General features: G+C 42.1%; 1 protein-coding gene, 2 long non-coding RNA genes and 1 pseudogene across 3 annotated transcripts; 1 reads left to right on the forward strand and 3 right to left on the reverse strand.

The window, feature by feature from the left end:
* Positions 1–7,406: 7,406 nt before the first annotated feature.
* On the reverse strand, positions 7,407–9,863 carry LOC118500378. The gene is made up of 2 exons (XR_004902945.1): positions 8,704–9,863; positions 7,407–8,375 (listed from the first exon to the last, which is right to left on the reverse strand). It is a non-coding gene; the product is annotated as an uncharacterized LOC118500378 (long non-coding RNA).
* On the forward strand, positions 8,282–85,299 carry SCAF8 (SR-related CTD associated factor 8). Its single transcript, XM_028508641.2, is given in 24 exon segments — positions 8,282–8,362; positions 8,708–8,791; positions 14,438–14,452; positions 14,454–14,501; positions 41,243–41,326; positions 45,632–45,675; positions 51,614–51,740; positions 51,742–51,786; positions 54,173–54,326; positions 55,179–55,305; positions 58,183–58,363; positions 59,427–59,506; positions 61,222–61,339; positions 63,371–63,502; positions 63,780–63,892; positions 65,524–65,717; positions 69,230–69,330; positions 72,511–72,624; positions 73,574–73,730; positions 75,557–75,690; positions 77,275–77,419; positions 79,205–79,273; positions 82,002–82,217; positions 83,179–85,299. Coding segments are annotated over 24 exon segments (4,014 nt in total). The 3' UTR covers positions 84,630–85,299.
* On the reverse strand, positions 28,686–30,428 carry LOC114494086 (annotated as a pseudogene).
* Positions 51,796–69,672, reverse strand: LOC118500380. The gene is made up of 3 exons (XR_004902947.1): positions 69,662–69,672; positions 61,946–61,950; positions 51,796–52,043 (listed from the first exon to the last, which is right to left on the reverse strand). It is a non-coding gene; the product is annotated as an uncharacterized LOC118500380 (long non-coding RNA).
* Positions 85,300–144,179: the final 58,880 nt, after the last annotated feature.

Below are 144,179 nucleotides of genomic sequence, written 5' to 3' on the forward strand. Positions count from 1 at the left end.
AGTCTGTTGGTTAAATCTTCAGATGAGGTATAGAAAAGTAACGGAGTGGGTAGAGTCAGGATCAAAGGAGGTACTAGGTTAGAATGATGGGCTTAATCTAAGAGAATGTAGACAGTGTAGTGCTTGATCCAAGAAACCAGCCAGGAGTACAGCTTATGAGCAGCCAGTGTGATGTGATACAGGAGCTCAAAATAGCAAATGGAATTTTAAGTTATCCGGATAGAAGTACACTAGAGGCCTCCATAGGTCTGGCCCTCTCTGGGCTGGGCAGGTCTTATCTGTAGTGTAGCGTTCAGTGGGAGAGCCAACACTTCGGAAGGAAATTACACTCTGGCACAGATCTGAAGACCTGTGAGATGATTCTATGACGAACAATTAGGAGTGGGGAACAGTGTAGTTGTTCATGTCAAACAGAAAACGTGACAGCTTTTAAAATGGGTTTTTTTTTTTTTTTTTTTTTTTTTTTTTTGCCTTGCTGGTGTAGCTCAGTGGAATGAGTGCCAGCCTGCAAACCAAAAGGTTGTTGGTTCAGTTCCCAGTCAGGGCACATGCCCGGGTTGTGGGCCAGGTCCCCAGTAGGCGGTGTGTGAGACACAGCCACACATTGATGTTTCTCTCCCTCTCTCCTACCCTTCCCCTCTCTCTATAAAAAAAACAAACTAAAAATAAATAAAACTTAAAAATGTTTTTTTGAAAGTGTCCTGTGGAGGCGGAGTCAGTTGCCCAGCATGGCTTGGGGCAGGGGCCCAGGACAAGTGGGTGAGAGAGAAAGTTACCACTTTCTTCTCTTAGATGAAGCCCCTGGTTCCAATCTACTACTTTAAAAAAAAAAATCCTGATTCTGTCTAGTCTATTAGTTTTCTATGTTTACCTCATCTGAAGATTTAATCAGCACATTCCTGATGCCATGATATCACTAGCTATTTTTAAAAATGCCTGATTATAGCCCTGGCTGGCGTAGCTCAGTGGATTGAGCGCGGGCTGTGAACCAAAGCATCGCAGGTTCGATTCCCAGTCAGCGTACATGCCTGGGTTGCAGGCCATGACCCCCAGCAACCGCACATTGATGTTCCTCTCTCTCTCTCTCTCTTTCTCCCTCCCTTCCCTCTCTAAAAATAAATAAATAAAATATTTTTTAAAAAGACTCTTAAAAAAAAAAAGCCTGATCACTAAGAGCCTGCTCTTCAGCTTTGAAGCCCTTTCCTCAGCGGACACCAAAGACACTCTCGGTCTTGTCTGGCTACTTCACAGAAGCAGAAACTTCGTCTGGCCACTTGTTCACAGTCCACACAGGACCAAGCATGGATGTACGCTTACCTTCTCTTCAGCGCTGAGCCTGTATAAACTGTGAGTGAGGAGGAAGGAAATGTCAGCTCAGTGCTTTGGGAAGCTGGAAATGAAAAAATACCAACTTAGCTATTTCTGAACAGTTGCTCATCAGTGCTCGACAAATCACGGCCTTGTTTTCCGCACAACCAGAACATGTCCTGCTCCCTTATGACAGATATTTATATCTGTTATACAGCTATATAACTGTGCATTTCATACACAGCTATATGATGGCATACTTCATATTCTAAATTATCTTCTGCCTTACAACTCAATTATTCATTACTTTTTTTGATAGAACTTGGTTTGTTTCTACTAGTATAAATAATGCATCAGTGAACAAATTTAAAGATAATACTTCGAGGTAAAGATTATATGCCATCTTCCCCAAATGCAGGTGTACAGATAATATCATACAGACATGCACACATTAGAATACACAGGTATCAACATAAGAATGAGTCTTATAAACATTATATTAATGAAAAATGGAGAAATATATTACCTCACTTATATGACATTCAAAATATTGCAAAACCAAAAATAAATTGTATGCGCATACATATGTATTATAAATACACAGGGAAAAAGCAAGGGCATGATAAATACTCGTTTATGGCGGCTACTTGGTGGGCATAGGGGAGATGCTTAGGATGCAGAGCAACAGGAATTGGGATGAGTCTGCACAGAGCAGGTCAACGGCAGGCCTTTTAGGAAGACCTCCAAGTTTAGACCTTGGCTGGTGTCTGGGAGCTCGGATATGATCTTGGAAGAGCTCCCACCACTGCCTGATTAGAGTGGCCCATCATGCCTAAAATGTTTGCACAAACATTGCGGTTTGTGCCAAACACCTGCTGTCCTTCCGGAAGTCTTGACTTTTCATGCGCGCCTGGCAGAGGGAGCCTGCATGTCCCGCCCCAATAAAACCCCTGGGCGCCGCGTCTCCGGTGAGCTTCCCAGATAGGCAACATTTCATTCGTGCTGTCACAACTCATTGCTGGAAATGTTAAACTCATCTGGGGTGACCCCTGAGGGACAGGGCTCCTGGGAGCTGGCACCTGGTCTCCTTGTGTCTTTTCCCTCCGCTGATTGTGCCTTGTGTCGTTTCACGGAGATAAATCATACTGCAAATATGACTGCTTTCTGAGTCTGTGAATCCTCCCAGCTCACATTGAACCTGGAATTGTCCTCATGAATCCCTCTCAGAGAAGGCTACACATGTATTTGATTTTAATTTTTGTATCATTCTTACATTATAAATATTGTATACATTTATCAGTTAATCAAGAGGAAAACAAACGGATGAACGGCTACAAATTATCCATATAAAACTGAGATGCAATTGTGTAGAAAGCATTCCCGCAAAACGAAATAGCAAGGCAATGTCTAGAATCAAACCACAGAATATTGCATTTAAGGAACTCAAATTATGGGGGGGGGTGGTGGTCAGAGGAAACGGTGAAACTGAAGAAGCAATCAGAAGTGGCTGTGGCCGTGACCTTCATGAGATGGTGTTCTCCATTACTCCCAACCCCATCCTCTCTCCATGTAAGCTCCTCCTCCTGCTTTCTACCTATGGTGTGCTGCAAGGGTTAGCCACGCCCTCCCCATTGAACTCCCCTTTTTTCTACTGCCATTATTGAAAAGACAGTGAATTACCTTGGCACTGTCGTTGAAAATGAATAAACAATGCATGTGTGGGAATATCTATATCTATCTTCCTGGGCTTTCTAGTCTTTTCTATCGACGTTTTATTTATACCCCAATACCACATTGTCCTGCAGCTCCAGCTTTACGATGATATTTTAGATGAGGTGGTTTATAAGTCCTTCCAACTTCGTTCAAAGTTGTTGTAGGTATTTGAAATCCTTTTCATCTTCATACAAAATCTGGAATCAGCCTGTTGTTTTCTACGGGGAAAGAAACACTGCTTACCAAAAAAAAATTTCATTGAAACTTTCAGTCACTTTGACAATTGACTTTTTAACAATAATGTCTTCACTCCACCAGTATGGTTATCACTCTTGTTTGAGTTGTGATTCAATACAAAGAATACCATGTAATCTCCCTAATAAATGGAATAAAGACAAACAAACAAAGAACAAGTTCATAGATACAGAGAACAGGTTGCTGGTTGCCAGGAATGAGGCTTGGGGGTTGGGAGAAATGGGTGAAGGGGGTCAAAGGGTCAAAAGAAAAAAAAAAAAACAAATAAAACAGGGCTGTTTGAACCCAGAAAAAAATTAACCATTAATATAGGCAACAGTGTTACAAATAGTAAGCACAAGCACACAAGGAGTAATTCATGTTTGTATCCACTTGGTTCATTACTTTGGGTTCTGGCAAAGGTTGTTTACCTACTTTGACACTCATTTTCATCTTCTTACAAAGGGATGATAATAAGCGCTTAATTTTGTTAGTTGTTTGCTGGATACTAGAAACATTTTTTGAAACATGTGTAACGGGTAACAGAAATCAGCACCATACTTACATTGTTACATTTCTTTAGTGTTCTTTCTTTTTTTATTTTATTTTTTGGTGAAAGACTATTTAATTCTTGAAGAATCTGAAAAGAGACCAAACACGGTGAAGACAAAGGATCGTGGGGATTTGGATTTAGAGGGGAAAAAATCAATATGGGGCTGGAGGGTGTAGAGAATGCTAGACTGCGGATGCTCTGTGGAGGAGGGCCTGCTCTCCCTGGAGGGGCAGCTGAGACCCCGATGGATGGGGAGTGCGCAGGATCTGTGCCCACCTTCTCTCCCCCTCCCAGTGGCAGGTTTCTCCTGAGGGGTCGCTGCTACCTCTCATTTGCTCCCTTCCCTTTGGCCTAAGTTGAGTTTTCTAAATCGAATCAATCTAGCTCAATCCCCACATGCCAGATTTTGAAGGAAAAAAAAAAGTGCTCTTTGTATCTCAATATTTTTTTTTCATGGTTGGTCCCCTAGGACCAAATAAATACCTCCCAGTTCCATTTTTATGTGGTTTGGGTCAACCAACCCAACAAGTACTTATGTTCCAACCACTTAGTATCAGTTTGAAAAGAGAACACGTAGCAACACGAAGGAAACCTTCCTTTTCATTCTCAGATGGCGTATTACTTAACCATGGGGCACTGAGCAGCTTCTCCATTCTAGAAATCAGATTGGCCACGTCCGCCCGTATTTCCCGTTCCACAGGGATTTTTTCACACAGGCACTTCCTTTTCATCCCAGCGACAACTCTGCAGACCCAGCTCGACTGACACAGGCGTGACTGGGTCGGAAGGAATGCGGTGCGACCTAAGGCAGAAGCTGCGAATTCCCCGCGGGCCTTCCTGCGCGCCCTGGGGCGGTGATGTGTTTCCCAGGCTGGCTCCGGTGTCCGTCCTGCGACGGCCCTCTGAGCCCGCCGCTGGGCTCCCGGGCGCCTCGGTGCACAGTGTAGGGACCACGGCCGTGACCCCTTGTTCTCTAACTCATTTCATACTTCTCCTCTCTCCACTCTAAGCCTTTTGAATGAAGTTGTTCGTAAATCACTTCTCAGCCCACTGCACTCTAAATTTTGCCTGTCACTACACTGAAGCTGTTCTCACCAAAGCCACCAATGGATCCTATTGACTAGATCTCATGGAAACACCTAGACTTCTAACTACCCAATTTTAGGGCAACCGTTAGTACTTTTGATCACCATCTCTTTAATATGCTTTCCAGGCCAAACCTTCACTCCTAGCCTTTCTTTCATTTGGGTTGCTACTTTGCCTTTTAAAAACACTATTGTCATGTCTTATTCACCGTTTCCCTCCTTTTTAATTAAATTTATTGGGGTTACACTGGTTAAAAAATTATGCAGGTCTCAGGTATACGATTTTACACACATCCTCTGCACACTGTACTGTGTGCTCAGCACCCCAAGTCAAGAAGTCAAGTCTCCTTCCATCACCATTTATCCCCCCTTTACCCTCCTCCACTTCCTCCCACCTGCCCCCTCCTCCTGGTCATCACCTTTGCTTGTCCAATGGTCAAAATACAAAGGTAAGAAGGCATGAAAAGCTGGGCATTTTGTATGAGCCCAAGGAACATCCTAGAAAACCACTGAAACATTGAATCTCCTCTTCCTGTAAAGACACCAGTCACGTCGGGTTAGATTCCATCCTAATGAGTTCATTTTTAACTGACTGTCCCTTTCAAGGCTTTATCTCCAAGTGAGAACCTTGCATTCCTGACTTTGGGTTATAGGAGAAAAACCTGTATTGTAAGAGTGAATTCTTTCATGCTTACACTAGCTCGAATGGGTTATGCTGGAAACAGGAATCTTAACTGATATATACATGCATATACTAGAGTATTGGCACTGCTACATTGTGGAGGTGTGAAGTTGTGCATAAACTATTTGGTCTTTGCTCTGGGCCTCCTGGCTTTCTTTAGCCTCCTCTCACTTTCTCTACTTTTCATCTTGTTTCACTTCCTTGTTACCTTAAGAGTGCGTAGGCTGTCCTCTTTTTTCTTTTTCCCTTTCCCCGGTCAATGTATGCCCTTTGCTATCTTTCTGGGTGTGGAAGCTTTACTAAACCAAGTCACATAACCTGTTAATGCCTGATTTTATTTTTTAGCTTGAATTGCATTTGAATTTCCCAGGCTTAAGTAATTCAGTCAACCTTCATTAATGACTGACTGACTGAATAAACCACCCCTCATCTGCCTAAGCAGTGGATGTTGAGAATCTGGCATGAGCAGAACTGAGGGGGTGACTTGTGTAAGCCTTAGCATGCTCCTTTGAGCAGACTGACCTCTTGCAGGAGGGCAAAAGGATGAGGAGTCAGCTAATGAAAATAACCAAGCGATAGCGCCCCACTGGAGGAAGAGGCACATGCAAACATCCTCCTAGGTTGGAAAACAAGTTGTCAAGGAACCTAGGAGGTCATGTGGCCAGAATGAGCAAGGGGGAAGACAGTGTGAGGTGAGGTGGCCAGGCTCTGTATGGTAAGAGGTTATGATCGTATCTGAAATACTTTGGGGAACTTTTGAAGGGATGCAAGTGAGGGATTAAGTCAGTAACCTGTTCTGATTTCTGTCTAAAAACAAAGCCAACCCCCCCAAATTCCTCTGGCTACAGTCTGAAGAATGAACTACAGCCACAAGCCACTTACTGATGGAATCGGTTCTGAGAAGGGTGTTAGGTTCTTTTGTTGGTGTGGGAATGTCGTAGAGGGCACTTACACTAACCTAGATGGTTTAGCCCCCTACCCACCTGGGCTTTGTGGTGTAGCCTGTTGCTCCTAGGCTGCAACCTGTAGATCATATGACTATAAAACAACACGAGACTAAGTCAAGCACAAGAGAAATGATTCATTGAAGACATGCAGTGAACATATGTATGAGGCTGCTGCTGGCAGGACACAGCATACTGTTTTACAAGTAGAAAGAATACACTCTAAAATGATAAAAAGTACAGTAAATAGAAGCCAGTAACATAGTCATTTATTATTATGTACTATACATAATTGTACGTGCTATAGTTTCATATGACTGGCAGGGTGGTAGGTTTTTTTACACCAACATCAGCACAGTAACACACGAGTAATTCAGTTGCACTACAGGGTTAGGTCCAGCTGTGATGTCACTAGGCGATAGGAATTTTTCAGTCTTATGGGACTACTCTTACATGCGGTCCTTCATTAACCAAACCGTCATCACGTGAGCTACTGTAATTCCTGGCAAGAGATCATCATGGCTTGGCCTATGAGGATTGGGGGCAAATAGCGATGGAGAACTTTGGGACAACTTTGAGATTTGAAGGTAGAATTATTAAGTCTTTACTAATGAAGTTATTCTTTTACCTTGTCAGTTGCCAGTCCCATCTTCAAGATGTCAATAAGGTGACTCAAAGACCTTAAAGAGTGAAGGCCTTCGTTTCTGAGTTTCATAGGGCTGTGGGATTCAGCTCTTAGTACCTTGATTCTAACAACCCTCCACGGAAACATTCTCCTCTCATTTCCCTCTTTCCTTTGAGTGAATTAAGGAGAAAGGACTGCTGAAAACCACGCTCAGCAAGAGGACGGCAGTGTTTGCGGTTCAATGATACACCTCAACTGTTAATTCTAAATAAAAGTTCACTTTTATTTTGGTACTGGTGATTTTACATTGCACAAAGTGAGAGAGGAGGCATTTTTGCTAGCAGCATCTCCCGTTTCCTCTAGGAATACTGTATTCACTCTTACTTCAAACAACCTCGGGCAAAATTCCTTTAGAATAACTCATTTCCCACAAAAATGGGTTCCCTTTCACCTAACCAAAACTTGTGCATCTGAGGCTCCGCTTTCTGGCGCCCAGACAAATGCACCCATTGTCTGTGCCACCCCAGTCCCCGGGATTTTACGAGCGTGCATTTCCTGCACCGCGCTGCTCGCGGGCTGCGAGCGAGCTTCCCCGTCCCTCTGCCCCCGCCCGGCTCCGAAGCTTTTGTTTCTAACGTTTCCTCCCCACGCTTTCAAAATGCTTGGGCACATCATCAGCAAATAAATGAATGACTAGGAAGTTTTCTTTCGTCTGCTAACCTCTAAGCCACTGTCCGGTCAAGTTCTCAATAGTAACTAAACCCGGCCACTCCGCGAAAGGGTAAATCCACATGGCAACAAAAAACGTGGACAATGTTATTTCCTAAACTTGAGTTTTTGTAGGGGCGTTTGATTTTTATTTCGAGCAACGCTTTACACAGTCCTCCACGGGTCGGCGGAGGAGCTCCACGGTGTTATTGCGATCGCCCCCCGCGTGGGCCGGGCGCGGGAAAGGGGCCGGGAGCGGGCAGTCCCGGGGCCGGAGGAGCCGGGCCTCCGGGCGACGACGCTCTGGCCCGCACTCCTCTATGGTTTCCGAGCGGCCGCCCGGGCCTCGCGGTCCAGCCGCCAGGGGGCGCGCTGGCCGGCGCCGCGGATCTCGGAGCTACGCGGCCGGACTCGGTTCCGCCATATTGGATGCCGCAGCTGCTGCTGCCAGCGCTTCCTCCTCCGTCTTCGCCTGGCGCCGCGGGTTCCTGCCGCCCGAGCGGCGGGGAGGTGAAACAGGAGCCTATCGGAGGCAGAGATCGAAGGGGGTGGAGAGTACAGGGGACGGGGCTCTAGCGTGGAAGACTGAGACGGAGCGGGGCCGAGGAGATAAGGCGCCGCGGCCCAGCCCCTCCCCCGCCGCCGCCGCCGACCCGCCCAGGCAGCGCCTGTGTTCCCCAGCCCGGCGCTCCGCCCGCCCCAGCGGCCATGCCCGCGCCTCGCTGCCCCTGAGGGAGCCCTTCCCCGCCAGCGCTTGCCCTTCCACGCCCGGCCCGGGGTCGCCGCGGCCCGCTCTCCCGCCGGCGCCCCTTCTCGCAGCTGAGCTGCCGCCTGCGCCTCGCTCTCCCCACCCAGTGCAGTGGCCGCCGCCTCTTCCGCCGCCGGGCTCGGGGCCTCCGCACCGACAACATGGAGGCTGTGAAAATCTTCAACAGCGAGGTTGGTATCGCAGCCGAACCTCCCCTTTTGCCCACTTTCCCGCACCAGACCGGACCCAGGCTCGCAGGAGGAGGGTGGGCACAGGCCTGCGGGGCTTTTCAGAATAGGGCGAGTGGCGGCCTAGCCGTGTCCCCGGTGGGGGGAGGGGTGTCTCTTTGCCCCGGCGCCCCTCCCCCGAATCCGGGGGGGAGGGCGGTCCCAGGGCGGAGGGAGGTTCCGGTGTCTCCTGCGCCCGACTGAGTGGCTGCGGGGGTTAGAGGGAAAGCCCCATTGGGCCCCTCCCCCTGAGGCCCCTGGCGGGTCTCTGGGGGTCCGTTCCTCCGAGGCCTGGCCCACCCACCTCTTCCCTGGGCCTGTGGGGTTTGAACTGCACGCTGGATGGACATTCACTGCCCAGCCCTCCCCGCGGTCTTGAATGAGTCAGGCGCCGATGGCGGATGGTGCAGAAAGCACGGAAAGGGTGCTGATCTCGGGTCACAGTGCACCTAGTGTGCGTAATCGAGACACTGGTGGCTAGGTAACCTGCCAACTAGGGACTTAGGCTAAGAGGGTGGTTGGTCGGGAAGCGAGGTAATTCGGTGACTTTTTATTCTTAGCCGACCCCCCTTCCCTACCCCCCTCACCCCCCATCATCACGACCAAAAGACAGACGGGAGGAAGAGGTCTGTGCTTAGAGAGAGGGAGGATGCTGGGGAAGGATTTCCCAAGGGCTCATTCACGTGTCAGATCTAACACCACATTTCTAACCGCAGGTGTCTAATTTTCACCGTTTAATTGAATTTACTAGTTGGAAGGGAGCTAGGCTTTGATAAAGTATATTTAAAAAACGTTAAAACTCCGACTTAAGACTTTAATGCAAACGTTAAATAAACACGAGTACATGCTTACACAACCAGAATTATCCTTTACCTGTATGCCTCAGAAAAAAATTTAATGTCATGTTAACTAAATTCACACAAATTCTATGAACTTTCCATGTGAAGGTGCTAATAACCCTGTTCTTTGGTATGATTAACAAAATCTTACTCAACCTCTTAAAGTACCAGGCATGTCTTGATAATTTCAAGAGGACAATACCTTTAAAAGTCGCTTTACAGTTTTGTTTCTTTCCTTTCATATTCATCCCCCCCTCCCCCTCCCAAGAAGTGGCATTTGGGAAGCAAATTGGCCAGGAGGCTAAAAGTTAGATAACGTTCCTGTGACTTGGACTCTAGGTTAGAGCAGTGACACAGTTGTGTGAAAACAAGCATTTTTTGTACTTTTTTTTTTAAAAAAAGTCACTCCTTTATAAATAATTAGCAGTAGACTTGAGAATCTTTTCCATTTTATTTATAAATTGATAGCTGATAATTTGGGGCAAATTATAAAATCTGGTACTACCCCCACAATATAGTGCTTAAAATGTGGAGTAGAAAGTGTTTAATGACACCGCGTCCTAATTTGTTGTTAATAATTGTTTCACACCTGTGCAGGACCGCCCCCCCCCCCCCCACGCATGTAGCCTTTTCATTTGCTACATAGAGTGCTGCAGCATGAATAGTGTTTATGTTTTTCATTATAAAAAGTCCTTGCTCTTCTACAGTTATTTGATTACCCCACCCCACCACTTTTTGATGGGGTCTCTCATGTTTGTTTAAAAGGTTCTTAATATGTATTCTCTAGGAGGTGTTAAATAGGATCCCTTATGGGGTAGATAAAAACAAGCATACTGGTTGGTCACAGGAGAGCACAGTGGGCAGACATGTTAGTTGGTTTTTCATTTTAGTATTGACATTAAGTATCAGAGGCCTAACATTGACATGGCATTTAACCTCTTGTTTAATCTTTACCGGAACAAGTAGCAGTATTCCCGTTTTCATGTGGGTAGCATTCACCTCTCTCCCCTTGTTTCAAATACCTTAAAACATTGTTTTAACTCCCTTGTTACTTAATATGCTCAAATTTCACCGTGTTTGAAAGTAGGGTTAGCTAGCCAGCAGGTTGAGAAAAGGAAATACATTTGAAGATTATAAGAATATGCTTAGTTTTTTTGTTTAAACACAAAATACATAATCTTGTTAGTTTTTTTTATGATTTTGAATATAGTTTCTGTGAATGTCTTATAATGCTTGCTGATGTGAAAATTTTGTTGCAAGTAAACATATACTGGGAAATAGTTTAGTAATAAGTATTTTCTATTCAACTTTGTAGTAAAATGCAAAAACAAAAAAGAAGTCTGAGTTACAGGATTAGGAGGAAAAGATATTTTAGGTTTACTTATAATGAATTTGGTTTTGAAAAGCATTTATCCTTGGGCTGAGTCCTTTGGCACTTTTCTCTGCTACATTTAAACATTTTAGAAGCATTGAATTACGAAGAAATCCATTTGTTGTCCAGTCCCAGAGGGTCTCACACGCAAGGCAACTGATCTGTGCTTCTCTGCCTCTCGTCTCTCTAAAAAGCATCAATGAGCATGCCATTAAGTGAGGATAAAAAAAAAAAAGCTTAAAAAAGAAATGCTGTTTGCTTTATAAGCAACCAAAATTTAGTCCTAGGCATAATGATTAAGGTTTGTCAGTGAGGTATTTTGATACTTAAAATATGTAAAATATGAAATGCTTTGCTTTGATGGCTTGCTAATTCTCAGGTGTCTGAAGACTGCCCAGTTGGCTTGAAAACAAGATCATGCCAGAAGTTTTAGTTAAGAATGCAGGTGTTTAGTCTGCACACAACAGATGAGTTCTGGAAGCCTGTGACCTTATGCAGGACGTGTTTGAAGCATGATTACCCTGACCCCTTCCCCGTAATTTCTCAAAGGGGTTCTGTGGCCTCCCCAGCTATGTCTTCAAAATCACTGTCAGAAAATCCTTCGTGTGGTAAATTCCTCTGAATTATCATGAGTTAAATGAGATTGAGGCTCAGGAATTGATATTTAGGTGCCCACTGTGCCAGTTGTGTGGGAAAACCTTCATTTCCACTTAAGTGTCATTGTGATGAAAGAATTAACCCCACCACCACTGTGTTGGTTCTGAAATGAAAGAGAGTCTGTGTTCAGTTGGGAATGGAAGAATTCCTAAGGGTCAGCTGGGGAATTGTTACCATTAGGAGACACTGTTGTGGCTGCTCTGAGATGGTGGCCTTTCCTTCTTAGGGTGTGGAGTTCTCGCTGCAGTGAAAAGGGTCTCGGTGGTCTGCTTACATCTGTGGACTAGTCTCAAGCCGCAGTTGATGGCTGGATTGCAGCAATTTTATGAGCTGCACAGTTGTGCTATGTCCGGAAGGATGCTGGGGTAGTTGGTTATGGTAGAATTTTTGAAAAAAAGGGAAGAGAGAATAGCAATGCGTGACCCTTTCTTTAGAAAATTATAACTTAATTGGAGGGGGTACTTTCATAACATAGGAACTCCTAATATATTGAAAATTGTAGAATCTGCTGTGCATTGGTTATGCTTAGATAAGGCGAATGTGGTGGTGGGTTTTCCTTATGTATTGGATAGTATTAGTATTTAAAGACTTCACAGAACAGCCCCAATACCATTGTCACACTTCAGAAACTTAGTAACTCTTTAACGTAATCAAGTACCAGTCAGTGGCCATGTTTTTTTGAGGTTTTTTGTCTAGCTGGTTGCACTGCCATGGTCAACCCTACCCCCTGTGTGCCGTCCCCGGCCCAGTTCTCTTGCTGCTCTGAACAGGCTGCGTGGGAAGGGACCAGATGTGTATGTGTGAGATGTGTCAGGACAATCAGTGTGGTTTAATTTTTGGGTTTACCTTGGTTCATCAATTCTAAGAGGGGAAGGTTCTAGTACCTTTTATGATTTTTAGGGTACCTGAGTTGTTAGCGTTTTTGTCCTCAGGGTCATTCGGTTAGTCAGATAACTGAACTCTTGAAACGAGTCCGGGATGTGGACTTGCCAGAATCATAACACAGTTAGTTCTCTACCTTGTCTTGCGCACCGGGGTGAAATCCCATCTTCGCTCTACTCCATTCCCGATTTTGTATCAAGAATGTTCATGTGCTTAACTATAGTACTTTGTATATATTCTTTCCACCAATATCTAGTAGTAGACATGGGCTGGTAGAAAAACAGTGGGAAGGAAATAAAAACGTGAAAAAAAATTTAATTTGTGCATTTTCCCTTTGCTTGTGGTACAGGAAAGGAAATTTATGTGAAGCAGCTATTAAACATTGCATTTCCTTTCATTTTCATCTACCAGGGAATCTTTCTCCTCTTTCTTTCCTGTTTTAACTTTCCAATGGGAAATTTTGGTTGATTATCCAATCAGGCCACCTTTTCTGTTTCCACCTTGTGAAAATTCCTTGAGGATGTAACATACTAAGTGTTACAGAGGAAGGAAGCCCTCACCAACCCCTCCCTGCCCCAGTGGTCTAGATCAGGGTTTCTCTACCTCAGCGCTGTTGGTCATTTGGACTGGATAATTATTTGCTGCAAGGAAATTGTTAGGTCGTTAATCAGCAACCCTGGCTTCTGCGCACTGTTGTGACAACCAGAGACGTCTCAAGACATTACCAAATGTCACTTGGAGGGCAAAACTGACCTTGGTTGAGGATCACTGATTTAGGTCTCTTGTCAAACCATCTCAAAGCATTTTGTTCTTTCCCTTCTACTGATTAGTACTACAATTTTAAGTAATTACTATTTGCTTTTCGCACCAGACCGTAAGTTCCGTGACAGTGACCATGTATTGTCATTGCTTTGTATCTTCAGTACATAGCACAGTGTCCTATTGCATAGTGTGCACTAAACACAGATTTCTTGTCTGAAGGGGTAGGTGACATACGAGGTAGTTGAGTGCCCCCGACCAGTGTAGGTAACACTTCTGAACATTCGGTTTTCTCCTCTTAAATAAATGACTGATTTGAGATTATATTTAGATTTCCTGTTGGAAGATGCTTAGACCAAATAGAGAATTAATTTTTGAAGGACTTACTGTGTATAAGCACTATTTTGAAGGTCACTTTATGACACTGGAGGAGTATAGGATGTTGGATGGGAAATTTTAAATCAGCTCTGGTGTGTTTATAATTTCACTTCTTACTAGGGAGACTACTCCATTGAAGGTTCCAGTTAGATTAAAGCCATTCTAAGTTTTATGTTGTAATGACGCTTTTCATTTATTGTTTTTCAGTTTAAAACAACATATAGTAAAAGTTGTGTGTTTTTAAACCAATATTAAAAAAATTTAGATGGATAGTTTTGAGAGTATATGATTTGAGAGTGTTATAGTCTTGATCATTCAAGATGAAATATAAAAATCTTTTGACATGATTGAAATTTATGTGATACATATATAGCTTAACCGTTTCTAGGCACGTATTGAGTTTGTTACAGTAATTATGATTGAAATTTAGGGGACATCCATATTGCCCGGTATCTGAATTAGTCATATTTTATGATCACTTGTTCTTATTTTAGAAGTACAGTTGCTTTGAATTAGTGACTGTATTACTACTTGTACATAGAATTTCAGATATCTCTTTCTAGGGCCAATTTTGCTGGTGTTGGACAGCTTCTAACTCACCATGGTATGAGAGAATGTAGTCAACCTTGACCTTGAACACTGGCTGAGCTCCTAAGCTCTTTAAGTGAGCTCATTTATTCTGGTTTTGTTTTCTCAACATCTTTCTCTACTCCTCTCTCTCAGGATTGTGCCTCTACTTCCTGCTTGTACAGACTGCTTTTCCAGCAGCATGGACACAAGAAGCATAGTAAGATGATTATAATCCGCGTAAGGCAGGCCTTTTGGAAAATAATTAGGTTTAAACTGGTGCTAAAATGATGTCTTGATTATATGGGCCCTATTTGGGACTCAGAAGAAATAGAATATATTAGTAATCTCAAAGAGAACATGCAGAGAATAAGATGAATTTCTTCACCAAAAAATAGGTTTAGAGAAAAAAGTTATTTGCTTTAATAGTGAGCACAAGTCATATATACTCTGGTTGCATTTATTTGCATTCTTCTCCACATAATTTCATTGTATATTTTGTAAAAGAAATATAATACTACTTATTTAATATGAGTAAATTGCAAACTCCTTAATTTGATGGTTGGAAGTAAAATACATCTTATATTTTGAGGAAGTTTTTCAAACTATAAGATGACAAATCATTGACAGATATGCTGTAGGAATGGAGAAACAAAAATGACAAATTTTTATTTTTTTAATTATAGAAGAGCAGATTTTGGTGGAGGTACTATTATAAGAAATAAATGCTGATGAGATGTGTTTCTGTAGCCTGTGATTTCTTACCTGATTTAATGCTATCTCAAGTTTGATTGTAAACATGATACATTTGCTCTTTGTGATTTCGATTTTATGCATTTGTCTTTCTAATTCTGCTTTACAAGAGTTTCTGATAACACTGTATTTTACACTCAGGGAAGGGTATGTGGATGTGTTACGGTATCTATTACTATAGGTTAAGAAATATGTTATGAACTTGGACATTATTTAGTCAGAATGGGGAACATAGGTTGTTAGTTCCTGTTTTTTAAAGGCAGTATGGCTATTGAGTTAATGTATGCCAGATTTGCTTTTTAAATAATTCTGCAACTTAATGTACTTTATGTAGGCTGAGTTGAAAGACCTGGGATTTCATTCTTTCATTCATTTGTTCATTCATTTAATCAGTACTTAGTGAATGCTAACCAAGTACCAGGCATTCTTCTATCTGCTGGGGTAGTGATCAACAAGACAAATGAAAAGCACTCCCTCTTGGAGCTCACGTTCTTGTAGTCCTTGGTGTGCAGAACCAGTGACTCGGGTTGATTCTTTGCTGGAGATCACTTTGCCTGCCACGCTTCTGTCCAGGCTCACGTCTGCCTGGTCTGTTCTCAGCATTTTGCCTTACGGAGTCCGCATTGCTCGTCTGCTGTTCAAAATAAAGACTGCGCGACAGATGTGTTTAAATAGCACTGTGTTCAGCAGTGGTCTAACGTGTATTAAAATGCATTTGGTATTTTGGAATCATAACTTAAAAATACAGCTATTACTGAGGGTGTTTCGTCAATGAGATACTAGTCTTCGCATGCAAATGATTAAAAATACTTTTCTTAAGTGGTGACCAAACCTTTATGAACTTAGAAGGATAAATTAATATTTTTTATTTTTAAAACAAACTTTTCCTTGATTTAAGTGTACACGAGACAATTTGGTCTCTCTCTTTCACATTTTCTGAATTTGATTTGATTCCTCGGGGCTCATTTGAATAGCTTGTAAGTGAAGGATGGAACTGTTTGGATCATGTATTTTACTGTGTAGAACATGGGAAATGATATAAAGATCTTGTTGTGCTGGGTCACAGTTTCTCAAAGTTTGACCTGCGCAGTACACCTGAAACTGATACAGTATTGTTTGTCAGTTATATCTTGACTTTTTAAAATATGCTGACCAAGTCCTAGTAAATGGCTTTCTTTAATTTAGTTTTTTGATACTATAAAGTATTTTTTGGCAGAAATAAATATAGTTATTTGAATTTACTGAAATATTTGACATATGGCTAAAAAGAATGTTGGAAAAGTTAAAATTTTTACAAACCTAAACATCTCATATAGCAAATGTCTAGTTTCTGTAACAGCCATTTGCTATGCAAAAAAAACTCAGGCACTTTTAAAAAATTTTGGTATTAAAAAAAACTCTGTATTTTTGAAGTACTTTTTCTTTCTCAAACGTTGTTAAAAGTGAGCCACTGTAGCCCTGGCCAGTGTGGCTCAGCTGGTTGGAGTGTTGTCCCATATACCAAAAGGTTGGGGGTTCAACTCCTAGTCAGGGCACATGCCTAGGTTTTGGGTTTGATCCTCAGTTGGGGCGTGTATGAGAGGCAACCCGTCCGTGTTTCTTTCTCTCCTACCTCCCCCTCTAAGGTCAATAGACGTATTTTAAATTTTTTAAGAAAGTTAGCCACTGTAACATAGAGCTTTATAATCTGTGCCTCTTTCCCCCAACCATCGTCATATTTTACTGGCTCTTTAGGATAACCTTGTGAGAAGAGTAGGCTAGGTGTGATCCCCTTTTCACAGGTGAGGAAACTGAAGCCCATCCTTGCAGTTTTACTCAGGAGATGGAGCTCTGTGTGTGGGAGCTCAGACTGGAAGGACCTGGGACTCAAACCCTGGTTGGGATGTTTTTCTTACCCTTCCTTTTAAAGGAGAACCATCCCTCGATTCCCCACAGTTCCCTTTTACTAGCGTAATGTCCAAATACAGGTTAACTTTATTTTTTCCACTTTTTAAATTTTATTTTACAACTTCAGATTTACAGAAAAATTGAAAGAATGATAAAGAATTTTTGTGTGCACTTCATCCTGATTCCTTTACCTAATTATAACCAAGTTTTCTTTCTTATTCTTTCTCTGTATATACACATGAACTCATGCAAACTTTTTTTTTTGAACATTTTAAGAGTAAGTTGCAATTCTTAATACCATTCACTTCTAAATAACTATTTTCTTAAGAGAAGGACATTCTCTTATATAACCATAATACAATTATCAAAATCAGGAAATTAACACTGATACATTACCATGGTTGCAGGCCTTATTCAGATTTCACTGATTGTACCAGTAATGTCCTTAACAGAAAGTAAATCCTACACTACACCTTGTGCTCACTTGTCTTGTGTCTTTAGTGTCCTTTAGTCTGCAGCAGTTGGTTATTACTGTGTCTTTGTGTATTATGACCTTTGAATATATTTGATGACAATGGGCCAGTTATTTTTAGGATTCTCTCAATATGGATTTGCCTGCTGTTGTTTCATGATCAGGTTTAGGTTGTGCGTTTTTGGCAGGAGTACTCCAGAAGTGATTGCGTTCTCTGGAAGCACATGATGTCCATTTATTCATTAATGGGGTTGTTAACTTTTTTCCTGCAAGGTTTGTCCGTTGCAAAGTTAGGTTTCCCCCTGGTAACAAGTATCTTAGGGGGAGATATTTTGGAACTATGCAGATGCCTTGTTACTCATCAAACTTGCATCCATTCATAGTTTTTGCCTGAATCAGTTGATTTTTCATTGTTTATGTATCAGTGTTAGTTGGCGTTAACTTTTTTCTTCCCATTTATGTATGTACACATTTTAATTAGTATGAACGTAATGGATTTTTTTTTATCCATTGGGGTTTTGATGCTTACATTGTCTCTCGGTTTTGACCAGTCCAAGCTCATTCAAGCTGGCTCCTGTGCTTTTTTTTTTTAATTTTTAATTTTTTTTTCACATATGCTCATCATTTTTTGAGTACCCCATTTCTTGTATGATAAGACATTCCCACTCCATTCCTGGAATCAGCCATTTCTCCAAGGAGCCCTTATAGTTTCTTTTTCTAGTAGCTATCTATGAACAGATTGAGCTGGAAATTATATATGTAGGTGAACATGCATATATGTATATATACAGATTTTCATGGTTTTTAAAAAAATCTATTTACCTAAAAAGCCATTGAGTTCATCCTGATATTGTCAATTCCATTCTAACACCGAAGGGGTCATTCCGGGCTTTCCGCTTTCCTAATCTGTAATTTCTTCCTCTGAGAAAACTGGTTTCTGTTATTCACAATATATTTACTTACTTTGATAAACCCTAAGGTACCCGAGAGTAGTTTCAGAGTTGCTAAACCTTATGGCTGTGAAAACAAACCTTTAACTGGAATTTAATATTTGTTTATTGTTCATGTTTTATTTAGACTTAAGGTATATAGTGAAAATACTGTATTCAAACATTGCTTGATTAGTTTCTTTTTGTAAGTGTAGTTCTATTCATTTAAAATATAATTAAGTTCATTTTTTTCTGTCTGTATTCCATTTTTTTCCTTTTCTTCCATTTTTGTTATTTTTTTTTTAGTATGCAAAATAGTTTTCAAATCAAATAAGAAGCCAAAAATTCAGAGGTTTAGTTCTAGAGGTCTTAGATTTGTTTCATTTATAGGGGTCAGTAGACTTTTTCTGTAGAGGACCAGATAGTAAATATTTTAGGTTTTGTGGGCCACTTACGGTATTTTTTTTACATGTTCTTGTCTTTCACAAAACCATTTTGGCTTGGGGGCCTACAAGAACAGGGCACAGGCCATACTTTGCTGGCCCCTGCTGCAGCCTTTAAAACCTAGAACTTGATTTATAGCAAGCATGCTGTTTATAAATCAGAATAAAATTGAGCTGGAAGGTATGTTCCTTATAGGCCTTATTAGGCTTATTTCAACATTATAAACAAATAATACAGCTTAAAAGACCAATAGTGAAAATATTAAACAAATATCTTGAGCACGTAACCACCATGTGCAGACACTATTCTAGACTCTAGAAATTTAATAGTGTACAAAACAGATTTAAAAAGCATGCAAAAAAAAATCTGGTGGCATTTACATTCAGTTTTTGTGGGTGTGTACTGCAAAGGAATGTTTTGTGTGTTTTTTTTTTTGTTCATTTAGTGATATTTTATCTACTAAAAGTGTTTTCATGTTAATTGCATAGTGAGCATTCTTTCTTAAAAACTTGAGGAAAATACAGCAAAGGGAGAAAATTCACTTATTGCTTCCCATTTCCTTTTTTGTGTAGTGATTTTTATTTGAAAATGATCCACCGTCATGAAGCTTTCAGCGTGCAGCTACACTAACTCACTAAAAAGGAAGACAATTAAGTAAAACCTCATTAATGGGGACAGAGAACCCAGACTTAATTTCATGATAAGTACATGTGTATTATAGGATTTTTAAAAAGTATTCAAGTATGTAACAGTAATTCAGCTAATCTTGCCTTAAGTCTTTAATGAATAAAGGAGAATGAGAAGGATTTTCAATACTGTCCATAGTTGAGGACCACTGTGAAAGTAGTTGCTTATGTAGTTTCTTGAAATAGGGAGAAAGAAAATCTGATAATGTTAATATTTATCTAATAAAAGCAAAAAAAAACTATGTGTAGGTTATCTATTTTGTCTAAATATCAACACTGCTGAAAAAAATAAAACGAGTTTTACCATGTTACATGTTTGCTGCTGAAATGACTTTGAGTAGTTTTTAAGTGTTTAATAAATGAGTGCCTTTTCATTTTTTTTGTTAAGCTTTATTGAGATGTGAATAATTTCTTTTGTAAGGGTTATTAACATCTTTGGCCTTTTTTTCTTTTTTTAATACTAAGAAAAGTGATTTTCAGTGCAATAGCAACTGGTGACTGGAAAGAATGCTAGAAAGTATTTGCTGGTGGTTTGAGTTTTATTATTTATGCATTTTTGCCGCCCATCTAGCATTGTGTTCTGCACAGTGGTTGCCAGCATTAATTAGATGCTGCCTCCTTTTTCTGGGACAGCTCGTATTCTCACAGGGTGGGGAATGGCAGTGGGTTTCCACGGAGTTAGAGGAAGGTAGTGTGACGAGTATTATGACACAAGGAATGGTGATACTGCAGTTGTGTACTGTGTGTACACTCTTCTGTGTATATTGTGATGTGCTCAGCATGCGGGAGGAGACATTGTGTGAGGCAAAGAATAAAGATCATTTTCTAGGGAGTGTCAGCTTTGGGTAGGGTACAGGACTGGGAGGAGTGACGGAGAATTAGCCAAGGGTTTTCTGGTGGAGGGCCTTCGTGTACTATGCCCAAGACCTCATTTTTAATCAAAAGGGAGTGGAGACTGAATGGTTTTACATAAAAGCACAAGTTTTAAATTTGTGTTTAAGAAAGGTGATTAGTGTCTTTGTAGTAGCAGGGCAGGGCCATGGAGGGATGGGGTTGTGGGGAGAAGGAAGATATAATTAGTAGAGAAGAGATGAGGGGCTCCATGAGAGTAATAATGGGGAGAAGAAGACGGGATGAATGCAGGAGAAATTTAATAATAATAGAGAGGTGGGTATGAGGAAGAAGAAGGTGTGCCGGGGCTTTGGCTAAGTAACCAGGTAGATAAAATGGTATGGCACCAGTCACTGAGATGGGCAAGCCAGGAGGAGCAAAACGTCTTTGAGGAGAAAGAGGGTTGGGTTGGGTGGGGCATAATTTTTCCCACATGGAATAAAAGATCTTAAGCATGGAAGAAGGGTTGAAATCACCCATGTCTCATTCATCCAGAGACACTTACTGTAGCTTTGTACTTGACTGTTTGGCATCTGTGGGACGTTAAGGTGGAGATACCCAGCTGGATATGTAGGTCAGGCTAGAGATGAAGGTTTAGAAGAGGGTACAGTCATCTGTGGAGGTGATAACAGAGAAAGAATGAAAGAAAGCTTAGAGCAAAATCTTATGGATTATTAAATGTTCTTCAGTTGCTTTTTTTTTCTTCCCAGAATCCTTTGGCTCCTTTTTCCTATCATTGTATTTGTGTATACAAGGACATTCAAAAAGCAACTCTATGAAATATACTTAACTTTAAATTCTGCTTATACAACCAGATGTTCTTGTGTGCAAATTAAAATTTCAGTAGTAAATTGAATGATCTATATTTATTTTCTATTTTTAACTTATTTTTATTGTTGACACTATTACCGATGCCCCCATTTTCTCCCCCTTAAAAATTTTTTTTTGATGTGTGTGTGTGAGAGACAGACAGACATTGATTTGTTGTTCCACTCACTTGGGCATTTGTTGGTTGATTCTTATATGTGCCCCGACTGGGGATTGGACCCGCAACCATGGCACATTGGGATGAAGCTTAAACCAAATGAATTCCCCAGCCAGGACTGAATTTTGTTTAATGAGATTTTAATAGGATTTCTTAACATTAAGCCTACTTATATCATTAACATTTTGTTAGCTCCTCATAGTAATGCTTTACCTTAAATCTCTCTATAGCAACCACTTTGTGAACATGGAATTGTGAATTTAAAGGGTATATCATTAGAAATAGAACCCATATTTATTTGAGAAATTTCAGCTAATGTGGTTTATGGGGACTTGTTACATAGAGGATTTATAAATGAATTATTTTTCCTCTTTTCATTTGGCCTTTTGACAGTTACTGGTATTTCTGAAAATAAGAGGAGGTAAATTTTACACGTTTCATTTTGATGTTTGTAAAAGACATAGGTAAGAACTGAAATTAAATAAAGATTAGTTTGGACCCCAAGGAAAATTTAAACAGAAGAGTTATTTTTATATATGTGTATGTGTGTTTACATGTATGTGTTTTGTTTTCTTATGGAGAATTATTTCAGTTCCTTTTGGTTTCAGAACAGGATAGCTAAAGACCCTTACAGTTGCATTAGGCGTAATAACTATAGGCGTATTTTGAGTTTGTGGTTCCATAGTTGGGTTCCTTGTTTACTTCCATGCTTATACTTGCTTTCCAGAAATTACAAATTTTAAATCTGAAAAAAGCTGTGTGGATAGTATATCTTTTAACAGACTCATTTTATGGATGAAGAATCAAGTTTCTGATAAAACTTGTTCAGAATCACAGTTTATCAGAGGCATATGCTCAGCGGCCAAATTAGAAGAAAAATCTGCTCTCTGTGTCTCAGTTCTTGTTTTCATTTTTTCCATAAGGAATTTTTGAATGAGATTTTGGTAGTGTTTATGTGTGTTGGAGGTGGAGGGGGAGTGGGAATTGGTGATTGTTAGTAGACTATAATCATCTCATGCTAACGCTGAGCCAGAGTAAGGAACAGACTACTGTACTGCCACTCCTGTTCACCAAATAGATCGCCCTGGGACAACACGCATTCTTTGGCAGGGAGTACTGTACAGACACATTCACTTAGTCAGCAGTTTTCTAACGACTCAGTAAAACAACCTTTGAGCGCAAAGCTCGTGCGTCTTGATCTTTTTTGTAGGAGTGCAGTCACTCCATATGCTTGTATCCCTAGCATGTTTTTAATACTCACATTGCTATGTGGTGGCTACTTTGTAACTACATCCTTTAGATTTTCGTAGATTACTATTAGAATGCTCCTGGTACGGGTATGTTAAAGCATGATAGGGCAACAAAAGTATTGTGGCTGCCGTCAAAGTAAGATGTTACAGGTTATAGTTGGCAAGAAAGAAGATAGTTGTTTCACCATTTAAAAAATGGGATTAGACAGGATAAGCTCTAGGATGTCTTAAATGTTAACACTAATAATGAACAAGTTTTCCAAGTTTTAGTTTACTCATTTTTTTAAAAGAACATCTGTTTCATCTGTTTTTGTTTGTTTGTTTAAAATATTTTATTTTTAGAGAGGGGGAGGGAGAAAGAGGGAGAAAGATATTAATGTGTGGTTGCCTATTGCCCATCTCCTACTGGGGACCTGGCCTGCAACCAGGCATGTGCCCTGACTGGGAATGGAACCAATGGCCCTTTGGTTCACAGGCCATCACTCAATCCACTGAGCCGCACTAACCAGGGCTAATTTACTCATTTTGAAGTTAGGGATAATGATGCCTGCCTTGACTACCTTTCAGAATTGATGTATTTAAAATAGTGGCTGGTTTTAAAATAATAAAAAAAATTCGTTTGAATACATAAAATTATAAAATAACTTCATAAAGTATTTGGAAAGCTAAAGGATACGAGTTCTAATATCCTTAGCTTTCTAAAATGTTTTTTTTTTCTAAAATAGTTTCCTTAGAGATAACTGAAGAATATGAAGGATAGAAAGTTTAAAAAAGGCCACAACTGGGAACTTTTAGTGTCATTGTGAAAATCTGTCTCCCTGTAAAGTATCTCCACATTATAACATACTTTATTACTGGATAAAAGTTACGGAGATTATGAGAAAATACTAGGTTATGTTCAGCATATTTTCCAAGTTGGAGAATTTTTTGAGCAACAGAAAGTAACAGAATACAGACCATGATGTGTTTTGGACGAATGATATTACTGGTTGACATTTATAAGAATTTCATTGTTTTACTAAAGTCAGTAAGACTTTTAAGAAAATCAATTTTAAACAGTTATGAAGAGGATAATTTTGCTTCAGAATGTGGATCTTCAAGTATCTAGTTCATGTGTATACATACATCTACACACATATATACACACACACACACACATATATATATATATATTACGCATGTGTAGAAATGCTTGAAGGCAGCCTGCCAGCCTTTTTAACAGCGGTTATTTCTTAAGAGAGCAATAGGTGAATAGGGTGCAGTGAATGGGAGCTTTTAATATTTAGAATTTTTCACACTCAGCATTTTATTACCATATTACTTTTGTAATATTTCCCCCAAACCTAAAATACTATGTGTCTTATCTTTTGGGAGAAGGATGGAGTTGGCCTATTTTAGTATTTTGACTGAATTGTTTAGAGAAAGTGAGTTTATTAAGGGTTGGAAAACTCTGAAACCTGGTTGAGAATTGCTTAAAATTCGTATTTAAATGGAGTTTGTTTAGCTGTTACTTGATTAGTAGACATACTAAGCTTCATAATCTGGTGTCTTCTGCTTACCGTTCTCTTGGCTATTAATTTGGTTGGCGCCGTTAAATGGTGTGTCTCCAGTTCTCTGCGGTCTTACTCCGTGACTCCACTGTGTGTGCATGTTCGGTTGGTGGCTAGCGGGTGGACCTTTTTGCCTTGTTTTTGGAAAATGTGTGTCTTGGTAGCCAGAAGAACCGGGTTTGAGACATGGCTTTGTAACTCATTACAGTTTGAATTTAGTTAAGTCAGCTAAGCTTACACATCTACAAAGTCAGAATAATAAACATTAGTCTTACTGGGCCATTCTGAAGGTAAAAATGGCATAGCATTTGTGACAGTACTGAATAATTGACACTGCTGTAGAGCTGTATAATAATATTTGTTACTCCTTGATTATGCTACTGTGTCTCTCTTTGTAGTCTTCGTGTCTTATTTCTGAAATAGTTTTACCCTAACCCCTAGTAAGCTCTTGTTCTACTTTCTCTCTGGTGTTTGGTTTTCCTTATAGTGGAACCTCGCTTCTTGAACTTAATTCATTCCAAAAAACTTTGAGAAGCATTTTGAGAACCAAATCTCCTTTGTCTCCTGAGAGCCACATGACTTGATCCATATAGGCATCAGCGTGAAAGGGCCGTTAGGAGAGAATTGAGACCTGAAGTTTTGTTAGACAACCGAGACATTTTCTTCTCTGAACAACTTGGTTGAGACCTGAATTGTTTGAGACCCGAGGTTTGACTGTTTCATTCTGTTTCTTCAACTGTCGTCTCTTCAGGAATGACTTGTATTTTCGTTTTTCTCTTCTGGGATTCAGTCTCCTATCTTCTAGGTATTTTGTGTGTATGTGCTCATGAAATAGTATTCTAATCACCTCAAATCTCAACTTGTCTTTTTCCACAAATGTCTTACTTTTACACTTTCTTTATTGTCAGCAGTAAAATCGTGTACTCAAACAGTCACACTTAAAACTTGTAATTTTCCTGGGTATCTCTCTTTTGTTTATGTATTTTCAGTCACGAAATCCAATGAATTATTTTAAAAAATGTTTTGTATTTTTTCTTTTTTATTCTCAATATTAAAATAATAAAAATAAATATTAGTGCTTTAGCCTATGTCCTCATCACTTCCCCCTTGGTTTAAATATGCTTATCCTATACATTGCACATTTACAACACTGTGAAACACAAAGGTTAACTATGCAAAGCTGTGCCCTGTATGTTCCCATCTGTGTGTCTTGTTTTGGGTGCTCCGATTCTTGAGGGGAAAAGCTCAGCATTCCACTGAGATTGTAGTGCTCTCTCCCATTGGGAAATGTCACTTCTCCAATCCTTTCTGAAAATGACTGTTTGTGAAGAGAGATTTACTGATGAGCGTGTTACAAATGTAAGTGGTGTGAAGGCAGAATCACAGCTGTGACAGGAATGCTGTCTTTTTCCAGCCAGTCCATTTTACTTCCGTTTTCTTTATTAAACCATTCTTTGTTTCCAAAGATGCACATTTTATTGTATTTGTCTGAATAGCTTCTGCAGAAGCATTTTTTATTTTGGCACTAAATTATGGCATGTGTTCGCTCTGGCCGGGTGGTTCAGTTGGTTGGAGCGTTATTCCATCCACCAAAAGGATACAGGTTTGATTCCTAGTCAGGACAGGTGCCTAGGTTGTGGGTTTGATCCCCTGTCGGGCACCTGCAGGGAGACAATTGATCAATGTTTTTCTCTCACATTGCTGTTTCTCTCTCACTCCCTCTCTCCCTCTGCCTCTCTCCCTCTCTCCCTCTCTCCCTCTCCCACTCTCCCCTCTCCCCTCTCTCCCTTCCTCCCTTCTCTCCCTTCCTCCCCCTCTCCCCTTACTCGCGCTCTAAAATCAGTGAAAATGTATCCTCGGGTGAGGATTAAAAAAAATTACGATGTGTTCTCGTTTTCATGAGGCCAAGCCTTAAGACCCTCATGGATCACCCGTGTTTAAGTGCCGCTTTAGTATGTTGTTCCTCTGTTAAATGCCACATGGGAACATGAGGGGAGGAAACTGAGATGCTGATCCACTAACAGTTAGGTAAATTGTCCTCCCAAACACCAGCTTCTTAATATACACACTTGTTTTTGCATTTAATTCTTACATATATAGTATAAAGTTGTAATTATTTCATATGTTTTGTATTTGTCATGTAACATATTAGACATTTTCTTATTTGTACCTTAGTAATATGTGTATCAGGATAACTGTCTCTTAGTATACCTTAAAAAAATCTCTCTTCCTGAACTTTTAAAAAAAAGTCATATAATATGTGAAAATAATCATGATTATGAGCACTTGTTTAAAATATTTGAAGTCACTAGAAAACATTTTATACTTGTGTTTAGCAACATGCTACATTTTTCTTCCAGATACTGTAATGTTTTTCAGTGTTGAAAATTTTTTTCAGCGCTAAAATTTTCATTATTTTGGTCATTTCTCTTTTTCTGCTGAAAACTTCTTTGCATTTAAGGCATTTTCTCCTTTATGAGGATGATTATAACTATAAAGTCTTTATTTGATAATTCCAACATCAACATTGTCTTGGGGTTGGCATTTGTTATCTTTTCCCTTTAACAGTGTGGACAGATTTTCCTGGAGGGGTGGGGGAGGGAGGGAGAAACAGAGAAAGAAAGAGAGAGGGAGGGGAGATCAAGAAAATTTGGTTTGTCTGCTGGACATTTGTAGTATTGTAGGACTTTCCTAAATCCTCTGAAGAACGTTTGGTTTAGCAGGCGATCAGCTTGGTAAGCAGGGTCCGGATGCAAGTTCTGCCCTGCCTTTTTGTGGTGGTTCTGGTGTCACTTCAGTTTTCAAAGCATTCATTTTGGTATTTAGGTGTGTGCCCGGCCCATGTGCCACTCCAGGGTTGGTTTCTAGGCATTGGGTTTACACGGGTTTCAGTTCTCAGAGCCTTCGCTCAGCTTCTTGGGGCCTGTTTCATGAAGGCATCATTCCAGGAGTGATCCCAGCACTTCAGTTAGTTCGCACATGGAACGGAGGGGCCTTCTCCAGCTCTCTCTGGGTTTCCCCACGCTACGTCCAGATCCCAGGGCCTCCCTTTTTTTTTTTTTTTTCTTCTTTTTCTTTTTTCTCTGGTCAGAAAGTCTCACAGGTTTAGCCTTCAGAGTGAAGTGGCAAGAGAGAAGAGAGAAAAAAATGCAGACTGCTTATCATATATTTTTGGATAATTAGGGCCCCTTTTCCTGGTTCCTCTTTCTGGAGGTGGTTCTTCTCTTGGGGTTTTAGGTGCTGTGTGTCCACAGTGGCTGCCCTCCAAGGCTCAGAAGAGCTGGGAAGAGAGGGAGAGGAGAGGAGAGGAGAGTCCCCTCCCCCACAGCATGAAGGAGCCCTTTTGGCTAGACAAAAGGGGGTTTCCTCAAGTGGTTTTGCTTCTTGTATTGGCCAAGTGTTCCATTCTGCCAGCTCTGGGATCAAAGCCCAGAGATAGTAGAGGAACACAAAACACTATGAAATTTACCTCAACACCCAAACACAGTACCGCCCCCCCCATCACTGGTCTTTATTCAAGTTTGACTCTAGTTTCCAGTTGGCTTGCTGTTTCACTTTTCAGTCCTCAGGTAGTTGCTTTTTGTAGTTGGGCGGTTGAGTTGTAATCAGTGAAAGGGAGTCTGTTGCTGGCGGAGTCCATGTTGGCTCACTGTAACTCCTGTGTACTTTTCTTTAAAGAGTATTTCTTAGCCCCCTTTACTCCAAGGATTTGGAAAAGATGTAAATTTGTGCATTGAATTAGAAGACCATGCAAATAAGTTTGTATGGCTTAAACTTACGTTTTTAAAATTTTGGGGTGTGGGGGAGAGTTGATTACAATTTTTCTTTGTTATTAATACAATTTTAAACTATAACTTAGATTCTTGAATAATTTCCTTTTTACAGTATTAAAAAGTGTAATATTAACCTTAGATACCCGCCATGCTTGAGAAATAGGATATTCTGCTTAATAATAGAAAATGTTAGTTGTTTATGTGCAAAAAACTGCATATAACCCCCAGGAAAGGGTAAATGGTTATAAAGCAGCTGAATATTTATATTTGTCATAATCTTGTTAGTACTTAACATACATCAAATTCTGGCATTATTTCTTTTTTTTCTTTCTCTCTTGAACTAGAGAATTTCTTTTTCTTTCCTCAAAACTTGTTATACAGGTTTGATCTTACTAGACAGATGTTTGCTTACTTCAGATTTATAATTTTAAGAAAACAGACATCATTTCCCCATATATCCTTGTGCTTTTAAAGGGGATTCTGGATTAGAGATTCTGAAGATGTACAGTTTTGTGTACTCTTTACCAAATAACATTGTTTATTACTTTCATTGTGTACTTAACTACATGCTCTGCAAACTATTGGTTTATTACAATGTCATCTGTCTCCAGGAGCGCACCCCATCTGTTCCGTAACGACGGAGACCTATTTGAAATGAGCGATGAATTGTTAGATTATAGAAAATTTTCACTTTCTGTTGTTTGTGCTGTATTGTATTTCCCAATTTTTCTGTACTAAAATGTTTTTGTAACTAGGAAAAAACTGTATACTCCCCACCCCCCCAAAAAAGACCGTTATTTCTGTGTTCACTCACTGGTTTTCTTTTAGGCATTATAACATTTCAGATTTTGTGTCCTTTGTGTTTGCCATTACGTATGGCAAGTTGTTCCCCCCCCAAAAATGCATTTGAAACTTTGTTCCGTTTAGTTGGTATAGATGGGGGACTGTGCCTTTGTTAAAAGCCTGATGTGATGTAAGGGGTCCTTGCTGTAGCATATCCTTTCGGCCATTGCTCTTTAAAAAGTTGTGATGGCTCAAGAATATTGCTACTTCAGTAGAAATTAACCCATCTTTGTATCTTTAGAGTTTTATTTCAAACATTCTTTACAATTTAATTTAAAAATCTCAGGGAAAAAGCCACTATTACTGTTTCAGAGCAGCAGTCCCTAACGTTTTTGGTACCAGGGACTGATTTTGTGGAAGACAGTTTGTCCACGGACTGGGGGTGGAGGATGGTTTTGGGGTGATTCAGGCACATTACATTTATTGTGCACTTTGTTTCTATTATTACTGTGTTGTGATGTATAATGAAATAATCATACAACTCACCATAATGCAGAACAGTGGGGGCCCCGAGCTCGTCTCCCTTCAATGAGGCGGTCCCCTCTGGAGGCGGTGGGAGACACGACACCCGAGGGTGCCACTTGCGCCAGCCCTGCTCTGTGATCTTGTTCAGGCTGGAAATGGGGGCAGGCTTCTCAGTGCTTTTGTGGCAGTCTTGGGGTATTGTGCCTTGACTGACTTATTTATTTACTTATTTTTGCCTGCAACAACCTTTTATTTTAGTTTTTTCCTTTAAGGCTACTGAAAATCTGCATGTAGCCAAGGCAGTTAATTCTCATAATAAAAGTATCCCCGCCCACATAGCCAAGGTCTCCATCAGAGTCCACAGTAAGCATGTGGTGGGGCACATTCTACTCCACAGGTGCATTTTCTTGTGAGCCTGTGGGGTTATGATGAATTCTTCCAGAAAATATTAGCTTCTCGCAGACGGCCTCCTTGACCGGTAAATTCCGTAGAACATGCGTTAAATGAGCAGCTTTGCTCTAATATCTAGGTCTTGTCGGCCTCATGGTAAAGTCTTGTGTCATTCATTCTGATGAGCACTCCACCAATTCTCATCCCCCCCCCCCAAAAAAAAAGAAAAACCGCAAGAACAGGAAAAAGCTGTAAGTCATTACTCTAATTTTCACACTTAGATTTGAAACTCCAAGATCATGAAGTTCATCCTCAAATAGGAGAACTTCAAAGAACTTAATCTGTGCTTTGTAGTAGATACAACCTTTAACTTGATCTGTGTGTAGATCTGTGTGTTGTAGATACAACCTTTAACTTGAGTGTCCCTCCAAGTAACATTCCCTTATAACCTGTTGTATAGATCCAGTCATACGGGTTTATAACCTCCTTGGAGTGTTCCTGCTTTCCTGCTTTCACTCTTCCGCACAGGCTGCTTTGAGCATTCCTTGGTAGTTGTTTACGTGTCTTAAAGCATCTGTAGCACAGGACGCGATCCGATCCCAAAGCCAGAACAGTGCTAGATTCTTAAAACTGTGTTCCCTGACATCATTTCGGGGAGGGATGATGGCCTATGCAGTTTATCAGCTAGCTTCTCCCTGTCCACCTTGGCAGCCGTCAGCTTCCAGGGCCTGGAGGAGAAGTCCTGGTGACTGCTCTGAAGTTGTGGGTCATCATGGCTGAGGCAGGGCCCACACGGGCCACACGGGACAGGATGGGATGGAGCAGCAGTGGATACCGGTTACCCTGCTCCTGCAGCCCAGCCTTGACCTAACCCGCTCACCTCCTGCTGTGTGGCCCTGTCCCAACAGCCCAAGGACCACTGTAGATGAATGGCCTGGGGTTTAGGGGCCCCTTTTTAGAATGTGCTTTTCTTAACGTTGAGTCTGATACAGTTAATTCTGATGTTATTTTCTGGTTACATTTATGTAAAGGGCATCTGATTTTGTGTGTTACTTTGTTACATGCTTAGATTGTCCTAATATTTTATATTGTAATCTCATACCAAAAATAACGTGGAAGTTGGTGTGATGTGGGAAAGGATAATTTGTATATAATGGAGTGAAAAACTTTGGGTATAGAGAATAGTAACTAGTTTTTGGTTGAAGTACAACGTGTAATAAGGTGTGTTGGTTCTCAGGTACTAAAGTTGGTGAATAATATGTATTTTTAAAAAAAGAAAGTTGGCTAACATTAATAACATAATTTTCAGGTGCACAACATTATAACTCGACATTGCATACTCTGCTGTGTGCTTACCATCTATTACCCTCTGTTTGACCCTCTTTACTCATCCCCCACCTCTTCGTCTCTGGTGACCACCACTCTCTTGTCTATCTGAGTTTTGGTTTGTTCGTTTGCTTGTAATTTTTTGTTTGATATTCCACATAAGAGTGAAATCATGCAGTTTTTGTCCTTTTCCATCTGACTTATTTCAGTTAGAGTAATACTCTCAAGATTCATCTGTTACTGCAGATGGCAACATTTGATCTTCTTTAGGGCCCAAGGAGTATTCCGCTGTATAGATACGTACCGTCCAGTCATCTGTTGAAGGACGTGTAGGTGGTTGCCATGTCTTGGCTGTTGTAACTAATGTAATGAACATGTGCTGCGTGTATCTTTATGAATAAGTGTTTTTTATATTTTTTAGGTGCATATGCTTTTTAAAATTTCTTTATCTGTGAACAAGTCTTATTCCTATATGCAAAATTCTGAATTTCTAGTTCTTTTTAACTTATTTATGAAAAAACAGAGAAATGTTTTTTTAATATATTTTATTGATTATGCTATTACAGTTGTCTCATTTCCCCCCTTCACTCCCTTCCTCCTTGCACACACCCTCCCACCCACATTCCCTCCTTTAGTTCATGTCCATGTGTCATATGTTCTTTAGCTTCTACATTTCCCATACTATTCTTGCCCTCCCCCTGTCTGTTTTCTCCTTACCATCTATGCTACTTATTCCCTGTACCTTTTCCCCCCTCTCTCCTCCTCCCGCTCCCTTGTTGCTATCCCTCCATGTGATCTCCATTTCTGTGGTTCTGTTCCTGTTCTAGTTGTTTGCTTAGTTTGCTTTTGTTTTAGGTGTGGTTTTTAATAACTGTGAGTTTGTTGTCTTTTTACTGTTCATATTTTTTATTTTCTTTTTCTTAGATAAGTCCCTTTAACATTTCATACAATAAGGGCTTGGTGATGATTAACTCCTTTAACTTGACCTTATCTGAGAAGCACTTTATCTGCCCTTCCATTCTAAATGAATGCTTTGCTGGATAGAGCAATCTGGGATGTAGGTTCTTGCCTTCCATGAGTTGGAATACTTCTTTCCAGTCCCTTCTTGCCTGCAAAGTCTCTTTTGAGAAATCAGCTGACAGTCTGATGGGAACTCCTTTGTAGGTGACTGTCCCCTTATCTCTTGCTAGTTCTAGGATTCTCATCTTCATTTTAATATTGGGTAATGTAATTATGATGTGCCTTGGTGTGTTCCTCCTTGGGTCCAACTTCTTTGGGACTCTCTGAGTTTCCTGGACTTCCTGGAAGTCTCTTTCCTTTGCCAGATTGAGGAAGTTCTCCTTTATTATTTGTTCAAATAAGTTTTCCACTTGTTGCTCTTCCGCTTCTCCTTCTGGTACCCTTATAATTCGGATGTTGGAACACTTCAGGATGTCCTGGAGGTTCCTAAGCCTCTCCTTATTTTTTTTTGAATTCTTGTTTCTCCATTCTTTTCTGATTGTATGTCTTTTTCTTCCTTCTGGTCCACTCCATTGATTTGAGACCCAGTTTTCTTTCCATCACTATTGGTTCCCTGTGCATTTTTCTTCATTTCACTTAGGGTAGCCTTCATTTTTTTCATCTAATTTGCGACCAAAATCAACCAATTCTATGAGCATCCTGATTACCAATGCTTTGAACTGTGTGTCAGATAGGTTGGCTATCTCTTGGTCGCTTAAAAGTATTGGCTCTGAAGCCTTGATTTGCTCTTTCATTTGAGCCTTGGGGGGGGGGGCGAAGGGGGTCAGGTTGCACCTGTTACGTATGAGGGGCAGAGCCTTAGGCGTTCTCCAGGGCAAGGCAGCCAGTTGCTGGGTTGTGATGCTGTATGTGGGGGCAGGATCCGAGAGGAAACAATGGTGCTTGCTCCGCTCTCTCTCCGATTTCAGTCTCCTCTGCCACTTCCCACAGGCAAATTGGGCCCGTCTAGTGCTGGTTCCCGGGTGGGTGGGTTTGTGTACGTCCTGGGACGCTGTGGGTCTCTCCAGTGAACTCTCCTGTGAGGCTGGGAGTCTCTCCCGGCACCTCAACCCCCACAGGTGTTTTCAATCGGTGCCTTTAGGCTTTATTTCCCCGGCTCTGGCCCTGGGTTGAGCCGTCTCTCTTGTTGCCTGTTTTCACCTGGTTTATCTGCGCTCGAGTGTGTGACTGCGGACAGCCAGCTGCTGCGCGCCTCACTGGGCTGCTCGTTGCCTCCCCCGCCCGTGCCCGGGGTCTGCGCCCCGGGTCTGCCAGCCGCCGCTCTTTCCTGCGTGACCCCTCTCTTCTCCGCCGGCCGGATGAGTGGTTGTCGGCACTTCCGTACAGTTCGACTTTCTGTCTGTTCTCGTGGGTTTTTGTTTCTAAATACTTGTTGTCCTTAGTTTTGGTTGTGCGAGGAGGCACAGTGTGTCCGCCTACACCTCCATTTTGGCCTCACGTCGAGAAATGTTTTATTTTAAAATTTAATTTCTACTTTGAATTACAAAAATAGTTTTCACAGAAGTACTTACGAAAGTTATGAAATCTATATAGTCAGCCCTGGCCGGGTGGCTCAGTTGTTTGGAGTATCTTCCCGCACACCGAAAGGTTGCGGGGTTGGCCCCTAGTCAGGGCACACACCTAGGTCGTGGGTGTAATACCCGGTCAGGCTGTGTGTGGGAGGCATCCTCTCACCCTGATGTTCCTCTCTGTCTCTCTCCCCCTTCCTTTCTCTGTCTAAAATCAATAAACATGTCCCTGGGTGAAGATTAAAATGATAAAGATAATAATAAAAATCTATATAGTCAGGTTAGAAAGTGAAAAATCAGTCGCAGTTTTGTTCTGTTTTATTAGTTTTCTGTTGCCGTGTAATACATTCCCACAAACTTAGCTTGTGGCTTAAAACGCCATATATTTATTTCACCATTTCCATGGGCCAGGATACAGGCACTGGTTAGCTGAGTCCTCTGCTGATGGTCTCACCAGGCAGCAGAGTGCACCCCAGCAGTGCTCCCATTTGAGACATGGGCTTCTCTCCCAAGCTCACTTAGGGTGTTCACTGAATACGGTTCTGGGCTGCTGCAGGACTGAGGTCTTTGTTCGGTTTGCTGGCTGTGGCTAGATGTTGCTCCCAGGTCCTAACAGCCACCCTCAGGTCATCGTAGCCATGTGGCTCTTCCCAAATGTGTCCTCATGTGGCAGTGAGAGACAATTTTCTGGTGTCTCTTCTTATATGGACACTAATCCTATGGGTTCAAGTCTCCCCAACTCTTTTTTTTTTAAATTAATTACTTTTTAAAAAATTTATTTTCTTTATTTTTTAGAGGAGGGGGGGAGAGAGAGAGAGAGAGAGAGAGAGATATCAATGTGCGGTTGCTGGGGGTCATGGCCTGCAACCCAGGCATGTACCCTGACTGGGAATCGAACCTGTGACACTTTGGTTTGCAGCCTGTGCTCAATCCACTGAGCTATGCCAGCCAGGGCTTCCCCAGCTCTTATGACCTCATTGAACCTTAATACCTCCAGAAAGGCCCTATTTCCAAATAGTCACATTAGGCTTTGGGACTTCTAACATACATTTTGTGGGGAGAGATGTAGAGTAGAGGGCCATTGTTGGCAGCTGGAGTTAGAACAAGATTGTATTAAAATATAATTATGCTTTTTAAAAGATTTTATTTATTTTAGAGAGATGGGGAAGGGAGGGAGAAAGAGAGGGAGTGAAACATCAATGTGTGGTTGCCTCTAGCACACCCCATACTGGGGATATGGCCTGCAACCCAGGCATGTGCCCTGACCGGGAATCAAACTGGTGATGCTTTGGTTCAGAGGGCTGTGCTCAATCCACTGAGCTACACCAGGCAGGGCAAAATATAATTATGCTTTTAAAGGTAACAAACACATATAATATGTGTGTACATTTTTTTAAGTACAAAAGATACTTTATTGGGCCCTGACTGGTATGGCTGACTTGGTTGGGCATCATCCTGCAAAGGGAAACATTGCCAGTTTGATTCCTGGGCAGGCCTCAGAGTCAATCAGTGTTTCTCTCTCACATTGATGTTTCCCTCTTTCTTTCTCCCTCCTTCCCCCTCTCTCTTAAAAAAATGATTTTTATTGGAGGCTCACTCTTCTCATGGTAAAGAGAACAGTGTTTTAGTTCTTCTGATGATTACCTTCATATTATAGTATTAAGCAGGATTTTTACACCAGTTTCTTCAATGGTCCATTTTAACATTATTGACTTTTTTGCAGTAACAGGCAAAGCATTAACTCACTCTTGTTGGTCATGTCCTCTGTAATACCTTGATTCGAGTGGTGGCCATCTGGAATTCTGCAGGACCAATTCTTTTTCTCTTCGGTTATATCTTCTTTTGTGTGTTAGGTGGCTTAAGTATTCTTTTTTGTTTCATCAGTCACCCATCTTTACTACATTTCTTTTTTTTTCTGGAAATTTGTGACATTTTGTGTGCTGATTCTACTTTACTCCCCATTCTGCTTTTCATTGTGAGTTGTTATACCTTTTAAAATTTTTATTTATTGTGCTCCCAACAGGAAGAAGAAAAAGATAGATGTCTGTAGTTAGCATGCTATCCTGAATGGATAGAGTCAAGATTGTATTGGTTCTAGGAAGTTTTGTGATTTCTGATTTTCTGACTTCTTTGGAGATTTGAGGGATCCTAACTAGTACTCTCAGGATGCTAAAGGACCATTGTTGGAAAAATGGATTGGGTTGATCACTACTTCAGTTATGTTAGGTTCAACTTGAAAATAGTTCCATTGGTCATAGAACCAGCAACTTTGAAGGCATAAGACTAGTGTGTAAAGGAGAAGATTTCACCCACATTTAATGGTTCTTTGGGGTATGTCAGATAATAAGTTCTTTGTTGGGCTCTTCTAAGGCGATAATAGTATTTATGTAATAGTGCTCAAATGGGGAAAGGCACTGACTTTTTGTAACTGAAGAGTTCACTTGAAGTAACAGTCAGTGGAACACATTTTGTTAAGTTTGGGGTAGTGGCCTCACTCAGTGCCTAGATGAGGGAAGTCCTGAGCGTGCTTTCCAGCAGTAATGAGCCTGCAGCGTCCATCTCCCCCAGGTAGTGCTCATTTGTTGCCCAATTCGGTGCTTGGCCTGCTTTTGTAAACACGTTTTCATGGAACACTCCCTGTCCATTTATATGCAGCTTGTCCATGGCTGCTTTCTTGCTATGGGGGTGGAGATAAGCAGTGTACTAGAGATCACATGGCCTCTGAAGCCTAAAATATTTTCTGTGATGACCCTTGCCTGGTCAGTGATTAACAGACTTACAAATCTTTATTAGAAATGAAAGTTTTGTTTTTGTTGTTGTTGGAGTAGCTGCCAGCATCTAGTATCTCAGTTTTAGGTAAAGGATTCCTGAAATCGTGATTTGATTTGAAGAAGTTGTTTTCAGATCTAATAATATACATTGGATATCGTGCTTACAAATGATATTATAGAAATTTAAAATGTCACTAGTTCAAAGAGCACTTTTCAGTGTATCTTTGGGAAATTGAAACATAAAGAATGTATTAATTAGGCTGAAAATCCAAGCTGTTGATTACTATTTTTCCTTTAAATTGGTAAGTCTTGAGTAGCCAGAGGAATGGACAGGTCAAGACTGGGACTTCATTTTGATCACTGGGGTCAGATGTATGTGTTTTTATAAGTAAAGATTTGTTCACATGGTATGAGGGGGGAAATCTTGGGTTTAGAAAGTAGAGTGTAGACATAGCAGGCACCAGAAGCCCTAGTGAAATTAAAATAGTCTTAATTAAGGGAATAATTTGATGGAAAAAAACTAGCAGGATCAGCAGCCACTTTAGACTCTGGAAAACATGGTAACAGGGATTCCGAGTCCGAGACATACTGGTAGATGGAGGGACTACAGTGTATGTGTGGGAAAACGAGTATGCAGAAAGCCCAGGCCTTGAGAGCGAGGTGTGGAGATGAGGGTCATCAGGGAGAGGAAAAGGAAGGTGCCCAAGTCAACTGTTCCTCTTCTCCAGCATTTTCCACTGTGAAACCATGGTGTGTTTTCTGTCCAGACCGAATTTTGAGAATACAGAGAGAATCACATTCCCAGTTTCGGGTGGCAGATTGATACATTTGATTAGTATGAAGATGGAATGAAGCTTGGTACTTCCTAATGGCAATGTTATTGCAGTGTTAATAAGTTATTAGCTGGATAATAATGGTTTATTATTGAACACTGGCTATCAAACATTCTGTCACGATCTGATTAAACATAATAAGGTCATGTGTCTTTACATTGCATCATGTACAGAGGTTTTCAGAAGCTTTGAATGGGCTAGAAGCATATATCCTCACTATAGTCTTTTTCTAAAATACTGAATGTTATAGTGACATTCATAAAAATTCTCAACAAATAGCCTTTGATGGCGGTCCTAGACGATTTGAGTTTGGAGCTGAGGGTTGAGCAACGGTGGAACATACAGAACACTTAAACTTGGCTGTGGAACTAGCATAGAGGGAGAACTGGATGATGACACGCTCTCTCTGATGTCACGTGCTGGACTCATACTGGTTCATTAAATATGTAAATTTATCCTCCACCTACTTCAGAAAGAGCTTGGGGGCATCTTAGTAAGGTGAGTCACAGCTGAACATAGGTTTTATTTTTGCATACAGCACAGCTAGTTAACTGTTAGGGAAGTACATGTTAGTAGAGACCTGAGGTATACATTTGGGCTAGTAGACATCAGCAAGGTCCCGAGAAGTCAGTGCCCTGGAAGGGGAACACGTTACATCATTATTTTTCAATAAAAAATAGACACGTGGGAATTAGCTTGGTCATTCTTGTGTTTCTGAATTTAAGGAAAATATATTTTGTGAATTATTAGATAAGGGACTTTTTTGGGTAGAGATAATTATGTAACAGGTTGGTAAAAGATAATTTTTTTAAATCAATCTTTATAAGTTAAGAACTTAATATTAAATTTTAGTTCAGGCATTTGGCAAGGAATTAGATCATCTATGCCTGTATCCTGATGATCAAATTTAATAAAGACATGATACTTCAGAGGATCTAGAGAAACTGTGGAAACATATGTATGAAGTGATGCTGTGAAAAGTGCTAAATCATTCAGTATTTCTCTGAGTAGGACCTTAAGTTTCTACCATAGATGCATTTTTGAAAGGGGTTCTCAGATGAGAGCTGACCTTTCAGGCTGTTGAAAATGTTTGACAAGTCTAAATTATATTTTCCCTACCTCATTACCCCCACAGCCTTCCGTTTTCCCATTCTCCCCCGACTGCCCCCCACCCTGCCCTGCTCCCCCCACCAAAAAACGGAAAGCAAGCAAAGGTTTGGTCTTCTAGTGTATGGACTAATGCTTGACTGACACTTCAGGGCTTACTACAGAAAAATGAAAAGTCATGTATTGTCAACCATAGGGAGAACTTGATACATCTTCCTTGCCCTAGTAATATAAGTTTCTATAGAGAGGACCTTCGGGTAGCTGTGTGAAGACATATTTGATCGATCCTTTAATATCATTCATTCAAATGGAGAATACCCACCGAAGAGAAGGATTTTAACAATGGCTGACAGTGCTGAGCTACTTTAGTGTGTTCTAAAAAAGGTTTATATGTAATGTTTCTGTGAGATCAGTATTATTTTTATTTTGTAGATAAGAATACTAAGCTTCAGGGCTTCAGCAGCTTGTAATAAGGTGACTTAATTGGAATTCAAATCCAGGTCCTACTGTGTAAAACTTGCACAATGCTGCGTCTTGTGTGCATTTGTTCTATTTTAATTTATTCTTAATAAATATCTATTCTCTGCACAGAGGATAAAGTTTGGAGCAAAGGAAACAACCTAAACAGAGGCAAGGTTTTTTTTTTTTTTTTTTAGAACTGTTTCTCTAGTACAAAGGTGGCAAACACAAGGCCCGAGGGCCGAATCCGGCCCTCCACCTTGTTTTATCCAGCCCAGCACCTTGTTTCTACCCAGCGGCCGTGCCAAGCTCTAGCTTAACGGTTAAGGAGTGGTTACATTTCTACAGTCCTAACATTACATTCGGCCCTTTGAAGACGACTGTAAGGCTGATGTGCCCCCAGTGAACATGAGTTTGACACCCTGCTCTAGTAGAAGAGGGCAGGAGTGGGTCTCCAGTGGGCGGCAGCCTGAGACTAAGAAATTCTTTGCTTTATTTTTGCACCTGGTGAGTAGACTGGCATAAGAGTAGGAAGTGAGGCTATAGGTATACTAAAATTCCCTGTGAGTTTGACAGAGGTAGCTTCTTAAAGGATCGGATGAGATTCTAACCCTGGTTGGGCATTATTATCAACAGGTGGACACTTTATGGACACTTAAAGGGAAGGATGTTTGTATGCTGTACCAGGCTTGATTTCAACTTGGATAACTCTTGGTGTAGAGTTAACCTCTTATTAACTTGAACTGCATTAAGGAACTTACATCCTTTGTCTTTTATTAATACTCAGTCATTAAATCATCACATAAGTAAATTACTGCAGTGAATGCTTTCAAGGTGAGTAACAGTTGAATGAAAGCATGACCAGGAGGTTTTGATTTGGTTGGAGAGGCTAGGGAAGGCTTTCCTCACTAGGGGGTGCTTTAACTGAGAGGGAGGAGTGTGCTTTAGCTAGTGAGGCGGTCCTGGTGGGTGGTAGTCCAAATAGAGAACAAACCCTTTTTAAAGGTTTCGTGTTAGGGAACTGGTAAAGCTCCAAGTGCCTGGAGCAGAGGGCTGGGGAGGGATTCGAGGGGTTAGATGAAACTGGAGAGGCAGGCAGGAGTTAGGTCAGGCAGGGCCTTGTATATGCAGATGTGTATGCTTCTTCAAAGAATGGGAAGTCATTGACCTTTTTAAGGGGTACAGAGAGTGGGTGGTGTTAACCACTTAATCAGATTAGTTTCTGTAAAGATAGACATGCCACATCCATTTAGGTGTTCTCTGTATGAGAGATGAAGGTAATTTGGACTGTGGTTGTGATCATGGTTGGAGGAGGAGAGGAGACAAATATGAAGAAAACTGGGTAAAAATTAATAGAATTCAGTGAAGGATAGGTTATAAGAGGTGCTGGAAGGTTATATAGAAAACTTCCAGATATCTAGTTGATTAACCAACAAATTTGGTTTACCATTGCTCTTATTGTCTGTACAAGTTGTTTTTGCAGTGTCGTAATGGCCAAAGTTTAGCTTCCCAACTTGTACATAGTATCTTACAGTATTATTTCAAATTTGAGCATTACTCAATACAATGCAAATTTTAAGCAGTATTCATTTAAGCTTAGTTAATTCTGTTTCCTAATTCCCCACCTTGTCTTTGTTTCCTCTGTAAGCAGTATTATCCTTTGCTCATATGAGAAGTTTCAGAACAAAAAATTTTTTGGTGGGGAGATTATTGTTCAATATTATCCCTTGATTTTTAAATAGTTTTTTTTGAGATGTAATTCACATACCATATAATTAACCAATTTATATAATTCAGTGGTTCTTAGTACAGTTGTACAACCATCACCACATTCAGTTTTAGAATATTTTTTGTTACCCTCAAAAAGAAATGCGGTACTTATTAGTACTCCTTATTTCTCCCCACCCACCATTCTCCCCCTCAACTGTCAACAGTCATCAATTGATTTGTTTTTTTTCTAGACATTTCACATAAGTGTAACCCTGTAACATTTTTTTAATATGGCTTTTTCCTTAAAACTGAGCATAGTATTTTTAAGGTTCCTCTATTTTGTAGCATGTATTGCTACATTTCTTTTTCATGACGAATGTTTCATTGAATGTTGATAACACTTATTGTTTATTCAATTTTGATCAGTCAATGGACATTTGGGTGGTTTTCACTTTTTAAATGAGTTTTCAATAAATAATGTTTCAATAATCATTTGTGTACATGTTTTTATGTGAACATGTATTTACAACTCCCTTGAGTATTACATATCTCATAGTAGAATTGCTGGGCCATGTTATATATTACTGTTTTATTTCTTAAGTAACTGCCAAGGTGTTTTCCAATGCTGCTGTACCATTTTACATTCTCACTAGCAATGTATAAGGGTTCTACTTTCTCCACATTCTTACTAACACTATTTTTTGACTATAAGCAAGTGTGACTGATACAATGTAGTTCTGACTTGCATTTCCCTGATGGCTAATCATGTTGAACTTGACTTTTAAAAGAAAGGCAGCACTTTGATTTCATTGAGAGTATAAAACTAGAAATGTTTGGTAATTTCATGTAATTGCTTTGAGGCAATTAGCATTGCTGAATTTAAAATTTGGGTTTTTTTCCCCCCATTAGTTATATTCCCTGAATGACTACAAACCACCGATTTCTAAAGCAAAAATGACTCAAATTACTAAGGCAGCCATCAAAGCTATTAAGGTGAGTAATAAATTTTATTCTTGTTTTTAAAAAAATAAACTATTCTAATATTTTGTAGTTGGGGTAATTTTTACAGATGGTATGTGTTCTTCCTCTTTACAGAGTTAATACGTGTTCATGGGGGAAAACACAAAAATAAAAACATGTTACTACGAGCTCTCCTACCTAAAGATAAACACTTAACATTTGATAAACATTCTTCCATAAACTTTGAAGCAATCATTTTCCCATACTTTTCTCAGGCAGGTAAGATTTTAGATAAAGCCACATTTTGGAGAATGTGTTTATTAACACTGCTATTTGGCACACTGACTTTACAGAATCTTGAAATCTTGAATTTAGTAAAATTTCTCTGTTAGTAAAAGTTTTCTAAATAAAAGCTTTTAATGAGTTTTTTCTTATTGGTTATGTTGTAGATTTTAAAATGGGCCGTTATGGAAAACAGTTGAGCCTCGTGTACCCAGGACATTTGAACTGTGGTGAGAGGCTGCAGACGTTGAGCCGTTGCTCTGCCGCGGTGGTCTCGGATGCTCGCTGATTCAGGGGTACTAGTGAAAACCTCAGGAGAAGGCCGGACACCCTTTAGAGAAGGATACAGATGCACAGAATTTCTTGGCTTTAAGGACCTTTTATGCTTAGCCATAGACATCTCTCCAAGGGGGTCCTGTCCCCAAAACTAAGACTCCCTGGGCTGTTAAAATTAAGAACCAGTGCTTCTTTTTAATTATGCAGGTGTTAACCTATGGATGTTTGGTGATGTTCTCTTACTCTGAATAAGGACATCAGCTGGAACCTGAAGCACCTGTTATTTTCATACATTGTTTCTGAATAAACAGCAGTGTCTATTAAATTTAACAAGTTCCTATTTGTTGAGAATTTCCACTAGAGAATATTTATATAATTAGATGATTTTGCAGTGTTCTAGTGGTTAAATCTTAAGTTTTCAGACTAAGATCTGTAGTCATTATCTTAAAGCACCGTAGTTAATATTCTTGTATTTATATGCAGAAAATTGAAGAAGAGACAAGGACAGTCACCAGTGAACACATTTAAGCCAGAGAATTCTTCCAAGTGATTTTTCAGAGCCTGTAATGGGCTTAGTAGAGAGTGTTTAGTCTCGTTACTGGTGGTGTTCCGCACTGTGGTCCGATTCTTAGGATCCTGGTCCCGAGAGTGTATAGACCTACATGTTAGTAATTTTCTTCTGTGAACATTAGTAATTGGTGGATTTTACATAATTTCTGTTGAACAGAATATTTTTAAATTAGAAAGCTCTGTAAAGCATAGGTATTAACATTATTTCCATTTTTTATTATTGGAAGGTCTAAGAGAAATTAAGTAATTTGCAATAGTTGCAATAATACAGTAAAGTTTCTCTCATTCAAGAGTCTAAATACTCTGATACACTGTATTTTGTTTTATTGTTAACTGTTTAAAATTTTTAAATTTTGAAAAAAATTCAGATTTGTAAAATATTTCTACATGTACTTTTTTTTCACTGAATCATTTGAGTTTCATGTTTAATTTGTAATCATAGTTTAAATACTTAGATTTGAATTTCCTAAGAACAAAGACATTTTGTAACTAACCTTAACACAGTAATCCCATGCAAGAAATTTCACTTTGATGTACTTTTATCTAATGTGCAGTCCACACTTACATTGACCAGTTGTCTCAGTATTGACTTTAATAGCTATCCCCTGCCCCCCTGCTTTTTCAGGATTCAGGCAAGATCACATATCACGTTACTTGTCCTGCCACCCACCCTTTCTGTTTTGTTTTTCTTGTTGATATTTTTGAAGAGTTCAGACTGCTTTTGCAGTACTGTATTATTTTATTTTAAGCACTTTATTTGTTTGATTTTTTATTTCATTCTTACTCGAAGACATGTTTATTGATTTTAGAGAGAGGGGAAGGAAAGGAAAGAGAGGGAGAGAAATATCGATGTGAGAAAGAAACATTGACTAGTTCCCTCTCTTACATGTCCCGGCCAGGCACCCGATCTGTCGGCCTAGGCATGCGCCCTGATCAGGAACCAAACCCTCGACCGTTCGGTTTATGGGATGATAGTGCTCCAACCAGCTGAGCTGCACTGGCCAGCACTTCAGCACTGCTATAAGAAGGGACACTCCCAAAGCCCTGGAATTCATTTTAAAAATTTGTGTGTGTCTTCTTAACATGTTTAAACTTCAGTCACCTTCAGAGTACTTTCCATTTGATGCAACGTACCTATAAGGACATTATTTCCACTGCTCGAACCAGTTTTTGAACTCCTTGATTTTGATGCCTTTTAGTGCTTCTGCCGTTTTTTTGTTTCACCTCTTCCACACCTGCAAATTGTTTCCCTTGGAGGACTTTTTTCATCCGGGAAAACAAAACAGTTGCTTGGGCAAGATTGGGTGAATAGGGAGGGTGGGGCATGGGGTCATGCTGGTTTTGGGCAAGCTGCTAAATATTAGCATGGTGTGGGCAGGTGTGCTTATAAATCTCCCATCATGAAATGGACAAATGTGTTGACTCTTTGAAAAACTTTGCTGAGGCTGAACACAGCCTCTCACAACGACGACAGCTGGTAGGTACACTGATACAGATGGGCTCCTTGAACACTCACCTAGCAGGGGAAGCCTGAACTACAAGGGGCCTGCCCTCCAGAAGACATTTCTAGTGTTTTTGGTTCCCCCTTGTGTTATTTTAAAACTGCACTTAGTACATATATAAATTGAGGTTTGAACTACTTTTAAATCATACTTAAATTTAAGGTTGTGTTTTATGTTGAGGTAAGGTGTAATCAGTGTTCAGAGGATTATTTTCATGGGTGCTTGTTAACATGGGACACTCAACAAAACCTCATGGATATTGTGGAAGAAAGACTGTGTGAATTAATATCTTTGAATTATAGTTTAGTAAGTAGTCTTACTCTGAATTACATACAGTACATAAAGTCACTAGACTCAAGAAGCACTCACTGCTAAGAAAGAAGTTTTCCAGAAGAATTATTACTTAATAAGTATCACTTGGTGAGTAATTATTTAATATTATGTATATTGATTTAAAATTTTAAGTGCCTATAAGGGCCTAATAACTTTTAAGTAGTTGTTCTGGTTTTTCACTTAACTTAAACTGCTACATAAACTATTCTAGTAAGGAAATTTTAGATCTTGATTTGTTGAGTATGAATAATACTCCTGTACTTTGGAGTTTTATAAATATTGAATTTTATGATGCGGTTTTACTTGAATGTTCTTGTCTCTTCAGCCTAAGGGCATATCCCTTAAAAGCATAATTAGTGACACTGTCAAAGCATATTTCTATCTTTAAATAGAAATAGTCAGTTATACAATTGCCATTGAGGTATTAATTTACTAAGCAGAAATTCTAGATACTTTTTGTTTAATCTATAATTTCCATTATTTCCACTTTCAGGTTTATTCATTGTGTTGGTTATAAAACTTAAATCTAAGCTTGCTCATAGTTGATAGTAACCCATTACTAAATTTCAGTCTCTGTGCTCACTTCACGTCTGTTGATTCATTTTGTCTGATCCATTAGAACCTTACACATCTGTGGATCTAATTACATATACTTGTAGTTCCATTTTCTAGGAGAAGCAGAGGAGATAATGCAGTTGAAAACAACTCCCTTACTTACATTGTGTTTTAAAAGATTTTGTTTATTTATTTTTAGAGAGAGGAAGGGAGGGAGAAAGAGAGGTTAAAGAAACTCACTTTGTGGTTGCCTCTCCCAGGCCCCCACTGGGAACCTGGCCCTCAACCCAGGCATGTGCCCTGATTGGGAATTGAACCAGCAACCCTTTGGTTTGCAGCCCATGCTCAATCCTCTGAGCTATACCAGCCAGGCCCCTTGCTTACATTATTCCATTTGTTAACAGTATTTGATTTTTTCTAGTACTGCCCTAATTTAACTGAAAAATGATGTATAGGAAATCTTTCCTTCACAAAAAATAATACGTATCTGCCAGTGTGCTTACATCACGATACTTTTTGCTGTCATCGGCAACTGTTTGTGAAAATGTGCTTTCATAAAGGCTGTGACAGTTCTTGTGTATCTTGGTTAATGCGGATACTTTGGGTATCCGACAACGTACCTACAATACGTCAGGAATCCCTCTATGCATTAGGTATCATAGCTAGTTGTGAAGGTGAGTGACATGATCGTTGTTTCAGAATTCATGATTAATATTCATTATTTTATAGATCATTGAAACTATATTAATTCCTTTGTTTAGCAGGAAAATCCTAATCTAAGGCAAAACAGATTTTAACTCCATGCTTTATTTTTCTTTAGTTCTATAAACATGTGGTACAGAGTGTTGAGAAATTCATTCAGAAGTGAGTGTACAGTTTTCCATATATATGCTAAATATAATTATAGATTAATGCCTTGTGCTGTTTTTTAAATTGAATACCAAGTTGACATTGTTTGATGGACTGTTCAAAAATGATTTTCCAGTTAAGAATAAGTGAAAGGTGCTTTTTGGATAAGTCTAAGAACAGTAGTTTTCAGGCAGATGTTTTTGTTATTCGCATTGCCATCGCGATCATCTGTTCCTTGAAACAATTGCCATCAGTATGACTATTTTTGTTTTTTTTTTGTTTCAATCTTAGCTGAAGATATGTTAGAGAGAAGAGAGAGAGAGACAGAGACCTTTGTGAAAGAGAAACATTGATCGTGTCTTCTGTACACACTGCTGGGATTGAACCACAGCCTTTGGTGTATGGGACAATGCTCCAACCATCTGAGCCACCTGGCCAGGGCAATATGACTGGGGTTTTAATGAAATTTTAAATTCATTCCTTTTTATAGCCTTTAAAGAAATTTTCATTTGTAATTTCAAGCTGAAATGCCTAGAGAGCAACCCTCTGTGTAGATTAGGTGGGGATAAATTACTGCCTACCAGTCACTTCGCCTCTGCTGGTTGCATTTGTCTCATCCATTAGGACATTATTAGACATCATCCAACGTGTTACGATCTAGACCAGAAGCCCCATTTCCAGGTCAGTGGAGGGAGATAAAGTTGAGAGCTGTATCTTGTGCACATTTAGGTGACAGACTGTACTTCTTTGCCTTCTTTGTAGGTCAGTGTACTGTTGGCATCACAGTTTGGGGCAGGAGTTACCTAAGTCCCTTAACACTTACAGAAGGACTACAATAGGAAATCTGTACTGTCTTGAATTTAGACTTTCTGCTCTTCCCATGTTCACGTGCCTAGTTCGAAGCAGAGCCAGTTTGAGCATCAGAGGCATATGGGCGTTAAGGTGCAGCAGGGTTGGCGTGTCCTTCTTGAGTGCACGTAGCCTGGGGAAGGGTGCATGGGTCAGAGCGAGAGTCCTGCCACTAGACGGCTAGGCAACCTAGAGCGCGAGTGGAGTTAGCCTTCGTGTGGGTTGGTGTTTGCTTGACAGGTTTTTCCAATACTTAAAATATTTTGTAATGAAATATATTTTGAGATGAACAACTAGTGAATTAAGCTCTAAAAATTCACTAGTGTTAAAATAAGTATGCTGTGGTGTTAGGTAAGCCAAAGTATAAAATAAAAATGTTGGTGGTTGGAAACTGTCATCATTCTGAAGCCTTTAAAAGTCTTTTGAAAGGTTTGAATGTCTAGAGCGGTGCTGCTTAAACATTTCTGTGCAGAGGAATTACGTAGGGATTTCACTAAAATGCGGGTTCGGATTACGAATGTGGGCAGGGGCTAAGATTGCATTTTGGACTGTTCCAAGACAGTACCTTTGCTGTCAGTTCTGAAACCCCAGCTTGAGTAGTAAGGGCTTAAAGGATAAATATGAATTTATGGATTAATGTGTTTTGACTGATTTGATTTGGGTTAAGGGCACTTCTAATTAGGTATTTCAGAATCTTAGGAGACCTTGGGTGAGCACAATTATTTTATTGTGAAATAATTATAGAGCCAGTCTGAAGGAGCAAGTCAATATCTGGAAAAAAAATTTTTTTTGAAGTAAAGAAAAGGGGTGGAATTTAATCTTCATTTATAGGACACTGCAACATATGAACTTCCACAGAGAACTAAGAAACCTATTGAGAGGAGCTTTGTATTGTATAATTTGGAACTGTTCAAGTAAAATTTGTTGGAAAGGGCTAAAATAACAAACTGTATCCACATTTAAAAAGAGTTTTAGAGAAATGGTAAGACAAAACTACTACCAAACATAATACACAGCAAAACAAAACTTTACGCTCAAGCTACACAATGTAAAAAACGCCCTCGGAGGGCCACCTGAACTTGTAATATGCAACTTCGAGCGGGTAGTTTCTGGAACAACATTTGATCTTCTCCCTCTAGCAGGGGTGTCCCAACCTTTTGGCATCTCTGGGTCACACTGGAAGAAGAGTTGTCTTGGGCACACATTAAAAACTAAACACTAACAAAATCTGATGAGCAAAAAAAAAAAAAAAAAAAGGTTTTAAGTAATTTACCATTTTGTGTTGGGCTGTCTGTCAGTACTCATATTCATAGCCATCCTGGGTTGCATGTGGCCCGTGGACCACGGGTTGGACTCCTGCAAGAAAGGCTTCTCAATCGAATATATTTATTATGTAATGAGGCTTTACACTCATTTTCATGGTTTCTACTCGTTTGTAGAGCTTTAATTTTGTCCACACTGCCACATTCTTTATCATGCTAGGCTTCGCAGTTTCATCTAGTTTGCCAGCAGCCTGAAAGGCATTACTGGAAATGGCATCCAGAAAAATTTCGGCATCCTGTGCAGTTACGGGGTTCAGCCTCAGCAGCAGTCCCGCTGTGCGCAGCGAGCAAGGTGTGAGGTCTGTTCAGCTGTTCGCTGCCTGTTGGAGATGGTTAGGCCCCGAACAGCTTCTTTCTGTCTTAGGAGTCTGTCCTTTTCTGTCTTAGGCCTTTTCTGGCCTTCTCTCAGGGCAGCTTCTCTCTGCCCTGGAGAGAAGGCCACAGAGGAGTGGACGTTCCCTAGTCATTGTTGGGCGCGGGATTTAGATGCTTTGTCTCCCCTCCATCCCTATCCCCCCATTTAAATCAGTGATTCAACAGTGAGTTACTGTAACGGTAAATTAGGTTGTAAATGTATATTTTTAGATTAAACTTTGTATTTTGAGATAATTGTAGATTCACATGTAATTTAATCAATAGTAGGTATAGTACAGAGTCTTAGTTAAAGGTACTTTAAAAATATATTTCCTAATATTACCTGTACTCAGGGAGTTAAAATTGGAACCAGCATCAAAACTTTTTTATCAAGATTTTTTTAGAGTCTTAAGGATGCATCAAATAGAATTTCTGGTGTCAAAGGGCAACAAAGCGGGTAGTGATTACCAAAACTAAAAAATATTAGGTTGCTTTGATTCCTACTGTTACTTTTTTTTTCCCCCCACAAATTCAGTGTATCACGTGTACTTCAGCTTCAGGTATTTTACCAAGCTGTGTACTAAAAACTTGGAACTGTACAGCTTTGATTCAGCAGAACCTATTTTTTTATTTTGGCTTGTCATCTCCGTTCCCCCGTGGCTGTGCAGCACCGAACACTGTCACCTCCTGTCTCTCCCTCACTGGTGCGACCCAGGTTCTGTGGGGGCGGGGGGCGGGGGAGTTAGCGATCCCCCAGTGTCCTCTCCAGCTCAGGTGTTGTGCAAACAGAATTGCTCCTGTGGGATTTCTGAGGTTCCACACTTTTTGGAAAACTTGAATTGTCTGTGTCTTGAAAAGGACACAGAAGTAGTTGTGCTCAATAGAAAATCCACTTGCTCTTTTCACTTATTTTGTAGTTTTAAGCTACCCAGTTTGATCCTGTTTTCTTAAGAAGTACTGTGTAGATTGGGTCAAAGTTCGCACTGAAGATCAATCATCTTGTAGGCTCAATTAAGAGTCTTAGATATGTTTAGTTCTTGTTGAACCTGCCTTCCCAATCAGTGCACCTTTTATTCACGTGCTAATTGCGTTCCTGAGGCTTTACAGTGCCGTGCTGAAAGCACTGCCGGGAGGGACATGCTTACTTGACTGCCAGCCGTCCCTGGCCAGAGCGGGCAAACTTCGGTTTGTCGCTGTTGAGCATAATCTGAGTTGGGTTTTTTATAGAGCCTGTGCCTCTGGGCTGTGAGCTTCACACGTGCTTCTCAGTTTTTCAGAATCCCTCTTCAGTGCAACAGGGTGGCTGGAATGGCTGCAGTCGCACATTTCCTGTCCCCTCACTCTCCCGCCCAGGTCACTTAGGCTGGGGTTGAACCGCAGCCCGTGAGGCTCTGGCCAGATAGTTTGTGCAGAGAGCAGACCTCGTGAAGAACAGAGTGCTGCTGCTGGCTCTCCCAGAACGACTCCCCTTCAGGAAGCACGAGAAGGTTTTCTCCAGCTTGTACTGCGAGAACTCGGGAGGGAGCAGGTGTGAGCCCCACGATGACTGCCTCTCTTCTCACTCGCTGCTGTCAGCCGTCCAGTGCTTTGCAGCCACAGCCGCGTGCTCCTGTTTTTGCTGTTCTAGCTTTGTTTTCTGTAACACAGACTTTCAGTAGCTGAAATGGGCAGTAACAGAGTCACTGTAGAAAGTTTAAGTATATATTTCAAAGTATGCAGTCCAACTCATCTAGAGGATCTTTTGTCAGAAAACTGACTTGTGATGGTATTCAGATAACTTGGATAATGTCAGAATGAAAGTCACACAAATATGTTTAAAAGTGAATTCTCTCAATTTGTTATTGCTTTCTTCCTTCCAAAAGGGTTATTTCTTTGTAACCTGAGAAATTGGAAATTATTACTATGTAGTTTGAAGGTTGTGTAGCTCAAAATTTAATATGACTTAGCTTTTAAAAAAATTCTAGGAGTAAAAAATACCTGATGACATTGGAAAGTCTTAAGAATTCTTGTGTTTTTCAGTAGTGCTAGAATTGAAGAGGAAATTGAAAAAACATTTTAGGATTTTCTTTACTGAGATGTATTTTTTTGCCCTACTAGGTAGATATTTCTTTGAATATATATTGGTAGTGAAGGGAAATGGTATGCTAGTGAAGGGAAAATAACCTTGGCCAGATACATGAACTGAAGGACAAATATGCTAGATTTAAGGGGAAATTGGGGGGCAAACTATTTCAGACTTTGAAAAGCGATACATTTCAACAGAGCAGTTATTTCCAAACCTTTATGTAGGTAAAACCTGAAATTTTAATATCCAAACACACAGCCAGACTCTTGCAATAGATACTTGTGAGTTGGTGCTAAAGGTCTCTTCCTTTTCTTGCTTTAATAAAGAACTTGAGAAGGTTCTTAAAAAGGATTTGAAGGAACAGATGAAATATCCTTTTTTTTTTTCAGATTGAAATCACTTATCAGTTAAATATGCCATTAGAAATGCGTGTTTATGTGTAGGGGATGGAATGAACATCCTTTTCTTATTGGTATTTGAGTTTCCAAGAAGAGTTTTTAAGAGCACAATTTTGATTTGGTACCATAGGTAATTTCTGGGAAATTACAGTACTTGGGTTGAAATCCCAATTAGGCCCAAGAGTTGAACCTTCTCTTTGCAGCCATAATTCTATTTTAATCAACAGTATGTTTGGGAAGCAGGTTTCATTATGCTTCTTGACATGAAGACAAACTAAAAGCAGTGAACATGTTATTAGTAAAAGGTATCTTTATTGTGCTTACCTAACTAGATAAGCTAGGAAAGCTTCTGGCAAGAAAGGAGGAGACTTTTTTGTTTAGTTTGGGTTGTGGATAAGAAGGTGAGAAACATTTATGATTGGAGTACTAAAACAATGTTTTTGTGGAAGTGTCTTAACAGGTGTGGTATTTGAAAAGTATGGAAACTTTGGGATCAGCGTATTTATACTGTTATAATTTGCATTTGGTTATTTGTTCTCCGTTAGTACAGAAACCCTTCTGTTTCAGGTTCAAATAACCTCTAAAGCCCTCTTGGCTTCTTTTCTCGCGCTCTTTCCTGGATTGCTGCTTCGTCCCTAGTGGTTTTGCAGACTCTTTCCTGCAGAATTTTCATCCCAGTTCCCCATTTATTCCTTTTGTTTATTGTTGTTTTGAAGCATTGTGGCAGCCCTGTTTTTGAACTTTGGGTGATTGGCGTTGAATGAGCGTGTAAATTTTAAAGTAGATACTTTAAATGACTATTCTAGAACAAGATGGTAATGGAATAGTAAATAGTTGAATATTCATTACCATCACCATGGTTGTTTGTGTTTGTGATAGAATTTGTGATGATTTTCTATCAAGAAATTGTACCTGCTCGATTTGCTTACCCTTCGCACTTCCCCACTCTTCTTTTTATTCATCAGTGTAAACCCAGAATACAAGGTACCGTGGACTTATGTATTGACTTCCAAGTGTACGACAATGCTCGGACATCAGGGTGGTCAAGAAAGGATGTCTTTAGGCAACGCGAGATTTAGGAATAACATCATTATCAACTTTCCAGAATTTATATCGTTGCTGCCCTGGGGATGACACGGTATGCTTTTTTTTTTTTTTTAAGAGTAGGTAACATTACCCTTTTTGGTCTTAATGAGACTCTTTAGATTACCTTAGTTATATTGTATGTTTTCTTTACTTTTAGTTAGTCCAAATTTGAATATTTATTTAGTTACTATACTATCTGTGCTCCTTTTTGTCTTTAGAATCTTCTTAAACAGACTGGAGAGATGTGGTTGATTTTGCTACTTTTTAATTTATTGAAACATTGGTGTTAAAGAAATTTGCTATCATAAGCTTTAATTCATTCACACACACAACCATTTCAGAATTTATAACATCATTCAGAATTTTGATTATTTGATCTAATTTACCTATTTAGTGTCTGTGAAAAGTAGATTTGTGAAGCAATTAATAGAAAATAACTGGTGTGTCAAAAATTTTTTATAGTAGTCGTTTATTAGTGCTGGAAACCAGACTGCTAGGCCTGCTAGATCTGAATGGGGAAGTAGTCTGCACCACACAGAATAAAAGGCACGAGACCCTGCGGGAGAATACAAGGGTGTGTTTACCTTCATGTATAATCAAAGATACTAGAAGGTGACTATTTGGGTGTCGATTTGAAATTTAGTGTGCTCTTCTGACAGGGTTGATTGCAATATAGATTGTGTAGGAAAAGATAAGAATAGATGAAGATTTAATGGTTGCTTTAAAGAAGAACCACAAAACTTAAAAGCTTACCACAAATCTTTTACCTTGTATAAAGGACAAGACTAGGTAGTTCTTATTTCTAATAATAATAGTCTTTTTTAAAGTATATTTATTTATTTATTTATTTTTAGAAAGAGGGGAAGGGAAAGAGAAAGAGAGGGAAAGAAACATCAGTGTGTGGTTGCTTCTCCCGCGCCCCACATTGGGAGCCTGACCCCGACCCACACGCCCAGGCCTGCGCCCTGACCAGGAGTGGAGCCGGCAACCCCTCACTTCGCAGGCTGACGCTCAGTCTACTGCGCCACACCAGCCAGGGCTAATAATTATAGCCTTTAATTAGAAAAAATCTTGTTATAATGGATCTGTATGGAGATATTATCATATCATTGTTTTGTAAACTATTCTTGGATATGCTTCTTGAGACAATTTTTTTAAAAAATTGCTTTGGTACTTTGATAATTCTCTGCAGGCAAAAAGAATGCTAATTTTAAGTTATCTACTAAGTGGTTCTTAAAATAGATACCTTAGAATTCCACTTAAAATAACTCATCTAAAATGTTTATGGAAAAAATTTTTAAAATAAAATACTTCGATTTAGAAATTTCACCAACTTGAACTTGGATTTCTTTGTGTGCGATGAACAAATCAGTGTTGAATTTGTAGGCTTCGTAATACTAATGTTTCTCATTTATAAGAGTTTATATGATAGAGGGTTTTTTTAAACGATAGTAGGAAAGATTACATTGATACTGTATTCTCAGTCATGAACTTGAGGCATTGTTTGTACGTAGGTAGATGCATAGAGTACTTGTCAGCGACTGGCTAATTTTGAATTACAGGATGAGTGTCTTGGGAACTGGAAGATTTTTTTCTATAAAGCAAAAAACTGTAAGGTACTTTTTAAGTGCTCACGTCATAGAAAGGACAGTCAATTGAGAAGGTATGAAGCATTCTTTGTGTAATTTTCTGTGCTTCATTTGATATACAAGAGTTTGCATGTTACTGTAGTTTGGACAAAGTTTGAAATTCATCAGTATAATATTATAAGGGATTTGAAGACAACCAGATGTTTATTCTTAAAATTGCTCTTTTACTGTTAACAGATATATTTAACAGAAGTCTCTTTTTAATACTTAATCTCAACCTGTCGTTATAAATGATTTTCCTAATGGAATAAGTGGTTACAATAGTAACTAACATTTAGTGCTATTTACAGAACTTCTGTATGCTGAACAGTTATGAAAAATATAAATTTGGTTGAATTCTTCTTTGAGGAACTAACCTCCCCTGTCCATATTTTAAAATGAAACTTGGTCTTGATTTACTTATTTGTATAAAAGATAAAGTTAAAATTGACCATGACTTGAGCAGTGAAGTGAGCCCTGACCTGCCTCAGCCTCACGGCTCCCCGGCCGGCCACCGCCGTGATCCCACTCAACCTCGCAGGAAGCTGGAGCCGGGTCCCCATCCCGCCTTCTGCTAAACGTGGCTTTCCTTTACCTCGTGTGTCTGTCCAAGTGAACCTGATTTTTCCCCTCCCAAGGGAGTTAAGGTTACCAAATGCAAAATTACAGAAATAATTTTAGGGTGGAAAGTCTGGTAGAAATTATTCTAATTTATACTTGCCACCCACTACCCAAATAGTCTCTATAAAGTGACTGTGCTAAGGTTTGAAAGCAAAAATCAAGATGTCATTTTTCTTTTTTTTCCTCTAGAGTAAAATAGTAAGAGTATTAAACTTATGGCAGAAGAATAATGTATTTAAGAGTGAGATTATTCAGCCTCTTTTGGATATGGCAGCGGGGATTCCGCCGCCAGTTGTCACCCCGGTCCTGGCCGGCACCACAGCTGCGATGAGCAACACCCCAGGTATGCAGTTTGACAGAGACCCGCTGTCCAGGTGGTCCCCACCTGCCCTCGGGCGATTGTTCGTGTAGGCAGGAATGGCTGGGCTGGGCAGGAGGATTTAGGTTACTGAAAGGGAAAGTAATTTGGAGGAGAAATAAAGTCAGAAATGATATTGTGTGTGTAATTTGTTTCTAAAAAACTGCGGAGCTGAATACTTTTGGTCCCTAGAAACATAAAGATAAAAGAATTAGGGAAGTTGATGTGTTAATTAGGTTTTTTTCCCGATTTAACTGCCTGTAATCTTTTAAACTCACATGCAGATCAACTTGATATCCACAGTAGACTAGGGAAACTTAATATTATAAGGAACCTGAAAAATTATTTAATGGAGCCAAGAATGCTTTAGTGATAATCTCAGAATGTTTCCTCAGTTATTTAATTGACATTTATATTTTTTTTATCATCCAAGAATTACGTTTGGTAACATTTTGGTATGTGTTTAGTTCTTGGTGTGTGCACACACAGATTTTTGAACAAAAAAAGTTTTATACATACTATTTATCATTTTTCACTGAAGATTATATTTTGTGTATTTTCTTATGTCATGAATCTTCTTCTGTAGTAAGATTTGTAGTGATGGCTAAGCCTTGTAGCCACCTTAAAGTAGTTAGTTGAAGACAAGTATGGTGATCCTTTTGGCACTTTAACCCTACCTAATTCTGTAACGGGTTTTCAAAAGGGGGGCAGTAAAAGAAAAATATTTATGTAAATTTGTATAGATTTTATTAAAGTGGCAGAGCACATTTTTTCTTTTCAAGTGTTATTTCGTTACTTACATATTTATTGGGGTGGGTGTGATGTCTTTTTAAAAAGGAACTCCTGTGACACCTGTTACTCCAGCCAACGTGGTCCAAGGTTTGCCTGATCCGTGGGTATCCCAGATAGCAAATACAGACACGCTCACAGCTGTGGCTCAGATCTTGCAAAGTCCTCAGGCCAGCAGGTGAGCAGCTTTTTTGTTACGTTGACAATGATTTAGAACTCATTTCCTAATGGATTGTTTTAAACCATGTGCCACCTAAAGAGTATGTGTTTTTTATTTTGTAAAAGTAGTATCACATTATATTATACTGTGTAACTTGTTTTATTCATTTAGTAATGCATCATGAACACTTTGATCATTAAAGATTGTTTTATGAAAAATTAATTTTATACCAAGATACTGACTTAGTGCACATAGTTTGTGTCAGACATTGTTAGGAGCTACTGTTCCTCCAGTAATGAGACAAGCTCTCCTATCTTGGACACATCTTTCTACTGAGTATCTTTGGGGAAGGCTGACAGTGAAAAAGTATAGATAGTAATATATGACTTAAAACAGGGTAAATCTTTAAAAAACATTTATTTTTAAATCTTCACCGAGGATATATTTATTGATTTTAGAGAGAGAAGGAGGGAGATAGAGAAACATTGATGAGAGAGAAACATCGATCAGTTGCCTCTGGTAGGCACCCTAACCAGGGATTGGATTTGCAAGCTAGGTATGTGCCCTGACTAGGGGTTGAACCTGCATCCTTTTGGTGTATGAGATGATGCTCCAACCAACTGAGTCACCTGGCCAGGGCAGGGTAAATCTCGAGAGTAGTAAGCTAGGTTTGGCAGAAAGGGTCAGAATTGTAGAGGGTAGCCAAGATGATGTGATTTTGAGGAAGTGGCATTTAAATTGGCGGGATATGAGGATAGTCCATCCTTAGCATCTCTTTTTTAACCTATCCTTTCAAAAGCAAATTAATTATGATCTGTCTAATAAAACTTCTTGAACTCTCTTTTTCCACATATTCCTGTGATGTAAGGTTTTGTTTAAGTATTACCTCAGTGAGGTCTTAAACAGTCCTTTAAAACTGCAAATTCTACCTTTTTTTCCCTTAGGCCTCCTTTTCACTATCACGTGCCTTGTTTTTTCCCTTAGTACTTATTACCTTCTGTTACGTTGTATAATTTACTTATTTTGTTTATTCTTTGTCTCTTCCCACTGGAATGTATGCTGTGCAGGGCAAGGATTTTGGGGGGTTTTTTGTTGTTGTTGTTGTTCATTGCTGTATCTCTAGTTTTGAGGGTATAGCAGGTGTTTAGTTTAGTTTCGTTTGTTTTGTAGAATGAATCATGTATATTGGGTATACAGAAGATACCTTAGGGTTGGGTTGTCTGGAGGATGAGGTGGCCTGTGTATGTAAGTTGCTAGAGACCAAGTTGAAATGGTAGATTCAAGTGGGGGCGGAGCCTGGGTTCACTAGACAGAAATGGAGGAATGAGAAGTACAGTATATGCTAAGTAGTGGGGAACTCTCAGAGATATTTATGCAGAATCCACGTAATCTGAACAGTACTTCAGTGAATGGAAGAGGAGAGGAGGTCTGAAGGCAGGGAGTATCTTATCTTTCAGTAACAGTGATAGTGGAAGCGAAGCAATGAATATGTGAAAAATTGTACGGTTAGGGACTCTCACAGGACATTTAATCTCAAAAAGGGACTATTCTAGACTTTTAAAAATATAAAAAACAATTTAATCATAGTCATAGATTGGATGCAGTTTCTACATTTTTTTCAGATGGCTGGGAGACTGAATTGATAACACAAAGTTACTCAGTAACTAATTTTATTTTGTAATACTGATATTTTGAAAATAATTCATAAATGTTTCCATCTAAAAAATCAATGAAAATAAATATTTAGGCAGGAGAAGGGATTTTCCAGAAGAAAGAGTGCATAGAGACCAGAAGACAGTAATTCGTAGAATACGAAGTTCAGAGTAGAGGAAACGGTAGGATCCTGCAGTGGTTCGAACCTGGGTGACTGGAAAACTAACAGTGCCACTGGGGAACAGGGGGGTGGCCCAGGGGGCCGTTGAAATGCATAAGGGAAAGACATGGCCCTCCCTCCCTCCCTTTCCCCCTGCTTCCTGTCCCCTTTTCCCCCTTTCCCTCCTCCCCCTTCTTCCTCATTCTCCCTGCTTCCATCCTGTTATGTAGCTAGCGTCCTCAGTGCAGTAACTCAACTATCAAATTTTTAAAAATATTTTCTTTGCTATTAGTAGTTTTTGTTTATAGCTAAACGACTCCTTTGTGTTTTAATGTTGCTATTTTAGATAGGCATGAAATTGTTTTACTTACTGTCATCTTGAGTGGTGTTTTTACCTTCTTCCACTATAAGTTGAACTTTACTTAAAGAGTACAGATGTCTTTTTTACCAGTAACTTTGCTATTTTTATTTTTATTTTATTCTAAACTGATAATGTTTTAGATTTATAACTTGGTTTAGATCTTGATTAGAAAAGTATTAATTACTTCTAAGATGTACTCAGGGTTTACCTAACTATAAAATATCTTCTATTTTTTAGGAGGGTAGGTGAAGAGAAGGAACATGGTTTACTTTAAACTCTTGTTGCACTGTTCACCTTTAATTTCTTTAATTTCGAACTCTGCTCCAAGGACAGATTTCAGATGGCAGATCTGAAAGATAGCAGTTGTGGTCAGTGCTTGTCTTTACAGCGATTAAGAAGTTAGTTGAAGAAAGGATGAAAAGCTTAGTGAAAAAGTCCATCTGCTTATGATGAGTTCTTTATCTGGTTTTCATTGAATGAACACTCATTTGTTTAAAATTTTCTGACTTTCCAGAAGCAAGACAAATTTAATAAGGAATGTGCAATCTCTGGCACAGAAAATCTATTTTTTAAAAAATTAACTGTTATTTTGGGTTAGTTCACATTTTTTTTCAATCTCCAAAGACTAGAAGGAGTTTTACTGAGTAGAAGTTTCAGATGGGCATTCTTGTAGATAAAGCCCTGCCCCTGTTTGTATTGATTTTCCCTTGTTTCCCTTCCAGTTTCAGCAGTTAATACAGACTTTACAGATACAACAGCAGAAGCCTCAGCCGTCCATTCTGCAGGCCCTGGATGCTGGTCTTGTTGTTCAGCTGCAGGCTCTGACCGCACAGCTCACGGCTGCCGCTGCGGCAGCCAACACCCTCAACCCCTTGGAGCCGGGAGTGTCTTTTAACAAGGTAGGAATGAGAGACCAGATCTGTTCTGTGTGAAGTGTGGAGGTTTATGTATTACCACGTGGGTTCTGATTGCATGTTATCATAGAACTAGTTCCAGATCATATTACTAGTTTTACAAAAGGCTAAACCTGAAAGAAATTGAGTAACTTCATAATTCTGCTCTAAAAACATATAGAATATTTTTGTTTCTATAAAAATAAAGATTTTACCAGCAGTAAAATTGTGAATTCACCATTGAGGCAAATTATTATTTTCTGAAATTTTAAATTTCATTTTTGGATGTGACAAATATATTAATTATGGTGTTCTATAATTTTAACTTGCTATATTCAGACAGTTTAGTATAAGGTCGAAGAACAGCTTTTCTACAAATTATCAGTATTCTATAATACTTCGATAAATTGAAGCCTAATTATATATAGTGTTTTTAAAGTTGAGAACCTTTCATATGTAGTTGTTGGTGTGATACCTTCAGTATTCTTGTTAATTATGGGAATACTAAAATACTTTGGAGGTGTTATCCATATTATTCTTATTTTTGCTACTATTAGTTTCAATGGGAAATACTGATTTATTGAGTTATTAGATTTTTTAGCTAGCAGCTTCCAAGTATAATTTAGTCTGACTCCAAATAGATGACATAAAAATCCTCTAAGTTGATCATTTAGAAAATACTGGAGAATTCTAAGAAAAGTGTATGAGGAAAAGATCATTGATTATAGTCCTAGATGTTTTTTTATCAAGCTTTATTACCATTGGCAAGCCACTTAATTGTAATTCTAATATTCTCTTCTATAGAGTATTAGTGTTTACACTGTGTCATGATTTGTTCTGTTACACAAGGCAGTATATATCAACACTTTAAAGAAAAGATTCACTCAAATAAAATGTTTTATTCTAGTGAAACATAAAATGATATAAAACATTTCCATATTGAATGATGCAGATAAATTAGTGGGATGCCATTGACCTTTAAATAAAATAACATTTGTAACACATTTGTGAGAAACACTTTTTAATCTGTCTCTTCTCTTTTCACTCTTTTCTCCCCCAACCCTCTTAGAAGTTGATGGATAGGTTTGATTTTGGGGAAGATTCTGAACATAGTGAAGAACCCAAAAAAGAAATTCCAACTTCTCAGCTGTGAGTATCATTATGTTTTTCTTTATAACCATAATTTTTTTCTAATTTTCATAAACATTGGATGGGATGATGCATTCTGAACTACTAGGTGTGCTTTGAATGAGTTAGGCTATTATTTCAGAACAGCCTAAATACTTGAACATTTGCTCTAACGTTATGGAATGATAGTAGGGTTGCTGTCTTGTTCTTGTTGCCTTGCTGTATTACTTGTGACTCTCAGAACTTTGCAAATAATTGGACTACATCAAATATTGATAGATCTAGTTGTGGTACTCTCTATGTCTGTGTTAGCCTTTAAGTTACTTAACTCTTTGTAAGAATATTTGAAATAGTAGGAAAGAAACTTGCTTCTAGTGCTAGGAAGTATACCAGATTGTAGGAGTGTATCAGGCTACTCAGAAGTGAGAATTAGGGTTGTAGGGATTTTTTTTTTAAAGAAATTGATGTATGTTTTTATTTAGATCAGTTATTTGTTTCCCCAAGCAATTCTCCAGAGCCCTAGGTTTTGTTGAGGGTTTGTGAGAGCAACACTGGAGAGAACTGTCTTGGGGATGGTGTGGAAGGTGGGAGAAGGGAAGGGAGTGACAAACGGGGAGAGCCTCTGGGAATCTTGTTTCAGATAGGTTATTAGTTTTTTGTATTGAGATAATATATTTAAGGATTTATTTGTATAATATAAAATTATTTAAGGATTTATTTGTATAATATAAAATGCAAATATATATTCTTTTGATAAAGAGATCCTACTTGAAAAATTCAAAACTAGTATTTTAGATTATTAATTGTGAAGTTAGAAGAAACATTTGAAATTATGTGTATCAGTTTCTTCCTGAATGATATGAGAGTCATCTTTAACAGTCCTGTTAACAGGGTATTTATCCAGTGTGGTAATGCCTTTCATTCTGAGAGTTTAACTGATTGTCATTGTTGTATGTTCCTTGATTATTGAATCCTGTTTTGATTTGCTTTCTACACACTCATCTGTTTTGCTTTTTGAAGCAAGGAAACAAATTTGCTTCATTATCTTTTGACATAGCTCTTTAATTTTGAAGATAGGTGTCATTCTTCCCCTTAGGCTTGTTTGTTCCAGATGCCATACTCTTTTTTTCCAAGACCTCACTGTCCTCATTGTTTTATTTGGAATGTCCTCTTTTTTGTTTGTTTTCCCTGTGGCACACAGAATTCCAGGTGTATTCCAGGTGTGAATTTCCCAGAGCATAGTTAAATTATTTCCTCTTATCTAAACATTTTTTTCCTTAACATACCTAATGTGAATTCTTTTCTAAAGAAAGCAAATTTTATGAAGTTTGTAGTCAGTTACAACTAAAGATTTTATATGTACTGATAGAACATTTTCCCCACTACTTCATAGAGAAGTTAAAGTGACAGTGTTTAAACACTGTTTTTAGAAGTGTTTTATTGAACTTTTCTTAAAATATTCTATTGTAAGAAGTACAAATTTATTTATATTTAATAGTGTGAGATAATATCAGATCTTCATCAAAGTATCTCTAACAGGTCATCTATTGAACTATTGAATATATTTCTAGTTTAACATATTTCTGAAGTATTCCATTTCCTTGTTAATATTCTAAAAGTATAAATTATCATAGAGTATATTTCATTTATTTAGCATTGGGGGTTTGAATACTCAGTTATTTTTATATTATATTTACTGGGTTTTAAAATATATTTCCACTTGTTTTCCCTTTTAGTTCTCATGTTTCAGAATCTGTGAACAATTCCATTTTTCATCAGATAGCAGAGCAACTACAGCAGCAAAACCTTGAACATCTCAGGCAGCAGCTCTTGGAACAGCAACAGCCTCAAAAGGTTTGTAACTCCATCTTGTGGTCTTTAGGGGTATTGCTGCCTACATTCTATAAATGGGTGTGGCTTACGCACAGTGATTTGGTGATTTTTTTTTTTTTCTTTCACTATTACTAGGAAGGTCAGTCTTTTTAGGATCTTTACAGTTTTTTTTCTATAGTCAAAATGTACTCTAGAACTTATGAATTGATTGAGAACATTGTAGAAATTAATTTCAGTATACTGGAAGTGGAGAACGGAAGACGGAGATGGTGTTTCAGTGCTACCACTTAGTCCCTCTTCACCTAGTTCCCTGTCAAGCGAGGTAATGATGATTTTCCAGTTGTGGATGGTAGTGATGACAGAGTAAGTTGCTGCCTTTACTTAGGCTGTTACCATGTGGCAGGAACTTTATTAAGTGTGATTACATTTAATGCTGATGAGATAGGCCGTTTCAACACCCATTTTACACCATAGGAAATTGAAGTTCAGTGAAATGAAACATTTAATCTGTCTAATATTCAAAACTTTCTGATGAAAATGAATTTAACATCACAAACATTAAAAAATAAGCATCGTTAGACATATGATATGCACAGAGGTGAACAGAAAAGCAAGACCTCAAGTAACCTTTTCTCTATTGGGGCACATGTTTCTGTGTGAACACAGGCAGAATTCTAGTTTCTGTAACAGGGACAAGTGAAAGACTACAGAAATATGGAAGGGGGAGAGTTACTTTAGACCGAAAGGGTAGTAAGCCTTAGACGCTTGCTGCTCGGGTCTGACCTTGATCTTTTGATGCAAATAGTAAAAATAAAATGACTATTAATGATACTTGCTAGCCTGGAATGTGTACCTGGAATAATGAGAATGGACTTCCATTCCTTATTTTGCAGAAAAATTCTGATTAGAAGTGTTTGGAGTAGGTACTGTATTTATGTCAGCTACAGATCTGCCTAAGAATTCAGGAAGTTAAAGATAGAGAAGAACATTTGGATGTTTAAAGAAAAACACAAATTTTAATTCAAGGAAAAGAAACAGGTTGTCAGTGATATACTTTTAAAAAAATGACAGCTTTTACAGAGACAAGAGATAGTGGTGATGGAAGAATTTATCCAAATAGGTTTGTTCATTCGTGAAAGGGACACTTTTGAATTGCCTTGGTTCCAGTTTTATTTACAAGTTTTAGTAGAAGCAATAAAATCGAGGTAAAACCCCTGACCAGCTTGTAATTAACACCAACTTATTGAAGTGAAAGGTGAAAGTTAATATAAACTTGAGATGAGGAATCTCATTCCACTCCCCCAGACCTCTCAGCTTAGTTAGTTGCTCTGTACATTCTCTCTAAAATTTTAGAAGATACAGTAATAATACCTCTTGGAAAGGAGTTGGATGTTCTTAAAAGGTTTGTTGTTCAAAAATGAATGATGAAGAGGGAAGTGAAGCAAAACAAGTTTTCTAATACATCAAATGGATAGTGTTTAAAACAAATTTAGAATTGAGAAGTGTATCCACAGAGCAACAAGTTGAATAACTTGTGTAATTGGCTCCACTAATCCAAATGCCTTACTGTATTTAAGATATGGTGAAATAAGCAGAAAAATTAAGCATTTTTATTTACTAGTAAGCTCAATATGGCTGTCTAAAAGTTTTTGTGTCGAGTCTTAGGGAAAGAGGAGGATTTCTCGTGTCCCTCTAAACATGGCAGCCCTCACCACGTGCAGGCTGCCATTGTATATCGTTGATGATATAATCCCCATATTACTTCTTGATCGTTTATATCTTCCACAACTAAAAATTTATTTGAAGAGCTACTTGATCTTCTCATTCTATTCTAAAATTATAGTCCTCACCTTTTATCCTGTTCCACGCTTTAAGCAAATTTGGATTTAAACAGAAGAATAGGGTTAGATTATTGATTATAGAAAAGTAAGCATGGGATTTCTTTATGGGTTGGACTTCTTTTAAAGGATTGTCATTTTTGTGTGCTCCAGTTTTTCTTTGTGATGGCATTCACTATTTCCCAATGTCTGTGTGTTTGTACGTCCTCAAAAGGCGACCCCTCAGGACAGTCAAGAGGGAACCTTCGGGTCAGAGCATTCCGCGTCCCCGTCGCAGGGGAGCAGTCAGCAGCACTTCCTCGAACCGGAAGCAAATTTGGATGATTCCATAGACATTCAACAGCAGGTAAAAAGTAAATGCTTTTCTGGGCCATAAATTTGTAAATTAATTAGAGAAAAATGTTACAGAAGATGCTAATTTTTACTTTAGGTACACTATTTTATTATTTATGTAAAATAACGGTAATGTCTTGAGTGTTTGCCCCCCCAGCCTGAGCTCTGCACTCCAGCCATTTTACTGTTAGACATGAATGCTACTGTGGCGACTATTTTGTGAGGCCGAATTGTCACCATGCACTGGATCTCAACCATTTTCTTTGTTTGCTCTTCTTTTGACTTTTAAGGACATGGATATAGATGAAGGGCAAGAGGGAGTGGAAGAGGAGGTCTTTGAACAAGAAGCAAAGAAAGTGGCTGTTCGCTCGAGATCAAGAACACATTCACGCTCTCGTTCAAGGTTCTACATGATATTTAAAAATAGTTGTGTGTAAACTTCTAAAATGTTGGCTTTATTTCTTTGCATCAGGATTAAAGGAAATGTTTTTCTTAGAATGACATGTCTCAGAAAAATAATGCAGAAGTAGAAAAACAGAAAATACTTTGTTGGCCCTGGCCAGGTGGCTCAGTTGGCTAGAGCATTGTCCCAGCATGCCAAGGTTTCAGGTTCAGTGCCTAGTCAGGGCACATATAGGAGTCAGTCAATGAATGCGTAAATAAGTGGAACAACACTCTTATGTTTCTCTCTCTCTCTCAAAACAACAACAGAAAGCTCAGTTTTTAATTGGATATATCTGTGGCCATTTATTTGAATAATGTACATAAATCACAGCCATGTCATGAGACATTGATTTTGTAGTATGCCTGCTTGTAGTTAATAATATTTTGATGGCCTTCACCTTTTAGGATATTAATGCCTCCGAACCACAGTTAAATCGGGGTATAGAGGAACAGCTTTAGAAATTACTGTATTTCTTACATTCCATTTCATCTCATAATAACACCAAAAATGATCATAAAGGTAAAACTACATAAATCATTTTTATGAACAGTAAAGCAGAATATCAAACTATTATATAACATCCTCCAAATGTTTTTCTGTGTGTATGGGATTTCCAGCATGGCTAAGGCACATTAATGTACATGCTCATTCAAATTTGAGCTAAAGATACTTTGTCTTAACCTGGTACATTTTTGTGTAGCAGGTAGGACACATTGTTTTTACTGCAGACTATCTTAAAACTGAGTCATTAGTCCTCAACATTTTTTATACCCTGTGTTCTTCACATGGGTACCCTGAAAATACTTACAGTAAATGCTAGAAGAGGAGGCAGTATTTTTGACCACTTCTTCAGTCATTTCCTGCTTGTTCCAAAATGTTATTTGTATTTACCTCTTATAGATGAGATCCTGTCGATTCAGCTTTCTGTAAATGCACCTCATGTCACTGACTCATCTGGCTAAAGCAGTTACAATGTCAGTGCTGCAAACTTTGTGGTCGTGTAGCAGCTTCTTTATTTCCTCCTTAGTAATAAGCATTTTGGAGAGAATCAAGTGGCATATGGTTGACAGGAAAAAAGAAAGACTGTTTCAGTATCACCTTATATTTTAAAGGCAAGCACCATGAAATTTTACAGAAGTCCAAAGCTCATAAGCAGAATTATATAGTGGCCTGATTCTTTGCTGGAACTATTCTTTGTTTCTTTTAAGAATGTAACATTTTGTCACTTCCTAAAGGATATTTTTATTTTCTTGGGTTTTTCATCCTTGTTTTTGACCCTTAAAAATAAGTTGGAAGACACTAAGAGAACATGAGCCCTTTCTGGGATCTCATTCTCCTGTTCTTCTTGGTTGTGGATAATAATCCAGACTCAGTAGGGATTATTTAAAAAACAAAACAATTTATGGCTTGTGTGGACCTGAGCAGGACAGAGATTTGGAAAAATACATATTTGATACTTGATTATACTTAAATCTTTTTTTTTTGAGGTAGATAAATGTAAGGCAACCATTCCCCCCCTTAAAAAAAAAGTAAAAATTTGATAGAAAAATAACATCATTAGTCATAAAGTCTTTTTTTTTTTTTTTAAGATCACCCAGAAAACGGAGGTCTAGGTCACGATCTGGTTCTCGAAAGCGGAAGCACCGCAAGCGGTCGCGCTCGCGCTCACGAGAGAGGAAGAGGAAGTCCTCGCGCTCGTACTCCAGCGAGAGGCGGGCCCGGGAGCGCGAGAAGGAGCGCCAGAAGAAGGGGCTGCCGCCCATCAGGTCCAAAACGCTGAGTGGTAAGTGATGCACGTGCTTTTAAAAAACTTGGGTGGCAGCAGATGCTAAGAAAGTAGTTTTCTGCTTCAGTCTCTACATCTTATTTTAAGACAGAGGATTTGAAAAGTGGTTTGGTAAATGAGTAATTTTATCCATGGTTTTTATAATGTGATGGGGAGAAAAGAAAAAGGAGCCACTTCTACTTAAATACTAAGGTCAGTGAGAGTTGATGTTTTTGAAAATACAAGTTAAATGACAAAATCCAGGACTTGAGTAATGATGTATAAAGCGGACCTAGAGCATAATGTCTAGTACGTGGACACAGTGACTTCTGTGCATAATGTCCTCACTGGTGGACCGTCAGGTTTGTAGTAGTTTTCATAGGAAGCATATAAATTTTTAAGCTAATTATAAACTTAGCTTATCCGTATTGAAGGAGTGACTCCTGTTGTATAAACTTCCCCTCCTTTAGGTGTTAAACTGTAATGCATGATTAAAACAACTTCGATAGTCGTGGGAGTTTATTTTAGGAGAGGGCTGGGGGAGATTCACTTAGTACGAGTGTAGGCATAGGAAGGCAAGTTGTAATTAGGGCCAGATTCTGCCCAAAGGAATTTTAGTGGGTTATACGACTTCTACGGTGAACCCGTAGACTGCAGATGGGCAGATTACATAAAGTAGAGCAAAGTGTTTTTCTTTGCCAAAAACTGAACATTGATCAGGTAATCTGATTTCCAGAGATCTCCAAATTCTGTCAAGGAAATAGATAAATAATTGGTATAACTTATAGTAACGCTGAAGCATCTTGGAAGTTCAGGCTTCTAATTAAAGGCAGTAAGTAGCCTTCTGCTCACTGAGTTAGGGCACTTTCAGCAAGCTCTGGCAATTTTGCCAGAATCTTACCTGATTATGAGATCCAGTGTTAATCTGATAATGGTGCTCTTCCTCACTCTGAAAGTTTCTGTTTATCTCTCAGGGTGAGGACCCCTAAAGGACCCAAGAGCGAGACCATAAAATCGACTGTGCCTTGCCCAGAGAGTACCATGAAGACGTTCAGAATCCCCAGTTTTAGGGCTTGGCTTTTACATCCTGTCTCTTTCATTTAGTCCCTCACCTACTTTGTCGTGTTATTGCTGCCACCACTTACATAGTTATTGACCGTGAGATTTATTTTTCTATTGTTTTATTTTCATGAGTAAAACACAATTTTAAAAAAACAGAAAGCACATAAAGTATGGCGAAACATTTGTCTGATTTATTACCTCAAAACTCTTCTTACTAAGAAGCAATATTCATTTTATGTGGCTCCCAACACATTTTAAACACATGCAGTAGTGTTTCCCTACCGGTAGTCCTTAGAACACAAGAGTTTTTATGAATCATTCTGGGTATGTGAAACACCCAGCGAACAGTAGCATCCCAGGAGTCAGGTGCCCCCTCCTCGTGGGGTGGAAGAGACTCATCATTGCTTTCTGGGAAGAAATGAAGTTACCCATGGGAATGGTTTGTAGAAGGACAGCGTTGAAAGAGTATGGGAAACATGGAAGAGATTTCGGGGAGATGAAGGCAGCTATGATGTGCAGGACAGAGTAAGAAGAGGTGGGAACTGTTTAGTGAGAGAGGTCCAGAAAGTTGCTAAGCGTTTGTGGTGAGCTGATCAATGGTCCCCCAAAGATGTCCACATCTAAATCACTGTAGCTTGTAAATATGTTACATGTTAAAAGGGACTTTGCTGACCTGACTAACAAGCATCTCGATGTGGGAAGACTAACTTGGATTATTCGGGAGGACTCAGCGTAACACATAGATCTTTATAAGAGGGAAACCAGAAGGCCAGAGAGAGAGAGGGTGATGTGAAGATGGAGGGAGAGAGACAGACATTGGTAGATGCTGCACTGTTGGCTGTGAAGGTGCAGGTCATGACCCAAGGAATGCAGACAGCTTGTAGAAGCTAGCAAAGGCAAAGACACAGATTTTCCCCTGGTGTCTCCAGAAAGAATGCAGCCAGCTCACCCTGTTTAGCAACATCAGAACTGTAAAAGTACACATTTTTGTGTGTTTTAAACTAAGTTTCTGGTATTTTGTAATAGTAGCAAAAGAAAACTTTTTCCCTTGAGACTGTTAAATAAATTACATGTGCACAGAGTGAGACTACAAGAGGCAAAGAAGAAATAGTAGGGAAAGAACGATTGCCTGGGCTCTCTTAGCTGGCCGATTCCCAACTTTATGCAGACGTGGAAAATGTTTGCGCTCCGACCAGCCAGAGGAGAGACCTGGTTGAAAATACAGTCAATGGGCATCTTATAATAGTTACATTTTCCTCTTGTTCTAAATTAGCTCCAGAGTGAAACCTACTCTAGTCCTGCCCTGTTACAGATCAAAGGTAATCAAAAAGCTGGAAACTTATTCTTTGAAAATGACACTGATAAAAGTTCAAGTGCAGCTTGATGTTTGACTCTTGTGGGTGTTAGGAGCGCTGACCGCCCCCTGCCCTGCCCCAATAGTTGAAAGTCTGCATGTGACTTGACTGCCTGGAAACTTAGCTACAGTCATCCCTCAGTGTCCATGGGAGATGGGGTCTGTGACCCACTCAATGATAGTAAACTTCAAGGATGCTTAAGCCCCTTACGTAAAATGACTTAGAACAATGCGTACATTTGGCTCCCACTTCCTCGAGTTACCAGTGGTGGATTGAAAATACTGTTTTCCGTTTGCGATTGGTTGAATTCTCAGATGTAAAACCTAGGGACACAGAGGGCCGACTTTATGTATTGAGAAAAATTTACATATAAGCGAACCTGCAGAGTTCAAATCCGTGTTGTTCAAGGGTCAACTATACATTAAAACTCTGCAACTGTACTACCTGTAAATATTTTTAAAGTAAGTGTGTTCAGGAAAAGGAGATGTTTATGGAGGCGTGAACAGTAATAGCTAACAGTGGTAAGAGGTCTCACGTGTGACGTTTATCAATGAGATGTGGATTCCATGTCTTTCATTTTAACACTTAAGAAGTTCTAATTCAGTCTTTTACTGTTTGTATCTTCATGCAAATTATTTCTCTAAGGATGAGATACTGATTTGGGATTTAACTGTTGATTAGGGATAAGTATCCACTTAATCTTTCCAGCCCGGAAGAATACTTAACAGGTACACTGGATTGCAATGAAAAGTGGATTTGAAACTTGGTTGCACATTCAAATTACCTGTGGTGTTTTAAAACTCCCAACCCCTACTCTGTTATACTCCACACCATTCACCGTCTTACACAGTGGGACCCAGGCCCCACAGGTGGTTCAGGTGTGTAGCCAGCTTGAGAACAGGTGACACGACCAAGGTTGACTTGGCATAGATGTGAATGGGTACCTAAGATTTTAGTTGATTTTTAAATATAACGGATAGAAATGTCATTTAACACCTATTTTAAATATGCTGTCTTAAATTTTAATGTTACTGTTCATAGAGCTTTTTCCTTAGCACCTTGAAAAAAGTAACTGTCAGTGATTTAGGTCATTTGTCTCTTATGTCTTGACAGTCTGCAGTACTACTCTCTGGGTTGGTCAGGTGGACAAGAAGGCGACACAACAGGATTTAACCAACCTTTTTGAAGAGTTCGGACAGATTGAATCCATTAATGTAAGTATCAGTTGTTGAAAAATAAAGTAAAAAAGAATAGGGTTTCCACTCATACAGAGAGTCATTTTGGTTCCTAATTAGTCAATTGTATCTGCCTTTACTCATCTTTACCAGGATTGTCTGACTTTCATCAGTTCTGTGTATATTCTGCTGTTGTTTATTGCCTTGCTTAATTAATTTTTAAAATGGAATTCTTAACAAAAATTCCTAGGGGATTTATAGTAGTGTAGCACTTGATTCCTAAAAACGTCAAGTGTTTGAGTTGCAGGAACTAGTGTGATCTAGTTTAATTCCTTTTTTAGAGAAAGGAAAGGAGGAAACTGAGCCCCACAGAATTGTACTCCCGTGCACGTTAGCATATAGGTAGTTTGGAGACAGCGCTGGACTTGGGGTCCTAGTCTTTGGCCAGCCTCCTCCCTCCGCTTCCGCCCCCTCCCTGCCTCTTCCTCTGGAAGCCAGCCTTAGACAGGGGACCCGTGTGGCCACGGCATCTCCAGTCATTGGAGCTTAACTTTTTCACTCCTCAGCTTAGTTCTTTCAGTGATTCTGCCCCACGCACTGTCCTTCTTTGAGTATTTTCTTCTTCTTGAAAGGCTGTTGTTTTTCCCTGGGGCCAAAACTAAGTAAAGAAATGCTTTATATTTGTTTATTTGAGGACACTTAAAATTAACTAACTCTATGATTGTATTTAGTGTTATTATACTATGTCTATTGATATTTACTAGAAAATTAGCTCGTTTTCCTTTCTAGTGTTAGACCCCAACATTCCTTATATGCCCAAACTTGACTTTTCTATATTAATAATAGCATTGTTTATTTTAATTGAATTTGATCATTTTGTGTTTTACTTTCAACTGTGTTTGATCTCATTGGAGCCTCACAAGATGTTTGGTTAGTAATTCAAATGCCTTTTAACTTACCAGTGAAGAAACTAAGTGACTTTCCTGAGTTACACAGATAAGAAGTTGGTGACTGGTTAATAAGTAGGTGATTGGTTGAGTGTCTCAACTAGTTATTTCAGATTCCTCTTTCTACACCATGAGAGGGCTGTAGGTATTTTAAAGTTCACCTGTCAAAACATAACTGTCATTCAGAATCCATGAACATATAACCTCTAAATTTTTTTCTGATTGTTTCTTGCCCTCAAATTAGAGGTTCTCAGCCCTTGTTGCATATCAGGAAAAAAACAAACAAAACCAGAGATGCCCATGATCACTGTCTTTAGAAGCTTATCACAGTCTTGTAAAGCTAGCACCACGGCACTGAACACATCCTGAATCCAAGTAGCGTTTTGGATTTTCACCTCTTTTGTGGTGTTGGTAGTTTCTTGCATCAGTCATTTGGGTATCAGTTTCCCTCCTCTTCTGTGTTACCTTCTAAAAGCATCGTACTGAACTCACCATGTGATAAAGTGCGGACTGGTCTTACAGAAGATGCAAGGCCACATGGAGCTGGGATAAGCTGTGTAGTTGGGGGCCCTTGTACCCACCAGTCTGCTAACCAACCCCACTGTGAACGAGAGCACCGCTGACAGCAGGCGGAACCAGCTGGCCCCGGCCAGGAGACCTGCGCAGTTCCACTGCAGGGTTGTAAATGACATAAAATGGGCCAAGACACCAGTAAGGGAATAAAGACTCTTAGAAAGAAGAGATAATAAGCGTGAGCCACATGGAGAAAACATACCAGGTCCACAGGATACCAGGGAGAGCAGCTGGACCCTCTGCCTGGTGTGTCTGTCTGTAACAAGCCCAGAGGAAGGTCTGCTTTCTAGGGAGCCTTCCTTGACTACCAGCACTGCTGGGAACCCGGAGTCCTCCGGAGTCCCCTAGATGCGTTGGCTCGGCACCCCACTGGCACATCAGGTACTAGCTGGGGCTTACCCAGCAGCTCTCCGTGTACCTCTCGTCTTTCCCAGTTGGAGCCTGGAGGTGGTCAGGGCTGGTCTTCTTTATTTGTATTGCCCGCCGTGTCAGCAGTAGGACTTTGCTTACTATAGAGACACAACAAATACCTGTTTGTACATCTGTGTATATATATTTGTACATCTATTATATTTTGCATATAAATAATAGAACATTTTATATGAAAAAATAAAAGCGTAGGGCTTATGAATAATAGGCATTGAGTTATTTTGTGAACTGAAGTATACTGAATGGCTAGTGATCAAATCTTGGATTTGAAAAATTGATAATAAGATTTAGAAATCTTTTACTTGGTTTTAGAGGAGTTTAAGGACCATTAGGTTTAGCATTTAATAGGTCATTAGAGAGTTTGAAGAAAATACTTTCAATGGGCTGGTAAGGAGTCGGGTATATATGATAGGAGTTGAAATATGTAGGGGTTAGGTAGACTTCTCTTTGGAAAGGGTTGGTATTAAAGTGACAGTAGCTTGAAGTGCTAGCAAGACCAAGGGAAAGGTTTTTATTTATTTTGACAAACAGAGCTTATGAGATACTGAGTTACAATGAAGTGATAGAATACCTTTTGAGTTCTTCAAAAGAAATCGAAATGCTGTCTGTTTTTCTGAATTAATACATTAAGGATAATTTTATGATCTGATAGTCTGTTGAATAGTTAAATGCTTTGTAAATAAAACAGCCTTACATTGAGGCTGTTTTGGTGTTCATTTTAAAATCTATTTCCACAAGTACTTGGACAAAATTACATTTTATAAAATTGAAAAGCTTTATTTTTTATCATTTGTTGTAGATTATAGATTTTGTGTTAGGGATAAGATACCTAAAACAAAAATTCTCATACATTACTCAATATAACATTTGAAAAAATGGACCTTACACTGTGAATAAATTGTATGCCTTCAAATATGTTGGCCATACAATACTATTTTTCTTTTATTAGGTAGTATTGTATGCGGTATTTATACTTTTAAAAATAGTTTTTACTGTGTATCAGAGAAACTTTTAGTTTATGTGATTATTTAAGATTTCATATACATCGTGGCTTAGAATAAGATACAACTAATTTTTGAATTTTGGAATTTGTTTAAAACTAAGTAATTAGTTGCACATGAACCAGTAAACAGATAGCTGGAGGAAGAAAAGGGAAAACAATTCAGTATTTGTCAATAGTCAATGTTCTGTTCCATTAAAACCCTAAAATGCCAAAATGAATTGTACTCCACATACCCCTTCTAAAGTAAACTTTTTTTTTTTTAAATAGATGATTCCTCCCCGGGGCTGCGCTTATGTCTGCATGGTTCATCGACAAGATTCATTTCGGGCGCTTCAGAAACTTAGTTCTGGGTCGTACAAAATTGGGTCCAAGGTCATTAAGGTGAGACTGGGGGAGGAGGGAAACGTGGCTTTTGTTTTATTGGATTATTAGAATGTTCCTGTATTTAATTCATTTTTTAAATGTTTTGGGCAAACTATGACAAATTTATTATTTCAGTATTGTTGAGTTATAGAAGCAGACACGGTAAAACAATAACCATACTTAGTCAAACAGTTCTTTTAAATCACACGTGGACAGGTCAGCATTTTATGAGCAGATCTTTTTAATTTATATAAGTTTGTCTTTACTTCTCAATGCTCCCTAATCATACCCCTTAATTATAGTATTAATTTCTCCTTCTTAACTTCTTGTCTTATGTAACTCAGGCCCTTGTAAAGGGTTTATTTTTATTTTCCTGTTAGTCTTTAAACTGAGTATTATGTATTTTTCCAATTTTACTTCTATGACTAATTTACACTTCACTTCTATTTGGAGATAATTTATGCCATCAGTGCCTGCAGCTGAATTAGAAACCTGAAAGTAACTGCTTTCAGGGGAGTTAATGTGCCCATGCTTTGTTCCTTTATGGCAGAGTCTCTCTTTATAAACTAAAGTGTCTGTCGCTGGTCTCTTTCGCATTTTCTGGAGTACCAACAGCTTGTGTAAGTTACAATGACTATTCCAATTATCGGTAACGTAGCTTGACATCTTTATGGTGAAAAGTAGATTTGGATATTGTTTCTGAAAATGTGTTTTAAAGTTACAGTAAGAAGTGGAAATAAATCGCATAAACACCATCGGTGTCTAGTGCAGGATTTATTTTACAAACAAAAGCAGAACATGGAGAAATTTTCGTGGCCACTGCTCTTTCACCAGTGATGCTGTACCCGTCCACTGGCTTTTAAAGCTAGTTTTATTTGTACTTACATTGTCTACATGTTTTTTAATGTTTTACCTTGTTTTTGCAGTATTTATAAGCTTTCATTTTTCCTCTCCTCATTCCTGATAGATTGCTTGGGCTTTAAACAAGGGTGTGAAAACAGAATACAAGCAATTCTGGGATGTGGATCTTGGAGTGACATATATACCGTGGGAAAAAGTTAAAGTGGATGACTTGGAAGGTTTTGCAGAAGGAGGCATGATTGACCAGGAGACTGTCAATACTGGTAAGAACCATAAGGGGGTGCTTTTATTGTTTTAAAAAAGTACACTTAAACAGTTATAGTTGATACGAGTTTTTCATGATAGGGCGAATTGTGATTGTTCTAGCTCCTGGATTCTTCCTCCCAAAAGGAGAAAAAAGATGAAACCCTACAGTGTTCAGTGTACATGCTTGATGGGTTCTGTCTCATAGTGTCAGGGTGTAGGTAGTGTTTTTGAAGGCTACAAATGTAGCATTTTGCATGCTTGTCTTTTAATAAAATTTTGCTCTCTTAAGAGAGAATTGTATATTGTATGTATGGAGGTTTTCTTAAACTAAATATTTCAATTCCTTGAGTTTAAATTAGAACTGGAGATTCATAAGCTTCTTTGAAAAACTTCCCAGATTATTTCGATTAGCATCCATGTTGAGAATGGCAGGAATAGACTCTTTGTTAGAGAGCTGTGGTTCATACGCGTGCAACTTGAGAATGCTTACAGCAGATGATCTTCTGGCTTGCTCTTTTTAAAAACTTGTCTTTTTTATTTTTTAAAAATTTTAGTTAAAACTGATTAGCAATTATAAACAGTAAAAAACTTAAAAGAATTGAAATATGATATGTTATTTTTCACATGTTTTTAGCATAATGAGCTAATTTTTAGAATATTTTTGTTCTTAGGCCAGTGCATATATTCAGACACTTTTTTGGTGGTTTTCGTGTCCATTTCTCTTTTTATTTCATATGGATGTTCCTCCAGAATATTTGTTCACTTAACAAGTATTTTAGTCCTGCTCTTTGCCAGGCATAATTTTAGGGATTGGGGTTACAGCAGCGAGGCGGGCCGACAGGCAGACAGACACCCCCCTCCCGCAGCGCGCACCAGTGCAGAGGGTGGCGGCCTCTGGCCTCGGGGCCGGGCCTTGCCGCGGTCTGTCCTGTGAGCAGCCGTGTGTAGAAACACAGGCGTGCTCACTTGCAGCAGAGAACACACGGCCTGCAAAGTCCAAACTTCTTCAGTGTAGGAAGAGTTTGCCAACTGTGCTCTAGTGGAAAGAAAGACCATGAACAAAAGACATACACTATACAGCACTTCTGTGTTGCCCGGTTTTAGTGAGGTAGATCAGAGAAGAGGGATGGGCGTTCAGGTGTGGAGACGGTTCCGTGTAAGTGGCTGAAGGTCCAATGGAGAGGGTGGTATTTGAAGGGGTGAGGTGTGCAGCCACCTGGGGAAAGAACATTCCATATAGAGGTACAGCAAGTGCACAGTCTATTTAAAAAATCGTGAGACCGGCATGGCTTGAGCAAAGTAAGGGAAGAGTGTGTGGTAGGAGATGCAGGCAGAGAGAGTGGATGAAGAAGTCGTGTAAAGTCTTAGCCGTCATTATAATGGCTTTGCTCCTTTATCTGAGGGAGATGGAGAACCATCGGAGGAACCGTCAAAGCTTCTTTGTTCTAGTTTTGCCTAGCTGTGTATTCAGAAAGATTATTCTGTATCGGGTTAGTATTTGTTACTCTTCCCTTGTGACAAAATATGGAATAAAGTTGGTTCCTCTTGTGTCAGACAGCCTTTGAGATACATATCTGTTAGATTCCTTCTAAGTGTTTTCTCTAGACCAGATATTTCAACATCTTCCATTTTTGGCATGTGTCATGCTTTGGACTCCTTAGTATCCTAAACAGGTTTATCTGGGCAAAACCTAGGTTGGCATCTATAGTTGTGAACACATCTTTAAAGATAGGTGTGCCAGGCAGTTGAAGGAATTAGACAAGCATGGAATAAATGCATACATAGAAATAAGATTAAAAGTTGCACCTGTCTAGAGGAAACCAATTTCGAATGTTTTGTTTAGAGTGGGAAACTGTGAAAAGCTCAGAGCCTGTAAAAGAGACCGCCCCGACAACTCAAAGCCCGCCTCCAGTTGAGAAGGAGACGGTGGTCACAACCCAGGCAGAGGTTTTCCCTCCACCTGTCGCTATGTTACAGGTTAGTGCTGGGCGTTTTTGTGGTTGAATGTTTTGTTTTACGTTTCTGTTTTTACTCACGTATTGACTTTGTAAAACTGGGGGCAATTGTCTAAAATGGAATAAAAATGAGTTACATCAAACATTTCTTTTTTCCAAAAAAATGTTTATAGATGGTCTAATTTATATTTAAGTATTTATTTATTGAATAGATAATTACTAATTGTCTGCTCTGTAACATTTACTGTTTTAGGCACCTGAGATTGGGGTAAATCAGTGAGGGGGAGAACAAACTGAAACCCCTGCCCTTGTGGAGCTTTTGTTCTCAAAAAGGGAGACAGAAAATACAAAGTAAATAAGGTTATGAGTTACTGTGGAAGGAAAAAGACAGTATAAGGATGATCAGCCTGGGTAGGTGATACAGTCTTAAATCACGTGGTCAAGGTAGATAATTGAGAATGAGACATTTGAGCAACATCTTAAAGCTCCTGAGGGAAGTAACCATTTGGCTATCCAAGGAAAAGGCCCCAGGCCAGGAGCATGCTTGGTGTGTTCCAGGAATAGCAAGGGGGCTCGAGGACAGTGAGTGAGGCAGCACTGTAGAAAGGAGACCTAGGAGGACTTTGGCCTTCTCTCTGCGATGTGGAGTCTTTGGAGGGTTTGAAGGAAGAAGTGTCTTGACCTGACTTAAAAGTTTTAAAGGATTTCACTGGATATTGTTTTGAGAATAGGCCAGCGGGCATTGATGAGGGCAGGGCGACCAGTGAAAAGGCAGTCGGAGCAATTCAGATTCGAGATGATGATGACTCAGACTGGGCTGATAGCGGTGGGGGAATGAGAAGTGGTGGGATATTAGGTGTATTTTGATGGTCTGACCAATGGCGTGACTCATGGCAGATTAGATTTTTGAGTTGTGAGAGAAAGCAGAGGCCAGGCTTTTGGTATGAGAAACTGGAAAGAGGGAGTTACTATTATCTGAAAATGGGGAAGTCTGTGGGAAGAGTTCTTTCGGGAAGAACAATTGGGAGTTCAGTTTTGTGTATGTCAAGTGTCTTTCAGACAGCGAAGTTAGGATGTTGGATAGACCATTGATAGAACAGGAAGTTTAGAAGAAAGGTACAACAATAGTGCAGATAAATATTTATTTGGGAATTATTGTACCTAGGATGAGTACAAAGTTTTTGTGCTAGTAGTAGAAAATGAATTTATGAGAAATTGGAGTCATTTTAAAGCTGTTATTGACATGCTTTCTGGTGGTAGATTGCATAACAGTGGTAGGTGTTATGAACTTAGTGGAAAATGGCAATTTAAAATTGAGTCTGATACGTACTATTCAAATAGGTGCCCATTACTGCACATCACTTAAATGTTAGATAGATTTCACAATTTCCATGTGCACTGTCTGTCGAATAATAATGCCTTTCTTTTACCCCAAGTAGGCTTACTTACAAGTATACAAAAAGGAAAAAGCAAAGCAGCTTAATATAATGGTATTTGTTACCTTCCTAAACAAAAAATAGAAATAATTTACCTTTAGATATTCCAAGATGTAATCATTGCAGATGGATAAAATGATTTATGGACTTTTTATTTTCTACCCACAAAGATTCCAGTAGCACCAGCTGTGCCTACCGTTAGCTTAGTCCCACCAGCATTTCCTGTGTCCATGCCGGTTCCTCCTCCTGGCTTCAGTCCAATCCCTCCACCTCCTTTTCTACGAGCAAGTTTCAACCCTTCACAACCGCCTCCTGGTAAGGAAATGTTGTCTTATCAATGGAACTCTATGTAGAATATTACTTAAACTGTTCTTTTTCCAGGCTAAAATGCTGTAGAGCAGTGATTTTCAAACCAGGCATAGGCTGGAGTCACTTGGAGGGTATGGGAAAGCAGCCATAGCTGGGCCAGCCTCTTTTGCTTCAGTGTGACGAGACATTGCATTTCTAACAAGTCCACCAGGTGATGCACATTGTCAGAGGACCATACTTTACGAAGCATTGACAGAAGAAAAGGAATCTTTAAAATTATTGAAATGCTCTTAAAATAGTATAAACCTTATGTTGAAATTTTTTAAAGTTCACCCTCGTATGAGGATATGGTTACTGGTTTCAGTTTTTTTTTTTTTTTTCTGTTTTGTTTTTTTAGAGATGGAAGGGAAAGAGGGGAGAGAGAAAAACAGAAAGAGAAATAAATACATAGATACATACATGCGCACACACACACATACACATGTATATATGCACACCTGTGTGTGTATGTCAGATTGCCTCCCTTACTTGCTGTGACCAGGGATCAAACCTGCAACATTTCCATGCACAGCATGGTGCTCCAACCAACTGAGCCACCCAGCCAGGGCTAGAAATAATACTTAAAATGCTAATTGAATCCATAATACATTTTTTTATCTAATTTTTGATAAAAGTTGCTTAAATCAGTGTTTCTAGGTAAAAACTATAATTTATGTAACATCAATTAAATATAAATAATTGCTTATATAGAATTATTTGCCTATTATAGAAATGAAGTACTATAATTTGATTTTTGTAACTTAAGTTTTTAGCTGTTAAATAGAGTTTCTAAAAGTACTAACAAGGCCAAAAGTGAATTCATAGTCTGAAAGTGGTTGTAATTCATTTGTCTTATAAAATTTTAAAACTACAGTTTAATATATAACTTGAAATTGATGCAGATTTTAATTAGAATTTTATCTCTGTATATATTACATACTTGACAATTACTCTTGTGAAATGTTTTCTGTATTTGTGATTTTAAAAATAAAAATTTTATTCAGAAGATATTTAAATGATTGTTTCAAACACCATACCATATAGACTTTATAAAGTCATTGTCTAGCATTCAGTTGTTGAAAATCATATATTTTTCTTATTTTCTTATTTTCAGCAGCTGTTTCTAGTTGGGTTTAATGTTAGCTCCATACTTTAAAAACACTAGGAAGCAGGTTTATAGTTTGATATTTGATATTTAAAATCATGAAACAGCCAGTATTACATTGAAGATTTATTTTAATCCTGAAAACATAACAACCAAGGTTGATGAAAATGTTTGATCTAGTGGGTAAACATCATATATATCAAAGAAATACAATAGCATCTTTCACAGATGATGATGCGTGTAAGATGAGCAGGTAAGACGAGCAACCTGAAATGTAGCATTTAACTCCCCAGGTGGTCATTCACAATGCTAACATGTAAGCAGGCTGCCTGGCTTGTATTAATCTTTAACTTTATGGCATTATAGAGAGTGCCACAGCAACAGATGAATGAAAAGTAGGATTGCTCAGGATGAGGGTCTCTGTGCATCCCTTAGCTCACTCTGCACTTCACTACGGATCAGATACGGGAGCACACGTCAAAGTAAATCTTAAAATGGAGGACACATTCACAAATACGAGTTGCAGTAATGAAAGACTTTTATAAGGAAGTAGGCTTTCACTTAGAGTTATTGAAACCTTTGATTTAAAAGAAGTCACTTTTCCTATACTATTTTATTCGGGGTCTTTTTTTTTCTTTTCAATGTAGGCTTCATGCCGCCGCCAGTCCCACCACCGGTCGTACCGCCACCCACTATTCCCCCAGTGGTACCCACACGTGAGTCTCCGTTTTCGAGTTGTCTTACTTCCTGGTAGTGCTAACGTGTCATTCCTCATTCTTGCAAATTATTGTTCATTTTTTATGATGAACGTTTCCATACATGCATTTCTCTTTTTTTTGTTAAATTACTCTAAAATGTTAACAGCATCACTTGACAGTCCATGTTCAGATTTACTCTCTTGTCTCAAAATATCTTTTTATGATTGGTTTACTTTAGTCAAAACTCAGAGAAGGGCCTCCCTATCGTATGTGTGTGTGTGCGTGTGTGTGTGCGTGAAATATCTTAATCTAGAGTAGTACTGCTCAAACCTCTCTTTTTTAATTCTTTATTTCTTTAACTTGTTGGAGAAACAGTTTACTTCTATATGCAAGATTCCAAATAATGGGTTTGCTCTTTTTTTTTTTTTTTCTGCTTCTTTGTGGTACTGAATCTGTTCTCCTTACTCTTTGAATTTCCTGTAAATAGGAAGTTTTTAGCACCAAAGGCTTGCTTTGATTTCACTTGAACTTTTTTGGTGAGAATTCTTAAAGGTGGGGTACTATACACCTGATATTACATCATATCAGGAGCTATGCAGTGCCTTCTTTTTCTCCTTAAATGGTGTTAAGATGTACCAGAGCATTCGGGTAGTGGAACCTGGTGATTAAAATGTTTCCCTTAAAATTTGCATCTGATGGTTTCACTCATTGATCATTATTACTTGAATCTACTTTTCATTAGTTTCAAAGTGGTCATTTTTTTTATTTTTATAATTCCTTACATATTTCTTAGGTAGAATTTTTCTATAAAGAAAAACTTGCCCTGACTGGTGTGGCTCAGCTGATTGAGCCAGTGGCTTGCGAACCAAAACGTTATAGGTTTGATTCCCAGTCAGGGCACATGCCTAGGTTGCAAGCCAGGTCCCCACTTCAGGGCGTGTGAGAGATGGTCGATGGATGTTCCTCTCCCTCTCTTTCTCCCTTCCTTCCCCTCTCTCTAAAAGTAAGGAAATAAACACACACACACACACCTTATTAACCAGTAGTATGTAGTTACCTTGAAATACAGTTGTACAGGTAGATGCTAAATTCCCTCCTGTGAATGCCATTTTTGAGAGCAGTGAGTGAGTTCTAGGGTATTTCCAGTCAACAGCTGAGGCTGGGAGAGGGTTCTCTTCTCTTCCTCTTCTCCTCTTCCCTTCCTCTTTCTCCTTGTTTCCTTTACTGTTGGTAGATTATGCAGTTGCATTCACTTTTCTCTTTGCATTTCAACTTCATCCTTGACTGTGACACATTGTTCTTGTTGCCTCCGTATCTTGTTGCGATGACTACATCGGTTTTTGAGAGTTTCTTAGTGTTTTTAGCCCAATATTGGCCCAGAGGACTTTATTGTAGAAAGGGTGTATATGATAGAGAGCTTCCCTTTTGATAGCACCCATTTTCCTTACATGTTAAAACTCTTTACTCTCCTTTAGTATCTAGAATTCTTTTTTGTTATTGTTGGTTAAGTAGGAAGAATTATTTTTTCTAAAAATTAGGAAAGTGTTCACCATTCATAAAGACTCATCCTAGAGCCTACCTCTCCGTTATTTTTTTCTTAATTTGTCTTGGGAAATCTGCGGTAAATTTAACGGAGAAAGAGAAATGCCGCTGTGTTCCAGATACTCGCCTGATAATGGTCCCAGGTGGCTTCATGCCGGCTTTACAGCTTCCTCACGTGCGCACAGGTTGCCCAGATAGCTGAGAGTTAAACGTGGGGCTCACACAGTTCCTGAAAATCCCCAAGTAAATGACTTAACAGCTTATGATATAAATTGGACCAAAAATTCTAAATATTTAATTGTGATTTTATATTCCTCTAGTTCTATTTTTTAACATGTAAATGATATAGACTTTTGTATATCATTGAGGGGCTTTTCTACCCATTCTTTGAATTTCTAGCCCACTTTATCTCCTCCCGTCTGATGATTTCTTACCTTGTTTGACAAAAAGTAGTGAATACAAGGACCGTGGTCCATTTTAATTTCAAGGGGATTGGGCAGATTTTTATTCTCGTACATATTTGTCAGTCTGCACAAATTTCTCTATGTTCATATATACATGTACTAGCATCCTTGGAAAACTGGGTTTTGGGGGGTTTTTTGTATTACTGGGATTTTCTGAAGTTAATTGGTCCTTATGTTAGTAAACATCTTTGTGCAAATATTTTTAAAAAATTTTTGCAGTTTTTTTTAAAGTTTTCTAAATAAAATTTATCCTCTTCATGGCGACACATTCATCATTTTGAGCATTAGTTGTTACACAAAGTGCTGGGTGACACCGAGATGCTGTAAAATGAAATACTCAGGCTGCTGCTGAAAGTTAGTTTTCATTATAAGTGGAACAGTGGGATCAGAAGAGACTTTGTATACAGCAGGTCCTTGAATAATGTCGTTGCATTCAGTGCTGTCTGGTTATAATGTTTCTGAGATGCTGTGGGAACTTAACTCTTATTTGTATCAATTAGTCTGTGGTAAAATTGGTTTTGTTATGCATCATTTTAAAGCCACAGAACCTATCCACAACAGTAGGTGAGGACTTAGTGTGTGTCATGTTCATTGAGCAGTCTTAACCAAACAACTGGGGAGAGAGAATAAGAAGTCATTTAAAACTTTGGGAAGGCCATTGTTAGTCATGGTTGATATTAACTTAGCACATGGATTATTAGACAATTGAGTCTGAAAGTATTCTCTCCCTCTTTAAACAGCTTTAGTGCAGCCACCATTATCCATGACTCCAGAAGCTGTGAAGGAGGTTGGATTTGGTAGCCTAGTTTTACCAGGTGGTCCTGTTGCCGGCAGTCTTGCTGCTTCCACTCTGCCAGCCGGAAATGTTTTTAACCCTGCTAAACAAGCAGAGCCTGAAGAAAAAGTACCTCATCTTATAGACCACCAGATTTCTTCTGGTGAAAACACCAGATCAGGTAAATGAAAATACACATCCTCACAAATAAATAGTTAAATCATAAGCACAGCTTCTCTGTGGTTGTGTTTTAATTCTGAGGTGCCATGCATTTGTAACCAGTTTAAGGCACAAATGTTGAAATGTTGATTTTTCTTTTTTCAACATCTTCACCCAAGGACATGCTTATTGATGTTAGAGAAAGGGGTTGGGAGGAGGGGGGAGAGGGAGAGAAACACCGATGTGAAAGAGAGACATTGATCAGTTGCCCCTTGTACATGCCCCGACTGGGAGCTAAACCTGCAACTTAGGCACGTGCCCTGACTGGGAATTAAACCCGCAACTGCTCAGTTTATGGGACAGCGCTCCAGCCAGCTGAGCCACACCAGCCAGGGTGAAAAGTCTGTTAAAAACCAATTTGGCATTCTGTTCAGAATGGTGTAGATTTTGACACTTTTCCATTAAGGCCATTCTTCCTCCTTTTTGCTTATTGGGACCGCTTTAATATGTTGTTATCAAAATAAGATTGTACAAACTATCGGATACTTACAGAACAATAAAAATAAGCAATTAATAGATATAAATAGCTTCTATGAGGCATTATCTAGCCAGGTCTAGAGATAAATCAATACAGTGTTTAAAAGCAGCGAGTCCCCCCCTGTTTTTCATGGCACCACTATTAGTATATTGAGAATTGTGGTTTAGAAAGACTTTTGTGAAAGATGGGGAATCAGTATAAAACCTGGCATTTTCGTTAACTTAAAGATCATGTAAGATTTTAGTCAACAGCCCCACTTACGTCTTTATATTTAAATTTCACTGTACACGGTATTGATTTTAGCCTTAATTTTTACTTAATATACTTTGAATCTTGGGAAATAAGTAGCTGATTAATTCTAAGCTAACTGTTGGAAATTACAGGGTTAGTTTTCTTTTCACACCAGAATAATTGTTTTCTCCCCCACCCCCCATTTCCATTTTAGTGATTCCAAATGATATTCCAAGTAGCCCTGCGATTTTAGGGCAGCCGCCAAATATGACAAGCAGTGCTGGAATTCTTGGAGTTCAAAGACCAAATGTATCGAGTAATCCTGAAATTCTTGGAGTCCGGCCATCTAACGTTTCCAGTAGTTCTGGGATTATTGGAGTCCAGCCACCAAATATTCTGAATAACTCCGGAATTTTGGGAATACAGCCGCCAAGTGCTTCGAGCAGTTCCGGACTCTTGGGAGTGCTGCCCCCCAGCATCCCCAACAACTCTGGACTTGTCGGCGTACAGCCACCGAATATCCCCAACGCATCTGGACTTTTAGCAACACAGCCACCAGCTGGGCCTCAAAACTTACCCCCTTTGAGTCTCTCTAGTCAAAGGATGCCTGTAATGCCCATGTTAGACCTTCGTCCAGGACTGATGCCACAGGCACCTGGACCAAGATTTCCATTACTACAGCCTGGAATTCCGCCCCAGCGAGGAATCCCTCCCCCATCGATACTTGATTCGGCTCTTCATCCACCACCCCGTGGTCCTTTTCCTCCAGGAGATATTTTTAGTCAGCCAGAAAGACCTTTTCTAGTTCCTGGAAGGCAAAGTATAGACAATATTAATAATCCAGAAAAAAGGATACCACTTGGGAATGATAACATTCAACAGGAAGGAGATAGAGATTACCGGTTTCCTCCTATAGAAACCAGGGAAAGCATGAGTAGACCTCCCCCGGTGGATGTTAGGGAGGTGGTTGGACGGCCTGTAGATCCAAGAGAAGGTCCTGGAAGACCCCCACTAGATGGTAGGGATCATTTTGGAAGACCTCCTGTAGATATTAGAGAAAATCTTGTGAGGCCGGGTATGGATCATCTTGGTCGAAGAGACCACTTTGGCTTTAATCCGGAGAAACCGTGGGGGCCGAGAGATTTTGATGAGAGAGAGCATCGAGTCCTACCTGTCTTCGCTGGGCCAAAAGGCTTACATGAAGAAAGAGCTCGATTCCGGTCCGGAAACTATCGTTTTGATCCCAGAAGTGGTCCTTGGAACAGAGGATTTGGGCAGGAAGTGCACAGGGATTTTGATGACCGCAGAAGACACTGGGAGAGGCAGCGGGATAGGGATGACAGAGATTTTGACTTCTGCAGAGAAATTAACGGAAATCGTCTTGGAAGAGAACGAATTCAAAACACCTGGGTCCCCCCTCCTCAAGCTCGGGTCTTTGATTTCTTTGAAGGGGCCACTTCTCAACGAAAAGGTGATAATGTGCCTCAGGTTAATGGTGAAAATGCTGAGAGACATGCTCAACCACCACCTTTGCCAGTACAGAATGATCCCGAACTTTATGAGAAACTGACATCTTCGAGTGAAATAAACAAGGAGAAGAGTGACACAGTTGCTGATATAGAAAGTGAACCAGTGGTAGAAAGCACAGAAACTGAGGGGACATAATCATCACTCAGTAGGTAAAAGATACCTTTTGTAAAGTTGTCATCTCTCTGTAATAGCTTAATGGCTGACTGGACCATAGTTGTTCACTTTTGTCTGCCAGAATTAAGTTAATCTGATGTTCCTGTTCACTTTTCTCTTAAAATAATTGTACAACTGACTTGTATAGACATTGTTCTTAATATGAACATGGTAGGTAAACATTTTTTATTTTTCTGATAAAGTATAAATGTTGCCCCCTGATTCTTTTAACTTCAAGGAAATGAATAACAGCTTGTCAGAGACTTCCTATGGAAGAAAGGAATTTTTAGATACTACCATTAGGTTGGATATGGCAATAGATATATTTCAAAATAGCAAGTCATGGTATATCTTATCCCATATCTTTAGGCTGCTGCAGAATTTTAAGGTAATAGACCAAGCTGTGATATTTTATGCAAAGACTGGCTCTAGGTATTTGAGGAGCACAATACAGAGATTTTAAAAAGTGATTTTGTAAAATCTACACTATGGTCTCTGTTTCTCCAAAGTAAGTGTTTGTGATTTGTTCCTCATACTACATACAGTGAGTACAAAGAAATAAGAAAACAACAACGTAAATATTAAAGTACGTTTCAATGTTGGGTGAATTTTGTTTTTAGATGCCAATAAAACTTACTTGTTTGATAACAGTGTTCTAGGAATTGTATTTTTTTAACCTACAAGTTCTTAAACCCTGAATCATTAGCAGCATGTGCTTAGTTGCAAAAGTTTTCTATTACTCTTAATAACAACAAAGAAGAACTGTATGGTGGAAAAAGCATGTACTTTAATATAAAAATCATGCAGTCTCAGTTTGTATGTGATATCTGTGTATATTGTATAAGTCATACAGGGTTTTTGTTTCTCTGTATGTCTATTTTCATTCACATACAGAGAAAAATAGACGTTGATAGTTTAGATAATAAAATATTTTTAAAAACTGGAGAGAAAGGGAAATTTGGCTAATTGATATTGCTCATAGTTACAGCTCTTAGCCTTTATGAGGGGAAAATAAGAAATACTGTAAATAAATATATTGGCAATTTGGCAATTTTTTTAGTGTAGTTAAGCATGAAGCCAGATTGAGTATGGACCCAAACTTCATGTACATGCTTGCGCTGCCTTGTTTTACACTGCATTTACTGTTCTGCATAGATGCGCTGGTACTAAACTTCTTGGCCGGTCACTTGCCTGAAGTGAGCATCTTAATGCACATAGTGAATAGTGGTGTTGATGGATTTAAACACATTAATTTGTATACAAAGTGTCCATCCTGTGTTTCATAGGCTCTGGGGAGCACTCTTCAGATTTATTTCCAAGGTAAACTGAGTAGCAGAAATATTTGGTCTTGATTTCCTGTTAATTATTTATTTTTATTTTAGTTTTCATTTATCTGATGTTCATGTCTCCTTTCGGTTTTACATATATACACATATGTGTAAAACCATTAGTGTTTTTTAATTTCTAATGATGGCTTTCATTTGGTCCTATGAATAGTCATTTAGTTTCCTGTGTATTTCCAACAATTCATCATTTGCTCAATTTATCTAGAATTCGTAAGTTAGATTTGTCAACTCCTCTCCGCATACGGTTATACCATATATTCAAAACGGGAGGCTTTTGCTTACCTTATCTAATGATTTAGAGAGCACTAGAACTTTAAGGTTCCTGGGCAAAAATAAAGTCTTCTTACAGGTTTTGATAGGAATAGTATGTTATTTATTTTGTTATTCAGAAAAGTGGGAAGGGGGAATTTGGTGTTTATTTTTAAGGTGATTCAGTTCAGTTCCATAATTGCAGCTGGTTTCTGATCTTTTCCCTAGGGTGACGGGAACACTGTGACAACAGTGCAGTTTTAACGTCTGGGGAGGATTTGCCTTGTTTTCAGGGAAATTATGTTGACTATGATTCCTCTCAAACTCTTTTTGTTGCATTTACCATTATTAAAATTACTGGCATTCACTTGGATTAGATAATAGGAAAGAATGTGAAACTTTTCACTGACTTTTAATCCCAGGCTTTTTAATCACTCTTTGGGCTTTTATGTGCAAACTTGAAAACAAAATATGTTGCAGGTATTGCACTGGTTTAAAGATTGTGGTTGTACGAGTTTCCAAGTGAGGTGTCAGCACAGAATCTAGAAACCTATCTTGGAAATGAGTGACACTCCTAGTGTAGCTGAAAAAAAATTGTGTGTACTTGTTCTCCTGTTGTCCTTGTTTTGTTGTATAATATCAGAAAGGCTATTTAATCATTATCATACTGAATTTTCAAAATTGATATTTATATTCATTTTTTAAAATTATGGACAGAAGTGTTGACTGTCTTACTTTTGATAAGTTTGACATAGGACCAATCACACTTTTGATGCTTTTAATCACAGTGTTGTCACTAGAATGCTGGCAGCTTGAAATAAGCAAGGGGTGCCTTAACCACTTCACTCTAATAAAAAGATTTAAAGTGCTACAGGTTTAGTATCTACATCGGACGCTAGATCACATGGCGTTTTGATTTGCGATTTGTTAGAATGACATGACCTGCAGTCTCAGCAGACTGCAGTGTTACTGTACATTCGTTGTTAATATATGAATGGTTTTTTATGTCTTCAGGCATTTTATCCAACATTGGTTTCTGTTCTTGACACTAATGCATATACCGTACTTTGATCATTTCTATTACAGATAGAATGCATTTTACAGCCAAGTAGTCTTTACCTGCAGCATACCGGTGGAATGCTCCTTCATTCTGATTTTATATCAGTACATAGGGTGGACAAATACTTAGAAAGCATAGGAAGATGAAATAGTAAAATTTTTTTGCTTAAAACTCTGGAAATTATATAATAATTAATTGATAAAAGTGGTTATTTACTATATTCTTATCAGAGTTGTTTCTTTAGTTCTGGTAATTTAGTTGCTTCATTAAATTTATTGACCATCTTTCACCCATATAAAAGGCTGCAGTTTACGGAACTACACAGTTAGGGTTGGTTTGGGTGTGGGGCAGTTGTATTACACTTAAAGAGAAAAAGTTACCTCTTTTAATTGGAAAAAACACTTTTTTATAAACATGTAGTGCATCAGATTTAAGGTACCATTCAGAAGTTTTAAAATGCTTCCAGTATGACATGCCAGTGATTATAAAACCCATCTCTAATTTAGAAATGTCAAGATATAAAAAGTGTCTTATAATCAAAGGATTATAGTATTCATTATGGAATTTTATAGATGTATTTTAGATGGGCACATCTAAAATTAAGGATAAATTACATTTAGTTAAAATTTTTTACTTTATGTGCCTTTATCGTTACTTTATTGGGTGCTATATTAATAAAGTGTTTTAAGGGATTTTTAACTCTTTCAAAGAAAGAAAACACTTTTCTTTTTAAACATTTAACATAATATGGAAAAGGAAAGCATTATCTTTGTATTATTAAGATAGCTGAGATAAAATACTACATTGTGAGTGGCTGCAGTGCGGCAGAGAGTTAGTCTTGTTTTCTTTCATTCATGCTGTGCTTTTGTATAAAACATCTTTTAAAATGTAACCGAAGTTGATTTATACTGAAGAAAAACATCAGGTTACTATCGTTTATAATAAGAAACTTGAAAGCAAGATACCTTGGTCCAACAGAACTCTCTGGAATTAGAATTTAAAATTAATGGCCCAGATGGTTTTCTTTTGGAGACCGTACTATACAGAGGGGCATGCGCATCAGAAGCCGTTTGAAATACACTATTTCTGTGGTTTTCAGGCAGGAAATACGGAGCTCTTTGGAAATTTGGGGGTTTGGAAGGGCCACTGCAAACACTCTAGTACAGAATTGCCTGGGTGACACATATTTACACACACAGCCCCACCTTCCTGGGTGGATGTGTGTGTGTGTGTGTGTGTGTGTGTGTGTACACACACATCCCCCACACGCCACCACTGCAGATATATTAAAATATGTAAATATTTCCTATTCTGTATACTTGAGATTTGTAAAATATTAAGTAAAATACTTGAGTGAGCACAATTAATTTTAGAGTTTCAATAAAGTAGACACTTATTTGTGGCAACTAGTGTTAGAAGATGAATAAAAGTTAGAGAAGTCCTTTGTCACAGATATTTTGAACTCAAGCATTAATCTAAAAATGAATTATAGCAAGAAAAGGATGGAAGGAAGCATGCGAGATGGTTTCTTTAGGAATTTTTTTTGACTCAAGTGAAACTTTGTTTAGGATACCTCAGAGAATAATTTACTTGATAGTGTGTAATTCTTTGATTATAAAAAAAAAAACCTTTTGGGACAAAATTGAAAATATTAACTTAATCAGGGGCTAGAAGTAGCCTTACTAGTGGTACTACTGAGATGTGCGTTGCATATCAAAAACTAATGCAAATCAGTTTATTTGGCATGAGCTTTGCTCAGACATTTGCTTTCCCGCTACTTCAGTCTCGCCTCTTTCAGGGGACTCTCTTCATCCTGTATGTACACTTAGAGCTAACTCTGCCTTCTTGTAATCAAGATAGAGAACGGATATTCTAAATAATTTTCAAACTCGCGCGCGCGCGCGCGCACACACACACACTCACACGGTGTATCAAGGGGTAGAATTGTGCTCCTAGGCCCAACTTTATATTGTACAAGAAATATCAGATGGTAGGCTGACCTGTAATGAAGGACGCTGAGAGAGAGCTTATGCACCGAGCTCAGTGGGTGGGGAAGAGTGAACCTCTGAAACTTGTTTCTTTGGAGCCCTGAGAACTGGAGGAGTTTAATGAGCACGGTTCACTGGCATAACAATAGTAGATGTGCAGCCCTTGGTTGACCTGTGCTGTTGCCCCTGCCCCAGCCCATCACCACCCTGTCCCACCTTGCTCAGCTGTCACTGTTTTGTTTTTCCCTTCTCCGAATCTTCTCCTTCTCAGCGTATCGCTCCAGCCTTCTTTTTGACCAAGGACTATCCATTGGATTTGTCTGTGTTGAAAGCAGTTTGCTCCCCTTCAGCTTGGGGATTTCTAAGGCTATTTCCAGCATTTAAATACCTTGCATCTATGAATACGTTTTCTTTTCTGTAGGAGACCAGTTGAAGGAGCAGGAGAAACAAAGGGAAAGACTGACAATATTGAAACACTTTTTTTTTTTTTTTTAGATTTTATTTATTTATTTTTTAGAGAGGGAAGGGTGGGAGAAAGAGAGAGAGAAACATCAATGTGCGGTTGCTGGGGGCCATGGCCTGCAACCCAGGCATGTGCTGTCACTGGGAATCGAACCTGCGATGCTTTGGTTCGCAGCCCGCGCTCAATCCACTGAGCTACAGCAGCCAGGGCTGAAACGCTTTTTAAAGACAGCACAGATTTTACTGCCTTTGGGTTTTCAAAACTGGCTTTAACTTTGCTAAAATTACTGCACCTCTAAGCTCTAAGAGTAATCTGCAGGGTTAAATTTTTAAAATGATTATTGATGATACTAGTTAATATTTAATGGACATGTGCTATGAGAAGAACTAGAATAATTTTATTATCTGCATAATATAATCCTCATGACAGTCCTGTGAGGTAGTTGTTGTTTTATCTGTTTTGCTAAAGAAAAACCGAAGTCTCATTTAAGTGACTTCCTGAGGTCTCATAACTTGTAAATATTTGAGCAAAGATTGACACCCAGACCTACTAAATTTAAAAATTTAGTCCATGCCACCTAATAAGGTGCCAGACACACATCGCAGAGGCTCACCAGCTATTCCTCTCCTCTTTAGAAAAGGCAAACTTGTGCACAAAAGCATAAACTTGAAGAGCCCCCCAGGCTTTTATCCAAGGCTGCAGTAAACAGCAACGTAAGTTGTGGTTTCATGGTTGCGAGTGTACGTGGGACTGTCGTCTTTCTACTCCAGTGAAACAGTCATTGCAGCGTCATTCTTCTTAGAGTCTGTGTTCTGGGTTTGTGTCTCTCTGGAGGTTTTACCATGACATAATCTTGTTCACTTTCCTAATAACGTGCCCCTTTAAAGGCATATTTTTGTTGCCTTGATATTAAATAAGATTTTTCTTTTTGACTTTTCCCCCAAATTAAATAAAATTTCAAAACTTTTTATCCTTTAAAATTACTTAATACATGTAAAGCAGAGCCAGCGATAGCTTGAAAATTTACATTTTAGGTTGTGGCTTCGGCAGCTTCCTTCCAAAATTTGGGATCTGTGCCTAGCCAAAACTAGTACCTGTTTTTCTTGTGCATTAAACTCCTTTATTAAGAATATTCCATGACATCCATTAAATGAGATATGTAAACTTACACATAGTGAAAATTCAGTATTGGTCTTTGTTCAGCACGTAGATTCGAAGGGTTCAGAGACTAGCCTTTGTCTTTGGTGGCAGTGGGTAGTCTGCAAGTGTTTGCTTTGTTAGAACACATAGCCTGAGTCTAGGTTTTCTTCCGTTTCAAATCCTCAGCTAACTGACACATAGGTTTGTGGGAGGTGTCATTCACAGCACAGCATGGTCGGCCTCTGATCACCTTTTGCAGAGTCTTTGGACAGATGACTCTAAGCATTGTGGCCGTATTGGTGCCTAATCCACACATCAGGGGAACATGCTTATCACATTTGTGAGTGATGTTACTATTTTTTCTAATTTTGCCAAAGGTAGTTACTATTTTGCTTATGTTATGATCATTACATTAAATAAAATGTTCTTGCATTTGAACAATCATTATTTAATGACATGACTCTTGTTTTTATTACTGAACTTGGGTCAGTTTACACATCAGTAAGGGTATTAGTAAAATCAGAATACTTGTATTAAATAAAATACCCTTTGAAAATATAACAGGAGAACTTGTTTAAAAATTGATCTTTCCCCCTGTGGTGATGGATATTACATTGAGCCTTTTAGTTGGAGAGGGAAGCACTTCCCACGCCAGAAGGTTCTGAAAAACATCACCCCTTATATCACGGTGGTCATACCCAGGTTAAGGATTTAGAGATTTCTAAGTAGTAAAACCATCAGGACTTCATTTATGACCGGATTTTTAAAAAAGTAAATAAAATGTATTTAATAATACTGTAATATAGCCCTCTCTCTTCAACATAGCCCTTTCTGAATTGTTAGAGTGTCTGTGACCACAGGTTGAAAGCTGTCGTTACGGGGAGAGGTGAGGGGTTTGTGGGTGGAGAGACTCGGTGTCTTTTAACCTCTGTGCTGCAGACATTCTGCATGATTCATCAGCGTCTTCAGGTACCCACTGTTCAGTAGGATTTACCTCTTCTTCGCAAGTGAGAAGCAAACTTGCACTCCACGGTCGCATAGCTTTCGATTCATACAGGCGTTTGAACCCAGGTTTTGCCGGCTTCAAAGCTATGCTGCACTTACAAGATGCTTTTTTGGAAAGATGGGTTTTACTGTAAGGTTGGTATAATTAGCGTCCTAGGTCTGCTGTGCCAGCATACCAAAAGTTGGGTTGCTTGAAACAACAAATGTGTGTCCTCTCCCAGTTCCGGAGGCCGGAAGTCTGAAATCAAGGTGTTGACAGGACCGAGCTTTTTCTTAAGGCTCTGGAGGAAGACCCTTCCTTACCCTCCACACTGCTCGCAGTTCTCAGCACTCCGAGGGCTTCTTGGCTTCCAGGTGCATCCCCTCAGTCTCCGCGTCTGTCATCACACGGCAGTCTCCCGTCACGTGTGCTCGCGTCCCCTTCTCCTCTGTGTCTGTGTCTGAAATTTCCTCCTGTAAGGACACCAGTTACAGTCGATTAGTGGTTCACCCCACTTCAGCATGACGTCCTCTTAGCTAATGACATCTGCAGTGACCGTATTTCCAAATAAGGTCACATTCTGAGGCTCTGAGTATTTTTGGAGAACACCATTCATAACAGCCTGCCCCCTCAAGTTCTGTAACTGTCTGAGATCCAAGTAAACAGACCTTTTACACTTGGGGACACACAGTGGGAAGGTGGTACACATTAGCATGGCAGAACACATCTTTAGGGAACCCTGTTTTAAATTACTTTGGGTATGACAGCACTCACATGTGGGTTCCTAACGTAAGTGTCGTAAACTGTTAAATACAATAGCGCTGCCCAGCTGTTTGGAGGAATTGGCAATGCCCACATTCTTGGTTTTTTTTCGGTAATACTTAAACTAAAGGAATTTTCAAAGGTAATCCAATAATATTAGTATTATATAGCAAAGAATCTATTCACTGTTAATTTTCCCTGCATTAAAAAAATAATTCTTTTTTACAAGGGGAGGGTTTTTAGACCTTGCTGCGTACCGCTAACCTGAAACAGCGCAGCGTGAGTCTCCCCATGTCGCTCGCACTGTTTGTCCTTTAGAGTAGTGTTAGCGTTTTCCGTTTTGTGTCCTCGTTCCAGTCTCCTCTTAAGTACGTGCTATGATGATGCCATCTTGCCATTTGAGTGGTTTATTAGAAGTAGGCTATTTGCCAAGTAAATGACCAGTTCACAATTTAGCTAGTATGATTATAACCTTGATATAGTTCTCTTTTATATAGAATTAGCCAGCAAAATCTTTCATGTGATCAAGTAAACAACAGCCTTGCACCTGACTGAAATTCAAATTACGTGGCTCTATACGCCTTTACTTAAGTTAAACAGGTGTCTTAACAGGGGCCCCTGTAACCTTTATAGACATTTGAACGGAGAATTCTGACTTTTATTTGAAGAGCACCAAAGCACTTAGAGCACTGCCTGGCATGTAGTACTACATAGATGTCACTATTGATATAATTGGCAATAGTGGGTCATGGCGACTTTTTGGGTTTGCAAATCACTGTTGTATATTAACTGCAAATAATTAAGGGATTATTTGTGAAGATTTGCATGTTAACCCAAACATGGGGGAGGGAAGAGAAGGGAGCTATGTGGTTCTCGGAGCTTAAGGCATCTTCTCAAGTTTTTCTGCCTCCAGTGCATGGACAGTTGGAGGTGCCCTTGTGCTTCTGACCCTCAGTGCCACCCTGTAAACACAGCCATCGGAGTCCCTGGGCTGCTGGTGGCATCCTGCTGGCCCAGGGGCTTGCCTGTCTGGACGAATGGCTGATCTAATTTCAGGAAGAACAATTAGAAAGTTTCCTTTGTTAATTGTTTATGTCTAATAGTAACAATGTGGTTCTTAAAAATATTATTCCTGATTTTCTTATAGGATGTAGTAGGAACTTAAGTATTAAGAGTAGGTTGTTTTCCCATGGGACTTGAAAAAAGTTGCTAAGATTTATGCTTTGCCCGTGAATATGTTCATGCTAGAAAAAGTCGTTGCACCAAAATAAACTACTCTCTTGAATGTGTCTGAGTCAAGCCACTGTATTAGAAACCACATTTAGAGAAATGATTAAATTTTTTATTAGGCCTTCCTATGTGATACTGAATTTGCAGAACACGTACAGAGCCATTTTATCCCAAAGTACCTAAATCCAATGAAATTTGAGGCCTCAGGAAATTATGTTTCCGGAGAGAAGTGAAGTTACTTGACTACTGCTGATTCTGAAATCTCTCTCTGGTCACTCATTGTTGCCACTTCAAGAAGACATAGCAGGGATCTTGGTTCCATTGGAAATCACAAAATGCCCTAATAACCATAGTTATCCGAACTCTCAGATGTAAACCAATAAAAGTAGCAGCTAGATACTTCAGTGGATAATGCAAAATTTAATTGTCACCTTGACGTAAAAAGCTTCATATGAAAGAGGGCCAGCCTTAAACTGTTATACTCTGATCTTTCTTTGCCACATCGGTTATTTTAAATTTATGTGTTGGCCTACAGCTATAGATGTTGGGCTTAATTCGGAGAAGTCTAAATGCCTAGTATACCTCCCCCCAAACTCACAATTGGAAGCCTGTAATTTAAGCTGTGTGTTTACTGTTTTCTTCATAACTGTTACAGCTTTCATATTCCAGGCAAGTGAAATCAGCAGTCCACATTTTAATCAGTGGCAGGCTAAGGTTGATTTCTAAACTAATAATCAGCTGCCAAAGGATCAAAAAAGGATCCTCCTCACCCGCAAAGCAGGTCCGCTTAACTGACAGTGGAAGTAGGGAGTGTGGGAATGCTCGCGGGGGAAGAACAGTTCTGCCGGAGTGTTCCCTGGGGAACAGGGAGCAGGGCCCTGGCCGTGCTTCCATCTGTGAGCTCTGGCTGTGTGCCGGTCGCTCCAGCTGCCCAGAAGCTGCAGACAGGGGTATGGCCTGGACTCTGGTTTAAACCACCAAACACAGAATGAAAATGGCTTTAAGAAGATAGAGGAATAGTATAATCAGGTATTAAAAAAGAAACGCTATACTGGTTCTGAAAATTCAGTGAGGCGGGCACTTTGTGGTTAGTCCTTTCAGGTGTGATTTATCTGAAATTTTCCAAAGGAATACTTTCCTCCTTTCCCTGTATGCTTAGCAGTTGAGACAGCTCTCCATTCCTTTTTTGTAGTTCCACTGGTTGGTGGTCTGGTGTGAAAAGAAAGTGGTTCTAGTGCACTCCTTTTTTTCTCAGTTTCTTGTCAAACACCTACTCTGGCGCCTTAAACAGAGCACCTGTCCTGGCTGGGAGTGGTTGAGCCAGGTTGGCTTTTCATGTAAACATTTCTCCAGTCGCTTAGTAGTGATCTGACTTCGTGAATTTCGTTTCTCTCTTGGTTATTTTCCTTTTTTTATTTAACATGTCAAAATAGTTTCTAAACCAACACAGTCAGTTGGAAATACATACGTGTGTGCATGTGCACATGTATGTGAATGTGTTTGTGTCAGGTACCTTCTCGAAGAACATTCAGCCAGTCTTGCAGATTTTCCTTTGACCTTTTTATGATGGCACTTTAATCTTCTCTCAGGAATGAGACAACTTAAAACCACTTTTTTTCTCTGTTTGAGTCTGTACCTGCTTACCAAGCTTGTATTTAGGTATCAGATCTTTAAAGCCTGATAGTTTTCTCATCAGGGCCAATGCAGTCTTCATTAGTAAAATGACCCCGTTAAACGCTCTGGTGACCAGAAATGAATACAAAATGTGTACTCAGTACTAAATGCATTCTCACAGTGTTACAAGTGGGCAAGGGAGAGCTGCCTATAATTTTTTAAAAAAGATTTTATTTATTTATTTTTAGAGAGGGAAGGGGGGGTGAGAGAGAGAGAGACAGACAGACAGACATCAATGTGCGATTGCTGGGGGCCGTGGCCTGCAACCCAGGCATGTGCCCTGACTGGGAATCAAACCTGCAACACTTTGGTTCGCAGCCCACACTCAATCTACTGAGCTATGTTAGCCAGGGCTTTGCCTATAATTTTTAAAGCAGTAATGTTTCTGACAGCTGGCTAAAAAGACGTATTAGCTTCCAATCACTTTGAGTCGACTTCCATCTTCTTGTGTATCATAGCCTAACAGTACTCTTTACAGTTCCTTTACAGTCCAGCGCTCTGAACAGCATCAGTACCGTGTTTCACTGGGGGGTTTGCTTCAGCTTCTTTCTCTCGAGCGGTTGGGTCCAAAGCTGCCCGAGGTTATCCGGGGCTGAACAGGACCTCAGAGGGCAGACAGATGGGAGCCAGGGCTGAGCGTGGTGCAGTGGACGGGCACGGGCCCCTTGTTGACCTCTGACCGTCTTCTAGGCAGTGTTCACACAAGAAGAAACCTTGTGTCTTTCCTTCTGTGTCCTTAAGGTTGGTTTGATGAAATGATCAAACCGATAACTTCAAAGTAAAGTACTTCATTTCATTGAGCCAGGGTGCATAGGATTGATTCATAGGAATGAAGAGAGAATGGATTCAGTATATATTAAGAGTGCCCATTTGAAGTGCCAAATTTAGGATGATGGTATAAAACACAAAACGCAGACTTCTATCTGGTTTTGGACTTTAGCCCAGGAAAGAAAATCTCTTGGGTGCTCCTGCTCAGATGGACCCCTTTGGGCTGGCCCTCTGCAGCGACTGCTGAGCCCCAGTACCCTCACTTCTGACTTTCCCGTGTCTTCCTGATCTTACAGCTTTCGTGTGTAATTTAAAATCTGTGAAGCCCTAGCAGAAGGACTCACATATTACAGGGCTTGTTTTCCCTATAACTTGCACAAAAGAAAGAACCCCAAGCCTGGGGGAAGTGAGCATTATAATACCCGTGGGTAATAGAATTTGTTGTCTTCTTGTGCTACAAAACTCTAAGGCAAGGTTTAAAAATGCGGAAGGTGTACCATCATTTTTCCCCCTTCCCCAAGAGACGCACACACCTGACCCCCACCACCGTGACAGATACCAGTAGCTGTCCCAGAGTCTTTCCTGCCGAGCTTCTGGCTTTCTCCAGGCAGCCACTACTGGCCACATTTGTTAGCCGATCTGAAACCTCGTCTTCATCCTGGCCCTGAAGCATTTTATCACTTAAAATCGTGTGCCTTTCTTGAGCATTTGTTTGATTGTCTTCCCATTTTGCATGTACGGTTTTTTAGTTAAGGTGATGATGCTGTTTGTACCGACTCTCCACTGTTGAACGCTGTGCTGATGCAGCCTTGGCCTTCATGGCCTGGAGCTGCAGCCACACACCACCTAATGTGTGTAGTCAACCAAGTGCCCATTCCCGAGTTCTCATGTTCTTCAAGACAGCGAGACAGACACAGTTATTTATTAGCTGGTAATTTCTGTGAGCTCATAGTTTCATATTTATAATTGACCTTATCCAGCTCTTTTTTAAAGGGGAAAGGAATCCTAGTGAAGATGTTAAGTGGAATGATTACTTTGCATTTGCTTTGGGTTGACTTGAACCTTACTGATAAACTTGTTTTGAATCATTATTAGAAACACAAAGGCATGCTGACCTTTGAACCCCATTAATTCTTGTTTCAGATGATGAAAGTTTTACTTTAAAAATCATGTGAAAGGGACAATTATTTGTGTTGAACAAGGAAACAAGGGAAAATAACTCAGAAAAAGAGAGGGGGGTTAGAACTAGTGTACTTGCATTATTTCCCGAAGAAAATGAAGCAAGAGGTCAATACAAAGATTGCTTCAGAAAAGAGCACCCACTGTGTAGCATCTAAATATACCAAGATTTCTTTTTGAAATGGGAAAGTGAAGCTTTATGTGACGCTGCCCCGCTTTTACACCCCGGTGTGTGAGGATAACGCAGTCCCAGGTCGTGGGTGGTCGTGGAACTCAGTGCGTGGCCTGAGGACCTTCCGCTGCTCGGTGCCCGCGGAGCGCATCCGTCTGTCTCTGCCAAGGAGAAGGAAAACAGTCTCAGAAGTGACCGTCTTCACTTCTGAGCCTGGCCGAACTCAGAACTTGGAAGTGTCCAGCAGAATCCGATTTGCTTAACTCTGGCTTTGAATGAATTTGCTTTAGTTACTGGAAGCAGTAGATACAGAATTGTTTTTCTATCAGTAGCCTAAAGTGTGGGCCAGATACTGAAATCCTTAGATTTACTAACTGTAATTGAATTATTTATGTCTAGACCATTCTTGAACTTTACTTAGATTCTTTGTGTCAGTTCTTACACATTTTAGCATGTTTCCAGGTCATGTCCAATTTTCATTGCCTTTGGGAGGAAGAGAGACATAATGTAGCAACTTGAGAGATAATCCTGGTTGTTTTATGAACCTGTTTTCCTTCAGTAGATTTTTTTTACTCTCTTGGATGTAGGCCAAGGTGTTGCTTATAGTCAGCTTTTGGGAAACGTGCGTGGGCTTTTTCTAATGTGCCCATTATCAGAGATATGTCAAAGCCTCAAGTGTCAGGTTTCAGTTAGAGATAGAGATACATTTGAGTGATGTCACTGTTCTCCTTGGTCTTTAGAATATGGAATTTCAGCTTTTTTTTTTTCCTGTCCTTTGATCATGACATGCAGCAGATCTGAATCCAACCTGGATTTTCTTTCTCTGGAAGAGAATTGGTAACATGCCCACAGCACTCACTGTGCAGTATTCAGAACACCTTCGATGGGTGTAGACCCCGCAGGACTTAAGCTGAGCAAGTGAGGCTAGCCACAGTGCGTCTATAACCAGCATTGTGGTTTCTCTCTCATGGGAAAAAGTCCTGTTCTTTTTTTTAAAGATTTTATTTATTTATTTTTAGAGAGAGGGGAAGGGCAGGAGAAAGAGGGGGAAAGAAGCATCAATGTGTGGGTTGCCTCTCATGTGGACCCTGCTGGGGATCTGGCCCACAACCCAGGCGTGTGCCCTAGATAGGGAATCGAACCTGAGACCCTTTGGTTCACAGGCCAGCACTCAACCACTGAGCCACACCAGCTGGGGTAATCAAGGGTTGGTTTTAATGCGTATGATTTGTGACAAATAAAATACAGAAACCTTCCTGTTGAAGATGTTACAAAGTTAGGATTAAGTTTTATATTCGGGGTGGGGGTGGGGAGATCGATTCAGTGTTTACCCTACATTTTCTGGTAAACAAGAGAACATGGTTCTTCTAAGAGTAAGAGTGAGAATCCTTTTTTCAGGATGATTCAGTTCCTTAAAATGTTGAGAATGTTTCGATGAAGACCCTTCCCCGTGTTCCTGCAGTGCAGGCCCCGTAGTGTGCTGTTTTCTTTTTTCTTTTTTCAAGATTTTATTTATTTATTTATTTTTAGAGAGGGAAGGGAGGGAGATAGAGAAACATCAATGTGCGGTTGCTGGGGGTTATGGCCTGCAACCCAGGCATGTACCCTGACTGGGAATCGAACCTGGGACACTTTGGTTCCCAGCCCGTGCTCAATCCACTGAGCTATGCCAGCCAGGGCATGTGCTGTTTTCTGGAGAGCCCGCATTGGGAAAGGCTCCGCCCCTTCAGGCCGGGGAGACTCTGGATACCCAGGCTGTTCGATGTCTGCAGTTAGGCGCCTCTCCTGGCTCCACGGAAACGTTCCAAAACTTCCCGCTCACCACAAAACACACCTTTTTCTCCCCTCTCAGCAGAGGGCCCTCCTCTTTCTGGCACAACCAGTAGATGCGAAGCACTTTGTGTCAGGTGCCTAGCTTACCGCAAATTACCTGGTCTCTGCTTCAGACCCGTTTTCCACCAGGGAGATCTGCCCTCCAGCCCCCCCCCCCCCCCCCCCCGCCCCCAGAGGATATTTGGCGATGTAAGACAGTGTGGTTGTCACGCTTTGGATGGGGTTGGCTGTGCTGCTGGGATCCAGTGAGTACTAGGGCCAGGGATGCTGCTGAACCTCCTGTGATGCGATGTGCAGGGCAGCCCCCATGACAAAGAGTTCTCTGTGCACGTAAAGCTGTATTCTCGACATTATGTAGAAAGGTCTGTTACAGGGATTGTTCTGAAAGATTGGCTGTCAGATCAGAGCTGAAGAGTGAGTGGATACCTCCTTAGTGTGTTTACTGTTTTTCATTAATACATGTTTTCAATCCTCACCCCAGGACACGCTTGTTGATTTGAGAGGGGGGAGAGAAACATCAATGGGTTGCCTCCCATACGCACCCGTTGATGCGTCAACCAACCGAGCCGCACCAGCCGGTGCCCCCCTTACTGTTTGTGAAAAACAACCTGAAATTACAGTTTGAAAGCACTGTGGAGATCACTGGCTGTATTTTTATACAAGACAAAGCTTAGATTATAGCTTTACTCACGGTGACAGACCTAGGTAGCAATTTTAAATATATGTGTGTGCATACACATATATTTCATGTAAGCTTATATGTAATTCATATAGTATTCACAGTTTATAGATCTCCTTAGAAAATTAGTGAACACATTTGAATTCAAGGATTTTAGCGGGCAAGTCAAGTGACGAGCTCTCAGGTTGTGGTGTTCTGTTTTTTTAAACAGAGCTAATTATTGCCTCTAACTCAGGTGTTTGCTTTAAGGTCTTAAAAAGTAATGCGTGATACCAATACACGCTACAGTACGGTTAGACCTGGAAGGTATTGTAAGTGAAAAAAGCCAGACACAGAAGACCACGTGTTGTACGGTTTGTGCGTGAGAAATGCCCAGGACAGGCGAGTCCGCAGGGCCGGAGGAGCCCCGTGGTGGCCGGGGCGGAGGGAAGAGGGGGAGGGAGGGTGCCTGCCGACGGTGCGCGTTTTCTTTCCCCCGCAGTGGAGACGTTCTGGAATTGCAGAGCGGGGGTGGGGGTGGGGGTGGGGGTGGGGGGGCTTTCGCAGCTTTGCGAACGCGTTTCAAACTCCCGAATCGCAGGCACCCTTAGAAAGGGCACCTTTTGTGGTACGTGAGGTGCACCTCAGTCAGAGAGCAAACACCTGTCGTGCGTGTAAAGCACTTAGCAGGCACTTGGTGTGAGATTCGCTCTCCAGTAAGATTATATACTGCTGTTACTAGGGGTGATTTGTGCATTTTAGGGAACTAATGCAGAAAACCTAGCAAGTGTAACGTTTAGTATTTTTTATTTCACCGCCTGAAATTCTCACAAGTCGTTTAACTCCTGAATAGCATATTTTTAGTTATTTTTTGTCAACAGTAGCAATGTTTATAATGTGAAAAATATATTTGCTAACTCTAGTTTCCAAATTCAAATGCTAGCTGTAGCAATTTTTTTTTTTTTGCTGAAAAGAATCCAGTGTTTTAGGTTGATATTACAGTATCATTTCAGCAGTTTCTAAACAAAAATAAATATCATTAAAGTGGTAAATTTTATGATCACATATTTTACCACTATTTAAGAGATAATAATTAGTACATACCAATTCTAATGGGAGTTGTTCATCCTTAGTCTTTGTTTTCAAGATTTTATTTTTAGAGAGGGAAGGGAGGGAGAAAGAGAGACAAACATCAATGTGCGGTTGCTGGGGGTCATGGCCTGCAACCCAGGCATGTGCTCTGACTGGGAAACGAACCTGCGACACTTTGGTTCGCAGCCCGCGCTCAATCCACTGAGCTATGCCAGCCAGGGGTCATCCTTAGTCTTTACTTGCCATGTTTCTAGCCCTGTTTATATGTTTATAGTCCTGTCTTTCTACTAATTCAGAAAAGGATAATCGTACATTTCTTTCATGATGAGAGATTGTATGTATTTTCAGTTTGGAGTGTTTAAAATCAAAGTTATTAGCAGCTAACATTTCCTGTGTGTGTGTATCTGGTATTGGATAGGGCACGCCTTACACTCACCTCACAACGTTAGCAAGACGAGGAAAAGACCCAGTGCTTTGGTCGTGGGTGGGGGAAGGGGAGTGGAGCTCAGGCTTCTCAGTTCAGCTGCAAAATCAGTGTCAGTCACTTCTCAGCTAGAACATTCTCTAGCTTCACCCTGTGATACAGTGCACCACAGAGTGTCATGCAATGCTGGTAGCAGGAAAAAAATGATAGTTTCTGTTTTAAGGCTTTACATGAGAGATAGTTGAGGATGAAGACAGTTCACTAGGTGTAGCCCCAGTGCCTAGGAATATATTGCTCCTGATGTATAATGGTTACGCAGATATTTAATCAATTCCAGGTATTCATTGGAGTACAGTTTGACAATAAATGTGTAAATTGGGTTAACAGCTATTATCAAGTTGATTCACTATGACTAGCATTTTGTTTGAGTGGGAGTCTTGGTTGGGATGGAGATATCAAGAAATCCTCGAAATGTTTTTGTTTGCAAGGAACTTGGAAAGTTATTGTGGGGAGGGGAGTGTGGGAGTAGTAAGGAACCATGCAGTAGAACCCAGTTGAATAGAGTCAGGTGCTTCAGTTTTTGGTGAAGACGTGGAATGCTACAGGTAGCCGGAAAGACAACACGGTGGCTACTGAAGTTACGGTGGAAATGAGGGTCAGGGCAGGCCTTGAAGCACGGCCTCAGGTGGAGAGCAGGTGCTAGGTATTCCAGGCAGGAGTATTGGCCCAGCTTGAGCACAGGTGTAAGCCTGTGAGCTGACCCTTCTGAAGCTGATGAGCTGTGAGGCCCCTCGGGGTGAAGCTGGCAGGGTCGAAGTAAGGCGGCATAAGGTTCGATTGCTTATTTTGAGAGCAGGTTCCACAGAACTGGGGATTTCATCAGGTAGGCAGTGGGGAGCCACTCAGTATAAGTTCTCAAACTGAAGATGGTGTAATGACTTGCTGCCTCAGGAGCGATTCATTTGGTCGTTTTATGTAGGATGGCAGATGGGGGTGGAGAGACCAGTGGGTTTGCTGCGTGGCACCCTTTTGTGGGTAGCGTACACGTTCATGTGACACAAAAGTCTGGTTCTTTTTTTTTTCCACTTTCTCCTCTCATGCCTCTCTGTTGCTCCCATTCTCCTCATAGATGCTGGACAATTACAGTAGCTGCTGCTCCTTCAGTTAGTGATTTTGGAGTAATCTCTTTTATTTTACTATGTGGTTTTTGTGAACAGCTTTCCTTCTCAAATTTTTATTAGAGATTAATGATGAAATGGCAGAAAATTCACACACTGTGATAGGGAACACCACCTAGTGGAATCACAGTATGGAAAGGGACCCCCTGGAAGGATAGTTCACGTTTGAAGACAGTGTTTCTCAAAGTGTGGACTATGTGCGTGTGACCTGAATTAGAATTCCCAAAGGGTTTGTTTGAATGTAGACTGAACCCCTCCCCAAACCTGGTGGGGCTAAAATCTTTGGGTGTAGGTGGGAAACTTGTATCTTTAACCAGCAAATCCGGGTGTCCTTGGCTCATATATGCATACTAAATTTAGAGAACCACTGATTAAAAAATTAGAGTTTTTGATGGAATTATTCTAGCAAGTAGTGTTAGATTTCATTTCTTGTATTTTAGGTTCATTCTTAACGGTACATTTTCAAGTAGACTGATATGTGGCATCTTATTCTGAACATTCATTTGGCAGTTTTGGTCCAGTTTTGTACTTTTCTTACGGTGCAATCGATTTCTTGTTTGTGGTGAAACACAGAGGTCCCCTTTGCAGGGCTGGGTGCTGTCAGCACCAGCAGCCCATCCTGTGTTGCTTGTGTCTCTCTAGGTGGGATTCCCTTTCTGAGATCACGGCAGTGTTCCCAGTGCCTGGAGTTGAATGATTCCCGTTCTCCCTGTTAGACTGCTTACTTCAGATCCCTTGACATTATTAGGCTCCTCCTTGAAGTGAGACCATTGAACCTGTATTTATAAATTCTAGTAACTAGCCAGCCTTAAAAGGAAAAAAAAAAAAAGTTGAAACAGGAGTTCCAGAACACTGTCTTGGGAGGGCGAAAGGAATTTTCTAAGTAGAGTCTATCGTATTTTTTTGTGTATAATGTGCTCCCGGGTATAATGCACACCCACGTTTTTGTGCGCATCATACACGGGATTATTATACCCCTGGTATGTAATCCTTATACCCAGGTATAATGCTCATCCTTATTTTTTCCCTCAAAAATTTGGGCAAAAGGGTGCATATTATACACGGCAAAATACAGTACTTCCTGTGAAAAGGTGCAAACACCCCACCTTATAGCTCCCTTTTAGTTGCACCTGGCTTCCTCTTAGCTTCATTGATCTTTGGTCAGCGTTGCCTTTTATCACTTGCTTGACTGAGAATTAGCAGATAATTAGGTTTCTTTATATTCATTTCAGGTGGAGTTAGGAGTGGAACCCAGAAATACTCATTTTCCTGTGGCTGTAAACATACAGCATCCCCCCTTTTCATTCCGGTTTCCTGGTTACAGTGAAACTGAAACATGTCTTTCTGATGTGTTTCGACTGGTAATCATGCTTAAGTATGATTATCATGAAAGAAATTGTCAAAATATTCATTTGACCAAAAAAAAAGTTAGTTACTCTGTCCTGTTTATTTTTGTTGTTGTTTTGAAAATCTCTCACTGATCCCATAATGCCCATGTTCTTCCTACTTTCCACAGAACAGTTGATGTTTTTTTGTCATTCAAAATAGTATTTATCTCGTGATTATTTTTCTGTTTTATTTTTTAAATAATGCATGTTCGTCTAAAGAAGTTAATAAGTACCAGAGGGTATAAAGTAAGAACTTCAAAACTAGCCAGCCAGCCCGTTCTTGCAGGGGCAGCCGCTGTTAGCAGCCCCGTGTGGGCTTCCAGACACCCCCAGTGCTGCGTGGACGCCTGTCGCTCTTCCTAACCTTGCAGAACTCCCACTGCTCCGTGAGCCGTGATGTAGTCAGCCCGTCTTCTGCTGGGACGCGCTTCCGTGGTTTTCCTGTTTTTCTCTTGTATATCCCATTTTGGCAGAGTTCAGATGGTATTTTTGTTCTTCGGGACATAAGAGTACTGCCATGGCTTCAGTATTTACATGGAATTTCTTGCCTTAATGTTTATGGCTTTAAAAGCCACTAGTTTTCTCGGGGAAGTAGAGTTAACTTGTACGAGATTCACTCTGAACGGAGCGAAGCAGGGTCCTGTAGGCTAAGAGGAGAGCGGGAGGCAGGCAGGCGAGACCACGGTGAACTCGCAGCGGGTCTTTTCTCACTTAGCCCTTCTACTGCTCGGTGTCTGTTCAGTCTGTGGTCCCAGCACATGTTCTGTTGATAAGATCTGTCGAATAGGAGTGTTGTAAAATCTGTTAATAGGGACAGGCCTCGAGACAGAAGCCTAATTTTTCTATACCATCTCCCCAAATCAGGGCCCTTTAAGTGGCTATAGATATTGTTGTATGGGGTGGGGAGGAGTTGTGCAAAACTTTAGATAGCTTTTTATGGAAAACTCTGTGTTTTAAGGGTAGATTATTTAAAATGTGTCCTTATAATTATTTGTATAGCAATCCTATTTTTGTTAGCTGCTAATCCCTCAAAAACAAGGGTGGTTAGTGCTTTATTCACCCTTTTATTCCTGATCATGCCTTATATATGATACAATAAATATTGGTTGATAAATTAATAAATAGAAATGATGAAGAGAACATGTATTATAGAAATATGTAAATTCCAGTTATCAAAGTTAAATAGAAATATTTTTATTTTTGTTTATCCATTACTTAAGCAATAAGTAATATTTCTTGAAAAACAACTCTGTATTTACTCTGTATATATACAGAGTGTGGCAGAAGTAATCCTTACTTGAGTGTGGTTGGTAGAGTAATAATATGGGTGTCATAATTTATAGTTTTAATTTGAACATTTCACCTAAATGTCATGTGTGCTTGAGTGTGATACTGTTATACTACAGAATTACATCCTTATGATTTTGTAATAAAAGCTTTTGTGTCCTGGCTGGTGCGGCTTAAGTGGACTGAGCACAGACCTGGGATCTGAAAGACTGCAGGTTTGATTCCCAGTATAGGGCACATGCCCGGGTTTCGGGCCAGGTCCCCAGTAGGGGGCGTGCGAGAGGCAACCACACATTGATGTTTCCCTTCCTCCTCCCTTCCTTCCTTTCTCTGAAAATACATCAATAAATAAAATCCTTTAAAAAAAAAAAACCTTTTGTAATGAAAAGGGGGCGTTATTTGTGCCGCACCCTGTATTTTGTGAAAAAACCAACTGACTCACCAATCTGCAACTCGTTTTTATTATGTGTGATTGAAAAGAAAGAATATGAGCAAGATTAGAAAGCCGTATTTCCCCACAGTTGAAAGAAACTTGGAGCATTCACCAGTGAAAAGTATCATTTTGAATTCTTTCCTACTTTCTTTTCTGAAGTGGAAAGTTAACGAAAATTAAGTTTGAAGAACAGTATTTCAGCCTAGAAGAAATAAAATGACACCCACTGGCTTTAGAAAGACGGCTGCTTGGAACTCGGGTGCGCGCTGCAGCCTCAGCCGCGTGCGCACGAGTGTGCGCAGTGGAGCGCAGGCGCGCGCTGAGGGCGGGGCGTGTTGGACTTCTTCCCCACGTGCAGGCAAACTGTGCCCGCCGCAAGTTGTTATAAGCTTAATAAACCTATCTACAGCTAATTTTACTTCTGATAACCTTTGAGATTTAAAAGGAAAATAAAAACCAAAGCTGTCTATATTACTTTGAGAACAAGAAAGCAAACTACTTGTAAGAAAGTGGGCCACTTATATTGGACAACGGAAACTTTCAGAACATTGGAGAATTGTAAACATGTCATTCTGGTTCTGTAGTCGGTGCCTTTAGTACCTTTCGGGGTGTCTTAGAGGTATTTCCAAAAAGGTTATTTTTTATAACCAGCTGTGATGCCATGACATGTCCTTAGTTCTTGCTGTGACCAGCTGGCTTAAAGTATGTTTAGTTCTTTCCACATTGTGATATTATATATCTGGTCTGTGTCTTAAAAGATTTTATTTATTTGTTTTTAGAGAGAGGGGAAGGGAGGAAGAAAGGGAGAGAAACATCAACGCAAGAGAGAATCCGTTGCCTCTTGTAGGTGCCCCAACCAGGGACCCAGGTGTGTCCCCTGACCTTGAATAGAATGGGCAGACGACACCCAACCAACTGAGCCACACTGGCCAGGGCTATCTAGTCTATTTTAATTGGAATGCTTAATGCCAGTGTGTGTGGGGGGGGGGGTTCCATTAAATTTTTTAAAAGATCCCAAAAGAAATGTTCTTAGTGGGGCCTCTGAAAATTCACTTACAGAGATTGCGTTTAGGGAATTCTACATTTATACCAGCAGGGGGCACTATGTACCTGTAAAGGAAACCCAGTGTTGCTGTCTGGTGGTCGCGCTGGTTATCCTAGACCTAGTATTCATCACTGGCATTTCTAGGGACTTAACCAGATTCCTCCCCAGCCCAAGGTCACTCGCCTGTCATCATCTAAGAGGCATCACTTGTTTTCATCCATACCTGGAGCACATCCTGCTGGTGTTCAGTGGAGTCACGGCACACCTTCCTGTATTGTATTTAGGTGCATGAGTGAACCAGAAATTATAATTTCACACATAAAATCAGAGAGCTTTATTAGATTCAGCATCTATTATTTTAACATTTAATTTGCTAAATTGAAATAGTCCCTAAGGAATTATTTTTAGAACAATCATCTGCTAATTATTAGTATGGAATTTACTTATTAAAACTGCTTATATCTTTACACCATTGTGGTGTTCATACTGCATAGTGTTTTATTCTTGGAATATATTAGCAAAATATTCGTAGGAGAATATTGTTTTAGGAGGTAATCTCCACAGACGTGTCTGCTGATACTAGCAATGGAGTATTCGGGAACTCAACCAATGCTCCCTTGTTATAAAACTGCAGTGGTGCCTGAACCCGATAGTCACAGCCAAGCTGTGACTCTCAAACCAGCTTTGTGCAACGATCCAGGTGACTTTCGAGGTGGGTGTCACAGGTACGAGGAGTGCTGTGAAAGGAGCGACCAGGTGGGGGTCAGGGAGCACGTCCCCTGACCAGTTGTGGAAGGAGAAGGTGGCGCTGGGTGCTGTGACAGGTTCCTCCAGAGCTAACACCGTGGTCCTTGGTGGTCAGCGCACACGGCAGCGGTTACCAGTGTGGGTGCTGGGGGGCGCGGTGGGATCCTGGCTCTGCCCCACACTAGTTCTCAGGTTACCTGGTGCTTCCTCTCTGCACCTCAGTTTCCTCATCCTTAACATGGGCTCAATAAGCACCTGCTGTATGCACAAAGTACGTAGAATAGCGCCTAGATTCAGTAAGTACAAATCCGTACTGACGCTGCTACTCTCACGCACCCTCCCCCTTTCTCAGTAGAACCCACGCTGGGTCATGGTAGCGGAATTCTTAGACCTTCGTCCATTGTGGACTGCTCCCTGCAGGTTAAAATAGTTTATTCTGTGTTTTCTCGAAATAACCCTCAATTAATGGTCTCTGTGGCAAGGAACTAGATGTGTATATAATTTTTAATGACTTAAGCTTTTTTGTTCTTTTTTTTTTAAGTTCTTGTATTAATTCAATGACTTTTTCCTCCTTTTGATCTGATATTTTGCTCTGGAATTTTTCCTGTGGCATATATAGTCACACCTCAGTTGCTGTTTTTAATGACTCATATTGACAGTGTTTTTTGCATTTGAATGTCCTACTTTCAGTGAAAATCAGAAGAATTTTTTAGCAGAATTTCTAACATTCAAATTTATTAGTGTTTCATATTGAAAATCTATTATGTCATTTATAAGGTATTTGTATTCAATCCAATTAAAATATTTAAAACAGTTATCTGGCTGTTTGTATAAAAGGTCTCTCTATTAACTTTCAAATTCTATATAATAAAAATTTACTACCTACATACCAGTTCTGCATGAGGGAAACCAATACCCAGCCCATAAATATAAAGACACATTTTTAAAGGTATGAATTTGGTCTTGAAAGGTGACACCAGTAAAAACTTTAAATTTTTATTTTCACTATATACTTTTAAACTCCATGCCCTTAAGCAATTTCCACATAGTCATGGCCTCTTGGTAGGTAGAATAAACCAATTAAAATGAGACATTTTGGTTCCAGTTTGCCACATTCCGGTATGGGTATATGAACTGGGGCCAGTGTGGCAGTGATTATTATCCAAACTTGTTATGTAATAAACATCTGGCATTTCTTCGGGGAGGGGAGGGAGGGATTCCCTAAAATAGGTAGAGACCACAAACTAGGATGTCTTCTCCTTAGACTTGTAGGAGCCATGTATTTCTTAGGCAAAGGGTTTTTAATAAAAATGTTGACTAAGATATTCCCTAGAAGAATATACTTTATTAACACCCAGATACCTGCACTCAGGCTTTTAAATTAGTCATGCATGTAGGTGCCTTTCCCCACCCACCGAGCAGAAAACCATCCTGGTACAGAGCATCGCATAGTACATACACTGACTATTTCTTGTATGCATTTCAACTGTTCCACAAGTCAGCCAGCAGAGGAGGCGGCAGGCCTACTTTCTGCATGTTTCTCCCACCTGTTTTAGCATCTTTTCTGTGTGATGGATTCGGAATGTTGAATTAATACAATTCATCCTGATGGTCTAATAGCTAGGAGACAGGGAACCTCTACTGGAATATATTACCATCTATTTCATAAGTCTGAGCGACAGGCTTCTTTCTTTCTTTTTTAAAGATTTTATTTATTTATTTTTAGAGAGGGAAGGGAGGGGGAGAGAGAGAGAGAGAGGGAGGGAGGGAGAGAAACGTCAATGTGCGGTTGCTGGGGGTTATGGCCTGCAACCCAGGCATGTACCCTGACTGGGAATCGAACCTGGGACACTTTGGTTCCCAGCCCACACTCAATCCACTGAGCTATGCCAGCCAAGGCTAGGCTTCTTTCTTTTTTAAGATAAAAGTAATCATTACTTTTCAGTGTTTTCCGTGCATTTTACATATGTGTCTGATAATGTGCTGGTTATGGGATAAAGCCAACAAAAGCTGTAGCTCCTGCCACGCTGATTCAGAAATAGCATTATTGCACATAAACATGGAAGAACGTACAGAAAGGAAAAGGGCAGCCCCTCGAGAAGCAACCCAGCAGCAAGGACTGGGTGGAGAGAGCAGTGAGAATGTTCTTTGAGATTGTCAGGGTGCATAGTTCCAGGCAGAGGTGGGACAAGTCTCCGTGGAGGAGCAGGGGAGGGACGCCCTTGCAGAGGAAGCCAACCTGGCCCTCCAGGAACTGGCTCCAGTGAGGTAGTGCCTTGGGAGCATTTGAGCTGAACCAGCCCCAGATCACCTGCAGTTGCATGGGGAAAGCAGCGAGGCGTGGCAGGTGACAGACGAGCCCTAACAAGCTTCAGCGGAGTAGACTGTCCTGCAGGGTAAAGTGTAAGGGGCACCAGGCTGTGAGGCTGAGTCTGGACGGTTGGTGAACAAATTGGCCTCTGTCATAGATCAAAGAAAATGAGAGCCAGAAGGCAGGGATTATCTAGTCCGTGAATGAAAACTTGGTGTGTTGAACTGGGGAGAGGAGGAGGGACTTTGAAAAGCCTGTTTAAGGTGCTGTGTTCCGTGATGCAAATTAGACCTCAGATCCACTCGGCTGAGAGAAGGAGGCCGTGTGTGATCCGGTGCAGAGGGCTGTGAGGGGCTTAGGTGATGACAGCCTGTGTCGTCTCTGCCGGGGCCTCCCCGTCCACCAGGCAGGAGGGCGGGTTCCAGCTGCTCAGAATGTGCGTCATGGGACATCACAGGGACAGTTCCTCGGGAGTTTGGGGAAACTGAAAAAGGGGTCTTGTAAATGAATGGTGGTGGGCGCCGCACTGCTGGTCGCCACATTCTTAGTCTCTGGGGACGGAAGCTGAAAGAGAGTTCCCTCGGGCTCCCTTCAGGTGAATTACATGGAGAAGAAAGAGTCCATAGAAATAGAGCGGCCAGGTGCCAGGTTTTGCAAATAAAAATACAGGACACCTGATGGAATTTGAATTTCAGATAGACAGTGGATGATTTTTTTTAATAGAAGTATGTCTGAAATTCAGACCTAACTGGGCCCCCCGTTTTTGTTGTTGTTGTTGATGTTGATCTTGCATCCCTAATTGACCTAGAATCCCAGTAGAGCCGAGACACTGGCTGATGGCCTGATGGCCGGGAGTGTGACGGCGCTTCACCAGTGGCCTTGGCCTCCTTGGCCTTTTCTGTGCACCTAGAAATGATGTCTCCAGCTCTCCTTCCTCTTGCCTCCTTCCTTCTCCTCCTCCCCAGAACAGGGGAGCACGCACTTGGAGGGCATGAGTGAGCGCTGTGCACTTGTCTGTTACTGTGGCATGCTGGTAATGACTGTTCCGGAATGGGTGCCTAATACACTGGACCCTTTACATGAACTGTGTATTCCGAGACAATAGGCACTGTTGCTGTACCTCCCAGATGAAGTAATTTAGCCTAGTCATGCAGATGTTGTGGGCAAAAGAAGAGTTCTAACCGCGGGGCGTCAGATGATAAATCCTGTGCTCTCAACACCCCGCGCTGTGGTTGGGACCGAGGCCTGTAGCCAGCTCCCTGCCAGAGTCACTGGGAGCTTGCCTTTCCCTTTGCTGTCTGCGACGGGGCTTTCGCTTTAGAATCCTCGTAGTGTGCTTTCAGGTTCTGTGCTCTGCCACTTTTCAGAGTTAGAGATTCCTTACTTTGCCTAAAATAATATTTTAACTTGCTAATTAAAGTAGTGCACTCTGATCCTTTCAGAAATAGTTAGATTCCCTCCTCACAATGGTAGAGTTCAGCGTGAGAAAGATGAATTCGCGGCAGGCATTATGCGTAACAAAGGCGTATCTGTTCATTAGACACAGCTTTTAAAGTGCGTTATAGCCGGTTAAAGAATGGAAATGTATTGTTTGAAAATACTTTATTAAGCAAATTATGTTTAAGGTTATTTTAGGGTGACTTTGTCACGCACGGCTGTCTTCACCTGATTCACTGGGGCCGTGGTCTTAGCCACAGAGACTTTAGGAAGACGACCACGGGATGACTCTGAGTTGTAGAATATTTTTATTCAAGATCATCTGTTTAAGTTGGACGAACAAAAGGGATGTCATGTTTACTCATCTGTATGATCAGCACCTACCCAGCGAGTTTTTACTCTAGCAAATATTTCCCTAGTGATGAAGGACTCGGTTCTGGCTCGGTTGAGTCTGCAGGGAGTTTCAGTGGTAGGCACGTGAGGCTCTGTGCACCGTGACCCATGCTCACCGCGTGGGCCCCCGTCACCCCGCACAGCCCTGGCCGGCAGCCCTGTTAGCGGCCCCGAGAGCGCCGTGTGCTCTGTGTCCCGCGAGACCCCGCCTCTGTCCTCTCTCTCTCTGGTCATCTTTCTCGTGTTTTCAGTTGTCTTTGACAGCTGCATGTGACATTTGGATAATTGCTTTCATCATTGCCTTTGGGTTTTAGTAGCCAATTTAAATATGTAAGAAAACCACATTAAAAAAGTATTTTAAGCTGAAGGTATCCATGGGTTCAGTACCTTTTAAATAAGGGAGAAAGTGGGTGAGCAGTGACCACAATAGGGTCCAGTTTGGGGAAGGGTCGTTTGAAGCATTTTGTGCTGAGGGGCCTGGGAAATACCCAAGTGTGATTCAGTACAGTACTTCAGTATAAACTCAAATCATAACCATGGGTAGCTGTAAACTTGGATTCTAAGAAATTGAAGTTATGTGCAGTATTTGGTATCATTTTTGCAGAACCCATTTATATGGGAACTTGTAAGTAGAATGATGTGAACTAATAATAAATCACTCGTGACAGAAAGGATCAGGAGAGGGGTTTTGCAAACTAACGGTAGTGAGACAAGTGCAGGAATCCCGCCACGCGCCCCGTCAGTGATTTAGTCAGAGTGTTTGTCACGGCCAGACGGGCTTGCTCCTAATGACTTGGCTAGGTAGTTCCTACCCACTGATTACTGTAGGCTCCTGTGTCATTCTGGGAGACTCTTGGAGCCACTTTTCTCAGTTGCGTTATTGATGTCCACAAACCGATATTTAGGTATAACTGCCACGGAGGTGTGCGACTCCTGGTCTCCGGTGGTCAGGAGAGCACCCGACCGCGTCAGCATTTGTTGGGTAGAAATTAATGGCTCGGTTGGGGTGCTTACGTTTATTATATCTAACAGAGAAGTGGAAGGATCTTTTCTTCACTGCGCTCGATGTGTTTCACTGCGTACCTATTCCCCTTCCTGTTGAAGAATGTGGGAATAAAAAAATGGGAGGCTCTGAAATATTTCAGTGAACAAGCAAGATAACGTTTTTAGAAATACTAATATGATCAGTTGTAAGTAAAGAGGTTTTTTCCCGTAAAAAGCATAGGAAATATACTCACCTTTTCATACTCAGTCACCTATAAAAATAAAACAAGGTAAGAGACATTGGTAAAAGAAACATAAGTGATGGTATCATACATATTTAGTTTTTATTCATAAACATATACGTATGTATATTTTCATCAGTGCCTTTTACATCCTTTCCCACTTTTCTCTGGTGTGCTGGCTTTCTGAAGCAGGTCTGAGAGAATTCTCTAGGTCGTTTCACGGAGTGTAATGATAAGTGCTCTCCCCAGGAGCCCGAACTTTCTGCCATAAAGTTTTGCTCTTAAAAGCAAGAACCGTAGAACGGACCTGACCCCGTGCTCCAGCTTCCCTTCGGGCAGCATCATCGGGGGCCACACAGTTGGTGTCTGGCTTCTGGGGCAGGCACCTCGCATCCTAGGCCCCCTGGCATAGCAATAAAACCTTGTCCATCCAGTGAAAGACGAGATAAAAGTCATCTCAGCAAACCAGTTTTCTAAATTCCACTTGTTCCACGATATTTTTCTAATAAGAGAAATCCCACTTTTACCATTGAAATCAGTTAGGAAAAAATAAATAAAAATTTGAGGTATAATGGGTTTTGCTAGAATTCATTCCTCTAATAAGAGTTAGACCTATAGAGCAAAACGACAGGAAGAACAGGCCCACGGAGTATGCAATAAAAACCATGTTGGAAAAGGTGTTTCTGCCCAGAGGTTTCATTTGGTAACTAATAATGTTGAGTCCAATCCTCCCGGCTTTTTATCTTCCTGTTAATGTAACTGCATTGAGGGCACTCCGTGGGGATGTTTTTGGCTACAAGATTCTGGCTCAGGAACCTTGTTTGGTTACTGAGAAAAGTATAAGGTTGTGGGGGATAAATATTGTCATTTAACTCTCTAAAAAATAACTGTGTACTTCTTACCAGTGCGGATCATTTAATCTGCCAGCATCCCCGTAGCGTAGCAGCGCCCGTAGAGCCTGCGGGTCTCGCTGCCTGACGCGTGCGTGCCTGCGGCGCTCTAGCCCGAACCAGCGCAGGCCGCTGCAGTGCCCGCGCCGCGTCTGACTTCCCTTAGGTCTGTCTGCAGGCCCGTGATCTGTAGATCGAATTCGTTTTGGTTACGTGGAGATGCTTTACCACTCTAGAGGAGCGAGCACATGCCCCAGTGCGCCCCAGTTTGCCCCGGTTCGTGCCTGCTGTCCCGGCGCAGTCATCATCTCGCTTGTTTTCACGCTTGGAAGCGGGCTTCCACGGACAAGAAGTGATGTGGCCGTCACACCTTTAACTAGTGAGATCAGACGAATATGGTACAGCAGTCACAAGTCACACGACCACACACGAAATCTGACTGGGTTAGCACGGAGAGGGGGAGTTGTCAAACTTTGGAAAGGTAGCCTACCAACTGTGAAGTGGAAGGTGGAAATAGCAGCTTTCTGGGGTGTCGGACAAGGGGCGATGCTAGGTGGCCAATGCCCTGGAATGGCTTTGCACCTCGAGTCAGACATTTACTGTGACACACCTGTGTCAAGCGCCTACTGTATGCTGATGCCGTGGGCAGCGGTGGGGATACGACAGTGAACGAGACAGACCCGTCTCCCACGGAGCTGGCAGGGATTACCCGGGTTGTCGCTCTGTCCAGCCTGCGTAAGCAGGTCACTGGGAAACGTCCCCTTGGCTTTGTGAACTGTGAGCTGTGTGTCTGTAGTCGGCAGACTGAGGGATGTTCTCCCCAACCTCACACCTTCACATGCGTCCCTGCCGGCTCGTGAGTTCTGCGCGGTGTTGCGCTGCAGGGCCTGTGGCTCGCTGGGTGAGCTCTGCCGTGACACAGACCCGCTCACTAGTACAGCCGTTCCTTCGGAGAGACGGGCCGAGTGTCCGTGGGGGCAGGCCCCTGAGAACAAAGCACACTGACGGTTTACTTCCCAAACCGTTACATTATCAGGTACTTACAAGGAATCCTGCCTTATTCGAGGTTACTTACCTACAACCTCTCATTGTTCGTTTTTTGGGTTTTTTTTAAGATTTTATTTATTTATTTTTAGAGAGGGAAGGGAGGGAGAAAGAGAGAGAGAGAGAAACATCAATGTGCGGTTGCTGAGGGACCATGGCCTGCAACTCAGGCATGTGCCCTGACTGGGAATCGAACCTGCGACACTTTGGTTCACAGCCCGCGCTCAATCCACTGAGCTACGCCAGCCAGGGCTTGTTCCTTTTTTTTAAAGATATATTTTATTGATTAAGCTATTACAGTTGTCCCATTTTCCCCCCTTTATTCCCCTCCGCACTGCACACCCCTTCCCACCCACATTCCCCCCATTTAGTTCATGTCCATGGGTCGTACATGTAAGTTCTTCAGCTTCTACATTTCCTACACTATTCTTAACCTCCCCTTGTCTGTTTTCTACCTACCATCTATGCTACTTATTCTCCGTACCTTTCCCCACTCTCTCTCCACCCCAGTCCCCCACTGATAACCATCTCCATTTCTGTGGTTCTCTTCCTGTTCTAGTTGTTTGCTTAGTTTTTTGTTTTTGGGTTTTTTTTTTTTTTTTTTTTATGTTCAGTTGTTAATAGCTGTGAGTTTGTTGTCATTTTACTGTTCATATTTTTGGTCTTTTTCTTAGATAAGTCCCTTTAGCATTTCATAAAATAAGGGCTTGGTGATGATGAACTCCTTTAACTTGACCTTATCTGGGAAGCACTTTATATCTGCCCTTCCATTCTAAATGATAGCTTTGCTGGATAGAGTCATCTTGGATGTAGGTCCTTGCCTTTCATGACTTCGAATACTTCTTTCCAGCCCCTTCTTGCCTGTAAGGTTTCTTTTGAGAAATCAACTGATATTCTAATGGGAACTCCTTTTTAGGTAACTCACCTTTCCTCTTGCTGCTTTTAAGATTCTCTCCTCTTTAATCTTGACTAATGTAATTATGATGTGCCTTGCTGTGTTCCTCCTTGGGCCCAACTTATTTGGGACTCTTTGAGTTTCCTGGGCTTCCTGAAAGTCTATTTCCTTTGCCAGATTGGGGAAGTTCTCCTTCATTATTTGTTCAAATAAGTTTTCAATTTCTTGCTCTTCCTATTCTCCTTCTGGCACCCCTATGATTCAGATGTCGGAACACTTAAAGATGACCTGGAGGTTCCTAAGCCTCTCTTTTTTTTTAATTCTTGTTTCTTTGTTCTGTTGTAGTTGAATGTTTCTTTCTTCCTTCTGCTCCAAACCATTGATTTGAGTCCTGGTTTCCTTCCCATCACTGTTGGTTCCCTGTAGATTTTTCTTTGTTTCACATAATGCAACCTTCATTGCTGCCTGGGTCTTTTTTATGCTGTTGAAGTACCCAGTGAGTTCCTGGAGCATCCTGATAACCAGTGTTTTGAATTGTGTATCTGATAGGTTGGCTATCTCGTTGTAGCTTAGTTGTATTTTTTCTTTATTTGAACTGTTCTTTCATTTGGGCCATTTTTTTCTTTCTTTTCTTTTTCTTTTTTTTTTTTTTTGGTTTTGGCGTGCCTGTTAGGTAGTAAGCAGTGGAGCCTTAGGTGTTCACCAGGGTGGGGCAACCCACGTGGCTGCGTTGTGATGCTGTGCATGGGGGGAGGGGTCTAAGAGGGAGCAGTGCTGCTTGTCCCACTCTCAGCTGGTTTCAGTCCCTTCCCCTGCTTCCCCCAAGCAAATTGGGCCCTTCTGGTGCTGATTCCTGGGTAGGTGGGCTTGTGTATGTTCTAGGACCCTGTGGGTCTCTCCAACGAACTCTCCTGTGAGGCTGGGAGTTTCTCCCGCTGCCTCAACCCCCACAGGTGTTTTCAATCAGAGGCTTGGAGGCTTTATTTCCCTGCCCTGGAGCCCTGGGTTGCACAGTCTGTCTCGCTCCCCAGTTGTTCCTCCTGGTTTATCTGTGTGCAAATGTAGGGTCTCCGCCCCTCCTACCTGTCTGGATGAATGTTTCTTCTTTAACTCCCTGGTTGTTGGACTTTCAACAGGTTTGATTTTCTGTCAGTTCTGGTTGTTTTTTGTTTTTAAAATTCTCGTTGTCCCTGTTTTGGTTGTACGAGGAGGCACGGTGTGTCTTCCTGTGCCTCCATCTTGGCTGGAAGTCTCATTGCTCCTGAATAGGCTTAGCCATAACCAGGAGGTGAGGATCAGAGGCTCCAGAGTCACCCAAGCAGTTGTGACACCTCTGTTTGGAGGGGGCACACGGGGACTAGTGCCATCGGTCCAGGTTGGTGAGGTCGTGCAAGCAGGTCCCAGGTGGTGTTGTTAGGGGCCATCAGGCCCCGTGGGAGTTGGTGGGCATTCTGTGTGCATTTACAGGCAGGCTGAAGGACAGGGTCTGTGGGTCTAGCATGAATACAGGTAGGTTTCTCACGAAGCCCGTGAATTCATCAGCGAATGAACTCAGGTTTGTATCTCTGACCCGCTTGAAGCGTCTTGGTCATCTGGTTTTCTAACCCACGATGAGGATAGAGATGAGGCTGACGAGGTACCCTGCAAAGGGAGAAGCTCCCCCAACGCGTCCGCCACCCAGTCTGGCCTCTAGCATAGAGCTGACAGCAGCATGCAGTAACAGCTGGTAGCTTTATGTTGTGAGATAAAGACAGAAACCTTAATAAAGAGCAAGAATAATGAGCCACAGGCCTTGCCTTTTACTGTATCCAGATGTGCCGCTGCAGATAGAGTTGGATTTATGCTCCGTGTGGCGTCGTAGTTCTGAAAAATTACCTTGTGTGGAACACCCCCTTCCTCAGCGTTGTACGTAACAGATTTAATGGTTCTTGTGGACAACAAGTCATCCGTTTGCTTTCCAAGTCGGTCCTTACGTGTAAACAGCACCGGGAATTCACATGTAACTGTGAAGCCTGATATTTTTTCCTGGTAGACTTTCAGGAAACCTTTTCGTTTTTGCTTTTAGGCATGTGAGGATGTGACCGTGGCCTTGACTTTTTTGTGTGTGTGTAGAACGTTGAGTACCGTTCTCTTTCCTCCCAGCACCAAATGGCTTTCTGACTGTGCACCGGCTAATTGTCTTTTTCATTTGAAAACACTTTGATGTTCTTCCAGTCTAATTAAGAAAGTTTATTTTTGTTGAATAAAAACAGTAGCAAGTCTGTTTTACTTGAAACTAACTGCAGGGATTGTTCCTTGTAAAACAGGCATTATTATGTCATGTTAAAACCGTGGGCCTTTGAGATTGATGGGCTTCAAATCCCACATGTGCCGTGGATTAGCGCTGAGATAACAGGGAGGACACTCGTCGCCTGAGCCTGGTGCCCTTGTGTGGAGCAGGCGTGCTCCCCCCTGAGCATGTCCCAGGTTTCCCTGTGTGGTGGGGTTGCACGAGGTGGTGCAGGTCAGGTCTAGCACAGTGCCTGGTCTGTACCTGAGCACTCATGTCTGTTACGCTTTTCTTTTTTTTTTTTTTTAATATTTTATATATTTTTTAGAGTGGGAAGGGAGGGAGAAAGAGAGAGAAACATGAATGTGGGGTTGCTGGGGGTCATGGCCTGCAACCCAGGCATGTACCCTGACTGGGAATCAAACCTGCGACACTTTGGTTCGCAGTCCGCGCTCAATCCACTGAGCTACGCCAGCTAGGGCAACTCTTTTCTTTAGGTGTTTTTTTCAAAGCCTCCTATACAGAATAGACTTTAAAATCTCTTTAAATAGCCCTGGCCGATGTGACTTGTGGATTGGGTGTCAGCCTGCCAATCAAAGGGTTGCCAGTTCGATTCCCAGTCAGGGCACATGCCTGAATTGCAGGCCAGGTCCCCAGTAGTAGGGGGCGTGCGAGAGACAACCACACATTGATGTTTCTCTCCTCTTTCTCCCACCCTTCCTGTCTCTCTAAAAATAAATAAATACAATCTGTTTTTTTTTAAGAAAACCTCTTTAAATAACATTTTAGGAGACATGCTCCCTCCCTTCCCAGGCACCCTTCACAGCGCATGCCTACAGGAATCCCCCCCAAGGCTGGCGCCACACCAGAAGCGGGCTCTGACTGAGGGAGGACTAGGGAGAGGCACCCGTGGGTGTGAGGGGGCTGGCCCACGGGGAAACGCCGTGGGGTAAATGCAACGTTTGGCATTACCTGTTCAAGGAAAAGAGCTTGGTTTCTACTTTGGAAGATGATAAAACACTAGAGCAAATTAACTTTAATTTTCCCTAAAATGTCATATCTGACCTCAAGTAAACCTGCCTGGAAGCATTCATAGGTTCCTCCGTCAGTCAGTCTCACACAGCTCCAGCCGAGGGTTACTTGGGTGCATGTTTCGTTTTTCCTGTCGTGTCAGCCCCCTGGTGGGAGTGTCGTACATGTCCCTGTCTTTGGAGCAAGCAGAGGGTGTCCTGTGCGTTTTGGATTGGATGGCTCTTCGAGAATCTAAAAGGCAACTGGGCGTGGGCTGCATTTTGACTTGCTGCCCTGTCCAAGCATCCGTGGTCACCAAGCCGGCCGTTAGTGATGGTCATCACTGGCCAGTGGCTGTGCCACGTGCCTCCGCGGGAAGCACCGGGCGGCAACCAGTTTTCAAAGGCGTGTTTTTGGAAAGCACTGAACATTCCTTATGTTCTATGAGGAAATTCTGTCTTGAATCGCCGCTCTTCATTGTATGTAGTTATGGCTGCAGATACTCCTCACGTGCCATCCCCAGAGCTCAGGCTGCGTACTCACATGCGTCGGCTGTGTTTGCGCCGTGTCAGGGAGCACTGGGAGGACTGCGTGTGTGTGTTTAGGGGGGAGACGTTTTCTCTTTTCCTAAAAATGGTGTCGCGCCTCCCTTGTGGAATGCAGAAATCGGGCCCAGGGGAGCAGGTTGCAAGGTATGCAGCTGGAGGTGCTGAGGAGGAAAGGGTAAAGGGCGGGTAAGGGTGAGGGTCAGGTGTTAGCTGGCGCTGGGGTGGGTGCTGCCAGAAGATGCTTAGTGCCTCCTCGTGCCCCTCACCGCAGGCGAGGGCAGAGTGATGTGCAGCTGAGCAGAGCGGGTGTGTAGGTTCAGAGGTCACTGGGAGAAGGGGAGCACACAGTGCAGTAAAGCCTTGATAGTGAGGGACTGAAGGCAGCGGGCACAGGCAGTGGATGGGTTTAATGCTGGTTGGCGGGTTTGTACGTGGCAGTACTATCTGTGTGTTCTTCTGGCGGAGGGGCCACTCGGGAAGTGGGGGTGGTGACTGAGAATTCTCATTACTGTGTGTGCTTCCCAAATAATAGTACTTCAGCCACGGTCCCTCTGGTTTGGGGCAAAGAGGAAGTGTGTAAGTTTCCCTAGCAGTCAAAAGTAGGGAAGTGGCATTCTTTTTTTTTTTAAGATTTATTTATTTATTTTTAGAGAGGGAAGAGAGGGAGAAAGAGAGAGAGAGAGAGAAACATCAATGTGCAGTTGCTGGGGGCTGTGGCCTGCAACCCAGGCATATGCCCTGACTGGGAATCGAACCTGCGATGCTTTGGTTCGCAGCCCGCACTCAATCCACTGAGCTATGCCAGCCAGGGCGGAAGTGGCATTCTTCATAGCAGACCCGGGTTCTGGATTGTCACCGTGGCTGGGATAGAGTGGAAAGAACATCGGAAGGTGGGGGTCCAGTGCCTGGCTCACACACCTGCCTCGGACTGCCCGCACCCCGGGCCTGTTCCTCATATAGAAGGCTACCGTAACACCCGTGTTGCAAAAAATGTGAGGATGACAGGTGACCTTGTCCTGGAGTGTGCTCTGCAATGACCCCCCAGTGGCATCACCTAGGGTGAGGCCATCCTCACCAAGGTTTTGAAACGTAGCCAGGATGTCAGCATTAATCCTCGGCTTGGTGTCATCAGTATATGGCAAGGACAGAACAGCTTTGGCAGCAGAATGAAGAGTACTTCCCTCGTGGCCACCTTAAGTAGTGTCCCAGAATATTCTAAGAGTTGCGGCCTTAGGAAGAAACCTAGATACTGAGTACCCGCCACGTATTTCAGGCTTGCAGTAAACAGTAGTTCTTTGGTAATGCTAATTGATACACATCCCAACCTAGAGTTCAGGAAGAAGTGAAATTGGCCTAATGATACCTGTCCAGTGCTGGTATGGACGGTGTTAGACAACTTTAAAAACACCAGATCTGGTTAAAAAATGATTACGTTTTTTTTAACTGCTTGTATATATCTGGCTTCACCCAGTAGCAGTTTCACCCCCTTGAGAGCTGTAAGCCTCTGGCTGTTGAGTATCCTGGGTACCTGTACCGTCTCCCCACCCATCCTCCCCTCAAGCCACTGCGCTGTTCGTGGGGGCTTGCGGGGGGCCTGCCTGGGTCTGCCAGTAAAAAAGATATATCACTTCCTATTTTTTCTTTCCAAGAGGAAATGTACTCACTGTGCTCTTGATTTTCTCTGTGTTTCATGGCTTGTACCTGTGCTGATTTTAGTAACAGTCTTTGTGTATACACACATCTCTTTAACTGTGTTTCCTTCTCTCTTCTCCATTCAAGGGAAGTAAAGAACACCCTGCCAGCCTCCTAGGCATTCCCCGAAATGATGACCGGGTGCTCGTACGTGACATTACGCTGGGTGTATAGTTAATAGGGGGTTGATTAGGCATTAGTTCCATATCCATAAAGCCTCTAATTTTATAGAGCTGATGGTTTGTAAACCAGAAGCTATAGGACAAGGCAGAAAGTGACACAGAGTATGAGACTTGCAGTTTTCAAATGAAAAAGTATGAGATTTCCATATTTCCTATTATTTGGGAAAGTACGGAAAAATAGGGAAAAAGTTTTAACAGTAAAGAGTGAGCATGTGTTGGTCGTCAGCTTGGCTCGAGGCTCTGTCTTACGTATTTGTTTGCCTGGCCCCAACAGATGGTTGAGTGGCCAGGCACTGTGGTGGGCGCTAGAGAAATTCCATGCTGTCATCCATTTAGAAGCTCCAAGGGTAAGAGTAGCAGAAGGCAGGGAAGCATGGAACCCCAGCCTGTGCCCACTGTTGCATGTGACTCCATGGCACCTGGGCCTGGCGGCTAAGAGGGATTCATCCGAAAGGCTTCCGAAGGAAGGTTAGTCCCGTGATTTTTGAAGATGATGGGGTGTGCTTTTATGGAAAGACGGCTGGGGGTGGGTGGAGAATTGAAAGCCTAAGAAAACCAAATGAACCTCTTTGGGACAAGTGAACCTTTGTCAAGTCTGCTTCTAAGTTTGCTAAGGGCAAAACACAAGGGAAGTTGCATACTTTTGAGAAAAGGAATGATGTAAATACGATGTGGTGGTGGTTTTCAGTGTTTTTACGGTGGTTTGAAATGTTTTCATCCATTGGGTTCGGAAAGGTTAAAGCGTCTCAGTTAAGCGCTTCTGGAAAGTCAAGCAAAACGTTTTTAAAGGCATCTTGCTTATTCACCCTAGATATGAGAGATGTATAAAAGGCAAAAACTATGATGATGCTTCATATAACTAAATCCCAGAAAGCCTTGGCTGTCGTTCTAAAATCTTGAAACAAAATGTTCTCTGGAACATTCATCGGGAGACAGCGTGCTGTCACGGAATTGTTAGTTTGCAGTAGACACTCGAAACTGCCGACATGTGCACCCTATAGATCTTTAAATTGTGGAATCGTTTCGGCCAGCTGCCAACCCATCGATCTGTGTGCTGGTAGCTTTTACAGCTGGGGCCTGCACGTGTAAATGAATGTTCGTAACTGAGCAACAGTGGTCCTCTTTGTCCTGCAAGCTGCAGTCATCTGATTTCCAGACTGACTTGCCTTGACTAGAATTAAGCTATTTAAATTAAATCAGGAGCTTATAAAAAAAAATTCACATTAGATTCAGTTTTTTAAGAAGAGTTCAGGTTATAGTCCTTGACTTTGCCATGATGAACTGAACCTTGGACAGGTTCCTTAGTGAGCCTGTGAAATGTGCAGGCTCCTTACCGTCACGTTTTCAGATTGTGACTGCAGGTCTGTACAGTGCTCACGCAGTCAGAATACGTTGTTACAGTAAGTGTGGGAGCGCTCCCCAGGTACTCCCAGTAAGTAGTGAGTTAACGAACACGCTGGGACATGCGGCCCAGGCCCCCACTGTCCCTGTGCACAGGAATCACACCCGTTCCCGTGCGGAAGTTGGTTAGGTTGGGGCGGTGAACCAAAGGCCTCGGGAGCCGGGTTCCACGCTGGACACACCTGCCCGTCACCTCCAAATGGGAGTGCGATGGGAGTGTCGGCACAGACGCCACAGACCGGGGCGGTGCCGGGGACCGGGACCTTGGTTTCTGCAGGCCGCACCCCCCTCCCCAGCCAGCCGCCTGGGCCTCTTTAAACAATAAGCAGATGCTTGCGTCTCTCCTATTTTTATAATAAAACTCTAGTCATGAAGCCTCCCTATTTTGCAGAACTTCCCTTTTGTGATTTTTTTTAAACTTTGGAAAACTGTTGTTAAAGAAGAAATAGTTCCTGTCCTATTAGATAAAATAGGGTTTCAAATATGCAGATTCTGTTTCTACTTAAAAAACTACAATGAACGCATGCTGTAGAAACAGGCTTCTTAAGATGCAGGTAAGTGTCACCTGTAGCCCTAAATCTAGGCTTTTTTTTTTAATTTTGAAGAATGTAGAAGAATTATGCTGTTTTTCATATAGAATCAGACACTGCAAAGAGGAAGCCTTTTAACTTGAAACGAACACAATGTTATGTCATACATACAGGGTCCCGCAGAAATAAGGCTTGCGTGAGTGTGGTTGGTAGGGGATGTGAATGTCTCGCACAAGAGGGACAGCAGTTTGAACATTTCACTTAAAATGCCGTATTCTGTGCTTGAGTTCGTGATATTGTTATGTTACAGAGTGACATGCTTGTGATTTTGTAATAAAAGATTTTGTAATAAAAAGGGGGCATTATTTGTGCCAGACCCTGTCTATGGATCAAAATGAAAAGTGTAGGTAGGCAAAAGAATGATTACTGTGCACGAACACTGGGAGAGAAGTAGGTAATTGTGCTATTTAAAGAGAGAGAGAGAGAGTCCTGAGCGGTGTGGCTCATTGGTTGGAGTGCTGTCCCATAAACTGCAAGGTCGAGGGTTCAGTTGCTGGTCTGGGCACATGCCTGGGTCGTGGGTTCGATCCCCTGTGTTTCTCGCTCTTCCTCCCTTTTCCTCTCTTGAAGATCAGTAAGCGTGTCCTTGGGTGAGGATAAAGAATAAGTAAGTAAAAATAGAGCGAAAGCGCTTTCCGGAGAGGACGAGACCGTGCAGGGTGGAGGAAGCCCGCGGGGCCAGTGTCACCCACGGCTGTGCTTGTCCTGGGTTTGCCACATTCTCATGGGGCTGCTTTGGGCTACGGCACGGTTACCTCATTTCTCTGAGTGTCTGTGAAAGTGGGGGCAATGGTATTTAGTGCAGGTGCGGGGGGGAGTTGGTGGCGGAGACACAGTCTAACATAAGCAGGCAGCTGTTACCGCGGGCATGGGTAACGCTGGCCTGGTCTCATGTGGCTGACCTGTGTGTGCTGTACCATTCTTGGAAGACAGGTCTCAAAGGGCTCAGAGATAAATTCCGTGGACAGAGTTTCGGGAAGGGAAGCTAACACGAGAGGGGTGAGAAACTCAACAACACGTTCCTGCTGATGTGTGTGAAGTGACACAGAGGTCTCTGTGCAAAACCCTGCTCTGAGAGGGGCCCAACCGGAAGGCTGCTCCCAGAAGGGGAAGATGCACAGCTCAGAGGGACTGGAGAAGCAGAGGACAGCACCTCTTTACAAAAGGTTGAAGGTCAAAGGCTAAAGGTTGTTTTGAGATGAGGCCTGTGTAAAATACTGAAGACAACGAAGTGTCTTTTTACGAAAAAGAAAGAGGAAGGGAGTGGCCTACTGCATGGGGCCCGTGGCATCCTGTTAACACGTTGTTTGCGGGTAGTTTTTATCGCGCGCTGTACTACCAGTCAACGTAAAATGTGTAAATACGTTTCCCGCATACAGTGTGTTAATAGGTAAAGCAGAAACCCTCCATCGGTGGGACTGAGAGCCCAAGAAAGGCGAGAAGCCCGGGAGAAGGCCCTTGTTGTCCTCAAAAGTGCCCGGGCCTTAAAAAGTTACATCCCTGGGAACCAGACGCACTTATAGACTGACCAAGTCCAGGGATTGTGGTGAGCGGGACAGGGCTCCTGTGCTTGGAACCAGGCAAGTGTTTTGATCTTCAAGCAAAGAAAGAGGTAGTTTCTTAGAACTGTAGGCCAGTGAACTTGTGGTTATCCCCAGCCTGGCGCTGAAAAGAGAGAATTCATTAAAAATCCATTGCAACAGGCCTCTCTGCCCCCACAGAAGCGGTATCGGTCCGTGAAGAACAATTCCTGCCAGAGGTCAGGGACGCAGCTTTTAAAGCGGGTTGTTTGCGTGGTGAGTGAAGCCTGGAGATGCTGTGTGGTGGGGCTTCAGGAAGGTGTTTGAGAAGGGAGCTAAGATTTTCTTGATGCGAAGGATGGGGAAGTAGGGCCCGGGTGGCTGTGCCGCCCGGACAGTGCCGGCTTGTGGGCCAGTGTCGGCCCCGGGAAGTGGGGCTGCGGGGCTGGACGGAGGACCCTGCGCATCCTGTGAAGGAGCGGGGCCACACGCTCCTGAATGCGGAGCAGAGGTCAGAGGCCACAGCCCACGTTGGAGGGAGGGAAAAGGAGCCCCAAGACCAGACGAGGGAGGCAAGGGACGAGGACATCCGGGAACCAGGAGTAGCAGGACTGCTGTCTGGGGCAGGGGGCACCGGATGGGCTCAGAGGCGGTGGCGTGGCCCCAGCGGCTTTCCGTTTGTGCTCAGCTCCTGCAGGTTGCCAGGGGCCCCTTGTAGGGGCTGAGACGGGAGGGAGAGGTTTCTGACCTCGGGCTTGCCTTCTTCCACTCATTTCTTGCGGATCTGAATGAGCAAATGGATACTATGTACGCTGATTAAATCTCTAGGGGACCCAAAGAAGGAGGAAGAACTAAAATGTTGGCTGAGCGGTGTACCTGGGTCCAGAAAACTTAGTTGTTGGGGGCGTGGGACAGGGGCATGCTGCTCAGTGGTAACTAACCCATGCGGTAGAGGCCTGGTGTCATTCCAGACGCGTGTGGCTGTCAGTCAGACCCAGGGAGAGCTCGGACCCGCAGCCGAGCAGCGTGGCCCAAGCTGAGATGGGGGCAGTGGTCCACAGGGCTGTGCTGCTCCCCCCACAGATCAGGGCGCGTCTGAAGTTTCCACTCGGCTCCAGTTTCCGTCCACGGAGGAACCCGTTTGGAATGTGCGTGCATGAGACTAGAGTGGATTTGGGGAGCCCTGTGGATGTCAGGTGAGGATTAACGTCCTCACCCTGGACAGCGTCTGAGGGGTTTAAGGGCCACCGGCTTAAACTATAAGTGGGGTGCAGTTGAAGGGTCGGGCTCACCCTTTGTGGCAGCGGAGGGCATGGATTCAGGCTCCCTGCCCCTGGCGCTGCCCAGAAAGAAACGGAAGCTTCCGGAGAAAGGCCCCGCCGCAAGAGAGGCTGCCTGGACAAAGGCCACTTTCAGGGAAGTTAGCTCAGGGCGCCAAGTGTCAGCCCGCTTGGACTGGAGACTCTGTGGTTCTCCTCTTCTGCACTCACTCCTGTGTTTGGTCTGGTTACCAAAAAGCACCCCGGGCACGGTGGGGTTGCTGCTGTGCAAGGCACACACCCTTGGAGATTGTCTCCTTGTCAGGGGTATGACTCAGAACTGGAAAGTTGGGGTTGTCTTGCGTGAAAAGGGCATTTTATAGCACACTTCCGCCCACTTGTTCCAACCTGCTTCCTTCCGCAGGACCCGGCGTTACCCGGCAGGGTTGACATGAGAGGCAGGCGCAGGGGGACTGCGGGGCCCCACATGCATGTCCACCCTTCTGGGTGCCAAAGAACAGAGCGATTCTTGGAGGTTGAAGTGAGCAGTGGGTTTTTCTTAGTTCTTTAAAAAAACATGTTTTCAGAGAAGCACTGTGTTAAGGATAGACATTTTAGTATATTTTAAAGTTTAAAAAATTCACTTACTTACTGTAAATGGAAAAAGAAGTCCTCCCTTCAAACTTGGGTGCAAGCCACAGGCTCGGTGTCCTCAACTAGGACGGATAGTCATGACCGGGTTCCTGATTCTGGCCGGCGCCCCGCGACCTCCGCTGGAGACCAGATCTTCGTCCTGGTCCCTTTGCATCAGGGAAGGGATTCCGGATCCATGGGACCTTGGTCTCTGACAGGTTCCCGGGTGGAGACAACACCCCACTCACCACTGCCCTGGGGGGCCGTCCGCATCCACATGATCCTTCTGGTCACTCGCTCCTCCCGACGGCAGGTGGATGCGCTGCTGCTGGGAAGGGAGGGCCCTGTCTTCCTGGTCCTGGGGGGCCTTCCTAACACAGCTCAGCTCCCTGTTGATTCGCCCCACGTACGTGGCAGATGGCCGGATGACCTTAAGTGGGGCGCCATCTTCCTTTCTCTCTCTCTCTCTCTCTTTCTGTCTCTCTCTTACACACACACACACACACACACACACACACTTTTCCACACTCCTCATACTCCCACACATTCTCTGTGTCATAATTTAGGGAAAGCCTTGAGGAGCAGCTGGTCCACAATAGTGCCCACACCTAACCCTTGTGACGTTTCCCCACTTGTTGCTTTTATAGCACACTTCCGCCCACTTGTTTATGTCACTCTCACACTCACACTTACGCCCACTTGTTTATGTCACTCTCACACTCACACTTCCGCCCACTTGTTTATGCCACTCTCACACTCACACTTCCGCCCACTTGTTTATGTCAGTCTCACACTCACACTTCCGCCCACTTGTTCATGCCACTCACACTTACTTCCGCCCACTTGTTCATGCCAGTCTCTTTCTAAATCAGAGGCAACCCTGTAGCCACCTCTCTGTCTGCAGCTCCTAGAACAGTCCCAAACACACGGCACACTCGCAGTTAAGTACCTGATGGAGAAGAAGAGAACTCGTAATGGGGGTATTGCTACAGTCAGGAATACGTAGTAAAGGACAAACACCTTGAAAAACACCTGCAGTTCTCGAGTGCCCGTTGTGCTGGAGAAAGAGGTGAACACAACCCCTCGCGTTAGCTCAGTGTCTCTGAGGCACCCACCGCTGGATTCCCTAGTAGCGGGCTGGGCAGAGCACAGGACGTCCAGTCAGACTGAACTTCAGACACTCACCAAGTAATTTTCAGTATAAGCATGCCCCATGTAGCACTTGGGACATATTTACAGTAAAAATTATTTCTTGATTATTTTCATTTGCTAAATTTGGCAACCTTATCCCCCTCCCCCCATTTCCTGATAGATTCCAATTTGCCATGTATTGGGATGTTTTGATGTCCTCCACATTTGCTGTAAGAGATCAGCTCTCACACCAGCCTTGCTCCCTGTGCAGAGCACCGCTGGTCAGAGTCGGGGTCCATGCAAAGCCCTCCTTTGGTTGAGATGCATATGCTGAGTGACGTATAAGAAAGAAAGGGAGAGAAACATCAATGTGTGAGAGGCACATTGACTGGCTGCCTCTCATACACCTCCAAGTGGGGACCTGGCCCCGGGCATGTGCCGGACTCAGGCATGTGCCCTGACCGGGAATCGAACCAGCGACTCTCTGGTTCGCAGGCTGGTGCTCAATCCACTGAACCACACCAGACAGGTGGAGATCTTTGTTTCTGATGGTGCTGGGCCACAGGAGTTTGTTTACCTGATCAGTTTACTTCTCAGCCTTCCTCAAATGATAAACGGACTTACAGTTTAGAGGGTTTTTGTGGCCTATTTATCCGTGTATAGATAATCGGGGAAAGCAGGGAGAGACTTAAAGAGAGAAAATGATTATTTAGAATCAACCGTGTTCCTGATATTTTTCCAACACCTAACATGGAATGGAAGAGGTTATTCTCTCTGGAATTATTACTTGTAAAGTGGATCAAACGTTCCTTTAATACACTTAATAATTTCAGAGAGGAATTTGTTCCCCAGGAAGTATTTCAGCTTCCCAAAATGTGATGCTTCACGTTGACAAGGATCTGACCCTTAAAAGACCATAAGACATCTTGAAGGGCAATTAGATGCCGATGGAGAAAGTGGCCCCTGAGGTCACGAGAAGAGAGCTTGGTCGTGGGGAACTCTGTGAGGGTCCGGGGAAGGCTGCCTTCGCGGTGGCCTCTCGCGTGACCTGCTTCATTGGGAGTGTGTAAAATCATTTCAGAACAAGCCTTTCCAAACAAAACCCACACGTTAGATCAGTGGGTTTCAAAACGAATCTCTAAGACGGGGGGGGGGGGGGGGGGTGGGAGCGAGCAGGGTCTCATGTGGGACTGACCGGGCAAGTGGGCTTCTCCCCCAGCTGCCCGGCCGTCGGGTGCCCTGCACACTGGATTCGCGCAGCTTCGAAGTGGGAGCTGATTGCAAATCAGTGCTGGGGCCCTCGGCGCTCCTGGCTCCAGCGTGTGGTTTCAGCGCCTCCCACTGCCCCACAGCATGGCAAGGCCTGTCCTCCGGCGAAGGCACAGAGGGCACCCGCCCTGACCGAAAGGCACGTGGGTGGCAGTCTGTCTGTCTGTCTGTCACTTAGTGGGCGAGTCAGCCCAGTTGACTGCCGTCCTTCATGTGTCCACCAGCCTTTTTCCACTCACCACTGCATACCTGTTCTTAGGGGGAAATTCCATACTGGAGTGGGATTTGTAGTTCGGGGGTTTGCCCACTCACTTCTGAGATGTGTCCCTCACAAATGTCTAAGATCTGTGAGAGGGTGTGGGGCTCTGGACAGCTGGGTGGGATGCAGGTTTCGTGCCCAGGAGCTCTGAGACGTGTCTCGGGGTGTCCTGTATCAGCTTGTGTGTGTGAGGACATTTGGGTGGGGTACAGATGGGGTGCCTGTCAGCTTTCAGACACTACAAGTCAAGAGATCTTCTTACCCCGAAGCCCAGCCAAGGCTTCTGAAGGATGTGATTACAGGAGGCAGCCCATTAAAAAAAAAAATCATGCCTTGTTTTGTAGTGTGCTTTCACATACCCCAAGACGGTGCTGTGTTTGTAGAAAAAGTGTCTGTAAGTGGTTCATTAACTTGGGTCATGTTTGGAGTTCTCTGTGACCTTGCTTAAAATAAGGCACCATGCCTTCCTGAAAACTATTATTCTGTAAAAAAAAAAAAAAAAAAAAAAAGACATGCAATTCAAGTGGAGTGTGTGTCGCAGACATCAGAGGCATTACTCGGTGTGCTGAGTGACCTCAGGGAAGGCGAGGTGGGTGGCGGCTGCTCGGTGGGCCTCAGCGGGCAGTGTCCCACCTGAGTCCCGTCTGCTCTGTGGTTTAGGAGTAAATACGACCCTGGTCGTTGCTTCCGGTACGACTGCACTGTGCCTGCTCTCAGTGTGACTGTGTGACTGTCCCGGTCATTTTGTGAGATCATAAGAGACTGTGTGAAATGAAGACAAAGGCACGGAACTCAGATAACTTGTCCAAACGTGCTGGACGCGTTTACCAGTGACATCCCACCGAACTCACATGAGGAGTGGCCGTCTCTCTTTTTCCTTTCAATTTCATGCGCTTACCCTCCTGGCTGTTCTTTTACGTAGCCAGTGCCCAGTTTTAAGTACTTACTCCAGGTCAGGAAGTGAAGCGCATGCGTACAAAGATCTGATGGAGGCCCGTCTGAGTCCGCCAGGAGGCCAGGCTGGGCCCCGAGCTTCTCTGGCTACCTGTCCCTTCCAGCCCTGGGCCTCGCTCCGCCCAGGGCTCACCGTCCTGTGGGGTGGGCCTTCCTGTCCAGAGTGCCTCAGTGGTCACCTCCCCTGGGGTTGCATTTTCTGGCATCCAAGATGCGTGGCTTGTCATTTCCTTGACCGAGTCAGGTCAGTTCTCTGCCACTAATTCAGTTTGCACATTCGTTTCTGCAGCTACTAAAAAAAAAAAAAAAAAAAAAGCATCTGCTCAGCTGAGTGACCATGTCACCTCTCCAGTTCAGTTGTGAAGGCAGCTGAGGACACCAGATGGAATTTACTTTAAGCAAACTGGATGTATGAAAATTGAAATTTGAAAAAAAATGGTTTATTTTCAGAAAGGATTTCTTTAAACACCAACTTCTTTAATACTCTAAAAATAAAACATAATTAATGTCCTGGGTTTCTAGAATATAATACTTCATGCATGAAGGTGGCATGCCTATAAAAATATTGAAAGTCTTTCAGTGTTCATGTTCAAAATTATCAAGAATCCGTTACCTGATGGGCTCGGTTTGACTGCATGAATGTTATATACATTGCAGTGCCTCTTCTTGGAAACCCGGAGTCAAACCTTTTGACCTCTAAGCGAGGAGGGGGACTGTCCACAGCAGGCTGCCCTGTCACATTCCTGAGCACTTGGTGTCCGCCCCCAGCCCCCCAGCCTCTGAGAAGTCGGGGCTCCTGCTGCCAGGTGTCCCGGGACCAATTTTCATACAGATGGCATAAAATGATTGCGGGTATGGCAGGTGGACTTTGCACCTCCGGGATGACTGTCCAGTGCTGTTGCTCTTTCGTTCCTTCGGTCCTTCAGGGAGCGACCATTGAGAAGCCCTGCGCCAGGGAGTGGGGATTTTGTGAGGGGAAGACCTTGGCTTTGCACTCTCGGAGCCCGTGGTGTGGTCTGGTCCTCCCGTCCTATCCAGGGGAGGTTGCCTGCTCTTCTCCTTTCTCTTCTGCTTCTCGTCTTCTCTGGCACCACCCCTCCCAGAGTTCAGGTGTCAGAGTCAGACTTGTCAGGTCCTCTGTGAGTTGTGAACCGAAATTCCTTTTTTTCCTTCTATCTCAACACAGACATAAGCTTTCCCTTGTAAAAATATAGAGAGGCTCTGATGGCTAGTTGCTCGTGGGGATTGTCTCCTGTGACTAGGAATGGCCAAGGAGGGGGGATGGCGGGGGACATTGGAGGTGGAGGCGGCAGGAGTAGGGGTGGAGTGTGGTTGCTGAGGCTGGGGGGCAGCGTGGAGAAGGGAGGGGTCCTGGCTCCGTGGGGGCCGAGTGGTGTGGAATGTGTGGCAGCAGAATCTCGGATGCCCCGATCCAGAAGGAAGGTGAGGGCTATGCACTGCTTTCACTCACGTTTTTAGCTCATTGTCCAGGGAAGGAGGGAGAAGGTGATGATGAGACAGGGCTATCCCTGATAGGGGATTGAGGCAGGCTCATGACTGGGCCTTAGCCATTTGAAAAGGCAGCCATCGAGCAGAGTATTTTCAATGGCTGACTATACTCTCATCTCAAAGTAGAGAAGAGAGGGAACGGCAAGCCAGGCAGAGGGAATGGCAGACTTCAGCCGTGTTTCTGTAGCCTGAGCATCGATGAGCATCCCTGCCTTGTCTGTGACGGTCACAGCCCCTCTCTCAGTCCCCACAGCTGGCCTGGGCGGTGGGTATTAATTGCCACTTTACAGCTGAGGAAGCTCACAGCAAATGTACCAAGGATTGCACACTTAATCAAGAGCAAAGTCGGAGATGCAGGTCTCAAGGAGTCTGACTGCAGGCTGCACAGCTGTAACCGGTGTGCTGAACTGCTAGCTGTGTTCCGCAGGCCCCTGGGCCTCTGGGCCTGCCTCCCCCCGCTCACAGGCGACTGGACTGAAGCACCTGTGAGAATAGCTCAGCCCACGCTGGCCCAGAAGTCCATTATATTTGCATCATCCAAAAGTCCGAGCTTTATTTGGATCATTCATACCAAGTGGCATAATTTTTTCAGGATTTAATAGCTGAAATGGTTGAACTAAATGAATAAGCGACATTATAGGACATGCAGTGCATTGTAGGACAAGATGCCAGATCTTGTAGATTTTTCATTCTTGGTGTGCCCATGGGCAGGTGTGAATGCTCCATGCTTTCGTTTTCCTGTGTTTAAAATGAAAGAGTTGTGCCCTGTAATTCCTAAGGTGTGTTTTAGCACGAATAAGATTCTTCTTTCCATTCTGTCAGAATGAAGTAGCTCCTTCAGAGAATCTGAGATTGCATGCAGAATCCACGTGTGGTGAGGAAACAGAACACGACCTCATTTTCACAGAGGAGCCCTCAGTATCCCCCCACCATAGAGATAAACTTCCCTACTAGGGAATATTGCCTCTATTTGCTTATCCTTGGCACTTGGGAAGCCCTGGCTTCCTAGTGTTGGAATCTAACAGGATGGGGCTCCACACATCCTCAGTGGTTTTTTAACGGTGGAACAATAAATCAGTTAGCAAATGGTGTTGGAACATGTGTGCACACACCGGTCCAGGGTGCTCTGTGCTAGCTATCCTGCTCCCCTACGGGCTGACCAAACGGACCAGCTGGGCCAGGCAGATCAGAGTCTGGCAACCGTGGGTCCCTCCAGCACTCCCCTTTCGACGTGGCAGGACCACTGGCCGAGGCTCAGATCGGAGAGTGCTTGGGAGGCCCTGGTGTTTGGTGCAGCCCCATCACCTCCTTACATGGCCCACTGGCCATTAACCCCGGAGTGTTAGTGCTGCCACATGCCTCCCGGCCAGCTTTATAATCGCGTGCCCTCTGAAAGGTTTTCTTAGGCTCCTCCGAGGAAATAAATGCTAATCAGCCACAAAATTAGGCAGTGTAGAGCTTTATTTGGGGTTTGTGTGCCCGGGCGAAGTCCCCCGCCCCTCTCTCCCCCAGTCCACATGGTAGGGGGCCGAGAAAGCCACGCCCACCGAGCAGGGAAGAGGGCGGGGGTTTATTTTGGGTTGGCTCTCCGTGGGAGCTGGGGATTGGTCCCTTGTGAACAAAGCGGCGACATATCATTGGTGGTTTTGCTTGCGCCCTGGTGACGTCAGCCATCTCTTCCGGGTTGTAGTTAAGCTGCCGTGATTGACTGTAGTCCAGCCGACCTTTTGCCCTGCCCCGCCCATCCTGACATTCCGACCTCTTTGATAGGATAAGGGGCGCCGTGTTCGGTCTGGCTACTTCCTGCTGTGGGGGGGCAGAGAGAGGAGGGGCCAGAGGTCGGCCGTTCCTGGTTCTTCAGGGAGGGGCATGTAGGTTTGGGCCTCAATCCAACCTGAAAACGTGTCAACAAAAGTTAAAAGGTAGCGGAATTTCTTGTGGGGAGGTACGTGGGTGAAGCCGATTTGCCAGTCCTGGCCAGGGGCATGTCCTTTCACGTGGCGAGTTGGAAACCGGGGTTTAAGGCCTCCCTGGGTTGACGTTTTAGAGCAGACCGAGCATTCGGCATGCACCTGCCTGATGGACCGGAGGAGACTTGGGAAGGAGAAGAGGGGAGCCAGGAACTTGAACAGAGCCTTGGGGCCAGTGTGCAGTGACGGGTGGGTTTCTGAGAGGAGTGGGACAGCCTGCTGCTGGGGAATGGCAAGTTTTCCACTGGGGAAGATTTCACCTCCCCTACCAGTGCGGCCACCCTAGGTATACAGGGAAGAGTGTCCCTGAGGAGTACAGGAAGGAGGTACCGGGGTGGACAGGAAGAGTATGGGGGAGGGAGAAGCTCCAGGGGTCAGTGTTCCTGCTGCGGCATCAGCCCGGGCATTGCCCTGGGAGACGGGGTCTCGTGAGGTTTGATGCCCTTGCAACGAACAACAGTTACTTCTGCAGGTAATTCTAAAGCTTGGAGGAGTTCAGAGATCAGAGATGCATTAATGATGGGAGAGCCTTTGGATGCGAGAAACCCACGTTCCTTCCAGAGAGTAGAGTGACTGGGAACAATGAGAAAGGCATATTTGGAGTCTGTGTAGGTGGTTATTTGGTTGTTTTTTTGCCAGAGAGAGCTCGGGTGAGAGCGATGAGTTCTGGTTTTTGTGAGGTGGTGCCCTCGGGCAGCGGTTGTGCTTCTAGGGTGGAATCAAGGGTGACCACCGTGTAGGCCGCCCCCCGCCTTCCGTCGGCCCCACCACAGAACTGCCATCGACGGACAGAGCGAGGTCAGCACTGGGGAGTGGGATGTCAGCCACCCTGTCTGGGGGCTGCCCGAGAACGTCAAGGGCTTCAGGACAAGAGTGAGTGGGTTCAGGGTCGACGGTAGGCGCTGGTAAGAGGGTGACCGGGTTGAGCCAAGGGGAGAGGCGAAGGGATGAAGCGGCACTCTCTATAAACAGAAGGTGCGGCTCTTGGAGGCGTCAAGGGCTCGGGAGTGAGAGGGCCCGGTGTGAGAGCGGATCAGTCAGGCGGCGGGGCAAGAAAACCACCACCGTCCGGCAGAGAGTCAGCTTGAGGGCCTCCTTGCCTGACTCCGTGGCACTGCCCAGGGCACGGAGACACGGCCGCCACCTCCGTGAGGTTGGATCCAGCTGCTTGGAGAGGTAAGCAACCGGACGTTGGGAGGGGCCAACAGGAATAATTTAATTTTCATGATTGGGCTATATGATTAGCTAATTCATAGGCGGTGTTAGGTGAAGAGTTAGCATAAGCAAAAGGGGGTAAGGGGTAAAATATAATTATCAGACTTAGGAGTAGCCCTGTGGGAGGGGAGCTTGGGGTCCCCGGCCCGTGCACCGCAGCAGGCGGTGTCATCCGCTGTCTGAGTCGTCGTCTTTTGGAACAGGAACTTGAGGTCTTCTGCCGGCTCACAGGTGTATGTGGGGTCTGGATTCCTCTGCCGGTCGGAGGAATGATCTGGATCAACGGGAGCCAGCTTTACCCTAGAAAAATGAACCCAACCGTGCCCAGGAAAGAGTGAAGCTGCCGTTTGGTAGCAGGTGGTGTCAGCTCGGCAATTGTTTTTATTCCTTCTGGTGACAGCTGCCTAGATCCTGGAGTTAAGATGTGTCCTAAGTAGTTTCACTCTCTGCTTGGAAATTTGGGCCTTTTTCTTAGAGACTCGATATCCCCGGCCCCTAAGGAAGTTCAGAGTCAGGATAGTGTTGCAATCGGAGGCTTCCTTCAAGGGGCTACCGATTAAGATATCGTCTACATACTGTACGACTGCTCCTTCTTGCAGCTCTACATCTCTTAGATCCTTCTCTAACACTCCGGCAAATAGATGGGGGCCGTCTCTGAAACCTTGTGGTAGCACTGTCCAGGTATACTGTTGATGGGCCACTGTTTTGGGGTCCACTCAAATGCAAACAGGTACTGGGAATCTGGGTGGACAGGGATACAAAAAAATGCATCTTTTAAGTCTAAGACTGTTATACCATTGAGAATAGTCCGGCACCTGGGTGAGGATAGTACATGCGTTGGCCACAAGGGGATGTAAGGGGACGACGGCCTCATTAATTAACCTTAAGAACAGGGAGGATGGGCGTATCGCAGGGGGATTGACAGGGTCCCAGCTGCCCATGTGTAACCAACGTCTCTATGATGGGCTGCAGACCCTCTAAAGCCTCCCGCTCGATGGGATATTGTTTCTTGTGGGGGTAAACTACCCCCGGCTTTAGGTGGGTTTGGACTGGTTGGGCAGTGCTGGCCCCGCCAGGAACCCCAGAGTCCCACACTAAAGGATCTACTTCTTGTCAAATCTGCTCTGGGATGTTATTTTCTTTCTTGTCTTCACAAGCTAGCGTAATTATAAGGACCTTATCTGGGACCTCCTGAAACTGCAAAATAGCTCCTAGGCTGGCCAAGACGTACCGTCCTAGCAATGGTATAGGGCATTGTGGAATAATCAGAAAAGAATGCTTCAACATTTGGCTTTCACTGACAAGTGATAGGGGGCATGTAAAAACAAGTCTTAGGTTTTCCTTCGACCCCCATAATGCTTCTTGAGAGAAGGAGCGAGAGGACCAGCATATGAATTAAGGACAGAGTAAGTGGCCCCAGTATCAACAAGAAAATTAATTTTCTTACCTGCCACGTCAAGAGTCACCCGGGGTTCTTCGTTAGAGATGGGGATGCTGGTGTAGGCTGGGGCCAACCTGCTCCCTGGGCACCCTCAGTCCTCAAGTGGCCCTAGGAGATGACCCCTTTCCACTCTGGGAATGGGGGCAGTTGCCTTTCCAGTGCCAGGGATTAAAGTTTGTTCCTTTGCACTTGGGACATGGCCTTGAGGTGGCTTAGTGCATTCTTCTGCCCAGTGTCCAGGGCATTTGCACTTAAAGCACATTTGATCCTTGTGCCCTCCACGCCTCTGTGGCTTGCTTTCCCAGGTCACCTTGAAGTGGCTGGCTATAGCCAGTGCTGCCACTAAGAGTTAATGCAAGTAGCTTGGCTTATCTCTCCTCTAAGTCTCGACTGATAAAAACTGAGAAGGCAACATCCATCAGCTGTGCCAAGGAGGTTTGGGGCCCCATTTGTAATTTCTGAAGTTTCTTACGAATATCAGGGGCTGACTGGGTGATAAAGTGTTGCCCTATTAATAATACCTGTCCCTCCAGAGATCGCACGTCTATATTAGTGTGTTTCTGAAAGGCCTCTACCAGTCTGTTGCGGAAGAGTGCAGGGTTCTCTTCCCTTGTGTTATTTCCTTAACCTTATAATTCACTGGCTTTTTGATACAGGCCCTCATTCCAGCCAATAAGCACTGTATCGTGATGGATTTACTTCTGTTTCCTCCTGGTGTATTATAGTCCCAGTTGGGCTCACGATCTGGGACAGCCTCAGCTGCAGGCCTCGCATTACCGGGGTCTTCAGTGTGCAGCTGATCTGCCTGTTTGCGGGCCCCTTCCCAAATTAGTTGCTTTTCTTCTGGAGAGCAACACGTAGTTAGAACTATGTAAAGGTCTCCCCAGGCCATATCAAAGGCAAGGGTTGAAATATGGAAGTTACTGATGAATCTCAAGGGATCCTCAGAAAAGTTTCCTAGCCTTTCCTTGCACTGCTGCTGGTCAGCTATTGAGAAAGGTGCGTGTACCCGAACAACACCTTCTGCTCCCGCCACTTCCTGGAGTGGGGGAGGGGGGGCAAATAGGGGAGTCTGGGGGCTCTGGATTCAGGCAGAAACAAGTATGTGAGCTGACCAGGGAAGAAAGGTCTTCAGAGGGAGGGGGAGAATCCGGTTGAGAGGGGAGGGCCGGGACTGGAGTAGCAGTGGGTGGGAGCTGATAAGGAGGGGGAGAAGGAGGGGAAGCAAGATCTTCAGGGGAGTCAGAAAAGGAGGAGGGAGGTTCTGGGGCAGAAGGCTCAGGAGGCCGGACGGGTTCGGGGTTCCCTCGGGCAAGGATAACCTGCGCTGTGGAGCACTGAGCACACAGATCCCGGCGGGAGTGCAAAGCCCAAAAGCCCTGAATAGAGACCTCAGACCATTTGCCAGTCCGTCTGCAAAAATTACCTAGGTCAGCAAGGGTAGCGAAATCGAAGGTGCCTTCGGGAGGCCAGGTCTCACGGTTATTGAGCTGATATAACGGCCAGGCCATCGTGGATAGAAAAATCAGCCATTTTTGCTTGAGGCCAGGCACCCTAGAGGTGACTTAGGGTCTGGTTTGGACCCCTGCAAACCCCCCCCCCCCCGCCCCCCGCATTCCTAGTCTCAAGGACAGAAGATCGGTGACTGAGAATTGGCGTCCTGCAGCTCAAGTCACCGACCAAGTGGGACAGAAATGGAGTTCAGGGCCGGGGCCCGTCTCCACCCGTTCTTGAATCCCGGAGGGGGAACAGTTTCTCCCGGAAGGGCTACCCCCTACGGAGCGCTACGATTTTTGGCGGGAGAGCAGCCTCTCCGGCGGACGGGGACGGGGACCCGGAGTCGGAGCCCAAGGACCAGGAAGTTGAGGGACGGCGGCACTTACCCTGGTTCGGGGCTCGGACTGGTGGGGTGGCCGCGAGGCCTCCTTGGGGGTTCCGGAGAGGAGTGGTCTTCAGCAGCCAGCAACTCCTCCCGGGTTTCGGCACCAAATGAAAGGTTTTTTTAGGCTCCTCCGAGGAAATAAATGCCCATCAGCCATGAGATTAGGCAGTTTCCCCGGGCCGGTCCGCACGGTGGGGGGCCGAGAAAGCCACGCCGAGCCGGGGAAATGGCGCAGGGGGAATGGTGGGGCTCTATTTCCGGTCGGCTCTCCGTGGGAGCTGGGGATTGGTCCCTTGGGAACAGAGCGGCGACATATCATTGGTGGTTTCCCTTGCGCCCTGACGTCAGCCCTCTCTTCCGGGTTGTGCTTCCGCCGCCATGACGGATTGCAGTCCAGCCACCATCTTGTCCTGCCCCGCCCAGCCTGCCATCCTCCTCCCATGGCGGGTCCCAGCAGGTCGGCTGTGCCGATCCCTGGCAGCTCCGATGACAGGCTCACTGGGGGAAGGAATGAAGGGGGTTCATTAATTAAAAAGGGATCCAAGCCTCTGTAATCCGGTCTCTCCAGTGTGTCCTCCCTGCCCTGTCTTTCTCACCTGTAATTTAGAAGTGATTCTCCAGGCCGTAGGCAGTTTCTAGCCTGCTAGTAGGTCATTTGGAAATCAGAACACTTTTACTTAAGGAGGAAAAATGCAAAACAGATCACAGAAGCCCTTACCCCATGCAGCTGTCCCAACTGGTTGTTTGTCTGAGGAGGCACTGTCCGCCCGGTTCTTATTCCCCCTTCTTCTGTGACCTGTGTAATCAGTATGGAAACTGGCCACTACTGCTAGAGCTGCGTGTGTGTAAGAAAGGCTGTGGCTGCTTTGAAAGCAGCTGGGCCTCCCCTCAGTCCTGGTCTCTGCCAGCCCTCAGCAGCAGGGTCACCATATGGGGTGGCCACTTGCATGTCTGGTAGCTCAGGGGTTGTGGGGAACAGCCTGTGACAGGAAAGGCAGATAATTTGGGGGCTCTGGCACACTTAGCTTGAAACCCAGTCTTGACCACGTTCTGGCTATGTCATCTTGGCTGGGTTATTTAATCTCTTTCAACCTCGTTTTTCTCCTTTGCAATCCGGGATTCATAACTCTCCTTTGCCAGGGCCGTTTGCATAGAGTACGTGAGACACGTGTGTCAGTTCCCTGGAACCAGGAGCCCCCAGTGAGTTACAGCTGCATAAGGAAGGAGTAACCACCTCCATGGTGCCTCAATTTTAGCCATTTTTAAAAAGAATAACTATAATTGCATTTCAAAGTTAAGGATAGTTGCAGCATATATGTCATTTGGCAACTTGAGCTGCAGAAAACTGATTCTAGAACTTTCACAATTACCTCCTGGTATTATTTCCACCTCCAGGCACTGCCACATATCTGTTATTATTTTTTTAAAGCCTTATTCTTTGTGCCATGTTCTCATTGAAAAGTGGGCATTTTGGCCTCCTGCTTTTTGTTTCTTATGAAATTATAGCCAGAGTTATGGGGGGCCGGGAGGCACACTGGCACCTGATGACAGAGAGTGATCCCCGAATGACTGATAACAGGGAATGATCCCCGAAGGAGAGCGGATGTGCTGCTTCACAAAAACTTTAGCCGTGTAAGGAGGTGGAAGAAGCCACGTTGTCTGGAGTGTCCGCCCAGTGGCAGAGCTCTGGAGCAGGGGGTTTCTTTTCTGACAGTTAAGGTGGGCCTCCGTGGCACGTATGACACTTCTTCTCCGTGGCCCAGCACATACCACAGTGGTGTCCACAGGGGGAGGTACAGGGGAGGCGAGTTCCAGCTCTGCCATTTGCTGTGGGATGCTGGGTAGAGGGAGGCATGCCTCCAAACCCGAGTTGCTTTGTGGAGACAGTTCTAGTTGTTTCTCAGGGTGTTCAGTGTCAAGCACCGAATATGTAAGGGGCAGTAGTGATAGTAACAAAACTGCGGGACAGATAGGTCATAATAATAAATGATGAACTCACCCCCGTCAGTCTTAGTGGCTACAGGCAGCTCGTGCAGCAGCAAGCATGCTGGCCTGGGAGTCAGAAGACCTGGTCCACCTTTCCACTCAGTTCCTCGGCGGCTCGCATACCCGTATGACATGGGACAAGTCGCCGAAGCCCTTCCATCTTTGCTGGCTCGTGTGTAGGCTGGGTCCCCTGTTGGAAGGACCTGAGATTCCTAAATGTGAAGGGGCTTTGAAAACTAAAACTCTCCCAAATCGAAGCTGTGTGACCCTGGTGTCCACCTTCTGTGCTGAGGGCTTGATATTTACTGTGAATATCCACCTTCCTCGGTGACGGGTCATTTTACGTCCACTGACAGCCCCCCATCAGGATATGCACTAACGTACCCCAGAAAGCCACGGTCACAAAGATGCCTGCCAGAAGTCCACAGTGCATTTTACTTCCCATGTGTCCATTTCAAGGTCATTTGTCAAGGCAGGAATATTTCTCTTACTTGGCAAGAAAGAAACAAATTCAGTCTGTGTTGGTACACATGGGTGTTCTACTAGATCACTCTTGGATGTCCCCCACCCCACAATTTGAGCAAATTTGCGTCTTTGCCCTTTTGCTCCGCATTGGGATCTCTGTGCCTTTTGCCACACGAGTGCTGATTTGCTCTGCACGCCACCTGTCCCGTCACACCCGAGCCAGTCCTCTCCAGGCTTCAGAAGGGGGCTCTGTGACTTTCGTGTGAAAGCCGTGGGGTCAGATGACTGAGCTTCTTTGTTGTTTTCTTCCTTGACTGGCTTCTAAGTCAGTGTCTGAAGGATGAACTCACTGCAAACACTCATTAGCAAAACGCTTAGATTAATTTAAGTTAATGGATGCTATCTTGGTGCCAGTTTTGTTTTGTGTGGGCCGGTCACACATTTCACCAAGCTCTGTCTCCTCCCCCTTCTGCCAGAACCACAGTCGAAAGATGAAAAAAATTTTTCAGCCATTTTACTTGTCATACATCAGAGTCAGGATGCCTTCCAAAATATGTAATATAATACTACAATAGAATAGTATGATATAACAATATAAATAACAAATGGTTATTTTGGGATCATGTAAGTTTTACCAAACACAGAGGCATGGCGATAACGTCACAATTACTAAATACAGTTTTTCAATTACTGAAGCTTATTATTATATTACTAACGAGAACTAATTGCCCCAAACTTTAAATATTTAACCTAATGTTTGGTTGTACCTTTGGCGGCTGTGAAGGTCACACTAAACTGTCCAGCCCCGATCTGTGGTCAGTTGAACGGGATGTGGTGAGGCAGTGCGGCCCCGTGGTGAGAGCGTCAGTTTCAGGGTCAGAGCCCCTGTTGTCTGGACCCCGCCTGTGCCAGCAGATGTGTGTCTTGGTCAAGTTACTTGGCATGATTACGTAAACTAGTCCAACTAATGGAATTGTAAGGCTGTGTAGCACGCTCTTACATACTGCTTCCAAGCTCTTCTGCCTACTCATGTGTTTTCAGGTTTTATATAATTATTTCACAATTTAAGAAAACAAGCAAGTACCCAAAAATGCCACGCTTAGATCTTAAAACAGTGAAAGATACAGAAATGAGTGTTTTCAGAATTTTACATCCCTATAATGTCATCACATCATCATTTAAGAAGATTTTAATTGACTTCACATGCTAATAGATATTTTGAGACTCCCTTGGAAGGTCAGCTGGTTCTAGATGCCAAGCTGAACCGGGACCACAGGCAGCCTGAGCACCGGCTTTGTAGACCGCACCACTGCCACTGAGGTGGCTGTACCTGGTCGTGCTCTGTAGGGCACTCTGGAGGCAGGACTGCGTGGACCCATAGCGTGGTTGGAGTGGCCTCCCTCTTACGCCTCCTCCACTGAAGTTCCCTTGGCCTCTTGGGAAGGAGCCAAGGCCCAGCAAGGTTAGGTGACATTGTTAGTTCCTGGCGGAATTGCATCTGGAGCCTGGGCGTCCTGCCGGCCAGGACAGGGGTCTCTCCTGCACCACTCCAGCATGAGGAGAGAGATGAGCACTGCGTACACTGGAGAAGACGTGGCATTTTAGAGCGCAGAAATTCATCAAACATTGAAACATTTGCTGTTGTATTGACACCATCTCTTCTTTAGGAATTATCATGAGAGAGAAAAAAAAAACTAGGAAAAGTTATTCCATTGACCAGTGATGACCAGTTATTGTTCCTTTTGTCAACAGGCAAGATGAATGAAGTTCTGGCAGCTTCCTGTGTCCCAGGCCTTGTAGAAATAAGTGAGACGTGCTTCAAAGCTCTAATGTGCACCAGCCACATCGGATCTGGTTTCAGGAAGCGTTAAAAGGAACCCGCCGTTGCCTGTGGAGGAGGCTCTGTGCTCTCAGGCATTGTTTCTGCTTGAATCCAGAGGTTGCAAGCATGCCTCCCTATATTACCTGTTGGAGCAGGTTTAATTTTATAAATTTGAAACACAAACTCTATGAGTTTCTAGTTCATAATTGTTCTTTTTGAGGATCCACTCAGATGAACAGTGTTGCATCTGTAAGAGATACGCACTTCCACTGGACCAGAATTGATGGGAGCGTAATTGGCACCAGACTCCATCTGTATCTGCACCCAGTACCAGTGATGGAAAGGACAGTTTGCAAGGAGACCCCTCCAAGGAAAGAAGGCACATTGTGTTGGAACTACATACGGATTATTAGAACCGTAGCTTTTTTTTTTTAACACACCATGCATAGACTGGCGTTCTTGACTGGAGGCTTTCTTCCATTATTATCAGTTGTCTCCTTGGATAGTCTCAAATATTGAAAGTCTTAGGCTTTCGTTGAAAAAAAAATATACAGCTCTGAGACAATCCAGGGTTTGCTATAGTCTCCTGGGTGTGTCACTCCAGCGCCCACATCCTAGTATGACACACAGCAGGTCCCAGGTGGTGGGGGTGGAAGAGCGCGACAATGAACAGGCATATTGCATTGCGTTGTAAACATACTTTATAAGTACATTTCTTACCGGCTTCTTATTTAGGCAGAGGTCATAAAACTTTGCTCTAAGTATTCAGATCAGGATTTGTGTTTGGGAAATTACCAGTGTCCACAATACCTGCAGGGGAAAAAAAAAACAAGTATGAGCACTCTTTATACCTAAAAGAATATTTTTATCATTCTTTGGTTTGTTTTGGCTCTGTCACAAATTAAAAGTGCTTGGAATGCTGTAGTCTGTGGTCTCTTGACATTCAATCAATGAGAACCTAACACTTTCACAGTATGCTGTCACTTTGGCCATTCATAATAAAAATTGAAACGGACTTTGATTGCTAGTCATTTTCTTTGTGCTTCATCTTCGTGTAGCGGCCAAGAAGTCTGCATTGCCGTGCATCTGGGCACAGAGGCGTCCATGGGTCAGGCCTCGCACGGCCTCTTGCCTTGAGCCCCTGCCAGTTTCTGTGTTCGTTATTTGTTGAAAGGCTGAGATATTTTTATCTTTTTTATTACGCATTCTATAACATGAATTAAATAC

The sequence above is a fragment of the Phyllostomus discolor genome, chromosome 4 (assembly GCF_004126475.2).
Source record: "Phyllostomus discolor isolate MPI-MPIP mPhyDis1 chromosome 4, mPhyDis1.pri.v3, whole genome shotgun sequence".
In the NCBI taxonomy this organism is placed as follows: Eukaryota; Metazoa; Chordata; class Mammalia; order Chiroptera; family Phyllostomidae; genus Phyllostomus; species Phyllostomus discolor.